A 144,179-nucleotide genomic window follows, 5' to 3' on the forward strand; every position below is an offset into this window, starting at 1 on the left:
AATTGAGAATACTATCCTTTCAGGCTATCGCAGTGCCATGAAGAACATTTAAAGGAGGAAGTTTATAAGTAGAACCTTCTGAATTTTACTTCCAAGGTTCAAAAATAATTAACAGAAGTTCAAAAAGAGTAATTTTTAGATAAATCTGGACCCACCACAGAAACATTTTTACTTTATATTTAAATCTGTGGAGAACACACGTTTTATGGTATTTCCAAGTCGAATCTGGTAAAATTTTTAATCTTGTGATTTCTTCAATGCCAAGCTATCAATTACTTCATAATTAAAAATGTTTTAATGCACCAGAGGGGAGGTTAATTTCAAATGTGTGAATTACAGATGCTACTTTAAGAAAGGCCCGTTCATTGTGTTTAAGTTCATATAATAATTAAAAGTAGGCTAATCGGGTATTACTTAGGTGGTGCTCTTAGGGAACAAAGAATTTATTTATGTTTATAAATATTTATTGTTATGTTTATTATTTATAATTAAAAAGGAAAAATGATTTATTTGGATGTTTGCTATTGTTCTGCAAACAACTGCTTAGCAACATGTTTAACATTTATTAAGTTATTATTACTCCAGGTACTGTTTAAGGGTTTTTCCTGTAATAACTCATTTAGTCCCCATGAAAAAAACCTATATGGTAAGTACTATCATTATCCTCATTTTATGGGTGAAAAAACTAAGTCCCTAAGTTTGTTTTCGTAAGATTCTTTTTACATAATGAATTAGTTTAGCAAATCTTTTCATCAAAGGTTATAAAGGGAAACATCAGACTAGCCCACACACTCCGAATTAACTCAGAATTATTTCATTAAAAGTAAACTTTTTAAACTGCGGAAAAACAGATAAAAACGTATCTGGAAATGTTTTTTACTTTACAGGAAGCATCAGCCTACCACATATATTCTGATTAATTCTTTGCAATCATTTCACACAAAGTAAACTTTTTTAAGTGTGAGAAAAATTAAAATATTTGGAAATATTTTCCACTTTACAGGGAGTGACTACATTCCTGGACTTGTTATTCTCAACTATTTCTTACTTGTTGGGATAGTGAGAAAACACTTGCCTAAGTTTTTATTTCTCCATCAGGAAATCAAAACACACCAAACAAGAGTTTCTGATATATATTTCTTGCATTATTTAAATTTAGTTACAATTCAAATTTCAGAAAGATATTGGTTTAAAATAAATAAAAATTAACTTTTCACAAACAGAACACTGTTTATCTTGGTTATTTTATTTTATTTTTTTGCGGTACGCGGGCCTCTCACTGTTGTGGCCTCTCCCGTTGCGGAGCACAGGCTCTGGACGCGCAGGCTCAGGAGCCATGGCTTACAGGCGTCGCTCCGCGACATGTGGGATCTTCCCAGACCGGGGCACGAACCCGCGTCCCCTGCATCGACAGGCGGACTCTCAACCACTGCGCCACTAGGGAAGCCCTGGATATTTTATTTTACTCTAATGCCTTTCGGTATTTTCCAAAATTTTTACTGTTTACCGTGTTTAAAATTCTTAGCAAGGAACCTCCTCCCATAGAAGTTTCCAATTTATAATCTGTAATTATATAATAAAGACATTAAATAAGCACTGAGAGGTCAATGTGAAGTCTTTCATGCACATGTATTACTTCTGTAATAAAGTTATCTGATTTTTAAAAAAATCAGTTTTTTCCTAGACACAGCTGTATTTTATTTACATGAACTAATGGTGCCACCTTGTGGCCTACCTGGGCTTCAAGAGTAATGTGAGCATCTAGTACAAGCAAGAGGAGTGAGGGCCTTTGAAGTTTCCCTTTGTCCCATTTCACAGTCACTTATTGTAATTCTCACTAATTTTGAAACTGTTCAGAATTGGGATGAAGTTCAATTTTCCTTAAAAAAGAAAAGTTTACCTAATATAATGTTGTATGCCAATCATATCTCAATGAAAAAAGAAAAGAAAAGAGAAGAGAATATTCCCTGGCGGTCCGCTGGTTAGGACTCAGCGCTTTCAGTGCCTTGGCCCAGGTTCAATCCCTGGCTGGGGAACTAAGATCCCGCAAGCCGTGCAACACGGCCAAAAAAAAAGACCAGTTTACCAAGCAAATAAATAGCATAAATATGATTCCAGGCCTTTAAAAAAATCTAAACCTCATTAAACCCACCTTATCAGACTTCATTTATACAGAATTGTTAAAGTGCTACAAAAATGACTTTCTTATTCATTTCTTTGGTGTTATTTTAAAATATAGGAATTACAACTTTTGTAAATTATTCCTTATTTCCTAAATAGTTCACAAATTTTAACCAGACTTCACCTCAAATAATTTGAAAGCACAAGACTGTGTTCTTAGGAGAAACTTAAGTATTTCTATGAAATTTTTACAGCTGAAGGGCCATCCAGGATCATCTAACCTAGATCATCGAACCCAATCTCCGTTTTACAAATAAGGATACTGAGAACCAGAGAGGCTGTAACTTTACATGCCAACCCTCACCTCTAAGGTTCTAGCCCTATTCATCATCTATGGTAGAAATATAAGGTACATCATCTTCAACATAATAGGCTTTCACAGTTCTCCTATAATCTGTTCCCATTCATGCTCTGAATTATGTGCTAAAGGGAAGCTAGCATGTATTGCATCCTTAATATAAAACACCCGTTCTAGTGACACAGGACCCTCCCTAAGCTATACAACCCAAGAGAGGACCTAGTGGACTTTGAGGTGTGGTCTGACTGCTGGTAAGGCTATGCAAATCACTCTAGTCTAGAGCTCCATGATGTTTACACTTATGGCCTAGGTAGACCCTTAAAAATTAGGAACTCCTTACACATCATCATTAGACCCACATCCTACTCCACTCATTCCAACCTCTAGGGACCCTGGTAAATAATAAGAATGCGCAATGAAAAAGTGACTAAAGACAGGCCTAAGGGGCTCACGTAGCCAAATCTTCAAAAATGGCATGTTTATTTGTATAGATACCATATGGGGCAGTAATTTCCTCTTTCTCCCCACTGGAAATAAGAATTAAGGATGAGACCTTTGGTAGGAAGTGAGTACAGAGTTCTAATAAGAAAGTTGAGGAGTGTCTGAGGCTTTATAGGGAGCCTTTGGTTCTTTTCCTGCTGTCTCTCCTTTGGACTGTGGGTAACCTATTTCGGGAGGCATCTTTTGATACCCTGAGAAAAGAAAGTAGTGAGTTATATGCTTAGAAATGGCTCTAGATTCAAGAAAGAGAAATAGGGATTTTTTTTCCCACTAGGTTTTTTCTGTTTTTTTAGCCCAGCTTATGAGGATAAAAATAGGTATAGGATTACAAGCAGAGGCTGTATTTTTTGGCTGGAGGTTTCCTCATGCTGCCACTTAGGAACCTAAGATGTGGGGCAAGAAGTGGGACATGCCAGTATTGTAAAGTGGAACTGAATCAGCAGTCCTGGTAGCTTCTTCAGTAGAACAGCAATTCTGAATAGAGGGACAATGCATCACAGCAATCCTCTTCCTGACTGAGACCTGGCTCCCACACACTGGATCTGTGAGTTGGCTCAGTTTACTTAGGTCTGGTGTAATCAGGTTCTAGGGTATCTTTCAGAAACAGGAATAGGGGCTGGCAAATCCCTGTATCAGTTTCCCATGGAACTATTTTTATAGACTGCCCAAAGACCTACCAGGTCATTGTGACCAATATGGGAAAGAGTGGTCAGTGATTAAGGTCTCAAGTTTTAATAGATACATGGCTCTTCCAGATGCACTGAAATGTCTTCTCAGCAGAGTTATTTTCTTAGCATTGTCAATTAAAATTGTTTGTTAGGTTTAGCAAATACAAACCTCATTTTCCTTCTGGTCCTTATTTTCAGTCTCTTAAAACGATTTAGTATTTTGTCATTTGGTCTGTGACAAATACTAAAGAGACTGGGAATAATATGGTAAATGTCTTCATTTCAAAATTTTTTTTCTGTATGAACTGTAGATAGTGTCATGATGTACTATAAAACTGTTAGGAAGAGTCTTTTTTTTTAAGTTTGAACAATTGCTACTTTGAACATTTGTCCTTGTACTCAAGAGAACTGCATTGTCAAGCAAAGATAATTATGATAGGAAAATTATTCTTTAAAATACTATGAAAAGATAATTACTTCATGGTCTTCAAACAATAGATGGGAGGATAAATTTCTTATATTTAGATAAATGAAACAAATTACATTCTCAGAATTCACAAGCTTTGGATTTGGGAAGATGATCTAGGAAATGTTTAGCATTTTAAACTACAGAAAAGCATAAGAACAGATACAAAAACAAACTAAAGGCAAACTTTTGAGTTTAAAGTAACTATTAAATTTACTTATATTCTAGCACATCCCCCCCACCCCCCCCAGTAATACAAATACAAATGAACCTAAAATTTTTTACAGTATATACTGCCTTTTCATACCACTTGCCTTCTATCTTCTCTGGCCCAAATTTTAGTTTTTAATTATATTTTATTGGGTGGTTTCCTGTGTGTAACTTATCACTTAAAAAAGATTAACCCAAGAGTTCCTCAAATTTCTCAATGTCAAATACCTTTATCTCCACTTCACTTCAGTCTCCCTTCCTTGGACTTTGTCCTCTGGAACTTGGTTCCAGCACCCAGATCCTAACCCTGAACTCTCTTAGGACAACTACTTCTGGATTATCTTTTACCCTTTCTACTCTATCACACCTTATAAAATGTCTCCCATTTACATCTCTCAACCTCTTCTTTAGCCCCCTTTTGGCTACCTCGTGCAGGAAGAAATCTGTCTGTACAACTGTCCATCTCTTCAGCCAGCTTCTGGTTCCTTCTAAGGCTCACTCACTTCTAAGGATCACTCCCATTTCCACCAGGGAAGAAGGTGCCTTCCCCATCCAGAGGACCATGACATATAGAAGCAAAGACAATGTGTATAAGTGTAAGGTCAGAGGGGAAGGCCTAAGGGGACTGACAACGGGATAAAAGACTAAAAAATAACTTCCAGAAAAAATGAAGAATTCTATCAAATTTCAGTGTCAGGGTTCTGCTAACCTAAAGGTACCACTTCCCTCTCAATCTAGGTAAGATTGAAGCTAGAAACCTAACCAGTTAGGTGATCATAAGCTATAAACAGTAAAGGCAGACCTAAAGACTTGAATCAAGAGATTTTTGCTCTGTGAATTTATCAAGAACTATTCTTTATGATAGGCATTGAGGGCTACATATTAATCAAAAGATTTGCATCTTAGGTCCTAACTGCCATTTTCTAGGGTACGATCTTAAGCAGTCAGTCTCTAAGAGCCTTGGTTTCCTCATTTGTAAAATTGGGATAATAATATCTGCTCTATCTACAAAAGGACTTTGAAAACTATAATGCAATATATAAATATAAAATGCTAGATTTTTTGCTTAGTTTCCTAGTGAAAGTTCCCCTTAAAGAAATTCAGCCTGAATTAAGGGTAAAAGTATTTCCCCATCTTGGTAACAACAGGTAAAAAGATTTCTGCCCTGCAGGAGCTCAGAGGCAATTCTTAAGAATCTGGTGCTCTGAAAGGGCAGAGTTAGCAGAGAAATCGAAAGAGATAGTAACAGCAGTGTACACTGGAATGTGAGTACACAGGGCAGTTCTATACACAGACCCATCTGGATATCTTGCTTCCACTTCCGCATCACATCTAACACCCAACACTCCACACCGCTCCCCCCCCCAACAGAAACACTTCCAAGTTTCTGTCAGTGGTACAGAGTTTTTGTTGGTGTGTGTGTGTGTGTGTGTGTGTGTGTTTGTGTGTGTGTGTGTACGCAGATATGATGTTGAGGTGAAGGCAAGATATCCAGATGGGACTCTAGTAAACCACGCTTCTAATCACCATCCTTGATGCCTTCTTTTCTCCTGACATTGAATCAGACACAAAGTCCTGTCAACTTTTCTTTCGTTGTCTCTCAAATATTTTCCTTTCCATTTATACTATTTAAACTCTTACTTTGCGTTCTGACAAACAACCTTATATGAGAAGTTTTCCAATGCTTTTCCAATTGGTCTCTCAGTCTCGTTCTCTCCCCTATCACCCCATCCCAGTCAATCTACATTAGGTTGCCATGTTCATTTTCTCATTTCATTCTTTGTGAACATCACTTCCAAGCTAAAAAAAACTTTTTAGTGGTTCCCATGGTCCAAGTATGACCTTTTATCTAGTCTACTCCAATAAACTCCTAACCATTCTCCACTTATACCTTCACCCCTCTACAATTCATTTTCCACATGTAAACAAAATCTTTCAAAAACACAAATCACTTCATGTCATTCCTCTGCTTTAAATAAGTCGATGGCAACCCAACACATTTAAGATAACATTTAAAACCCTTACCATGGCCTACAAAAGCCCTGAATGATTTCGCTCCTGCCTACCTCCCCAATTTTAGCTTTCACCATCCCCCCTTCTTGCTCTCTATACTCTAGCCCTGCCTGCCTCCTTCATGCTCCCTGACGCTCTTTTCTACCTTAGGGCCTTTGCACTTACTCTCCCCTCTACTGGAATGTACTTCCTCTGGATAGATCTTCACTTAACTGGCTCATTCTCAGCACTCAGGTCTCAGCTCAAATGTACTTATCCCCACAACTTACTTCTCATATCACCCTGTTTACTTCATTCCTGTTCTTACCACAATCTATAATTTTACTATTTGCTTATTTGGTTAATCATTTCCTGTATATCTCCATTTGAAAATAAGTTCTTTGAGGGCAGGAGCTTGCCTGTCTTGATAACATGATCCACAGTGTCTAGCAGTGCCTACTGCAAACTAAGTGCTCATTTCATACTTTTATGGTTAAATGAATGTATGGTACAAATGTAATGTAAAGTATGCATTCAAACATACGTTCAGTGGAGTCTGGAAATTAGCATACGTAAGGTCTAAATGGTGACAACAGGAATGAAGACACCCACTGAAGGTGGCCACAGACTATAACTACACTAAAAAGATAAACAGCAAGGTCCTACTGTATAGCACAGGGAACTGTATAGCACAGGTCCTACTGTATAGCACAGGGAACTATATTCAGTATACTATAATGGAATTCAGTATACTATAATGGAATTCAGTATACTGTATACTATATATTCAGTATACTATATACTATATAGTATAGTATATAGTATATACTATATAGTATAGTATATACTATATACTATATATAGTATATATACTATATACTATACTATATATATACTATATGCTATATATATATACTATATATTCAATATACTATAATGGAAAATCATAATGGAAAAGAATATGAAAAAGAATGTATATATGTGTATAATCACTCTGAATCACTCTGCTGTACACCAGAAACTAACACATTGTAATCAACTGTACTTCAATAAAATAAAATTTCTTAAAAAGTTACATGAAACACCAAAACAAAAAAAGAGAGAGATAGTGACTCTTCATCAACATGGTGAGACTGACCTTTGTTAGTCTTCTAGGTGAAAATAATAAAATGTTGTTTTACTTTGTCTACTACTGATTTCAAATAAAGCTGAAAAACTTTCAAAAAAAACCTCACACACACAAAAAAAGGGAAACCATGTTCATATGACTACTTCTTCAAAGTTTTTTGATATCTAAGAAGTAGGAATTACTTAGAAATAATAAACCAATATTTGTTACCTCCTTCCGTAGCAGGCACATGTTAGCTAGAAATGAAATATTAACGCAAAATGAAAGCATGGATATTTCAATACTTATTTTATATAATATGGAAACATTAGCATTAATACTGGTTATTTTTTTTTTAAATTCAGAATTCATGTTTTAACAATTAAAATTAAATGTTCAATACACCTCAAAAACATTAATAACATTTCAGAGCATCAGATAAAAATATAAACTGATAAAAATATAAGTGGGCATACACTATCATCCTAATACAATTCAGCAGAAAAATAAAGTGAAATATTATCTAAAAATAAACCACATGAAGTAATAAAAATGGCAAGAATCCCAAAAAATTGAAAATGAAAAATGAATTTGATTTTTTCTGACAGCAAAATTTTACAAATGCATTACCAGCACTGCAAATGAGTTGTGAGCATATTTTTGTGCAAATTTTTCCAGCTGCTGAAAAATCTCTCTATATTAACTGGAGGCAACATAACGGTAATATAATTCCACATCTTCTGACTCCATCTTCAAATCGTTTGATCTCTTCTTTGAGGTCCCTCTCTTCTTTTAATTACTTCTTTATTTTTGCAGAAACTGCAATCTTATTATTGCTAATGAGCTTTTAGCTGTGTCAGAGAAAACATTTCCAATTTGCCATCTCTTAATTTCATCAGGGATATCTCAATCAATTTCAGTACTCTCAATTTTAAATTTTGCTTATTTGGAAAGTTTCTGAATTAGTTAGGATTATTTTTACAACAGAAGATTTGATTTGACAATTTTCTTTCTCCTCTCGAGATAATGGAAATACAGAAGAGAAATTTTTTTAAAACACATGTAGCACCATTCAGTTTGAAATTAGAAAATATAATTCCCTGGCTATGTCCCAAGGCATATATACATAAGGTTTTAAAAAATATCCCCAAACCCCACAAAGATATATCTTCAAAAATACTTTAAAATAGCACTAAATATGAGAACACCAGACTGCTGAGAACCAGTGTTGCAGTTATTAATGCTAGGTACCATACATTTAAATTTTAAATAAGCCTTATGTAGTCGTAGCTATGTACTGGACAATGTGGCTCTAACATATAACAAACTTCTGTTTATGTGTATCTCTATTCTGTTCCCACAGTCTATGGGACATATATGTGTCAATACCACACTGTCTTAATTACTCTGGCTTTATAATAGTTTTTGGTATCTTGTATGGCAAGTCTCCGAAATTTAGTCTTCATAGTAACAATTATTTGCCATTCCCTATTCCACCTGAATGTAGGATTACTAACAAATGTTATTTTGACATACATGCTAATAATTTTTCTTATTCTCAAAGTCTAAAATTATCCAGAAATTTTATTCTGAGTCCACTATAACCACTACAGAACATTCCATTTCATGACTGTTGTCTAGAGTTTAATTTTACCTTTTAAAAAAAAAACCCAATTTTTAAAAGAATGGTTAACTAAATTATCAACATTTTATCAACCAGGCCACTCTTTTTAAAAAAATCCCATGCCTGTAGATTCACTCTTCTGACTGAAGTTCATCCTTCAGTCCTTTAATGAGGATCCGTGAGTAGTAAACTCTTTCAGTCTTTGGAAATTTTAAAGTGACTTTGAGTTTATTTTTGAATGATAGTTCATGTGATTACAAGATTGTAGCTGACGCTTACTTTCCCTCAGCACTTTGAGGCTACCACTCCACTACTTCCTGGCATCCATTATTGCTAGGAGACATCCGCTTTAGTTTAACTGTTGCATGAGAAAAGACTTTTTTCTTTTTCTTTATTTGGTTTAACAACATTGTGAAAATGACTCTACTACCCAAAGCAATCTACAGATTCAATGCAATCCCTATCAAACTACTACTGGCATTTTTCACAGAGCTAGAACAAAACATTTCACAATTTGTATGGAAACACAAAAGACCCCGAATAGCCAAAGCAATCTTGAGAACAAAACACGGAGCTAGAAGAATCAGGCGCCCTGACTTCAGACTATATTACAAAGCTACAGTAATCAGGACAGTATGGTACTGGCACAAAAACAGAAATATAGATCAATGGAACAGAATAGAAAGCCCAGAGATAAACCCATGCACATATGGTCACCTTATCTTTGATAAAGGAGGCAGAAATGTACAGTGGAGAAAGGACAGCCTCTTCAATAAGTCGTGCTGGGAAAACTGGCCAGGTGCAAGTATGAGATTAGAACACTTCCTAACACCATACACAAAAATAAACTCAAAATGGATTAAAGACCTAAATGTAAGGCCAGACACTATCAAACTCTTAGAGGAAAACATAGGCAGAACACTCTATGACATAAATCACAGCAAGATCCTTTTTGACCCACCTCCTAGAGAAATGGAAAGAAAAACAAAAATAAACAAATGGGACCCAATGAAACTTCAAAGCTTTTGCACAGCAAAGGAAACCATAAACAAGACCAAAAGACAACCCTCAGAATGGGGTTGCATTCTGAATGCAAATGAAGCAACTGACAAAGGATTTATCTCCAAAATTTACAAGCAGCTCATGCAGCTCAATAACAAAAAAACAAACAACCCAATCCAAAAATGGGCAGAAGACCTAAATAGACATTTCTCCCAAGAAGATATACAGATTGCCAACAAACACATGAAAGAATGCTCAACATCATTAATCATTAGAGAAATGCAAATCAAAACTACAATGAGATATCATCTCACACCGGTCAGAATGGCCATCATCAAAAACTCTAGAAACAATAAATGCTGGAGAGGGTGTGGAGAAAAGGGAACACTCTTGCACTGTTGGTGGGAATGTGAATTGGTACAGCCACTATGGAGAACAGTATGGAGGTTCCTTAAAAAACTACAAATAGAATTACCATATGACCCAGCAATCCCACTACTGGGCATATACACTGAGAAAAACATAATTCAAAAAGAGTCATGTACCAAAATGTTCACTGCAGCTCTATTTACAAAAGCCAGGAGATGGAAGCAACCTAAGTGTCCATCATTGGATGAATGGATAAAGAAGTTGTGGCACATGTATACAATGGAATATTACTCAGCCATAAAAAGAAATGAAATTGAGTTATTTGTAGTGAGGTGGATGGACCCAGAGTCTGTCACACAGAGTGAAGGAAGTCAGAAAGAGAAAGACAAATACCGTATGCTAACACATATATACGGAATCTAAGAAAAAAAAAATGTCATGAAGAACCTCGTGGTAAGATGGGAATAAAGACACAGACCTACTAGAGAATGGACTTGAGGATATGGGGAGGGGGAAGGGTAAGCTGTGACAAAGTGAGAGAGTGGCATGGACATATATACACTACCAAACATAAAATAGATAGCTAGTGGGAGGCAGCTGCATAGTACAGGGAGATCAGCTAGCTGGTTTGTGACCACCTAGAGGGGTGAGATAGGGAAGGTGGGAGGGAGGGAGGGAGACGCAAGAGGGAAGAGATATGGGAACATATGTATATGTATAACTGATTCACTTTGTTATAAAGCAGAAACTAACGCACCATTGTAAAGCAATTATACTCCAATAAAGATGTTAAAAACAAAAACAAACAAACAAAAAAAACTGCTTCTGCTCCTTCTCTGGTGCTCCCTATCCCTCTTCACTGCTTTATTTTTTTTCTAAGCAACTGTTACCATCTGACTGGATATATTTTAATTTTTATAAAGTATTTTATTTACGGTCTCCATCTCCACCTTCCTCCAGTGGAATGTTACCTCCCGGAGGACAAGAATGCTGTTTTCTTTTGTTCCTCTTGCATCCCCAATGCTTAGAACAGTGCTTGGCCCTGGGAGGCACTCAGTGTACATTTGCTACAGGAATGCTTAATATGCAAACTCTTAAATCCTGATAAGGCTAAGTGTTTAGGACACTACAGTATCTAACTTCTTTCCACAAACGGAAATACCATTTCCCTTCTGACATTGACAGAAACTGGAAATCTTTCTCTTCCATATAGTAACACAATCTGCTCTAAATAACATGCCCCAAACCTCTTAATTCCTTTTTACTTCAGTCTTTCCTACATCCTCTAAAATATTAACTTTCTGTCATTGAAAAATCTTTCATTTCCCTTCAACACTACTGTACATAATATTGCAAAGGCAAAGTGAACTCACTACAAATGGTATCAAAATGCAAATAATGAAGAAAAGTAATGACGCTCATTAACAACCAAATAAATCCAACTCTACTTCAAATCAAAGTGTATCAGAGTGGTGAGGGCCCTAGTTCATGCTTAACTTCATTATCACTATTCTCCTTAATGAGTAAACATTTTTCTCATTAAACTCTTTTTTTTTTTTTGCGGTACGCGGGCCTCTCACTGTTGTGGCCTCTCCCGTTTTAGAGCACGGGCTCCGGACACACAGGCTCAGCGGCCACGGCTCACGGGCCCAGCCACTCCGTGGCATGTGGCATCTTCCCGGACCGGGGCACGAACCCGTGTCCCCTGCATCGGCAGGCGGACTCTCAACCACTGTGCCACCAGGGAAGCCCTAAACTCCTTTTAAACTAAAAATTAGTTGGTACAGGCCTCTTGCATTTAGCCATGAAAATTAAACCTAAGAGAAATCAGTTCAAGCTGATTCAAGTCAAATTAATAAGCAAATAAAAGTCTTAGGGAACATGTTTGGATAGGTAACAAGTAGAAGCACTGGAGTAAGGGAGATGAATGAGGTTCAAATCCCATCTCACCCTTTACTAGCTGTCTGACCTCGGACAAGTAAATTCAGACTCTGTTCCTCAGTTTCCTTACCTGTAAAATGGAAATGGTACTTCCTACGGTTGCTACAAGGATTAAATAAAGGTACTAGGTTTTAAAGCACCCAGCACAATGACATATAGTAAGCACTGAAGAGAGCTATTACTATAATTTCTACATCACTGATAATACAGCTCTTTAAGCTAGGAGCTCCTTGGTACCACCGTCATTTTTTAAAGAGTGAGAAGGGTTACTAGTCAATGGTATATTTTTTTACCTCGTTATGTTCTGTAGCCAATTCTGAACACTGTGGACCGTTCTGAAGAATAAACGTGTTTTTCTCGAGGCAGAGCACTGTACTGGAAGACAATCTGCTTCCAGCATTGCATGTGAATAAGAGGCAATGCTGTCTTTTAACCCGGACACCCGGGGTCGTGTGCCATCGGGACAGTCCACTCACCTCTCAGCAGCTTCTGTTTACGCCTAGACTACGGGCGCCTAGTAAACGGCCACGTACTATCTGTGCCAACGCAAGACACAGCGCACCTTCTCGGGCCCGACGCCTAGAAGCCGGCCGCGGGCTTCGGCTCGGACCTCCGACCTTGCGAAGCCCCGCGAGCACGCCCGCCCCAGCCCCGCCCGCCGCGGCCGACCGCGCAGCCTTTACCCACAAAACCCCCAGAACCCTCGCAGGCCCTCCCAGCTCTCGCGAGTGGCACAGACCCGCCAGGAAGCCACTCGTCGCACCACCACGGGTCTGGTTCCCTGCAGCCAGGCCCCGGGCCGATGCTTTCCAGTGCTTCGGGGCTGGCGGGAGAGGTGTCAGTGGCTTCCGTCCGGAGGCCGCTCGCGGGCCGAGGCCCAGGTACCTTCGAGTCGGTCGAGCAGCGGTAACACCGGCAGCACCTTCCCGGCGGCGGCGGCGGGCGGAGGGGAAGGGCTGACCACTGAGACGAGTCGGGGCCCCAGATGGCCAGAGCGGCCTCACTGCGCCGCGGCTGGTGCGCCCCCTGGAGGCGGGAAGCCCGCACGGCAGCTCTGCCGGCTCTGAATCAGAAACTCAGTGATTCCGCGGTGAACTAGGCAAAGTACCAAAACTGCGACGGGGGAGAAGAGAAAGACAACTGCAAGAGGTTTCATCGATTTGAGTCCAGGATCATTTTGCATTTTTCACGTCTTTTTCTAAAGAAACATCCCACATTGAAGCTAAATGCAGGCTTCAAAGGCAAGGACAGTTTTACCAAGAGCTGTAGGCATCAATTAATAGTTGCTGGCCTAATTTAGGTAAGTCTTCTCTATAATCCAAATTGATGTATTAGTAATAGCAACTACCGACTGGCTGTTCTAATTCTAAAATATGACCCTGAGCTTTTTACTAAAAGGGTTTGAATACTTACATCCCACTTTTTAGAATTCCCAGACGAAATGCAACATGCGTCCAGCCCGAACTAAAAAGGTGGCAGGTCGTGGGAAGTTCATTTACTGGAAACTTTTTTTTTTCGGCTTAACCAACAACTCCAGTCCTACAGCCAAGAAGAGTTGACCTGCACAGTGGTCCTCCCTCCCCTGAATTCTAGCATACTCGCTCAGCCAAGCCACCCTCTAGGGGGTCTCAAGTCCTTCCATTCAATGGCTACTACTCAGTCTAACAGTTTGCTCCTGGAAATGTCATGTAAATGTTTAGGATTATTGTCAAATTTGAGAAAACCTCTATCACATCTCTTTCACATAAGAATAAGATTTCAGGGACTTCCCTGGTGGCACAGTGGTTAAGAATCCGCCTGCCAATTCAGGGGACACAGGTTCGAGCCCCGGTCCGGGAAGATCCCGCATGCCGCAGAGCAACTAAGCCCATGTGCCACAACTACTGAGCCTGTGCTCTAGAGCCTGTGAGCCACAACTACTGAAGCCTGCGCACCACAACAAAGAGTAGCCCCTGCTCGCTGCAAATAGAGAAAGCCCACACGCAGCAATGAAGACCCAACACAGCCAAAAATTAATTAATTAACTAAAAAAAAAGATTTCAGGCATTTCACATTTTCTTGTGCAGTGACTAATCACAAATATTAAATACTCTTTGAATTGATGACATTTATTAACCAATTTGTCATTGATGTCCACCTTGAGGTTGTGTGTTAAGTTTGTTATATCTTCATTGATGCCTGTAAATTGTGTCAAATCAGCAAAGAATTTCAGCCTTCTCCTAGTGTGTTCATACAGTTACCTCCTTTTCATTAATTGGTTTATCAAATAATCCAAGAGCCTGTTCATTACTTCTGTTCAAATGAATCTCTCCACCTTCATGAACTACTGCTTTTGTTTGATCTGAAAACATATAGAGACCGTTAAGTGTAAGCAGTGCTTCTTTCCTTCTGGAGGCTCTGAGAATCCGTTTCCTTGCCTTCTCTAGCTTCTAGAGGCCACCTACAATCCTTGGCTCATGGCCCCTTCCTCCATGTTCAAAATCAGCAGCTTAGCATCTTTTCAGCTCTCTGACCTCTGCTTCCAACCTTGCATCTTCTCTAACTTTGACCCTCCTGCCTCTTTATAAGGACCCTTGGACTATGTTGGGCACATCTGGATAATCCAGAACAGTCCCTCCATTTCAAGGTCTTTAATTTTAATCACATCTGCAAAGTCCTTTTTACCATGTCCAAAGTCCTTTTAACATAGTCACAGATTCTGGGGATTAGGCCATGGACACCTTTAGGGGAATGTTATTCAGCCCACTGCAAGGGCCCTGAAGCTTAAACTCCATTTCCTTCAGGTAAATCTACCTTTTCTTCCTCATTACCAAAATCTGTTTGGTCCTGAGTTCTGATTGTGAGAGTTCCAACAGGGAGGAATACCTGTAATTATAACTGGGATAAGTGTTATGAAGTAAAAGAAGAGAGATGTTATATGAGGGCAAACTGTCCAGGACCTAATTTAGATGGAAGGGCAGCAATGCCTTTGAATAAGTGATATTTAACTGAGATACACAGGATGAGGAATTAATTATACAACAAACAGGGGGAGTTTGTCTGTTATACAACAGACAGAGGGGACAGCATGTGTGGCCTGGGAATAGTGATGTCAGAAGGTCAGTGTGGCTGAATTGTGTCCCTGCCATCAAATCCTCAGCACCACCACAATGAGTGGCACATAGTAGGTACTCAAGATTATTAGCTTAGCAGTTCTTAGCCCTGGCAGACTTTAAAAATACCAACACCCTAGCCGAGACCAAGTCAGAATTGTTTGGAGGTGTGGCCCAACATCCATAGTTTTTAAGGTGCTCAGAGAATTCAAATGTGCAGTCAGGGTTAAGAGCCACTGTGTCAGATACAACCACAGGAGCAAAGAATGACAGAAAATATTTGCTTGGGGTAGGATTTTCTCTAAGGAGGTTTTCTTCTGTTTAAAGAAAAGAAGGGCTTTGGCCATCTTGATTATACATTCCTTTTCAGTCTTAGAAAATGCAGAAAAGTCTTTCAAAAACATTGTTAAAATAAATAAGCTACAAGGATATATTGTACAACACGGAAATATAGCCAATATTTGATAAATAACATTTGTAATATAAATGGAGTATAACCTTTAAAATTTGTGAATCACTGTGTTGTACATCTGTAACTTACATATCAACTATACCTCAATTTTTTAAACAGAAAAAAAAACCACTTTGTAATAGAACGCTTATCAGAAGAGACTCAGAGTGATCTAGCAACCACCCCAGTGTAACCAGTTGTCTCAGTAGAAAGAGATGTGTTGGAATGGAGAGGTGTTTAAAAAACACACCATATCTACAAAGGAAAGGGCATTTCTTGGTTTTGAGCTCTGTTTCCCAGAAGGCATTCCAGTTTTTGGTAGTACTAACGAATGACCATCAGAGGGAGACATGCTCCCAGTAAAGCTTGGCTTCCCCCAGTCTCCAGTCTACACCAGGCTAACAAGTATCAGGTGTTTTTAACGACACCGAGAGCTCTCAAGGCGTAACCATGGAGTGAGCATGTCACAGGATTAGAAATAGGTAGCATATATTCATCTATGCCAGAGTTAGGTTCATTTCAGTTCTCCAACAGTTTAAGCATTTAAATCACCAAAAAAAAAAAAAAAAAATGAATCATGTATGTGTGTCAGGTATTGTAGTTGCAAAACTAAGGAAACTTTTCCTTCAGCAGACAGTACAATTGGAAATGAAGTATCAAGCAAATCTTTCCGAAAGACATCTCTCGTCTTTTGTTAATTGCAAAGAAAACATCATAGGTCTCCTTGAATTTCTGGAGTTAAAATAACAGCTAGGGGCTTCCCTGGTGGCGCAGTGGTTGGGAGTCCGCCTGCCGATGCAGGGGACGCGGGTTCGTGCCCCGGTCCGGGAGGATCCCACATGCCATGGAGCGGCTGGGCCCGTGGGTCATGGCCGCTGAGCCTGCGCGTCCGGAGCCTGTGCTCTGAAACGGGAGAGGCCACAACAGTGAGAGGCCCGCGTACTGCAATAAATAAATAAATAAATAAATAACAGCTAGACCCCTCGGGAATAAGGAACGAGCTCGGCTACTTGCTGAAAACCCAATTTGTTATTTTTCTTTGCATTTACCCACACATGGCAGAACCACACAGGGTTTCACACATACGTTAGATGAAATAATGTATGTGATGGGAATGTATATAGTGCCTAGCCCTAGTTAACCTTCCCTTCCAAAAGTAAAGTAACTGATCGTTAGCAAGGGAATACCTTTTGCAAAGGTTTAAGCAAATGCATTGCTTTGCAAAGCCTTTAAATGTGACTGGTGAGAGGTGGGTTCAGTCAGGGAGGGAGAACATCTGTGTGACAGGATAGTGGATTTATTGCAGGCATTCCGTCTCACACAACTGGGGGAGGAGTCCAGGAAGTGAAGGTTTGGAAGGAGATGCTGGAGGCTTATATAAAAAGTTATAAACTAGTCTGCTTAAGGGGGCCCGCTGAAGTGGGACCACAAAGGGGATCTTTAGGACCTGCTGCCTCTGTGCAGCCAGCTACTGCTGTGTGAGTCCCCCACCAAGCATCCGGTGGTGGGCCTGTGCTGTGTTGCTCAGTGGAGCTAGAAGGCAAGAAGAGCTGGACATGAAGTGGAGGGGGACAAGGACATGCCAGAAACCGCCAGGAGCTTGCCTTTCCATGTCACTGTATCTGATTGTGAAAAGACTGTCAGAAGATAATGGCCACGGCCTTGCTCGGTCTCCCAATTCTCCTGGAAAGTCCTCCTTGTGCTCATTTTAAACTGGAATCATACCGGAGACGGGGCACTGGGAAACATAGTTCCCACAATAACCAAGTTGACCAACAAAACAAAACAAAACAAGAAAGCAGCACACATGTAGGCTCTTAACAGCTAATTTTGCAGATGAGAAAACTAAGGGCCACATAGGTGAATTGCCTAAACTCACATTACTATCTCAAAGCAGAAGCAAACTCAGAATTCAAGTCAGAGGGGTAATCTTCCACTCCACTATCATGCCTCTCATCCTTTGTGGTACTTAAGTATTTCAAGAAAATGGTAGAAAAATTTCATGCATCACTTCTGAGTTCCCTTCCTAGGCTAAGAGTCTTTGAGTAGCCAGTGTACCATCACTAGGCATAAATCAGACTACATTGCCGAGACTATGTCTGGGCATCTGGGTTACAGGGGCTCTTTGATGAGAAGTTATGCCTGTGTCCACCAGATCTCAAAATCATTGAGTAATGAGATACGAGCTATTAGGCATGTGATGGATCATCTTACTTGGGGTGTAGGATTATGTGAGAACTTGGATTCCAAACCACCTAAGAATTGATTGCCCAGACAGCACTGTTGCATATCATAGAAAACATCAATAAAAACTCTGCAAAGTGCCTAAGAAATTAGGATGTCCATATATTTGATCATTTCCTTTATGCTTCAAAACAAGCACTAGAAACTCATAAAATCAAAGGTTTGTAAATTTTTTCAGAAACGGACAAGGAAAGGTAAAAGGAGATAACATGGGAAAGTCCAGGCTAGCTTTGCCTTTTTCTATTCCTTTCTGGCGCTGGGTTTCCTTTCTAACACTTCAATATGCTCACTCCTTAGAAACCACGCTAGTTCAGGGATTGTTACATCTGGCCAAAGAAAAGCCAAGGAAGGGCTCATACTGATCCCAGAAGGCTCTGAGGTGTCTTCTTGGTCCAGATAACGAGCAGTTTAGAAGATTCCAGCAATCTGTGTTGTTAAAGGGTCCGCTTCAGGGCTTTCCTGGTGGCGCAGTGGTTGAGAGTCCGCCTGCCGATGCAGGGGACACGGGTTCGTGCCCCGGTCCGGGAAGATCCCACATGCCGCAGAGCGGCTGGGCCCGTGAGCCATGGCTGCTGAGCCTGCGTGTCCGGAGCCAGTGCTCCGCAACGGGAGAGGCCACAACTGTGAGAGGCCCGCATACCGAAAAAAAAAAAAAAAAAAAGGGTCCGCTTCAGCCCTAGAATGACACTTAGCTCACCCCAGGGGCTCAAACCAAACTGAAATCTTAGGCTGAGAGGGATCTTAACTCTCATCTTAGTCTCACAACAAACTCCTGGTGATCATTCAAACAGAAGCAAAGCACATCTTTTTAGTCTTGAAATATACTCCAGGAAGTGAATTTTATCAGAACTGGCCTCAATTCCACTCTCTTTCTCTCAAAACACTGATCCTGTCGTTTCATTTTCATCTTCACAAAATTTTTTTTTTGCGATATGCAGGCCTCTTACTGCTGTGGCCTCTCCCGTTGTGGAGCACAGGCTCCAGACGCGTAGGCTCAGCGGCCATGGCTCACGGGCCCAGCCGCTCCGCGGCATGTGGGATCTTGCCGGACCGGGGCATGAACCCATGTCCCCTGCATCGGCAGGCGGACTCTCAACCACTGCGCCACCAGGGAAGCCCAGCACATGTACGTTTTGTAGGATAGTCTCTAGCTAACCATATGGGCTTTGCTTGTGTAATATTTTAGAAGAGGTTAGACATTCAGTTGATTTAAAGGCACTGACCCTAGTGGTTTTGCACTGCTCTTGCACCAAATGTGGTTTCTCTCCTGGAAATGTGGGAACACAGAGTTGGCTGTACTTCCTAATGGGTTTTCCATCTGTCTACATGAGCACACATTTGATGGGGTCAGTGGTACAGCAGTTGTCTGGGTAACCTATTTGGTTTTCTGCAAATTAAGATCCCTTAGCTCTTTTTAAAATCTCTCTGAGGGGAAACATAAGGTAATTTCTAGTTTACATATTTCACATAAAATTTGCTTCCCAATTGTCCACATGGGGACCTGTGCAAGCCGTAAGCTCAGCACATACTGGTGGCTTTGGCAAGCACGTCAGTTCTTCAAACAAAGCCCGCGCGTGCTTCCCTCCGTGGGACGCAAAGGGGCTCGGACCTCTGGGCCTAAGTACAATTTAATCAGCTCTGTCCTTTTTTTCTCATAATTATTTTTGTGAAATTTTGAAACCCAAGTGTGTTTGCCCGCGGGCAGAGTGCTTATGACAGTTATTTTAGGAGTTTAAACCTCAGTAGAAACAAATACATATGTCTACGCGTGGAGAGAAGTGATGTTGGTGAATGTAGATGTAGCAGGAGAAAATCTGGCTGAGTGGGGACCATGAGGGGTGAATCTATAGATTAAACCATTTGCTAATTTGCAAAGCCACGTCACACCCCTTAGGAGTTACTTGAAGGAATTCAACCGTTGCCTACCTTTATAACTCATACCCTGCACGATGTCTTCTCCCTTGCTGGATGGCTGTGCTGTTGGGAAGGTCCCGACCCAGCAACACCACCTGAAGAGTGAAGGCATCACCCCCAGCAGAGACGGGGTCTCACTCTCCATCTTCTCTCGGAGGCTGCAGCAGGGCAGGACGCTCTGACAGGGGGAACTTAGACTTTTTACTCAACGATGGAAGTGCTTCAGTCCACAAGGGATTGAAACTCCCAACGCCATCTAGAGAAAGATAGGCCCAGTAACCCCCAAAGGGGCTAAGAGCCCCTTCTCCTCTTGCATAGCTGCTGAGGAATTTTATTTTCTGCTATCTCAGTTCCTTTATTCTTCATGCTATATACTGTGGAATGTACTTCATCACTTGTATTTTTCTTCACTTGTGTTATTCTGATATTGATGGTAATCTCAACGTCTTGGAAAAAAGCTATTAAATTCAACGTTTCAAATTTTGCCATCTTCAAATGGGGATAAATCGCTCTATTATATTATAGGGATGGTGCAGTCGTGTACGCATATATACTGATCCCTCTTTCCTCTTATCTCCTAATCACTCCCTTAATCTCAAACCTTGCTAGCACAGTTGCTTGTCCTTCCCTAAACACTGTACTTACTCTCCCATCAGTGTCTCTCCTTTCCTTTTACATGTGTGCCCCCATCTCTGCCTCTACTTGTCTCTACTCTTGCTTCAAAGTCCCTCTTCCCCTCAGGCCTTCCTGACTCACCCCACCCACCAACTTCCTATGACACACAGGTCCACACTACACGTTGGACACCTACTCCATGCTGTCTTGGATTACTCACAATTATGTATCAAGTTGCAACATATGAAATGGGTAACATTCAACTATCTTTGACCTACAAAACAGCAGTTACATATGGTTCAATCTAATATATGCATCTTCTCACCCCAGATACAAATTCTCTTTGCATTCCTAGGGTCTTCAATAGATTCTTATACAGTGTAGGCATTTGCTATTAAATAGAAATAGACTTTGACTATTGCTAGACTGGCGAAACAGAGGATAAGCTTCTATTTTAATCTGAAAATGTATCCTAGCCCATTAATAAACTCACCACGGGTGATCTGGGATGTTTATGATTCCCCCTTGCAAAAATGTCCCACTACAGCCTAAAATATAAATATAAAACTTTACAGCGCTAGAAGTTATGGCTAGAGACATTGCTTTATAAATATTATAGGGCTTTAATAGATTCTACACTTCAAAAAATGATTCACAGAATTTTCATCAATAAATTCTATGTTCACTAGAATATATTTCATATTTATTATATAATTAGTTACACAACCCAGTTAGAAAAGAACATTATAATATCACACTTTACCTAATTATATTGATTCCTCTGTCCCTCTCCCTTACTGCAATCTTAGTTCTATATATAATTCTATTAATTAATGATGAACTGAAACTGGATAAGAAAAAGTCTAGAGAAAAAGTATACATAGCTTTAAAGCTAAGGTATCTGATATCAAGTGCAGGGCCCCATTGGTTTCCAAAATAAAAATATTCAAAATAGTGTCATGACTATTGAACTGAATTCAGTATTCTAAGAACAGAATACAGCTACAACAGTGGAGAAGCAGAGAACTGGGCAGCCTATTACTTTGAGCACATCCATATCGGTAGGCTCAGAATTATATAAGGAAACAAATCGGTATTTCATCAACTCCTTGCTCTGGTGATGGATTAGTGAAGTCAATGATTCCATTTCTTAGAGCCACAGCTGATGAGCCATGCCCTCAGATCTTAACCCAAAATGCATTTTTAGTGTTTTATATTAAGTCTTTCATTCATGCAATATCAGAACATATAAAAGGTTTCATGAAGCCAGGTAAATATCTATCTTAGGGGAAAAAAACCCCAACGAGCTTTGTACGGATTGGTTCAGATTTGCCATTTGTCACCTATAAGTCACTAAAAACAAACTATATAACTTCGTTTTGCATTTCCCTTTAATCTTGAGATGAGCAGAGTTCTGAAGTAGTCTTGATGAATATGGTCCATCTTAATGTGAAAAAAATGGGAAGGAGTCACATTTCTTCCACTGGTGGTAGGAAGCCTACTTTCAACCCCCAAGCTCTCTCATGGTCAAGACAGCCTTTGAGAACATCTTAAAAAGTTAGACTTTCTCTTCAAAGACCTTCTTCCTTTATGGTCCCCAAACCACAGTCAACTTCAGCTGTCTTAATCTTGCTTTTTCTTGGCAGAAAACTAGAATAGTCTTTCTGTTACGAAGTAAACAGAGAGGTTAGAAATATATACGAGAGGAAATAATTTCCATAACAACAATAATAGTTAAAAAGCCAAAGTTTAAAATAATATAAAAAAGGCAACTAAAAGGTTGTATCTGTTAAGCACTGGTTGTTTTAAATGGCTTTATCGTGTAGAAGCTTTGTTTCCGAGGTAGCTATACATCTGTTAGCGCTGAGAGTGCTTTCCACAGGTATGGAGAGGTACGCATGTCCAGAGCACCTTTCCAGGCACTGGGATCTCTCCAGGTAGCACTTGAACTCTGCCTCTCTCGTCTTTTTCCCCTCTCTTAAAGCCATGTGACTTTCAATTGTTAACTTCACCCAAAACCTTTAGTGCACATCCCACACAAAGTTTTAAAAGGTATTATAGTTATTTTAAAATATTTTAAGAAGTTACGGTTGCTGCAAACCTTCAGTAAGTGAACAGTTGGCTTTCAGTGTTTATAAAATCTCTAAGACAGGGCCATGGAGAGTAGGCTTTGGCCCTGGTGAAATACATGTGTGGCAGCTCACCAGGCAGAGCAGCTAAAATTTTTTTTTTCTCTGAGAGATTTGTCTTGATAGAGAGGCCCCATGGCAGAGTGGTTAAAGGAACAAGTAAACTTTATTTGTTAAATAACAAATAAAGACTGCTTGGGTACGGATACTAACTCCGTCATTTACCAGCTGTGTGACCTTGGGCAAGTTACTTAACCTTTCTGTGTTTTCAGTTCCCTTGGCTACAAACCAAGGATAATAATAATACTTGGGTTGCTGTGAAAATTAAATGAGTTATATGTGGAAAGCAACTACAACAGTGCCTAGCTCAGGATAAGCTCTCTATAAAGGTTGGCTAAAATAAGTTGGAATTCAATATAATTGGACACCAGGCCCCCTTCCGACATGCTGGCCCTGCTCAGAGCATGAGGGAGGTTTGCCTCCTTTAGCATTGCTGCTCACCCATGCTGACGATTGTGTTGTCTGTTGTTCTAGGACAGTGGCTCTCAAACTCAAACATGCATCAGACTCAACTGGAGGGCTTGCTAAATACTGATTGCTGGCCCCCAACCCCAGACTTTCTGATCCAGTAAGTTGGGGGCCTGAGAATTTGAATTTCTAGTAAGTTCCCGAGGGATGCTGACCCTTCCGGTCTAGGGACCCCACTCTGAGAACCACTGTTTTAGGATAATAGTTCCAATCCTGGTTGTACTTTAGACCACGTGGGGAGCTTTAAAGAATTCTGCTGCCAGGGCCCTCAGATCAGTTAAATCAGAATCTTTGAGGGTGCGGCCCAGCCATCATTAGTGTTTCGAGCTCTCCAGGTGATAGTATGCAGCCAGGGTTGAGAACCACAGCTCTATGCCGTCACTATGCTGCCGAAATGGATGAATTTAAGTGACGGAGTGATTTTACAGATAAAGAAGCTGAAGCTTGGTGCAGTGTTTCCCATTGGAGTTCTTGCTATAAATGCTGATTTACTGAATCCATCTTTTGGGGTGAGGCCCAGGAATTTGCCTTTCAGTAAGTACCCCAAGAGTCCCTTATACACATTTAGTTTTTTTGATCTGCCTGAAGACACACAGCCAGTAATTGGTGGAGTTCTCACCTCCTGTCTCTGATGTAAGCAGTCAGAAATGCTGTTATTGTGTAGGAGAGACAGTTCTGCATTTAATCTGTTTTTAAAATTTTTCTCTGAGCTCATTCACTCAAGGAAGGACCTTATATATTTATAAATACTGTACTTATATACTATCTGTATATACACAGCAGACTCTGTGACAGGAGCTGGACCAACAATAAATCCCATTCAAATGCTACTTAGAGGCTACCTTTATTTTGTTCACCCACACTAGGATTTGAACCTTGAAAGGAAGAGGTAGTTAAGGGCACGGCTCTGGAATCAGACTGCCTGCTTCCTCCTACCATTGATAACTGTACAGCCTGGAGCAAGTCACCTAACTCTCTGTGCCCCAATTTCCTCAGCTGATTTACAGGATCGTGGTAAGGATAAATGCATTAATCCACAGAAAAGTGCTTCGAACAGTGCCTGGCAATGAGTGTCTATTAATGCTTTCTATTATGATATTTATTGTTATTGCTATCTGCACAGCAGACCTAAATGCTTGAAAAAGTAGTTTATAAACTTAAAAGTTCTTTTACACAGAGTTCACCACAGAAAGTCGATGAAACTAAAATATACCAACTAGAAAGAGGATTTTTAAAAAATGTATGGAGTGTGGAAGAAAATTACTGAAGAATTTTGTATGCTTCTTGGAAGTTTTCTATATATAAATTCAGGAAAGTCCTCGCCCAACTGGGTGCCACGGTAAAAAATACTGTTTCTATGATGGTTGTCCAACTGGACCAGCGTATATGGAGGAGCTTCTGTGAAAGACAATTCTGGCTTAACTTTAAAAGTAGAATGACTGGTTACTTAAAGGGGAAAATCAGAATTATAATATATCCATTACATAATTTTACTCACAGACCTGGCTTTGTTGACTGTGGTGTTTTTTACTTTTGCCTTGTTCTGGAACTTCAATCTGCTGAACAGATTAGTGAAATGTCAGTCAGCACAGCCGGAGAAGCGAGCACACAAATAATCTATTTAACCAGCACATTTCTCCTTCCACAGTAATCCTCTTAATGGTCCCGAAGGCTGCCAGTCAGCAGGACACCTGCTCATCGTCTGCACAGGCCCCCTTCGTTTGCAAGTATCTCAGCGTTGTGGAAATTGAGTCCCCAAAAGTGAAGTGAAGCTTAATGTTTAACATTGGTGACTGCCTGTGGATTTTGTGATTTAACACAGCTTTTAAAAGGACTTCACACGAAATGAACTCCTAAATCCACAAATAAGCCACAGAGCTCCAATCCATATGTTGAACCAAAGCCAGATGGGGCTTTGATTAACCAAAAGGCATCATTAATCAAACCAAAGTTTAAAATACTTGAATATATCTCATGCACATAAGGTAAACTTAATATAACGGTCAGGGGCCCAGCAGAAAACAGATGGCCCACTCCTGGGGCAGCTGAGGGGAGTTTCTAAAAGGAACTGCCTAATGGAGGTGTGGGGAAGATTCAAGTGAACCAGTGACGGGGTGTGGGAGCCCTCAGAGGCTAGCAGTGAGGGGCTAGGGAGGGTGGGAGTAATTCTTACCGCTTCTAAGCCTGAAGGGGCGAGGGCAGCAGCTGGTACTGGAACCAGAGTGGCCGCTGCAGCAGGGAGGAGAGGTCACCTACAGGAGCTGTGGCCCTCAATAGAGGGCCGGGCCAACCCCAGAGACCCAGCTGGGACAGAGTTGGAGAAATAAATACCCCAGTCTCCATTTTCTCCCACTCTCCAACCTCACTGGGTTTCCCCCTGGATGACACTGGTCAGTTGGAGGCTGGAGGTCAGAGGGCAAGTCCACAGCACACAAAGGTCAGTCTCCTAGCCAGGGTTTAGGGGAAAGTGCTCTTAGACTCTCCTTATAGAAAAAGAAAAGAACAGCTATTAAACAACTATGCATTATGTGCGTGTCTCAACTTATCACTCTATAATCCTGAATGTTTCTGTACTAATTGCCTTTCTCCTTCAACAAATAAACGTCTTAACACTGGATTCTCAGTTTCTAGCCACTGTATGGTAAACACAGGCATTGGTAAATGACAGAATGAGGGGCTGTTTATTATTCATGAGACTGTAGAGTGGGACATTACAAAATAAGTGGGATAAATGACATGACACTGCAAAAGAGCATTATCTTTTAACTTAATTTTGCCATAAAATACATTGCTTTGAAGGATACGTAGGACTTCCTTTAGGTTAATATTCTCAACAGAGGTAGTTATGTAGTTGAAGCCTATTTCAATAGTTTCAAAAAATCATTATTAGGTCTTGGTAAATGAGAAATTAATGTTCTGATATCTTATGTGTTTCATTATTAATATTTCACGATATTACATTATAGTTTGTAAGTAGACTTGTGCGACGAAATACAGAAGTTGGGAGAAACCTCCCAGAATTGTTCTCTCTCCTAGTCTCCTTCCCCTCCCCCTCCCCACGTAGAAATGAAATAAAATAGAACCCACTACAAATGTCAAGCAATTTCTGATATAATCTGTTTCCTTGACTTATTTCAATAGGCTTTATATATTTTATATACTGGGGTAATAAAGTTGGGGGGAAAGATAATCCTTTTTTCATAATGCAGTATTCCTGTACTCTCTCTCTCATCAACAGAATTTCTGTTAATAATATAACCCTTCATTCCTGCACAGTAACTTCCCCCTGGCTCTCTAAAACTTTGTCCTCCTGCTGTGCTCAGACCATTCTTGTGATGACTGTAATGTCAGTACATTTTCTGTTTTCTGAACTGGACCAGCTATGCAAAGGCTACCGTTCTTGGGACATCAGCTAGCACTGCCCTTGGTGTTTCCCCTTCTCATCACATAGCAGAAGCACACTTCAAAGCACCCATCTCTGATTCCAGTGGCCTTTTACATAGTCTGATCTTGCTCCAAATGAAAGAGGAGTGGAGAGAGAAATATTTATGGCAATGGTAGTTGGGGAGGGGATGGGAGGTACGAGGCAAGCTGGAATCAGAATGCTACCTGTTCTTTGCCATTTTTCGGAAAACCAATTTAGAGATTCAGACCCACTGAAGATGGTAGAGCAGAAAGGTCTCTGGTGACATCATGGAGTCACCATCCCAGCCCCAGACTGCCTACTTCTTTTAGATGAGAGAGAAACAAACTTTTATTTTCTCCAAGACACTTATTTTGTCTTGTTTTTTGTTACAGGAAGCCAAATCTACTCCTAACGAATAGACTTTATTTTCAAATAAAAGAATCCTTTAATTCTGTCCTAGTTACAAGTAGCAAATATTAAAAAAAAATAAAATTTAGGTTTTTGTGTAGGAGCATAGCTCTAAGAAGAATGTTACACTTCTTTTTCCCTTTCTGGTTTTCAATTAATACTGTCTGAAGAATTTAACATGTTTTTTGTTGGGTGTTTACATTTTTCTTTAGTGCATTTTTTGACTTCAAATTTTAATGATCTCTTCATAAATGGTTCAAGTCTTACCTTTGAAAGCATTGCTTAAAGCTAACCAAGCTAATTAACTTTGTTAGCACTAAATTTCTTCTTTCACTCCTTCCTTCTTACCAGGATAAAACAGTACTATTTAATCTCCCTAGGGACCATCTGCTTTATTTATGGGGCTCATTTGGTTACAGTTTTCTTAATTTCTCTTTCCTTCCCCCGATTCTTCACAATTCTCAAAATCTTAGAATTTATTCTGCCTTGCAAATTATAGAATTTATTCTGCCTTGCAAATTAGAGACCTCTGTTTCTTAGTCCATACAAGCCTTCTATAAGCGATAGGTGTCAGTTCAGACGTTATGTGCTTACCTAGAAAATGAGTGAATGTCACAGTCAAACATTTATATGGCTACTTTAAGCTCCATAAAATGACTTTTTCTCATCAATTGTGCTTTGTGAGGAGGTCTAGAACTTAGTCGAAGTTCAAACAGCTGATCTGTCTGTTCTATTTCCCTTCCAGGGTCTGATTCCACCCAGGCGTTTGTACATGAAATTCCAGACTAAAATGTGGACTCTTCCTACAACATTCTCTTGAAATGTGGACTATTCCTACAACATCCAATTTTCACGAGGAAGGGTCTTAACTTTTCTTTCTAAGAACCAAAATAAGGGAAGAAATAAAGAATTTGTGGAAATAAAACTTGAATATTTGGATAAAGCAGTACAAGTTTTATTGACTACCATGCTGATTTTGCTGTCAGCCACTGGGATAACTACAGATTTTAATTTGCGTGCAAATCTAAGGAATGTGGTAGCGTGCTTGTTTTTCTTTAAAACTTTAAATAGACTACTACCTTCTCGTATTATAGAGCAAACTCTTTTGCTATTCACTGTACAAGTATTTCCTGCATCAAATAGCTTACACTTTACTGAACCACGTTTGAGAGTAGTTCTCCCTTTTAATGGGGCTACTTTAAATACTTTTCTCTCTCTGTCTCTCTGTATCCGTCTCTCTCTCTCCCTACATATATATACACACACATATGTATAATGACATGATATATTTATGTTTATACATATTTATCATATATATATGTAAATTGGAGCCTAAGAGGATCCGTCCTGCCTAGGAGGTTAGATTTTATTACTCTTTTAAAAAAAGCATCCTTGGGACTTCCCTCGTGGTACAGTGGTTAAGAATCCGCCTGCCAATGCAGGGGACTCAGGTTCAATCCCTGGTCCAGGAAGATCGCACGCACCGTGGAGCAACTAAGCCCGTGTGCCACAACTACTGAGCCTGTGCTCTAGAGCCCACAAGCCACAACTACTGAGTCCGCGCACTGCAACTACTGAAGCCTGTGCGCTCTAGGGCCTGCGTGCCACAACTACTGAGCCAGTGTGCTGCAACTAGTGAAGCTCGTGTGTCTACGGCCTGTGCTCTGCAATAAGAAAAGCCACCACAATGAGAAGCCCGCACACCACAATGAAGAGTAGCCCCCGTTAGCCGCAACTAGAGAAAGCCCATGCACAGCAACGAAGACCCAACACAGCAAAAAAAAGACACGTGCTTAATCAAAAAATAAAAAAGCATCCTTGATTCTTTCATTGCTTGGATTTGCTACTTCCTAGTACATTTTGAAGCGTTCGAACACCAAGAGGCAGTGAATTTTATCTTCCCTGGGAAAATATTTTCAGTTCTAGAAGAAAGAGAAGTAAGTATAAAATGCAGGTTTTTTCTTAGAAAAAAGCTGCTAAGTCAAGTAAAGATCAATGTTAAATTAATGGTATTATCCACCCTTTTATAAAACACTAAAATTAAATGAAAACATTAGGGAAAGTTTTCAAATATTTTCCTTTCCCGTTGCAGAGCACAGGCTCCGGACGCGTAGGCTCAGTGGCCATGGCTCACGGGCCCAGCCGCTCCGCGGAATGTGGGATCTTCCCGGACCAGGGCACGAACCTGTGTCCCCTGCATCGTCAGGCGGACTCTCAACCACTGAGCCACCAGGGAAGCCCCTCTGTTGTATTTTTAAAGACCAGTGTACTATTCTGCAAGAGAATTATGTTTATAAATGTCAACCAAGCATTAGTATTTGTAATCATTTTTTATTTAAAACCAAACTGTACTATCTTATTTGGGACAAGCTTTTTAATGATGGTGACAAGGCAAGTAGAAAGTTTAAAATCTCAGGAACTCTCTTTATAGCACCAACACTTTCAGTGAGTGATTAGGCCTTTATTGAAGAGATGAAGACTAGAAAAACAAAGTAAATTTTACATTGAGGAAAAATTATAGCCTTGAGAACTTCTTTTACTCAATGGCTTCTCCAAACTGCTAAAGGCATTTTAATTTGGCACAGTGGAAGTATTAAGAGGCTGTGAGTTCTTTCTAGAGACAAAAGTGCAGAGCTTATGTAAGCTCATCGCTGCTGTGTTAAAGACCTCTTAAGATCCTGTCTTTATGATGTTGCTTTTGTGGTAAATCTGGAGTCTTCCGTTTGGGGGAAGGCAGAAATACAAGGATACAGAGTAGAGGATTAGAGAGTTCTCGGCCATCCAAGGACGACTTCTCCTTGGAAAACATGACTTGCATTCTGAAGACTGAGCTCCCAGAAGGCAGGGAAGCTCACTTCTGGGCAGTTGGGTTCTTCCCTTGAGGACCAGACTTGCTGGCCCAGGGAATTCATCAGTGTAGTTTAGTGTCAGCTGATGGTGGAAATAAAGTGAAACATATACACAGATAAGAGCACTTACCATTTCTGGATTCTCTGCAGCTAGCTTTACCATCTTTTCTGAGATCATCTTTTTCAAGCAGCTACTCAGCAAAAAAGCCTAAGAAACCCAGAAATAAAGAACTCTCTCAGTTGAAGAGATCCTCATTCTCTTCCTTCCCTCTTCATACAGCAAAGCAGATTTTGTGCTCTGCCCTACAACAGTATGCTTTTAAGAATTTAGAGTTCTTCTTTAACTTTCACTAATTTGCATAAGATATAATTAGCAAATAACCATAAATTTTCTCAATTATGTGGATATATTTGCAGTAATTTTTTAAAAGGTAGATTTAAAATGACCAGGATCTCATTATTAATCTTTTTCCCTTTCAAAATTCCCCCCTTACATCCCTTTTTTTCTGTTACTTTGTAAACAGCTCATGTCTTATGAGCAACAAATAATAAAAACTGCTTATAATTGCAATCAAATCAACTGATGATGGTCAATCTTATATATATATATACTTTTTTTGTTTGTTTTGTTTTTATAAATTTATTTATTTATCTATTTTTGGCTGCATTGGGTCTCCGTTGCTGCGCGCGGGCCCTCTCTAGTCGAGGTGAGCGGGGGCCACTCTTCGTTGCGGCGTGCGGGCCTCTCACCATGGCGGCCTCTCTCACTGTGGAGCACGGGATCTAGGCACACAGGCTCAGTAGTTGTGGCGCACAGGCCCAGCCGCTCCGCGGCATGTGGGATCCTCCCGGACCAGGGCTCAAACCCGCGTTCCCCGCGTTGGCATGCGGACTCTCAACCACTGCGCCACCAGGGAAGCCCTCAATCTTATATTTAACTGTGTGCATAATGACTGAGAGACCTATTATTAGGCATACATACTAACCTGTTTGAAAGAATACATTAGTACCTTATGGCTTTTACTGAACTAAAGACAAAATTAGCTGTTTTTCTTCATTTTTAAATTTTCTGGTATTTTTAATCATTCACTGTCAAGACTGTCAGTTGCCGACAACATCACCTGTAGCTTATTGATGGCTCATCACTGTTAGTGCCAAGACACATGTGTCATCCATCTTGCTGCACAAAAGCCAGGGCTTCCTTTTTCCAGGAACTTCACCCCATGTGCCAAATTTAAGGTTCCCTGTGATTTTCCCATTTGCTCCTTTCCCACAAATCCTTTTTTTCCCCTCTTTTTTCTGCTCTCAACTCTTGGCTTATTCTTTTCTTATTCAGCCCGACTGAGGTTTGAGACAACCGAAGCTCAAAGCTTGAGGCCATAGAACTTTAGTATAAATTTGTGCTCAAGGATGGTCACTGATCAGGGTGGCTGGGGACTGGGGGAATGCTGGAGAGGAGGAGGGGGGAGAGGGAGAGAAAACTCAGCTGGGGGTGGTAGCCAATATACAAAACCCTTGGAGGACAGGACATAGAAAGCAGAATTAGAGGGCATCTGGGTTACACAGAGGGAGCATTCCAAAGTTTTCCAGGACTGTAGAGCATGATGGGTTGCATTTTCTTCAAGGGGAGAGAAAGGAGGGAAGGGAAAAGAAAGGGCTGCCACCAACAAGGAAAAGCGTCACAGATGTGGGGTTTATACACAGAAACAAAATTTGCCTTCCTGGTTTAGCTGAAAACTAACCCTGTTTATCTGTGCATATATGTAACCTACACAAAACCAGGGTATGAAATAGTTAAACAACAAACTGAGCTGATGCAGCTAGGAAGGGTGTTTAGTGGTGTCTCACAAGGTGGGGAGTGATTCCATACTCCTATACAAAGTTACAGAGATATGTAGGTTAGGATTCTGCTATAAGCCAGGTAAGGTTTATTAAATATGAAGGGACTGAGCTTCCGTTTAAAGGGCTCGGGAACGATTTGGACCCCAGCCCTCTTTTGTATTTGCAAGGCACACAAGCCACATTTCTGTCTTTTGCAGAAGTAGCCCTTGGGTGCATATCAAAAAAACCCACACTCCAAAGGAAATAAGACCTTACCAGGAATCCTTTAAAAGAATGTTTATTGCACGTCTCTATAGTGGCTTAAACTCATTTGCCTCGGACTAGATTAAAAGACCATAATAAAATTTAACTACCGCACCTAACATTCTAGCGGAAGGGCGTGGTTTCACTGCCAAAATCTCTCTGTGTCTCTCCAAGTGACTGCAGATCTCGCCTCGGCAAACCATCCTATCATTTCCCTAAGAATATTTTCTATTTCAGGTGAACCTGGGGAGACATTTCTTTAACCTAGGATGTTGGTTTAGTACTTTGTGTTTTTCAGAGGACATTGGTATCTATTATCTCCTGATCAGCACTGTACCAGTGGGGAGTTGAAAGGGAGCTTTGTTCCTGAGACCAGAATGCTCCATGAACACAGAAGTGAGTATGATCGCCAGGGACTCAACTTGAATATAATGTTGGTGCAAAGATTACTTTGATATTTTGGTTTCATTTTAGAACTTTTGTAATTTTGACTCCAAATTGAAATAGTTTATCTCGGTAAAAAGAATTTTCAATTGGATTTGGCATTTAGAAAATTAGATTTTTTAATGGATTTTTTATTTCAATTATTTCAAATTTACTTCAAATTTAATTACTGCTACCCAACAGCCATTGTTCCTTCTTCCCTCGTAACAGAACACTGATTTTGGAAGTACCCAGCTCTAGGCAGTGATGCTTATTCTAAACTGATCATGAATCCAGTTCCTCTATGCTAAATGCTTGATTCCCAGACTCCCTTGCAGCTAGGAGTGCTCATGTGACCCAGTTCCAGCCAATGAGACAAAATGGAAAGTCTACTGGGGGGCTTCTGGGGTAAGGCTTTTGCTTTCCAGATAAAAGGGATAGCTTTTATCTACTTGGAAAATGCCAAAAGAATTATAGAGATGTCAATCATTTGCCTCCAGTATTCTTATTAAATGAGATGACAAATATCTGTATTGTCTAAGCCATGGGTTGGCAAACAAATCTAGCCACCCCACCTCTATTTATAAATAAAGTTTTATTGAAACACCCATTCATTCATGTACTGTCTGTGGCTGCTTCTGTGTTACAATAGAGTTGAGTAGTTGCAGCAGAGGCCATATGAACCTCAAAACCTAAAATATTTACCAACTGGTTCTTTGAGAAAAAGTTTAATGACCCGTGGTCTAAGTCACTGTTAGTCGAGTCTTCTGTTACTTGGTAACTAAATTCATTTCTAACTGATATTGAAGCTTTGGTGACTAGTGAAATAAAATAAAATGAAACCAAACAAAATAAATGACATTACAGGCTCAAAGGAGCACGTGTAGCATACTCTAGTACTCTGCTCCAGTTGGGTTAGGGCTTTGTCCACCCCAGAGTGCAAGAGAGCATGTTAGCACAGAAGGTTTTCTTCCTCTGCCCTAAGAACTTACCTGTTTGGTGTAAATAACAAACCACTGCCAGTGACTCTCCTCACTATACTGAAACCTGAGCTCTAAGTTCTGGTTGAGAGTTTGCTGGGGCCCATCTGTATCCAGCAGAGTCCCCTACAAAGGAAAAGATATTATTTGATATTCAGTAGGAATATAAGTGGCTATTATGTGCTGGGCAAAATATCAAAACAAGTGAGACTATTCCTATTCTCAAGAAACTATAAATTCAATCTATTTGGGAGCCATTAAAGCAAATCATCATAGTGTGATATAATAAGTATCAATATTATAAGGGAAATGAATACAGGTCTATGGAAGTAAATAGGATGGACACCTAATCCAGACTAGGATGTAAAGGAAGGCTGGCGGAGGCTGCGGGGGGGGTGGGGGGTGCGGTGGGGGGAGGGGGGCGGTGTTATTTGAGCAGAAGTAGAAATTATCCAAGTTTGTTGTATGTTCTTTTGGGGGGAAGGGGGGTGATGGTGACAAGTGGTTCCTGGTAGAAGAAAAAACAAGTGCAAATGAACTGAGGCCTGAGGGAACCTGGCACGCTGGAGTGTGGCTGAAGCACAGACTGCGAGGCATGGGGGGTGGTGAGAAAAGGGGCTTAGAGAAGCAGGGTAGGGCCAGATCCTGAAAGCCTGGAGAAAGCTCCTGTGGTTTTTGCTATACAGCATCTATCCCTTTCTCTTCTAGTACTGGAGTTTCAAATTCCCTCGCGAAAACTTTCCGTCTTCGCTGTGGCTCTCTAGGTAGGACTGTCAGGAAATGCTGCCTTCCTGGAGGGTGGCACATGTATTGCGTGCTTTATGAATTATATCTCACTAAAACTGTTACAAAGGAAGAGAATGATGGTGTGTTGTTGGTGGAGGGATAGACACAAAGATCAGTGGAACAGAGCAGAGAATCCAGAAATATACCCACACAAATGTGCATAACTGATTTTTGACAAAGGTGCAAAAGCAGTCCAATTGAGAAAAGATAGCCTTTTCAACAAGTGGTGCTGGAGCAATTGGACTTCCATAGGCAAAAAAAGGGAACCATGTTCTAAATTTCACACCCTATATGCAAATTAACTCAAAATGGGTCATGGACTTAAATGTATAACCTATAACTATACAACTTATAGGGAAAAAAAAAAAACCAACAAAAAAACCCAGGGAAAAATTCTTCAGGATTTAGGGTTTGGCAGAGATTTCTGACTTGACACCAGAAACACAATAAAAAAACAGATGAATTAGACTTCATCAAAATTAAAATCTTTTTTTTTGCGGTACGTGGGCCTCTCACTCTTGTGGCCTCTCCCGTTGCGGAGCACAGGCTCCAGACGCGCAGGGTCAGCGGCCATGGCTCACGGGTCCAGCCGCTCCGCGACATGTGGGATCTTCCCAGACCGGGTCACGAACCCGTGTCCCCTGCATCGGCAGGCGGACTCTCAACCACTGCGCCACCAGGGAAGCCCAAAATTAAAATCTTTTGCTCTGCAAAAGGCCCTATTAAGAAAATGAAAAACTGCAAAGTGAAAGAAAATATTTGCAAACCGCATATCCAACAAAGGACTAGTATCTAGAATAAATTTAAGTACTCTCAAAACTCAACAGTAAACAAACAATCCAATTGGAAAATGGGTGAAAGATATGAAGACATTTCACCTAAGAAGATATCCAGATGGCAAATAAGCACATGAAAGGATGTTCAACATCATTAGCCATGAGAGAAAAGCAAATCAAATCAAATCATTAAATACCATTAAACACTTATCAGGGTGGATAAAATAAAACATGGTGAAAATACCCAATTGCTGAGGAGGACACAGAGAGACTGGATTGCTCATACATCACTGGTGGGAATGTAAACTGGCACAGCCCCCTTGAAAACAGTTTAGCAGTTTCCTAAAAAGTTAAATATGCAACTTCCACATGACCCAGCAATTGTACTCCTGGGCATTTATCCTAGAAAAATGAAGACCTGTGCTCAGACAAAAGCTTATACATGAATATTTATAGAAGCATTATTCATAATAGCTAAAAACTGGAAACGACCAGATAGCGGTTAAACAAATTTTAGCCATTCACTACCATGGAATACTTCTCAGCAACAAAAAGAAACAAACTACTGAAATACACAACAAGCTGAATGAATTTCCAAAGAATTGTACTAAGTAAAGGAAATCCCCAAAGCTACATAATGTTTGATTACATTCATGTAATATTATTTTATTTTTTAAGGTAATCAACTCCTTGCTTTTATTTATATTTTTACCTCCCTAAACACAGTCAATTCTTATTTTTCACAGTAGTCGTGTTCTATAATGATACCATAAGCACTAAATTCGTGGGTACTGAAAAACAGCCCAAGGGGAAATAGAGGTTTAGGTTCCCGTGAACCTCTGGTCACAACATTTTCATCAACCGATCAATACCTAACCTTGTTTTATGTGTGTTTGTTTTTTCAGCTGAGGTATAATTGACATGCAAAACCTGCACATATTTAATGTACACAATTTGAAGAGTTTGGACATATGCATATATACATGAAATCATCACCACAATCAAGTGATAAATATATCCATTACCTCCAAAAGTTTTATATAATATTCTTGAAAGGATACAATATGAAAATGTCAAATAGATTAGTGGTTGCAAGGGTTTAAGGAGGGATGGGGGTGGGAGAAAGTGGATGCAGCTATAAAAAGCCAACATGAGACATCCCTGTGATGATGGAAATGTCTTGACCCTTCATTGTATCAATGTCAATACCCTGGGTGGGGATGTCGTACTATAGTTTTGTAAGATGTAATAATTGGAGAAAAGTGGGTCAAGTGTAGGCAGGATCTCTGTACCATTTCTTTCAACTGCATGTGAATCTACAATTACGTCAAAAATAAAAGTTTACCTAAAAAATAATTAACTGTTTAAAGCAAAAGTAATTATAACATAGCATGAGGCTTATATGTAGATATAAAGTACAGCAACAAATACCACAAAGGACAGAAGGGACAAATAGAGGTACACTGTTGTAAGGTTTTTATCCTTTGTGTGAAATAGTGTAATATTTGAAAGTAGACTGTAATAAGTTAAAGATATATGTTAAAATCTCTAGGGGCTTCCCTGGTGGCGCAGTGGTTGAGAGTCTGCCTGCCGATGCAGGGGACATGGACTTGTGTCCCGGTCCGGGAGGATCCCACATGCCGCGGAGCGGCTGGGCCCATGAGCCATGGCCGCTGAGCCTGCGCGTCCAGAGCCTGTGCTTCGCAGCAGGAGAGGCCACAACGGTGAGAGGCCCGCGTACAGCAAAAAAAAAAAAAAAAACAACTCTTAAATCACCATAAATTTAAAAGGTATAGCTTAAAAAAAAAACCAATGGTGCAAATGAGTAGAATCATAAAATAGTCACTCAGTCAAAAGAAGGAAGGAAAAGATGGAAAAAACTGATAAAACCCAAAGAAATGGACAAATCTACAATTATAGTTGAAGATTTTAACACTCCTCACAATAACTGACAGAACAAGTAGAGAGAAATGTGTAAGGACAAATGTATAAATGCCAGCTTGACATAACTGGCATTTATAGACTATCTACCCAATAGTGGTAGCATATATTTACATTCTTTTCAAGGGCACATTGGACATTTCACGATAGACCAAACTTTGGGCTGCAAAACAAGTTCCCATAGTTTAAAAAGACTGAAATCATATGATATATTTTTTTCTGACCCCCAAAGGGAAAGAGTGGCACAGAAAGAAGGGTTAGGAGGCTGTGGATTTCATCCAGGCAGGAAATGTTGAGACCAAGCTGTGAGGGCAGAGAGAAAGGGAGAGTTTTGAGGGAAAGCAGGGTCATAGAATAGATAGGTCTCTATATCAGCTGATATAAGGTGGGGGGAGGATAAATTAGGAATTTGGGATTAACAGATACACACTACTATATGTAAAATAAACAACAAGGACCTACTGTATAGCACAGGGAACTATATTCAATATCTTATAATAACCTATAATGGAATAGAATCTGAAAAAGAATATATACATATATATATGTGAAACTGTATCACTTTGCTGTACACCTGAAACATTGTGAATCAACTATACTTCGATAAATTTTTTTTTAAAAAAAACATGTAAGGTAAGAGAAAAGCCAGAGATTATTTCAAGATTGCTGGCTTGGCAATTAAGGAGTGGTGGTAGAGGTTCCCTTTATTAAGATAGGGAACACAGGAGAAGAACCTTAGGACGGGCATGAGAGGGAAAAGATGAGTCTGGTTTGGGGAAAGGTTGAGTTTGAGGTGTCTATGAAACACTTGGTGAAGATGTCAAGAATGCAGTAGGAAATACTGGACTTTTAACCAGTCATCTGTAATTGATTTCAGGGAATATGTAGAGGAAAGATGCTAGAAATGGAACCCCAGGAATCACCAGCATTTCAGGAGTAGTCAGAGGGAGAGGCAGCCCACAAAATTAGGGCAGGAAGCAGGGGAAATTTTGAAAAGGAAGATGTGGTTGACAGTATCAAATGCCACAGACAGGCCTAGTACCAAGCCAGCTAAAAAATCCCTGTGGGTTTCATGGATTTAGCAACTGGGTATCATGGTTGCTGTAGTAGCATTCATCCTCTACTAGTTAACCTCCATTTCCTGTGTAAAGGGGATAATCCCTCTTAGCTCACTGGGTTATAAGAACTTAATTAAATAGCAGATGTGGCATTGCCCAGCACAGCACCTGGTACAAAGTAGGCACTCAATAAGTCTGATCAGAAGGGTTTCTCTTGGGAGGAGATGGCAAGGTAGGTATGATGCCAGGGATCCTTAAAAATAGCTCTGATGGGCAGCGCTCAGTTTCCAAGCATAGAGATCTTGTCGGTACTGAGAACGTATTGAGTGCCCAATAAATGGTACCTGTTATTGCTACTCGTTGTTATTACCTTAAACACCCTTCAAGCAGTAAAGAAGCCTGAAGGTGGAAGGTGGGAAGATGGTTGTCTCTACAGCAAGGGTGGGGAACTTGTACCAGATAATAGACAGGTTTTTACCACTAGGTGATGTTTACGGTGGCTTAGATGCCAGTCCACTCAAGGCACTGATTCGAATGGCAAATCTGTGTCCCCAATACCACTGTTGTCATCCGAGAACACTAGGATTTTAAAATCATGGGTGGAGGCTTTAAATCATGGGTAAGGCAAGCTGCCAAGATACTCACAAGGAAAGTGACCTGCCAGCACTTCACTCTGTTCATCTGGAAAATGACATCCCGGGTCCGGTTATCAGGCAGGGTTATGCAGCAGCTGATCTCATCATTGCCAACAGAAAGAACGGTCCCACAGCCGGGTTCTGGGTAGTCACAGGTACAGGGGTCCAGCTGCACGTATCCATAGTGCCACACCTCTTGGGATAGCTCCAAAAACTGCTCCAAAGTGGGGGTGGGGGATGGAGGAAGCAAAAGACTGCTTGAAGCAGATGAAAATCTCATGTCAGAAGCTACTACCGTTCTAATGCAACACATGGAATGGAGTCACAGTGAAAGCACCTTTTTCTTCCGGACGATACAAATGAAGACAATGCCCCTTGTGCTGACAATAAAGGCTGCCCACGTTCATGGTATGTCCTGCCTCGTTGACCACTGTCTCCCTGCTCCTGTTACAGCGCTCAGACATAGTGGAAATAAAAATATTCGATGTGTGAATGAAGAAGGAAGAAGAGTAGAAGGAAATCGAATGAATAGTCCTTCTGGTTAAGTCAGAAGGACCACCCAGTGACAACCTGGCTCTCTCCCAATCTTTCCCTGAAGCAAGGTAACTTACACCTCCCTTTCAAGGACTACGTGAGCGCTCTCTGATAAAGGGAAACCTGCCGAGACATGCGGTGAGGGACAGCTGACTCTTGTTACTAGGTGGCAGAGGATCCCAGGCTACTGTCCCTCCCGGCCACATGTTGGACCAGCTCATTGTGCTGAAGCCCATGCATTCAGCTTAGGAGATGCGTTAAGCTGCCGGGCCTCCCTTTAGGTCAGTGGGCAACAACAGAAATGACAGGTTGTAAGTAGATGCTACCTACCTGTGTGGGTGGGGACCGGGGCTGAGCAATCCTGCCACAGAGCATTTAGAATAGTTTCATGGCTTTTACTACAGAAGTTCTTTTTTATTATATGGTATAAATCTTTAATTTAATTAATTTAAATTAAAATAAATTTAATTTAGTTTATTCTTTGGTAACACTTAAAAAATTTGTAATAAACTCTTGGCTGCAATGCTCTAAAAGAGATGAACGTATTTGTTTAGTTAAAAGTTAAGCTCCATTTCTCAAGAAAGCTGTTGATGAATAAGTGCTTTGCTCAAAATGCTGGCTGGCATTTGCCATGCAAAGGAGGTGCACTGATATTACTGACTGTGTGAAAACCAGAGGACAGAAATCTAAAAGGATTATCTATTTGAAAATCAGTCTGTTTTTGTTTTTGGCTGTGGCACACAGCTTGCAGGATCTTAGTTCATTTAGATCAGGGTTTGGCAAACTTTTTTTTAAAATAAGTTTATTTATTTATTTATTTTTGGCTGCATGGGGTGTTCATTGCTGCACATAGGCTTTCTCTAGCTGTGGTGAGCGGGGGCTGCTCTTCATTGTGGTGCCGGCTTCTCATTGCAGTGGCTTCTCTTATTGTGGAGCATAGGCTCTAGGCACCCGGGCTTCAGTAGCTGTGGCACGTGGGCTCAGTAGTTGTGGCTCACGGGCTCTAGAGCGCAGGCTCAGTAGTTGTGGCACAGGGTTTAGCTGCTCGGCGGCATGCAGGATCTTCTCAGACCAGGACTTGAACCCATGTCCCCAGAATTGGCAGGTGGATTCTTAACCACTGTGCCACCAGGGAAGCCCTGGTAAACTTTTCTGCAGAGCCACGTAGTAAATATTTTCAGTCGTGGGGGCATATGATCTCTAGCACAGCTACTAACCTCCTCCACTCTAGCACAAAGGCAGCCTTTGACAATACATGCATGAATGAGCGTGGCTGTGTGCCCGTGGACTTCATTTACACAAACAGTGGCCCATGGGCCATAGTTAGCCTCTCTCTGGTTTAGATCAAATGACTGCTCCTGGGCTTCCCTGGTGGCGCAGTGGTTGAGAGTCCGCCTGCAGATGCAGGGGACGCGGGTTCGTGCCCCGGTCCGGGAAGATCCCACATGCCGCGGAGCGGCTGGGCCCGTGAGCCATGGCCACTGAGCCTGTGCGTCCGGAGGCTGTGCTCCACAACGGAAGAGGCCACAGCAGCGAGAGGCCCGCGTACCGCAAAAAAAAAAAAAAAAAAAAAAAAAAATGACTGCTCCTTTAGATTAATTTTACTCATTTTCAATTCCAAGTTTTCTTGTACATGTGCATAAAATTAAGCAATAGTTGTTAATGTGTTCACTCCATTAGCAGAACTTCACAAACAAATAATGCTGGTTTTATAGCAGTATTCTCAGATGCTTCAAGAGAAAATCATTTGTTAACTTGAATAATGGTTCAATATTTTTTCAAATGAAAAAAAACCTCACACATACCCTGTCCCAAAGCAGTATAGACGAGTCTGACAAACAAGACATATTTTAACAAAAGAAATGGCCTCTGCTTCATTGTATTATCTTTTTTTATTCTTTATATTTGGCCAACCACTAAAGCATTGATTTTGAACAAAATGCAAAGAAAATTTAGAGGACTAAATTCATACACTCAAAGTGAGGTTTTTAAAAGACCACTATCAAAATATTATGATAAAATCAGGTAAAACATTCAACATAGAAAATAAAATTTAGGGCTTCCCTGGTGACGCCGTGGTTAAGAATCCGCCTGCCAATGCAGGGGACACGGGTTCGAACCGTGGTCTGGGAAGATCCCACATGCCACGAAGCAACTAAGCCCGTGTGCCGCAACTACTGAGCCTGCACTCTAGAGCCCGTGAGCCACAACTACTGAAGCCTGCCACAGAGCCTGTGCTCCGCAACAAGAGAAGCCACCGCAATGAGAAGCCTGTGCACCACAAGGAAGAGCAAGCCCCACTCACCGCAACTAGAAGAAATCCCATGCACAGCAATGAAGACCCAATGCAGCCAAATAAATAAATAAAACATTTTTAAAGAAAAGAAAATTTGTTTTGTGGCAAAAATACAAATACAAATTTTGGTAGAGTGAAGCAGCATGGTTAAAAATGGCATTCTTACTAAATTAAGAAGTTTATAGAGCAGAAATGTCCTTAGAATTGGTAACTGTATCCAAAGTAGTAGCAATATGCTATCCATCAAAATAGAAGCCGTAATTATAAAAATTTACAAATCCACAGAGAAACTGAACTTCAAAATTTCTCAGACAAAGCTGTGGTGGAATACTAAGGGGGGAAATACTAAATCATGGCAGTATATGCTTTTTCTCTTTTTTTGCAGCTCATCATTAAAATTCTCATGGTAGACTTTGAAGAATTACTTTCTATATCAACCTAAGTATAAATGAGTCCTCTAAATTTGTTGGCATTTTCTTCAAAATCAGTGCTTTGGTGGTGAACACTGGTTAAGTATAAAGGATAAAAAAAAAAGACAACACAATGAAGCAAAGGCCAATTCTTCTGTTAAAATATGACTTGTCAGACTTGTATATACTGCTTGGGGGAATGTGAGTTAGTACCATATTTATGGAAGCTTTTAAAATGGACATTTAGAAATATATCCTAAAGAATAATAGAACATGTATTCAAAGACAGAGGATGTTGGCTGCTGTGTTCAGGGACTTTCAGCCAGGAACCGTACCAGGTGTTGGGAACACACAGAGTATGTATAAATTAGACTCAGCCCTGGGCCTCATGGTGTTCGCTGCCAACGTGATTTATAGCAGCAAATCCTGGAAACAACCTGACTTCCGATAATAGGAAATTGGTTGGCTAAATGATAACATAACTATAAAATGGAATACTCTGTGTCATTAAAAATATTAAAGGTCTATATTAATGAACCTGGCAAAGGACTCACAATATATTGTCTGTATTTTTTAGAATCTTTAAACAATAAGCCTTTATTAATTTTATGAAAAGAAAAATCAATGAAGGTATTCTCATTTTTAAAAAGGCCCCATTTTTAGTGCTTCATGGGTTTATAAATTACAGAAACAGCTCAATTCCAGTCTGTTTCTTTAACTCCCTCCCAAGAGATTTCTCTTGGTGCAATATTTCATTCACCTTAGTTTGGTTGCCTTCTTTCTGGAGAGCCTCTAATTTCTGCCTCTGCACCTCTGTGGGTTTGGCCCATTCTTTTTCAATGTCCTGTATTGCCTTAAAACAATATAAGTTATAAAATTAGCAAAATTAACAGAAATGAATTAATCTGACAAAAACATACTCGTGTATAAAAGGCTATAAAAACAGACCCAAGTGGACACGTATAAGGATTTAGCCTGTTATAAAGGTTACTTTTTAAATTAGTTGGATATGGGAAGCAATTTCTCAATGGTTTGGGGACAAGTGGTAGCACTTAGGAAAGAAAATAAAATTAGCTCTTTCCCCACACCACCCAATCCAATAAACACAGATAGGTTAAAGATTCGAATGTAAAAACCATAAAAGAACCAGAAGAAAATAAAAGGTATTTTTATCTGATCTTGTGCTAGGAAATACCTTTCTAAGATACAAAGATAAAATATCATATAAATGAATATATAATTACATAAAAATATAAAAACTTCTGTATCTAAAACCACCAAGAACAAAACTAAGAAGCAAATGGCAAACCAAGGGAAGTGACTACATCACATGTGGCAAAGAGTTGATCTTATTTATGCAAACCAACAGTAAAAATGTAAACATCCCTAATAGGAAAATGGACAAAGGATACGTATCAGCAATTAATAAAAAGGAATTCCAAATGACAAATATAGATTGAACCTCACTAGTAGTCAAAGAATCTGTTTGCCTCTCAAATTGGCAAAGACAAAAAATATATATAACATTCAGAGTTGGCAAGGGTTTGGAGAAACAGGAAGTTTCATATAGATCTGATGCAATTTAAACTGGTAAAATTTTATGGAGGTGACTTGGCGTATAAATCTAAAACCACCTATAGGCATGACAAACATAGACGTGGGGAAAATGTACTGATAAGGCTATTACTACTATTGTTTGTAATACTGAAAATTTTCCAACTATTAATAGTGGCAAACACATGTATAGTGCTTACTACGTGTTAGGCAATGTTCTAATTGCTCTAAAACAAAAAAAGTCAATCCCACCCTCTCCCGCTCTGGTAACTACTAATTTGTTCTCGGTATCTATGCATGTGTTTTTGTTTGGTTTGGGTTGTTCATTTATTTTATCATATTATTGATTGATTATTTCATTTATATTTCAGTGAAATCATATGGCATTTGTCTTTCTCCATCTGACTTATTTCACTCAGCAAAATACTGAGTGAAATACAACATGTCCATCCACGTTGTCACAAATGCCAGGATTTCATCTTTTTCATGGCTGAGTAGTATTCCAGCCAAGGAGTGCTCAGAGCCACCAGAAGATGGAAGAGGCAAGGAACAGAAACTTCTTCAGCACCCTGAGAGGGAGCATGGTCCTGCCAGCACCTTGATTTCAGACTTCTGGCCTATGGAACTGTGAGAGAATAAATTTCTATTATTTTAGCACTCCTCCCCGCCCCCCCCCCCACCGCATAAAGAAAAATGTCAACCCTTACAGCCACCCTATGAAATAGGTACTATTATGAAATGCCCAAAAATAGGTGATTGAGTTTAGGTACAACCAAATAATAGCTTATGCTATCATTTAAAACTATATAGAATATTTAACAACATGAGGAAAGTCTGTGATGCACTGATACATGAAAAAATGTCAAGTTACAAAATAAGGGCATAGTAGTAGATCGTGATTTTTTTTTTTCGGTACGGAGGCCTCTCACTGTTGTGGCCTCTCCCGTTGCGGAGCACAGGCTCCGGACGCGCAGGCTCAGCAGCCATGGCTCACTGGCCCAGTCGCTCCACGGCATGTGGGATTCTCCCGGACCGGGGCACGAACCCGTGTCCCCCGCATCAGCAGGCGGACTCTCAACCACTGCGCCACCAGGGAAGCCCAGATCCTGATTTTTATAAAACAAAAAATGTATATAAAACAAAAGCCAAAAGACCTTGTATCCACACTTAGGAGTCAAGAAAATGGATGTACATATGAGCGAAATGTAGGGTATGAAATAAACACATCAAAAAAGTTGAATTTATACGTATGATCGATTTAAGATTTGGGATGATGTTTACTTTTGTTTTTGAGCTCTTCCATATTTGCATATTTTTATAAGATGAAAACAATCTTACAATTGAAAAACAATTAAAAATGAATATACTGTTAGGCCCTTTTTGCTCAGCTTTGGGTAACTGCCACCAGCTAGCTTTCCCAAACTTCAGCTCCCTGATGGGCTGCTCAGTTCTGTTTCCTAATCTGCACTGATGATTTAAGCAGAACAACACTGGTCTTAAAGAGAGAAATCACCTGAAGACAACTTAAGCCCTCAGCAATTTCTTCTGTGCTCTTCCCTTCTTTTCCTGGCATCCAGCCTCCCTTACCCCTTTATCCCGCCTGGCCCCAGGGCAGGCTCTGAGATCAGCTTTCCATCTCATCAGCTACATACACTTAGCCTGTGTTATGCTGCCATGATGCTTTAAAAGAGTTTTCCAGTGGTCCTCAGGCTGTTAACACCTCAAGGAAAGAGCCTGAGTCCTTTACCTCAGTGTATCTTGTCCAGTGTCTTACATACAGCAAAACTGCAAACAATTCTTTGCCAATTATCAGCATTTATTTATATCTTAGTCTGAACGTAAGTCTATGTGTTATGTCCCTCGTAACACTGAAGGACAGGTTATGCCTTATCTCCAAGAGGAGAAAGAAAAGCTGAATAAATTTTCGACGTTGTTCTTTAGGTTGGAGGAAAGGAGATGGATTTAGAGAGGAGAAGAAGAATAACTACTATTTGTTGAGAACCTGTTTTACGTAAGTTTTCTCATTGACTTTTTCCAAACTGCTTTGTGCGTTAGGAACATTCACCCCCATTTTACAAATGGGTAAAATCAAGGTCCAGAGAGGTTATGACTTCCAAGACAACCCAGTAAGTAAGTGGCAAGGGTTGGATTAAAACCCGGATCTGACCACTCCACTAATCCCTCCTCCTATTGCCCAAGACACTGAATTCTGACCATGTAGGCAGCTACACACCCCAAGGCTTTCTCCTCGTTGCCAACTATTCTCAAAACTGAACCTAGATACCACACCAGAATGGAATCAGCATGGGTGTGAAGAAGAAAACACCTTTTTCTTGCCAGAATTCTACTTGATCTTAGAGCCCTGTAAGGACTCTTAGAACAGGGCAACGATGTCAAAGAGAAACATGGCTAAAATTACAAGGCAAACAGCAATCATGGTGGTTAGTATGTAAGTACTAACCAAAGATACATCATTCATCATTAGAAGATCTGGGAGTCTCAAACACAGAGATTTACATGTCCTACAGGAGAGGTAACATAATGTTTTTGTTTTATACCTTTGAAAACCTTTGCCCCTGATTATGACTTCAGAAGTCATCACTCAAATGTGTTATATACAGTACCTCACTCCAGGCAATGAGAGAGTCAAGTTTAGATAAATGTCTCTATTCAGTTATATGGTTCCCCGAAGACTGGCTGATGGAGACTCACGCGGAACCTAATTTTTAAAATTGCATGAAATCACGTAAGTCAAGGTTTTCATGAGCTTCAATCACACATACGCTAGTGCCCTCTGCAGAGGCTTTTGTAGTGAGAAATGGAGAGTGCAGGCCTTTTTAAACAAGGCATCAGCCACTTGGCTCCGGGTGTTTGAGGCTGAGCAGAGCAAGGCCAGGGATGTGGGAGCAGATTGGGCCCATACAAGGGCACAGAGCCATGGGGGTATTGGGAGGCTAGTGGTCAGCCCACACTCCCCGTATCGTACCATGGGCCCTGATGCAGGGCTGGGCCTGCCTGGGGGAAGGGGCACCTTTTTCTAATGTGCACAAATTGTAAATGGGCCAGTGGTGGCCCTGCTGAATGTAGGCCCAGAATTGACTGAGCCTTCAGTATTTTTTAGAAAATCCAGAAACTTATACTTCTATACGCAATCTTCCATTTTGCTTAACATCACTCAAATTTTAAAAAAGAGGGGCTTCCCTGGTGGCGCAGTGGTTGAGAATCTGCCTGCCAATGCAGGGGACACGGGTTTGAGCCCTGGTCTGGGAGGATCCCACATGCTGTGGAGCAACTGGGTCCGTGAGCCACAACTTCTGAGCCTGCGCGTCTGGAGCCTGTGCTCCGCAACAAGAGAGGCCACGACAGTGAGAGGCCCACGCACCGCGATGAAGAGTGGTCCCCGCTCGTCACAACTAGAGAAAGCCCTCGCACAGAGACGAAGACGCAACACAGCCAAAAATAAATAAATTAATTAATTAAAAAAATTTTTTTTATAAAGAAGGAGGAAGGAAACACCTTGCGGGAGCCCATTTGGCTTGTGGGACATCACTGGACATGCTTGCTTAAAAAAAAATTGAGAGTATTCCTTAATGGTTAATTATGATGGCACTGTTATTTATCAGAACTCCTCAGAACTTTTTCCGTTAACTTTTTATTTTATTATTTTTTTTGCGGTGCACAGGCTTCTCACTGCTGTGGCCTCTTCCACTGCGGAGCACAGGCTCCGGACGCGCAGGCCCAGCAGCCATGGCTCACGGGCCCAGCTGTTCCGCAGCACGTGGGATCCTCCCCGACTGGGGCACAAACCTGCGTCCCCTGCATCGGCAGGCGGACTCCCAACCACTGCGCCACCAGGGAAGCCCTCCATTAACTTTTTAAAAGGATGATTGCTTCTCACTCACATATCCTAAGCACCCAGGACACAGTCTGTGCCCTTGGCCATTCAGTGTCTACCTAGGGAGATAACTATGTGAACCAGTATTCACAATACCAGGTGCGGGCACCATAATGGAGGGAAGAACAAAATACCATGGGGGCGGGGAGGGGGAAGGCAAGTAAGGCTTCGCACAGGAGGCAGCACTGTGGTTCCCTCCCTCCTGCTGGCCTGGGGCCCTCTTTCCATTTCTCAGTGGCTCCGCTCGAACTCAAGGAACGATAATGGCACAGGTTATTATGACATCAACTACAGGTTTTTGAAGATTTTGTCAGGCAAAGAGCTAAGGTTTGAATGTCAGTCTGTTAAAGCTGGAAGAAAACTTACTTAGAGACTATTATTAGTCCAGCCTCACGCTTCACAGGGAGAAATTGTAGTTCCAGTTCTAGAAGGATGAAGTGACCGTACCAAGGTCACCCAGAGAGAGAGAGCCAGCGACAGAGCAAGTGATAGAATGCGTTTTTGAAACTACAGTTCAGTGTGCTTTCCATGAAGCCATCTTTCCCCCAGCTATAAGAGGAGGAGACACCATCGATATCTCTCTGGTTTACAACTCCTTAATGAAGACAGGTAAATATCGTATTATGATGCTAGCAGTTCCTAATTCTCACTACTCTGTATCCCTGGAAACCATGCCACAGAAACAATATTAGAATTAGGTGATGCATTCTTGATGAAGGATGTGCTGGCAAATAAACCAGACACTAATAAGGTATCATAACAGCAAGAATACAGTGGCGCAGAGCCTCAGTAAACATTTAAAATGGTAAATTATGTTCCAGCTACACTGAACATGGTTATACGTGGATCAAAGTGGGATATGAAACGAGCTCAAAACTATATCCTAGCCATAAAAAATACCATAGTGAGCATTAACTATTTCATAAGTGATATTTTGATTTGCCTTCTTAGAATTTAGAAGAGTTTCATGGAAATCATTTACTAGATGGTCTTGGTCTCTTAAAAAAATCACCTAAGGAGAAATGTGTATTAAGGTTGTGAGTCCTGTGACATTCTGGCTGCTGGGGTCTGTTGTGTCTGTTCAGTCATACACCCAGGTTCTCTGCCCTGTGCTGAAAAAGCCAAGGTCCCTGTGTGGAGTTGGTGGTCTAGTAGGGGAGATATATACACAAATGATGCTCTATTTTGTCAAACGGATGATTCCACTGATTTTACAATACGATGGTCTTGTGTGACACTAAGAAAAAACACTGCCAATTGAATTATAACACAGTGCCACGTGGCAGTCCTGTGCAGTGCGTAAACTGCTCATGCCAGTCTCTCCCGGCTGGTAATTGCTTTCATTTCTTCTGAGGCATGTGGCAAATTCTCTCACCTTCAGCGGCACTGCTCAGCCTGTGCTAGGCAGTCCTTTTGCTTAATCTTAGTATAAAACAGAGCAGTTTCCTCTTTCTGGGAACATAAAGCACCTGGTCGTTGCTTTGCGAGAAAATGTGAAACATGGAACTGCGGTCATTTCTTCAAAGAATGAACATTTGCTTTTCCAGTATAAAAGGGAGCCCTGCCACCCACTCTTTGCCTCTCTGTGTAAGCAATAACTCCCATTCCATGCAGAATCATACTCTATGAAGTAAGTTTAAATGACAATTAGACTCAACACATATGTCAACAACACACGTAATCCAACTAAAGGGAAAACAGTATGAACAGCTATGTATCAGTTAGCTATTGCTGTGTAACAAATGACTCCAAAGTAAAGACTTGCTTAAAATAATCCAATTAAAGCAATGTAATTGCTTAAAACAAAACCAGAAGTCACCTAAGGAAGTATGTGCTTTTCCTCTTCTATGCTCTTTCATAAACCAAAGCATCAAAATCCACCCTTTCACTTTTTTGCTACAACCAAAGTACTGCAAGAGGTTCTATCAATGTTTCCTTCTCCCCTTCAAAGCTCATTAAAAGTAATGTCTGACCCGACACTTCTCCCCTCTCTTCAATTTTACCTCCTTAGTTTATGAAAAGCCACAGACTACAGCAGCTTAGAACCGCACTACATAAAAGCCACCTGCAAATGTGTTAAATCCCTTTTCTAAATCCTCCACGTCTAAGCCTACTCAATCCTTTGTCAGCAAATGTTATTTTTTCTTTTTCTTAAAAATGCAGATGGTACCAACTGCCTGACAGAATTATTATGAAGCTTAAACGAAACAATGCATTTAAAACAGTTATGAGGGGCCCGCCAGGAGGCTTAATGCTAATGTCATGCTGGGAATAATTCTAGTTTCTGGAGATACAACAGTGAACAAAACAAATTCCTAATTTCATGGAGAAATCATTCTAGTAGGGACAGAGACAGTAAAAAAAAAAATGTTATATATAGTGAAATGGTGGAAATGCTAAGGAGAAGATAAAGCAAGTACGTCAGGATGTGGGGTTTAGTCTGAGAGAATAGAAAACTGTGGGAGGGTTTGAACAGGCCACGAGTTCGACCCACCATTCTGCTGCTTGGGAACAAACTGAGGGATAACCTCATGAAACACCTTAAAAGAAGTTTCCAAACCTCCCTCCCACAACTGGCAAGCCAGGCCTGGGAAAGAATCAGGCCTCCGAAGATGCTGCCTCATGAGGGTGAAGAGTGGCGGGGAGCTGGGGAAGCAGGCAGGAGCTGAGATGGGGGTAACCAGTGGAGCATCACAGAGGCAGCCTCTGCTGACCACGGCTGAGCAGAGCCTTCACCACGTTAAGTCGGGCAAGGAAAGGAGGCCAAACTCTAAATTAACTTTTCTGGAGACTGAGGGGCAGGGGTAAGGCAGGACCGACTACATAATTTGCAGGGCATAGTACGAAATGAAAATGCAGGGTCCCTTGTTAAAAAATTAAGAATTTCAAGATGTGACAGCAGAGTATTCAACAAGCCTGGGGCCATCTGAGCACGGAGGGCAGGGGCAGTGCAGCCCCACAGGCCACTTGCCCATGAGGCTGGCCCTGGGGGCGGGTACGCTACTTGTTGGTTTAGGGAAAAAGAAGATTATGCTAAAGTGAGATTTAGGGACCATGCGTGACTTTAAATTAGCAGGGATATCCTTTCCCTTCTCATGTAAATTAGCCTAGGTGATGGAGTATCAGCTGCCGATTTGGAGAGATTGTTAGAATGGGGTAGAATTCTTTTCCCTTTAAACTCTACTTCTTTAAGAATATTTATCTATTTATATTCCATTTATTCAGTTACTGTGGTTAAAATATACATAACATTTATCATTCTAACCATCTATAGGTACACAATTCAGTGGCACTAAAAACACTGACAATGCTGTGTAACCATCACCACTCTCTATACCTAAAACATTTTTATCATCCCTAGCAAAAATTCTATACCCATTAAACAATAACGCCTCCCCTTCTCCCAGCCCCGTGTAACCTCTATTCTACTTTCTGTTTATATGAATTTGCCTCTTCTAGGTATGGAGGTAGAATTCTGACTGCCACACGTATTCTGTAATGGTTTCAAACTCAAAACTCCTATAGTATCTGGTGTTCTGATAGCTCTTGGTTCGCCTCACCTGCACGTAGATCAAATCTACAGCTGCTCTGCAGTCCATCAGCCTGGAGTCGAGGGATGGGTCCAGGTACCTGCATGATTCAGGAGCATTCAGTTAATTCATGACACGGCTAATGGGCACACCTGGGAGTACATGCTCTCTGAAGTGGTGGTCCTCGACGCCTTAAACCAAGGCCCCCTCTTCTAGCAGAGCCACAACCCTCTGCTTGCCTAGTCTTCAACTGTCCTCCCATCTCTTCTGTTTCCTATTGTCCTCATATTGTAAGCTTGCCTGGTGGGCTCTGAGAATAGAAATGCAAAAAAAAAAAAAAAAAAAAAAATAGCTTGAAGGGAATGGTGCACATCACTGTTCACATCCAGCTCCCCTCTTGGCCACCAAGTCTTCATGCCCTCTCCCCACCCGCAATTCCTGGCATAACGATCTGCCCTGTACCCACATCTATATCACTGCCCGGTACCCAGGCCACGTCATCTCAGGCAGTGACCTCCTCACCAGACTTTCTGCCTTGGTTGTGTTCCCTCAGTCCCACACTCCACATTCTAACTGGAGTGGTCTTTCCCAAGTAACTTTTCAGACTCTCATAGTCCCAGGAGTTAGAGCATTTATCTTGGTTGCTCCCAAGACCCCAATGTCATTTCCAGTTCCATCTCTGGCCTCTCTCCCCTCCCCCACACTCTACATTCCAACTTTGTTTTCTCTTCTCTCCCTCCACCCCGAAGACCACCCACCTCAGCAGCCTCCTTCCCGGACTTACTGCCTCTCCCACAAGATTCTTCCTCATGTGCCCTCCTCTGGTCCCTTCTCCTCAAGTCTGTGTTAGCAAACCCCGCCCCCCCCCCCCCCCCCCACGCCGCCCCGTGCTTCCTCAGCACGCTGAGTTTATCCTGATTGCTGCTCTGATCAAGCTGATCTTGACATCAGGTGTGAAGACCCCTTAGATCAGTGCTGGGTCCTATTCAGACTTGCCCCTCTGGACCTTGGCAAAGGGACTTGCAAATAGCAGAGCCTCATGTCTGTCTAACAGCTCTAGAGTCGTCAGCATGAAGTGAAGTTACAAGTACTGTGTGAGCCCAGTGGCATGCTAAGAACTGACAGAAACCACCAAGAGAGCGTGTGCCGGGGCTGCTCTATCGCCAGTCTGAAGGCACAGGTGAGCAGAATCAGGGCACTCAGCAGTGGAGGGGGCGGAGACAGTGGGATTGACACAGACCAGGAAAAGGATGAGAATGTCGCTTGAAGATCAGCTTCATTCTAGGGGCTGGGAAGGAGAAGCGAAGTATTCCTCCCTGTATTCCACTTAGCTATTTCACCCCTTCTTCCCAGGTGCCCTGTGTGGCAGAGAATAGCAACTGTTGCACCGAGTTGGAGAACTCCCAGACCCACCCCAGACTGCGGCCCTGCGAGGCCAGGGCAGGTACCCTCTGGTCTGGAAGGAACTATAGCATCTTTGGAGAGACGCACCAGGGAATTCACAGACAGAGAAAAATCCCTAAAACTTGACTAGGTCTCACTGCGAGGCCTCTCCAGCTGGGAATCCCACAGCTAGTGTTAGTCAAGTGAGCCTCCCTGCTCCAACCCAATAAGACCTCACTCTGGACAGAGGGCCAGGCACCTGCGCGATCCTTTCTCCAGGCTCTCCCCTTCCAGTGACCTCATCCTCAGCTCTAACAGCTGAAGTGGGACCTCCTTTCCTCCCAGTCGGTCCCCAGGAGCAAAGGCAATCTGCCCGGATCTGAGATACAGGCTGGTGATGGGGTAGACATTTTGTCTTGCACTTATGATCCAGAAGTTATCTATCTAATGAAGACATAGGCAAAGCCCAATTTCCAATTCAAGCTTCGAGGTGAGGGACAGAATCCTCATCTCTTCTTTGATCTCAAGTTCTCTGGAGAGCCCATGGACAAAACAGTCTAAGCCCCAGGGATTTGGGGGGTGGTGGTGGTTACTATTATCATCAATATAACAATAATAAACATGACCAAAATTCATTGAGCATATAGGATTACTTCATTTAACTCTCACTATAATCCTATGAGATAGACCCTATTATTATTATTTCCCATTTTACAGATAAAGAAACTGAGGCTTAGAGAGCTTGAGTATCTTGACTAAAGTTCAGCTAAACCCTGCGGTTCACATACTCAGATCCCAGGAACAACTATGCTTAGCCATCTGTTATTATGGGCAGCTTCCAGAAGAATAACTACTCCCCAAACTCTCAGACAGAACTGCATGCTCTTCCCCTTCTCAGGGCTCCATGCCACAGGTTTTGACCGTTTCTCAGAATACTTTTGAATAGCAGTATATGAACTTCTAGCCTTGCTGGGAATCTTCTTCCAAAATTCAAAGCCACAGCCTGGAGCTCTAGCAAGGCATCACAAGGTCAAGATATCTACTATTCCTCGATGTCAAAATGCCTTTCTTTAAAAACTTCTGTGTTCAGATTACAGATGAACTGGGCTGGGCAAGAGTGAGCCAAAGAAGCAATCCAATACAGCCACAGTAATAAACATTGGGAATTACAGATTCATTCCCCCATTCCCCCATTGTTATTTTGTTTGTTCTTCAGAGGACCCCTTGTTTCTGCGAGAAATAAAAGTATTTTCTGCAAAAATTTTTTCCCTAGATTGTGTCCTATTAACCAAGGAAAATACGTCTGGCTCTAGTAAATAAGCATGTATTGTTGGAATCCTTTAGGAATATAAACCAAATACGTAGAGTTCAAATTCACTGTGAGGGAATTCCGTGGGGGTCCAGTGTTTAGACTCTGCATTTTCACCGCCAAAGGGGGGTAGGTTCAATCCTTGGTTGGGGAACTAGGATCCCGCAGGCTGTGCGGCATGGCAAAAAAAAAAAAAAAAAAAAATTCACTGCGAATCAGCTGAGTCCACTCTTTGCCTTCAGGGAATACCACAGTTCAACAGATAAATCAGACTTGCTTGTAATCATCAACAAAGTCCATCAATTAAATACAGTCAGTCATCTATTCCAAAGCAAACACACGACCTATACTTCCTCACCATTACCTGCTTCAATCCCCAATCCCCCTACCCACAGCCTTACCTTCATGGCTGCCACCCTCATGATAATATCCCTCAAGCTTTTAACTTGAGACCAGTGAAAGTCATCCTCAACGTCCTATTCTTTAGGACAAATGTTCTGGTTCATTCGCTCCTTTCTTCTCTTCATTGCTTTCCTGGACCTTCCCCAAACTCCTGAGCTCCCTGGAGCTGTCAGGCTGTGAGCTGGAGTGGGAGATTCTGACAAGCTCTGATCTGCAAAGCTAAGATATCCTGAGATACCTTCTGTCACCGTAAATGCTTACTCACCACTTCCTGAGTCCAACCTTGAAGTTTTCCACTTCAGAACTGCGAAGGCTAACATAAGGGAGTTCAAAGTCCACCAATTTTTTGATGACTAGAGAAAGGGAAAAGAGTCTTATTGGTTGAAACAGCACAGATAGTTTTCATACAGTGTAGTGCTTTAAAATGATAAAATACAGCATTACTATTGGAAGAATAATACTGTCTTATATTTATATGTAATTTTTAACTTTCTGAAGTTCATTTTAAAAATAAGTAGCATTTGATCCTCATAAAAGACCAATGGCTTGAGTAGGGGACATTTTCACTGTGATACAGATGAAGAAACTGGGATTCAGAGAGGTCCAGTGCCATCACCAGCACAGCACAGCTCCTGGTGGCCAAGCTAACTTCCACGTCCAAATCACCTCCCCACAGCTTCTGAGGACATATGTAAACTACTCGAAGACAACTGATACCATCTCACAACAAAAAAAAGTTGTAATATCTAGAAATGCACTGTAGAGAAAAGCAAAAGCTATATGAAACAATGTCATTGGACACTATCTCACTGCATGTATATATTTTTAAAGAACCTAAGAACTTATTTATATCATCCACATTTCATAGCAAATATTCCTTAACAAGGAGATATTCCTTAACAAGGTCTGATGGGATCTGCTGATGCCTGGAGTCCAGCACTCCATCCACAAGGGGGTTGTGGCGTGGCTGGAGAGCAACCCCCAGCGTGCAGGGATAAAGGTGCACCGGACAGCAGCGCTGGGGCTCAGGAGGCACAAGAGGAAGTGTGGTTACTGGAGAGAACTGATGTCTTCTTCCTGACCACACTGCCCCTCTGGAGCTGCTCAGCCCCAGCTCACTTTCAACAAAGGCACAGCCCCCATCCCCAAATGTCCGGTTCGGGGGCTGAGAGTTGTAGTAGAGACCACACACTGGGGCGTTCCCCTGGGGGGTGAATGGCCCCTCAGCTGCAACCCCGCACCTCCTGGCTGAGTGCCTGCCCACACCTGCCCACCTCATCTCAGGCTGCCTGTACTTCCTTCTCTCCTTACCAGACAGCTTGCCCTCCTTGTAAGACCGAATGAGAAATAGTCCAAAGTATCCCAGCAGCTCCTGACACAGTCCAATTTTGTGTGATACCACCTTTAACCAAAGATGAGAAAAAGGAGGGAAAAGTTAGGAGTGTCTACCTGTAAATATCAATAAAAAGAGCTTTAAGGGGGCAGTGGATATTAAGAGAAATCTTTCCCGAATCTAAAAAAGGTTTATACTCATTTTAGAAAATTTAGAAATTTTAAAAAATTACAGTGAAAAAAAAAAATCAGTCCTCCCAACAATAGACATGAACTGGCCCCAGCTGAGACTGGTTTGTCCCATCTGGGGTAAGGACTAGTCTCCCAGATTGGTTTGGTCTCTATTGTCCACTGGAGGGCAGTAGCCATTCTCCAGGATCATCAGCCCTTCTGTAATACCTGCCCCTGGGGCCCACACTCCAATCTACCTTCCCTGGGGGCTGGATTACCAGATATTGGGAAAAGGGATGTTCCCCACCATTGGCTGGCATATAAAAGTGTACAGGCTAATGTCCGCCTATGACACTCCAGGCCTGCTTCTCTCTGATGTCTGCTGTGATGCTCAAGTCTAATTTGTGTGGCTTTTGCTCAGTGAAACCTCAGATCCCGGGCACAGGCTGCCCTCATTTCATATTCCTCGTTGACCTTTACCTCAAACAGCTTTCATTTCAACACCAGTGTTTTCGTTTTTCCCAACTGGTCATGAGGCTGTAATCTCGGAACATTTCACATCCATTCACCCTCCCTTAGTAGGAACATTCATGCTTCCACAGGCTCTTTCCCTCTCCGCTCGGCCAGCCCACCCCCTCTTTAAGGCTGGGTTTCTGGGTGATTTCTTTGCATGCCTAGTCTGAATTCACTAGATCACCTCTGCAACCCTCTGCGCGGGGGTCCACCTGTATATGGCTCTGTGCGTGAGCTGACCCTTTGACCACGGCTCCAAGTTCTCAAGGTGGCAGTTGTACGAGGCTGAAAGGGGTACTTTCTTGTCCGAGGTCTGTAAATTACCTTGGGAGACAGTCTGATTAGGTGGATGGTATGAGTAGGTGTTCTCAGTATAGCTCTGAAAATAAAGAAGAGCCTGGGAACTTTTCACAACTTTGACTCAATGTTTATCCCCATTCTCCTTTCTACCTTACTCTCTTCCCCATGCCCTTGCAAAACAAAAACAAAAACAAAACAAAGCAAAACCCTGAACCAAAACACAGGGCACCTCTCTGTGTGGGGCTGAGTGTGCACCAGTGGTGACAGACTGCAAAGTCATCTTCTCCTAGAGTAAATATGAACCCATGCCCACTCAAATTAGATTTCTCTCTTCTCTGACTCATTCAGTGAAAACAGCGAGCTTACATGCCAAGGAAGAGAGAGGAGTGGGAACGGAGACACTTTCTATAATTTATAAAGACATAAATACAGACACCTTTCGAGGACGAGAAAGCAGTACAAAAAGAGACACAGTAGTATTTCCTTCTTAGCAAATGTTAATGATGCTTCAAAACACGAACACCACCGATACAACTACATGAGCACAAATGCACAGAAAGCAAAAAAGAGATTTTAGTTTGTTGCTGGTCCTTAAAGAGCCCATCAGGATGGCCGGAGAAGCAAAGTGAACGTGGTGACAAGTATGCTTGAGAAGACACGGACAATAATTTTTAATTACAAAATGTACGTTACATTTTTATGTCAGCTAGAGAATTTCCCAGCCCCTGGAAGAGAATTGACATCTGTGCCTGGCCAAGTGCTCGCTTTACCTTATACAGAAACTCCTTTACTTCATTTTACCTCCAGTGCTAATGATGTCCATGCCATGGATTTGAATTTCTCACGAGCCAGTGTGATGGAAGAGGGGAAGTACATTTTTCTGAGGTTAATGTACCTCATTCGACTTCTGCTATCAGTTACAAGGGGAACTGGACAAAACAAGTGGTACTGTGGAACCCTAGACTTACTGCCCTACTCAATAATTATTCATCACTCCCTCTAACATCATACTAATAATGATGAGAACCATACTCACCACTGCTGATGGACTGTGAGCTATTGCTATAATTACTTAGACATCATTTCAAAAAATTAAATAACTTACCCAAACTCACGTGTAGCAGCTCTGTAATTTGAATCTGGGACTTGTCCTAACCCCAGCAGATAGGAGACCCCATACTCCCACCAGCAGCCAACTTCAGCTACAGTTATGTCTAGTTTGGCCAGCGAGCCCAGTGTGTGTAAAACATGTCAATAATGGTGTCCTTGGGCAGGGCAGCTGCTCTCCGGTTCTCTGTAGGCCCAACCATTTCCAAATGAGCTTATATCCTACAGCTGCACCTCTGACTACCTGCCTGGCCACAGGGTACCTGAGTTTGTGGTCCCTACCCTCACTATTACTGTCTCCTCCTCTTTCTATTATGTGTCTATCTCCCACTTTGTAAGTCCTGGGAGGGCAATTTAGGGAACTGTGTTTCGTGTTTTGGGGTCTCTTGGTATAAATCCACTCAAGTGTTAGGCATCAAGGGCCCTTGATAATTTCTAGAAAGATCATTCTAGAAATCAGTACAGATTAGCAAGACTGGAAGCAGGGAGATTAGTTTGGGAGCAGCTAGGGGCGTGGGGATGAAGAGGAGAGAGACTTGGGATGTACTGTCAGTCGGATTTGGGGGGTGAAGGAGGAGGACCCAGGGTAACTTCTCAACGGATGGCCTCAGCAACCAGGTGGCTGCTGATACCGGGCAACCAGGTCACAATCCTGGAGCCAAGAAAAGGGTGTATGTAGTGACTTTAGTAGGAAGAAAGGTGCAAAATAATCACTCTCGAGCAGAGCAAGATCTAGAGGAGTATTTCCTAACCTGGGGACTCAACCAGGAGGGCGTAGGTGGGCTCAAATCTCCAGGCTGGGAAGGGGAGCCATAATGCAGGAGGAAGTTCCCACAGTCTCAGGTAGAGGCAGGCTCAAGAGCTGGGAACCCAGCAGGGAGTACTTCCGGTCATCGGCTCAGAAGGTGGCAGACACCAGGACCCTAGCACAAGAGATTTCCGTCCTTGGAAAGGTCCTAGAAACTTTCCGACTTCCTCCTGTTTATAACTTCTTATTCTCCCTTGAATGTTTCTCTGGAGGATTAGAATTTGTGAAAGAAATTCAATCTAAATGGAACCGGAGGATATAAGATGGAAAGCCCCACAAGTGCGCCTCAGGAAGACAAGACTTAAGGACTGAGAGGCTGATTTCCCGTAAATGCCTAATTCACAGAAAACAGATAATATTGGAATTTTCTTAAATGATAGACAGTTAGTCCGGGGTTGCCTCATATCAGCCTTGGGAAATTTTGCTCATGGTTTCCAGAGACCCAAACAAGATATGACCCAGGTCAGGTTGGTCTCACAAAATAAGTGGAATTCAGCTTTGTTTGTGTGACCGGACCGGTTTTGTCTGCTGGGGTAATTTTCAAATCTGGTCTCCATTTGTTTTGATTTTAGTAGACTCTAACTGAACTCTTCCTTCTTTACATTCCCAGCCCATAAATAAAGCCTCCCCCAAACCCTCAGCGGACACGCCGGCAGCCTTTCCAGCTTTCGCGTCCCCAGCTGCAATTCCTCTGCTGTTCCTGAACACGTTCATCTTCTTGACAATTTTGAGCTGCCTCATTTTACCTTTTTATTTAAATTGACAAACTAAAACCCTCCAAAGGCAAGGGACCTGGGAGCTGGCCCTACAGCAGTGTGTGGGCGAGAGAAGACGGAGTCCTCTCTGAAGCCCAGCTCGAGGAAGGAAGGGCCTCAGGGACAGAGCTGGTAATGGCTGCATCTGGAGAAGGAAGGATGCTTTCTGGGTCTCGTCCTCTGAGTCCTCAGAGAACCGACCAGAACTCGGTTCTGGCCCTGTGGACCCAGGATTAGAAGTGCTGGGCATTGGTTTCAGGGGTTTTCCCCTGTGAGGGAGGAGGGACCACTCTTTCTGGCTTTGACAACCCCACTGTCACTCTCTACCAGAAGTTGTCACCAGCCTACCTGGGTAGTGTCATCTGGGCTCCACCCTCCCTCCTGCTCCCGAGTAGGGATATCCCGTAATAAAGCACTAGGCATATGTGCAGGTCACATCCCTGGCTGAGTTCCAGAGAACCAACAACAGCCTTAGCAAGGACCTGAAAAGTTGATGCCCAGAGAGGGGGAAAAAAACCCAAAGAGACCCTGGGGATTGGCTGTAGCTGAGATTCTTCCATCAGTCCGTCAGCAGAAGCCAGCATCTCTACAGATAAGTCATCCAGAGTAAAATGATAGGCAGGAAGCTTATGGAAGGTAACCGTATCCTAGTCCCTGCCTTCAAACAGAATGATTCCTAAATTCAGTTCTGGGGCTGGAATTTGGATAGAATTTACCTCTAGGACTCTTTCGGCAGTATCTGATGTTAGAATTTCGACTTTAATGCTCCTTCCATCGGGCAGAAATATATCCAGGGACGCTTTCTCGGTAGTGATGCTAAATGTGTCCTATAAGCAAAAGGAAGCACAATGAGCTTTGGCGCCCTTCCGCGGGGCACATCGACGCAGGAGACAGTCATCTTCCTCTCTGTGGGCCCTTGGGGCATACGGTATCCAAAGCAAATGCAAGCCAAGTGCAGAGATTTGGGGGACTGGTTTTGGGGGTGGGGTGGGGGTGAGGAGAGGGTGGAGAGGAGCTCAGGCAAAGCAATGACATGCAGCGTGAGTAATTTCCCAATAAACAAGGCATCTGCCTTAGGGAAAAAGCTTTTGAGAAAACCATCCACGTGACTCTTGGCCATCCCAGATTTTAACTCTCATATTCAATATTGCCAGGCGTCCCTAAAACTTTGTAATATGCGCTAATTTATGGTTCTGTGGCAGCAAAACTCTGAAGCTGCAAACTTTGAGACCTGTGTGGGGATCAGGTCTCTATCTGGTGAATGGGCACCCAGCTAAGGGGCCAACACCCCAGCTCAGCACAGCCCTGCCTGCACTTTCGCATTCTGGCCTTCTGTGAGGGGATGCGTGTGTGCCAGAGGGGACTGCGAATCCGGGGACCTGTGAACCTCTCGGATAGAGCATTCTAGGATGTCAGAGACATGCTACAGACAGGGGAAGCCCGTCCGAGTCCAGGAAGGCACAAGGCTGAGGTTGGCACTCAGTTTCCTTAGAGAGAGCGACCCTAACGGGGAGGCAGGGCCAGTGGCTGCCCACACGGGCCTCCAGGGCAGCTGTATCTGGGGGCGGCTGTTCTCAGTGCCTCTGAATGGGACCCTGTCAGTCCACAGAGCTGCTTGTCTCTGGGAGGCTGATCCCGGTCACAGCGTTCTCATCTCAGGTTCCACGATGGACTAAACCCTGACGCAGCCACTGCATGCAATGCGTTCCCTTCTCTCCTAGGCATTTAGAATGGCACTAGTGATGTGTCATCCTGGGGAGAAATGAGAAAAGAGCCATTCAGATCATTTTCTGTGTTCTGAGCCTGCTATATAAGCCAGAATGTTAGTAATTAGCAACACAGTTTGTGGGGATGGGGGCGGGGGGTATGGGGGGAGAGGCAGTATCTGTTTTTAGTGACCAGAAAATTTACATCCAGGTCACCTCCTTCCTGGTATCGGTTTGGGGGAGGGAAGATCCTGATGACTGATCAGAAGATTATTGGGGGATCACGGGGTTGGGACTCAGGTCAGCTGACCAGGTGAGACCCCTTTCCCCTCAACAGGCAGCACCTCGCCCTCCTTAGTCCTCCTGACCACCCCCTGCCATTCACAGACACAGAGGATTAAGCACCAGGCTTTGTAGGGAACCGGGAAACCCAGCAACCCAATCGCACTGCCCAGGTACCTCAAAAGGTCCATCATGTTAGTAACAGGCTTATTTTTTCCTAATTTCGTTATCCAAGGGCAAGCTTTGACTTTACATCTTAACCACACCTGCCCTGAACCCACATACTTACAATCACTAAATGTCTATGATTCTGAACCTAAGTACTTTAGAAGAGACACGCTGCTGCTTCCCAAATTCAAAGGGTTCGTCCACAAAAACAGCAGTTTGTGAATGTGTTATATCCACATATACAGGCAACTTGCAGAGATAGCATCTCATTTATGAGTAAATATACTATCTATGTATTTATTACATACAAATATATTGCTAGATCACGATGCTGATAATTGGGCTCTGTGCTAACTGCTTCACATATATTGAGAGTAGCACATGTAATTCTCATAACAACTCCATGAGGGATATACACTTATTAAGCCCCCCTTTTCAGATGAAGTACAAGTCTACAAAGGTTAAATTACTCCTCCAGGACACACTGCTAGCTGGTGGCAGAGGCAGGATTCAAGGCCAGCTCCTCGTGACTCTACAGCCTGGGTTCAACTAGGTTGGACTCATCTCCTGGCTGGTCCAGCATTGCCTTGGAGTGAATGTTTGTGTCCCTCCTCCCCCATTCAGGTTCGTGCCCTAACCTCCAATGTGATGGTGTTTGCAGATGGGGCCTTTGGGAAGTGATTAGGGTTAAGTGTCCCTCATGATGGGGTTAGTTTCCTTGTAGGAAGAGACACCACAGAGCTTGCTGTCTCTGCACACATGCACAAAGAAGAAATTTATTTCTCACAGTTTTAGGAATTTCTGTTCTTTAAGATTCCCAGTTATGGCAGCCGGAGCAGACTAACGTATCATAACACTCAGAGTGCCGCCTCCACTCTCAAAAGTGTCCGAGTTTTGGATAAGTTATATGGCTGCCATGTTACTACCATAGTACCAGCATAAGAGACCGTGATATGCTGCCCCCTCCATGTACAGTAAGTGTCTGTCTGCCTGAGTCAATCTGTCACTTATTGATCACTGTGTTGGTCACTTTTCAAACAGTCCTGTGGCTTCTCCCTGTCAGTACTAGCCTCCAAATCAGCAGATGCTAAACCAACCATCTGCCAGGTTTTCCCTTCAAGCATCCAGTGCTGGGACAACCCACCTCCTGGGATCCTGTGAAAATCACTCCAAGCCCTCCCAGACCATGTCAGGGGCACTGGTTTCCCGCCACCACAGCACAGGCCCTAAGCTCTCCCTATACAACCTCAGCCGTACTTTCTTCACTTCTACCTTCCTGGGGGAATTCTGACAGATTTCCCCACTTCCCCTGCAGTTATGATAACTGCTAACAGTAGAGCTCCCAAGACCCCATATCTAGCAGAGTAGTCAAGGGTCAGGGGTTTCCCCAGAGCAACTGTTGCAAATAGTCCCTTTCTAGGTATACCTTTGCCTAGGTCTTAGGGTCTTAAAGGTATCTGGCCTCACAAACACTTCTTACCTCCGAGGAAAAACACTCTTGAAATGAACGGAAAGATGTCATTGCCTTTGGATATGATTTAAGGAAAAGCTACCATTAATTTGTTACTTCAGTGCAACTCCCAACTCAAATTATATTGCAGACCAATAGATACCTAATTTATATAAACAGTTAAAATAATAGAAACGCATATCCATATTAAATTCTTCTGCAGGAGAAAAATGAGGAAGCAGATTGCATTGGTAGGGTGGGTCAGATTATAGACGGCCCTGAAATCAGACACTTGACGATTTTATTTAAAAAGGCAAAAGGGGGGCTTCCCTGGTGGCGCAGTGGTTGAGAGTCGGCCTGCCGATGATGCAGGGGACAAAACGGGTTCGTGCCCCGGTCCGGGAAGATCCCACATGCCGCGGAGCGGCTGGGCCCGTGAGCCATGGCGGTGGAGCCTGCGCGTTAACCTCTAGATAATTAAACATCTAAAGAAAAAGCTAAAAGATTGGAAAGCCATTGCCTCTGGAAAGCAGGAGATTGTTATAGTATAATCCTTTCTAGCATTATTTTACTTTTAAAACTATCAGCACATCTTGCTTTGATTAAAAAAATAAACATTTTTAGAACATGATAAACAGGAGAAAAAAAACCATTGAAAAACCTTTGTACTATGAGAAAAAAGCAAGTGAACAACAGATAAAACATTTGGAGTGGTGATCAAGGAGGAATGTGGCTCTATTTGTGATATCTGAATTTTACTTGTACATATATAATTTATAAAATGTAAAAGCCATACAAAAACGCAATTAGAGGAAAAAAACCAAAGTGGTGGGTTCGGATTGTAGGAAAACAAAACTTAACTCATCTTGATCTAGGGCAGATCAGGAATTAAAACACACAATTCACAGTAGTAAACGGAATGCATTTATTTTTAAGAAACCTCGAAATCCTCCAATACCATGGGCTGCCTTAACACATTTTGAAACGTGCTAATTCTTTTCAAATCGAATGCAACACCCTGAGGAATTGTTTAATTTATCAAAGACTCTCCATCAGTGTGCTTTATTGATATTCTGCTCTGAGGCAGAAGGATGTCTGGTAGGCACAGTGCTTATCCTGAGCTTTATTATCCAAGAAAATCCATATTTGGACTCGCCAACCTCTAAATTTCTCTCATACTTAATAATCGGTCCTAATCATTTCACTCCAAGGGACACGGAAAACATTCTTAAGAGGAAATGGGGAAACAGTCATCTCCTAGAGCCCCCAGAGCTATGGTGGGCAACACTTTCCAGATACATAAATTGCCCCTAACTTCCCAAGTATACAAAAGCCATTCCAAATACCTTCTTAGTCTCCTTTTTCTCAAACATCCTGTCCACACTTTAGATTAAGAACCAGGAACATAAAAAGTCTTTAGTCTAAAGACTTTGGTTTTGCCTTTTCAAAAGTCCCTTCATCTCAGAGGCAATTGCAGGGCAAAAGCACAGAGCATGGTAAGTCGGGGGCGGGGCTGGGGGGCTGCCACCACTCTAGAAATATCTCATGACGTCAGTGGATCCAGGCTCGCTGGGCTTCCACTTATGAAGATGTGGGTCCTTGGACAAATTACTTAACCTGAAAAAGAGACACTAACAGCACCGTCCTCAACAAGTTGTGAGCGATAAATGAGATACCACACAGAAAGCACTGGGTCTGGCCCAGACTGAGTGCCCTATAGAGGCAACCCCCTCTGATGACTGCAGCTGGCCTTTGGCCATCCTTGATAGAGGCTCCTCGGAAGGCTCCTACGCGGTCACATGTATTCACGTTTCTCACACAGTGTGTCCTTGCCCAGAGACAGGAAGATGTGCTTGTACTTGCTGAGCCCTGGAGAGCCACGCCCGTGAGCGTGTGATTATTTGGCAATAACCACAGGGAAACTGCAGGACAGGCACTTAACAAAGGCAGTGAAAATATTTAGGTGGGGTCTGTATAATATTGAGGTGGGGAAACTTCCCAATCCCTGCTCCTTGGGCTACGTTAATGGTCTGGCAGACCCACACCTCACCATCTTTGAAGAAGTTGAAAATGGTCCCAAGCCTGGACAACTGGGTTTTCAGAGGGGCTGTCTCTGGTGAAAATTGGGTCTGGTCAGGGAGGAGGGAAGCAGAGGTACAAAGATGCAGGGGGCAGGACTCAAGCCACATAGAAGCTGTGTTAAAGCAGTTCATCAGGAAGCACTAGGCACGTCTGGGAGCACAACTCTGGGCCCATTTGACACCACCTAGTGTCTGGGGAGAGATGTGCTGGCCCGCCGTCTTTGCCGGAAGCAATCTCTCAGCAGGCTGGGAAGAGGAAAAAGGACTGGCGTTGGTAATAGCAGGAGGACCACATAAGTGTTATAACATCGGCCAGATTACATTTCAGTGCCTTAAGAGCACTGGCTCGCTTAATCCTCCCAACAGCACTAAGAGAGGAGCCATTCTCCCCATTTTCGAGATGGGGAGACTGAGATACAAAGAGACTAAGTAAACACAAATCCAAAGTAGGGCAGCCAAAATTTAAACCTTGGCCATCTCATTTTGAGCCTGCACTCCTAACCACTAAGCCAGTTCTGAGGCTTATTAGTCAGCAGGATGGTTGAAGATGTGATCTTGATAAGAGAAACTGTGGTTTGGGTGTCACTGCAGATATGCCGCTCTGGCCTGGGGCAAAGTGTTAGTGAGAAAGTCCTCAGAGACGGAGAGGCAAGATCCAGAAGTACGGCAGACAGGTTCTACCAGCTCAGCTCCAGCAACTTCCAACACCGTGGGCCAGCTGGCTTACTGAATGCACCCCTTTCAAAGTTGATGGATCACCTGGGAGAACGAGAGGCAAAAATCCCGCAAGAAAGGAGGGAAGAAACATGACCAACTAAGGGTGAAAAATATATCCCCCCCAAAAGTGATGCCACCAAGGAGATGAAAACAATGGCTGTGTTAATCAAAATAAGGCTTCTCTGAACTCAGACCTCAAAGAACAGATCAAGGTCTCCAAAAAGAGGTAAGTGAATAAACGTGAAAGGAAGCTGGACAAGTTCACGGAAGCAACAGAAGCGAAAAATAAAGCCATTGCAAAAGTGAAAATCTCATCAGAATAAGCAGGAAGAGATGCTGCAAAATGCAGCGGGGGCAAAAGGTTTCTGTGCAGTTATACAGATAAAAAAATACTGAGAGCACTAAAATCAAATAAAACAGATGTAGAGAACAAATGTATGGACACCAAGTGGGGAAATGTGGGGTGAGATGGATTGGGAGATTGGGATTGACATATGTACGCTAATATGTATAAAATAGATAACTAATGAGAAACTGCTCTATAGCACAGGGAACTCTACTTCAATTCGCTGTACAGTAGAAACTAACACAACACTGTAAAACAACTATATCCCAATTAAAAAGAAAGAAAGAAAGAAAGGAGGAAAGAAAAACACATTAAAAAAAACTCCTTTAAATCATCAGGAAAAAAAGACACTCAAAACAAAGATCCAAAACACTGCCACCCTCTGAATGATTTTTAGGAAGCATTGAAAGCAAAAACCATAATGCACACAAAGATGACAGAACCACGGCTGACTGTACCTCCATGCATTCGTATAGAATGATTTGCAAGATGTAAATTTTGAAAAACAAGGTTCAGAATGTGGGCAGAGTGTGTGCTTATCTGTAAAGCAAAAAAGGATATGCATACATATGAATGCTTGCATGTGCATGGAAATGTGTAGAAGGGACATACATTAAACTGTAAACAACAGTTGTCTCTGAGGGGGGGCCCTGGAGACCCGTGGTGGGAGCGAGGTTACTTTCATTATAGATCCTTTTGTGCTGTTGGAATGTTACCACCAGCACCGCCTCAAAAACAACCTACCAAAGAAAAGAAAAGTATATACATATACATATATATATACACACATACCATTAAGTGTATGTGAAAGTACGAGCAATTATACAATGGGAGGGGAGACTCTAGGGGCATTTCTCAGTTGGCTGGACCAGTAAGTTTGTCAACACACTTGAACAACTGAGTAAATGCAAATTTGCTCCCAGTTTTTACACGTCTGATCAAGGTATCATTCCTCCCTGACCTAAGGAGCCAGTTCAGTAATATCACGTCATTGTGCAATTTCAATCCCTTTGAAGCTCTTCCATTCAGTCAAGAATGTACACGCAGGGCTTCCCTGGTGGCGCAGTGGTTAAGAATCCGCCTGCCAATGCAAGAGACGTGGGTTCGAGCCCTGGTTCGGGAAGATCCCACGTGCTGCAGAGCAACTAAGCCCGTGCACCACAACTACTGAGCCTGCGCTCTAGAGCCAGCGAGCCACAGCTACTGAAGCCCGCGTGCCACAACTACTGAGCCCGCACGCCTAGAGCCCGTGCTCCGCAACAAGAGAAGCCACCGCAATGGGAAGCCTGTGCACCACAGCGAAGAGTAGCCCCCGCTCGCCGCAACTAGAGAAAGCCCGCGCGCAGCAACGAAGACCCAACGCAGCCAAAAGTTAATTAATTAATTAAATCTACATATTAAAAAAAAAGAATGTACATGCAGGCATAAAAATGTTCCTATGTGTACCACCTGAATGGGTGCTGTGCTAAGCAAATGTACTTGGCCAAGTTCCAGCCTCTAGGGGACAAGAGGTCAGTTGTTCTTTAGACCAACTTTAGACCAATGTATTTTATCTGAATCCAGGCTCTGTCGGGCTGATGACTAGAAAAGCACACACGGAGACATATTCTGCAGCGAAATAAGGACCTTAGTCAAGAAAAGCAAGCTTACCAGCTGCACCAGTTTCAAAAAATCAACGAAGACATCACTTCTCAACATGTTTGGGTCCATGGTTACTGAAAAACAGGGACAGCGAGCCAGATTACCACTGGGCTGGGTTGACTGCTCTGTTAAACTGCTCTGTCCTCCAGGAAGCCCTCCAGGCCTTGCCAGTGCACCGCTGCCTCCTTGAAGGCGATGGAGCCTGTGACTTCTCAAATTCAAGAAAATCTACAAAGCCCGCCTCCTCCAGGCAGCCTCGCAGGCAGCATGAACCCATCACACCAATCCGGCTGACTGTTTCCAGGAATCCTACTTTATCCATGCACACCCCTGGCCCAATATCTATCTAGCCGCCCCTACTAGAAGGATGATGGGGTTAATACGAGGTAGCAATAAGATCTAAAAACTTGGACCTAGACTCCCACTTTAGCAGGATGCTTGGTAATTTGAAAATTTTAAACCAACCAAGAAACACTGATTAAGAGGACCTCTTTTCTCGATGGGAGCTCTCAAGAGGTTACCAAGAAAAAAGCAATTATAAGGCTGTCAGATATTTAAAATTTCATTCTTCTATACTTATAAGAGCAATCTGCCCCTTAGTTTTAAAGCTCCAGATACCAATACCCAGCGCTGTGGCCCGAGCAGATGGGCCAAGGCTCTCCCCTGAGGACCTCACACTCACACGTGAAGTGCTTCTCAGCGGCGTCCTCACTTCTTATCTTCCTCCCCACAAGTCCTCTCCTGGACCCTGCACTTGAGCTAAACTCATCCAATTTCTAAATCTGTATTAAATGTCTTTCTTTTTGGTGCTGTTTTACTGATTTTGTCAAATAACTTCTACCAGCATTCAAAACTAGCACTGACTGAGGTCATTTGAGGTAGTGCTTCCCAAACGATGCCATGTTTTTCAAAATAAAGTAAGTAAGAGAGAGAGTGTCTCTGTAACAGGAGAAACTGTTTTTTATAAAAGGTACTCCCTCTTTTCTAAAGGGGGAAGAAGCTCTTGTCTTATTTTCTGGAATATGCGTGCCATGTATGCAAACTAATCATTAGCGTGGATCCTTGGGGATGGGGAAAGCTATTGAAAAAGTGTTCATCCAGCTAGTATTTACTGTACAACTGTTAAGTACCAGGTACTACGCAAAGCACTTGGTATATTTTAGCTCACTTAATCTGCACAACAAAAGAAGATTACCTGAAGTAAATAGTATCTCCATTTTACAGATAAAGACACTGAAGCTCAGAGAAGGTAAGTGTCTTGCCCCAGGTCACACAGCCAGTGAGGTGCAAACCTGGGACTTGACTCTAGGTCTGAAGAACCTAGGTCTGAAGTCACCTGGAGAAGTGACCCTTTAAGCAGTGTGATCATTTGTGAAAAGGCCAGCTGTTAAAAGGAGTATTTCATGAAGATATGAGAACACAAACCAAGAAGGAATGAAAATTCAAAAGATATTACATTTTGAGATTGAAAGCGTTTATTTAACAGGTCTAAAAGAGGTATAGTCTCCACTACAAAAGATGAATGGAAAATAGATGACTTCTAGAATTTCTATTTACTATGTTTAAAAAAGATATGTGCAGCCCTGAGAAACAATGAGGTAAATCTATAATCTCTCACCTAGAATGACCTGTAAGAGTAATATTTTAAAAGGAATAAAATAGCATATAGAAGAAAAAGCTTTTTTTCTTTTGTTATGAAGGACATTAGTGGGGTAGTTGGTGAAGTTTGAATAAGGTCTCTATATTAGATAGCATTATTATATCAATGTTAATTGCCTGATTTTGATAACTATACAGTAGTTACTGAAGAGTTGTCCTCGATCTTAGGAAATACACATAGATGTATTTAAGGGTAAACTGGCTTGTATATGCAAAACAAGCATCTCAAAAAATTATATATAATATATATGTGTGCACACATTCATAATACAAACAGAGACATGGGCAAGTGAGAGAAAATGATAAAGCAAATATAAAATGTTAACATTTGGGAAATCTGGGTAAAGAGAATACAGAAAATTTTGCATCAATTTTGCAACTTTTCTGTAAATCAGAAATTCTTTCAGAATAAAAAATTTCAAATACTCAGATACAGAAATGTGTATAAGGTAAGTTTCAATTTGTGTTTAGCCAACAGGGATGTACCCACACACTAGAATACACATGATGGTTTCTGAGAAATACACAAGCCACTTGTAATAGTGTTTTTTTCTAGAGGCTTGGGGATCTGAGGTGGAAGGGAATGTACCTTTCATTTTATACTCTTTGGACGGGTTATATTTTTAAAACATTTTATGTCTATACCATTTCCCGCTTTTTAAACCTTTAAATATTTGAATGCCAATGTTTCTATTTCTTCCCACCCCCTTTTCTTTGTGAGAGCTCAGTCCTGTTGTGCACAACACTTTTCAGGAACCCAGCAGTGGGCCAGGACCTCTGTATCGCCAGCCTCACAGGGCCAGAGCAGACCTCTGAGTATCCCTGGTGCCTTAGCATGGCTCCTGGGGAAGACAGAGATGGAATAACCAACTCTGGCACTGCCAGTAAACATCTCCGCTATCTCCTGAGAGCTTTCATGTAAGCAGTTCATTTTATTTGTTTGTTCAGTCTTAATCCAGAGATATTTCTTTGACTTCTACAATCAAAGCCAACACAGAGCCCCCGGGGGCAGGGGCTGCGGGGTAGTGAATCTAAACAAAGCATTTTTAAACCAAATACAAAGACCACATACTTTATGACTCCATTTACATGAAATATACAGAGCAGGCAAACGTATAAAGGCATAAATTAGTGTATAAAGACAGGGGCTGGTGGAGGAGAGAAACAGGGATTGACTGATAATAGGTATAAAATTTCTTTTTGGGTGGTAAAAATGTTCTCAGATTAGATTATGGTGATGGTTGCACAATCCTGTAAATATACTAAAAACCACCGAGTAAACATATAAAATGGATAACATTCACATCTCGATAAATCTGTTTTAAAAATTCCAAATACATACCATTTTGCAAATACTGTTCCAACTGGTCCCTTCTCTCATCAGCCATAGATGCGGTCATTGCGAGATAGTACTTTGGTGGAAAGGGTGGCAGGCAATTTCCAAACACCCGCCTCAGCTGAAAGATCCAGAAAACACACGGTTAAGGCAAAGCGCCTGAAATTCAGGGCTGGTGAGATACCAAAGCCTCCTTTAGAGCAAGTCTCTCTCCAGCACTTTATTCAAAATGAACCCTTCCTGGTGGCCAAAAGGAGATACCTCGAATTTCTTAAAGAGCAATTTATTTCTGTAAAGGTTTCTAGAACACTAGTAGAAATGTCATGGACTGACAACTCCAGTCTGAGTTTGGTAGATATGGTGTACATTTTAATTTTTCATTTGTTTTTACAAAACTGCCCACCAGTCACATCATACAATATTCATACAATACAATCTTAATATTACATCATACAATATTAATATTTAGTTAATTCCCCAATAGTATCTGTGACGTCAATGATAAGAGTTAGGAATTTAATTCCCCCACCATGCCCCCTACCCAATCTGAACATAACAGCAGCTGTTTACAGCTGTGCTATCTAATTTGGTAGCCACTGACAATGCAGCTAGTCCGAACTGAGATGTGCTGTAAGTGTAAAATACACTCCAGACTGTGAAGACTTAGTACAGAGAGAAGAGAATGCAAAACATCTCGTTAATAATTTTTTATATTGATTACCTGTTGAAATCATATTTTGGATCTGTTGGATTAAATAAAATATATTCTTAAAATTAATTCCACCTGTTTCTTTTTATGCTTTTTAACATGTTAAAAATTTTAACAGAAAATTTTATATTACATACGTGGCTCACGTTATATTTCTAGAGGACAGCGCTGGGTTCTAGAATTCCTATAATGCTGACATATGATCCCGATAGAAACCCAGCCAGGCCCCTTCCTCCTCCCCACCCACATATGACCCAAGACCATGGCGGAAATTATTTTTATGCAAGCTCATAGTGGATGCGTCAAAAATAATTTTTAAATTAAGATAACCAAAAGTGCATCTTCCTTCATTCTAGCCTTACGCTTACAGTGATAGCTTGAAGATAAGATACCTCATCATTCTCTTTAAAATAGGAGAAAGGAAACCAGTAAGAAACCCACTGAGATTTTAACATGGTACCTCTGGAGCAGGAAGGCTCAGTGGCTTAAAGAAAATGAAAGCAGATCTAATAGAAATGAGACTGCAAACAAATAAGAACTTTCATTCCATGACCTTTGTCAAAAATACAGTGTGTGTTTGGCAAATATTTACCTTGCATAGGCCTTAACTTCAAAATACATCCAGAATCTGACCACATCTCTCCACCCCCACTGCCATCACCCTGGCCCAAACCACTGTCATCTCTTCCAGTTTATTGTAGTAGCCTTCCAACAGATCTCTCTGCCTCTACCTTTGCTCCCCTTCTGTCTATTCCTAATACAGAATCTGAGGTTATAACTTAAAAATGTAAGTCAGATCATTCCTCTTCCCTGTGCAAAATCCTTCATGGCATACCATTTCACTCAAGTACAAGCCAAAATCCTTTGAGTGGCCCAGAACTGTACCATCCGATAAGATGTCCATTAATTGCCTGTGACTACTTAGATTAAAATAAAATAAAATTTAAAATTCAGTTCCTCAGTCATACAAGCCACATTTTAAATACTCAGTAGCCACTGGAAACGTGGCAAGTTGCTACTGAATTGGACACAAAGGATACAGAGCATTTCCACCAGCACATAAAGTTCTATTGGACAGTATTGATCTAACACCTAGAAATGTTATTAACTGCCTACCTGTAGGGAAGATACAGCTCCCTGATTTGTTTTGTTTGGTCTGCTAGGTTGTTTGTTTGACTACTAAAGAATTTTCATTTGATGCCAACATTTATTTTTGCAATTAAAAAATTCTTTAAGTTATGTCCTGGAGAGGATACAAAATGGTCCAGACACTTTGGAAGATAGTTTGGCAATTTCTTACAAAGTAAACATAGTTTTACCACATAGTGCGGCAATCACACTCCTAGCTATTTACCCAACAGATTTGAAAACTATGTCCATAAAAACCGGCATACAAATGGTGCTTTATTCATAACCACCAAAAGCTGAAAGCAACCAAGATGTCCTTCAGTATGTGAATGGATAAACAAACTTTGGTGTATCCCTACAATGGAATATTACCCAGCAATAAAAAGAAATGAGTTGTCAAGCCAAAAAAGACATGGAGGAATCTTAAATACATATTGATAAATAAAAAGCCAGCCTGAAAAAGCTACATACTATATGACTTCAATTATATGATATTCTGGAAAAAAGCAAAATTATAGAGAGAGTGAGAACATCAATGATCACCAGGAGCTTGGGATGGGGGTACTGAATTGGTGAAGCACATGGAATTGTTTAGGGCAGTGAAACTAGTCTGTATGATACTGTCATTGTGGATACATGAGGCTCTGCATATTTCAAATCTACTGAACTTTACAATACAACCTTAATGTGTCCAAATATATTAAAAAATCATTTAGGAAGTGGGGAAAAACCCAGGATGGAATGCAGAATGTGAGTAAACAATTTAACTATATTACAAATATATGAAACAACTGCAATGAAGGGGGTGAGAGAAAAGGTGCTGACCTAAGTCACTTGGCAAATGAGTGGAGTCTGTAACAGTAAAGGCAAAAGAAGCTGTACAGAAGTACTGCGCTTTAGCTGATAAAGTTGTGTTTCCTACACAGGTACAGGTTAACAATACTAATACCATTATATGTGTGTACAGAATGGAATAATTAAGTAAATGGATGGCAGATGGTGGGAGTCAGGTTTCTCACTGTTGGAATGAGAGTTTTCAGGTAAGTAAAGGGAATAGGCTAGAGTAAGCCATGTGGTAATGGATTATTGTCAGAGATATTGGTATGAACTCATGTTTAACTTAATATACATACAGATGGTTACACATAGAAGTATTTACAGACATGCATATATACACATATATTTTCTTGCTGTGTCAGCTGAGAGGGCCTAGAAGCAATGACACTGCAGTAGCAGGGAACACATCTGGTGCCCAGATCTTGGTTTCTAATATCATTCTCCAAAAAGCAACAAGCGCTCCAGGGAGAAATGGTTGACTCTAGGACCAAGGAAGGAAATATACAAGGTGAGCCTGGGGCATCTTGTACACCAGAAAATAAGAAAGTGGACAAAACAGACAGAAGTCAACAATAGGGGTATGTCAAAGAAACACAGGAGCAAACTGAAAGAGCTCCCATAGGACAAGCTGGAACAATTTGAACAATAAAATAAAGTCTTACTGAAGTACAACCTAAAGTATAAATTAAATATCTAGGAGTCTGCATAGATATAAATTATTGAATAGGTGGGGAGTAACCATGCCGAGTCTGACCCAGTTGCTGGACTGTCGCCGCTCCGTGCAAAGGATCTGATGGTGGTGCCTGCGCTGACCGACCCACCTCAGGGCAGTGTGACCTTTGAGGATGTGGCCGTGTACTTCTCCTGGGAGGAATGGTGTCTTCTTGATGAGGTTCAGATACACCTGTACCTTGATGTCATGGTGGAGAACTTTGCACTTGTATGCATGCTGGGTAAGGCCCTCACACCCACCCCTATCCTCTGAGCTAGGTTCTGCCTTTCTCCTTTTCCCTAGGGGCTGCTGTGTCATTCTCACATCTGGACCACGGATACTGCTTTCTTCTTCAACTGCTTGGTCATGTGCTGTGGTTACTATGGCTAGCCAGAGTGCATCCCTACACCTTATTGCCCTAACACCAGTAGCCCCAAAGTTGCAGCTAAGGATTCAGGCTTGCAGTGTCCTGGTTCCCTGACCAGGGATTGAACCCAGGCTAAAGCAGTGAAAGCTCTGAGTCCTCACCACTGGACTGCCAGGGAATTCCTGCAGGTTCTTTTCCTGGAGTTGAGGATGAAGAGACACCTTCTGAACAGAGCGTATCTGCAGAAGGAGTGTCACAGATGAGGACCCCCAGGGTAGGTTTGTCTCCTGAGAAGACCCAGCCCTGTAAGGTGTGCACCCCAGTCTTGAGAGACATTTTGCACTTGGCTGAGGAGCAAGGAACAAATAGGGGGCAGAAAGCATACATATGTGGGGCATGCGGGAAACAATTCTATTTCACTGCAAACCTTCAAGAGCACCAGAAGCCGCATATTAGAGAGAATCCCATATGATATGACATGGGGAGACCCTCATTTTGGAAGAGCTGCACAATCCACACAATAGGGAATCTACCTACCTACATGGAGATTGGGAACGACTTCGTGGCCAACGTGGGACTTCAGCCACAGGCCACTAATACCAGGAAGAAACCAAACAGTAAGGAGTGTGAAGCTGTTTTTCACAGTGGAACAGGTCATCACAGCTGGGGAGAAGGCAAGAAAGCCTCCAGTCACACAGAAATACTTGTTCAGGATGAGAGAGTCCTTACTAGTAAAGGGTTTTGTGAGTGCAGCAAACGTGGGAAAGCCTGCATCCAAACATGTAACTTTATTCAGCATGAGCCAGTTCACACTGGAGAAAGGTCTTATGAACGCAGCCATCGTGGAAAATATTTTAGCCGCAAATCTGGTCTCCTTGGACATCAGAGAGTTAACTGTGGAGGAAGGCTCTATGACTGCAGTGACTGTGGGAAATCCTTTAGCCTAAGGAAGCACCTCAGAGCACATAGGAAAATCCACAGTGGAGAAAAGCCTTATGAATGCAAGGAATGTGCTAAATCTTTCATCCAAAAGTGCATCTTAATTGAACATCAGAGAGTTCATACTGGAGAAAAACCTTATTGATGCACCCAGTGTGGAAAATCTTTTGCCCACAAATCCAATTTCCTTGCACATCAGAGAGTTCACACTGGAGAAAAGCCTTATGAGTGCAGTGAATGTGGGAAATCTTTTGTTGCCAGGAGTAGCCTCTGGTATCATCAGAGAGTTCACAGTGGAGAAAGGCCTTATGAGTGCAGTGAATGTGGGAAATGTTTTGTTGCTAGGAGTGGTCTCCAATATCATCAGAGAGTTCACAGTGGAGAAAGGCCTTATGAGTGCAGTAAATGTGGGCAGTCTTTTACTACTCGATCCTCTCTCTATGATCATCACAGAGTTCACACTGGAGAAACGCCTTATGAGTGCACTGAATGCGGGACAGCCTTTAAGCAAAGACAGCTCCTCTGCATCCATAGGAAAATCTACACTGGAGAAAAGTCTTTTGAGTGCAAGGAATGTGGTAAATCTTTCACCCAGAGGTGCTACTTGATTAAACATCAGAGAGTTCACACTGGAGAAAGGGCCTTATGAATATCGCACATATGGCCGGCAGTGTTGGAGGAGTTTCAGGTGGTAAGAGAATAGGAAGAACCTGTGCAGCTAATGGACCCTTTCTAGAGAGGAAACTGAGGCACAGAGACGATGTGTCCTCTGTTTGTGATCTCCCAGAAATGGACAGGCATCTGGGCTTCAATGCCAGGTTGCCTGGTTCAGGATATCGGGAGTCTGGTCACTTCACTCCTCCCCTGCCCCCCACCCAGGTTTGGGGACTGAAAGAACACCTTGTCCATCCTGACACTTCTGCCAGCCGATCCCCACACCAGGAGCCCTGCTCATACCCCAGCCCCGTGCTGATGGACAGGATTATCTTTTCTCTGGGAACCAATATTGATGACTTTCCTGTAACTGACTCCATTTATCTACCCAACCAAACCAGTGCTGTGATTCAGTTATTATTATTGCCATTTATGAAGGGAGGGGTGTCCAGCTCAGAGAGGTTGAGGGACTTCCACAAGGGGTCACTACTGCCAGGGCTTTGATGAGAGTGGTTCATCTACACACTGCACCCGTCCACTGGCTTCTCTCCTGCCCCTCCGAGCAGGGCCTCCATTTGCTGTGTCCTGACCATGAACTACCCACACCTGACATCTGCATCTCCACCAGGGTCTCCAGCTTCATTTTTTACCAGTACACATCTCCCGGAAACACCCTCCTGCTTGGGAAGTTCTCCACAGGGACAGCAGCACTAAGCCAGGCACTCTGGACTGGGTCATTGGTGTCACCCCAGATTTGAGACTGGCTCCACTGCCGTATGCAGTGATTTGTTTCCAATGTCCTGTCCATCTTCTTTATATACCCACCTCAGGATGTCCCTGTTGCCGTTATGTGGTTGAGCCGCTCACTGTTCTGGGCAGTGTGAGGGACGTGTAAGGACTAAGAATGTCCACTGTGGCCGTACGTGGCCTGGTCCCTAAGGCTCCTCTTCCTAAGTCCCTTGATCCATTGCCTCACTGCTCCTCCTGCTGCTCCAGAAAAATGTTAACTCACCAAAATGATGATTGTTAATTAGCAAGAACTTGCCCTCCCCCTCTCGGGACCCACACTTGATCAACTTACCTTAAAAGCTAAGACTGAACGCAGGCTCATCCCTCCCATGAAGACTTAAAAACCCGTGTATAAAAAAATTACGATTTTAGGGGCTTCCCTGGTGGCACAGTGGTTAAGAATCCACCTGCCAATGCAGGGGACGTGGGTTCGATGCCCGGCTTGGGAAGATCCCACATGCCGCGGAGCAACTAAGCCCGTGTGCCACAGCTACGGAGCCTGCACTCTAGAGCCCGTGAGCCACAACTCCTGAAGCCCCCGCGCCTAGAGCCCGTGTTCCGCAACAAAGAGAGGCCACCGCAATGAGAAGCCTATGTATCGCAACGAAGAGTAGCCCCTGCTCGCCGCAACTAGAGAAAGCCCGCGCGCAGCAACAAAGACCCAACACAGCTATAAATAAATAAATAAATGTATTTTTTTAAATAAATAAATTATTGAATAAATAAACAAATTGGAGAGAATAGACAAATTTCCAAATAATATATGTAGATACTTATCCCACAAGTATGTAGATACTTATCCTACAAGTATGGAACATAAATCCTTACTCTTTAAGTGTGGGCTGTGCATGGTGACTTCCTTCCTAAGAGCACACTGTGGAAAAGGAGGGAAAAAAGTAACTTTATATGGAGAAACCTGACAAACACTACCTCAGCCCGGTGACCAAGGTAAACTTGGCCCCTGTGGTTTTCCTCTCAAAACCATAACCCCAGTCTGGTCATGGGACATTCCACAAACTACCTGACCAGTGCTCCTCAAAACTGTCAAAATCATTCAAAACAAGGAAAGTCTGAGAAACTGTCACCGTGAAGAGGAGCCTAAAGACACATGACAATTAAATGTAATGTGGGACCTGGGTGGGATCTTGGAACAGAAATAGGACATTGGGTAAACACTAAAGAAGTCTGAATAAATAACATGGTATCAATACTTCATTAACTGTAACCAAAGTATAATACTCATGGAAAACAACAGGGGAAACTGGGTGCAGGGTAGATGGGAACTCTCTGTACTATCTTCGCCATTTTAAAAAATAAATCTAAGATTGGGCCACAAAAATAATGTTTATTAAAAAAAGAAAAACTGATGTTCTGGCTTCTCTTGAAGAATCGGAAGGTCTGGAATCACCAAGTTTCTATCCTCTCAGGCTGTTCCCACCACCCACCACTGCCTCTCACCTGATCCGTGCCTCTCATTTAAATTACCTGCCTGACCCCAGTCGCCATTTAGTTTGCCATCTTTCCTCTAAATCTAGTAGTATAAAATATTAGAGCAACGATACGTTTCTTTTAAATTCAAGGAAATTTTCCTGCTGTGACAGAGAGGGTCCAAAGGCCCCCCAGTTACAGCACCATCCCAGGCAGGGCTGCTCAAACGACCTGGAATTTATGCACCCCATCTCTGCTAATTCCATGAAGTAGAAGCAGGAATTTGTCTTCTTTGCATGCAATTATTTCTTGATGAACTGAGTGAGTGACCTTTAAAAGGCAATTGTCTTCCTTGGCATGTATTTGTAAATGTAGCAGATGCTCCCAAATTCGTTGGAATCACAGCAGCCTTGAGCCAGTAGGGCTGCCTGGGTTACCCATCTACAGGGGAGCATCCGGAGCGGGGAGCCCTAAGGCCAAGGGCTGGGGAAAAAGTCAACAAGGATTAAGGTCCTAATACCCAACCCAGAGCAAAAACTCTCCCAGCAGGTTTTACAACCTGAGCTGACTTCTCAAGGAATCTTTCCCCTCCTTTCTTGAGCACTGGTCTAAGTGGGAAGATAAACACACAATAGACTGAGCAGTTAAGTCCACCAAAAGTCAATCACCGACTCCACAAGTTCTTCAACTCTATCAAAATACAGTCTTTTCCACTGCTCTCAAATAGCACACAGTTGAGATATTAAAAGCACTCACATACTAAGAATTATCTGGCATTAGAGTTTAGCTCCATCACTCCTTCAAAAACTGTTTCAAGAGATCAAAAGGAAAACACACCTCTTCTGGTCATTTATTATGAAGTGTTTTTGCTTGTTTGTTTGCTTTGAAAGACCATGTTCAGATAGCATATTTTTTAAATCCCAGCACAATCTCCTGTTCTAATTTCTCCATCGTACAATTCTGCCTCTTAACATGAAGAGAACTTTACTGGCCAATTGAAAATGTCACCTCCTTCCCCATCCCATGCACTCACAGCCCCCTATTTCTATCCCACAGTGGTGACCTGGGCCAAGTAGAATTACAGTCACAAATGCTGTCCTTTTTACAGTCTCTTTTTCAACTGTTGACTCATTCATCCCACCTCTCCAAGGCCCCGGTAATAAAAATCTCAGATTCTCCAGATAAAGGGCCACAAGCTCAAAGCAATCTGGACTGTGACATCCTGTACCAAAGAACACTAGTCTTGTATATTATTCCATTTCTTCCTCAAAACAGTCCTGTGAGGTAGATGATCATCGCTGCCATTAACATTGTCATCCTCCCATCTTGACAACCAGGGCAATCTCACATCCTTCCACCTTGACAACAAGGTTACTTGACAATATGAGTAACCTGAAGCTCAGGCAGCTGAAGTGACTTAAACCAAGATCCTACAGCGCAGAACTTGGACACAGTCTTTTTACTCTTTTGTCCTTCTCCTTGCCCTCTTTTCCTCCCATCTTCCTCCTCCATCAAATCCCTTGGGCATCTTCTAAAGCAGGATTCTGTGCTGGATACACTATGCCTACAGCCTCCATTCATTCCTTCATTTAAGTACTTGGGTTTTTCAACTAAATAAACAGGGGAAACAAGATCTTCACACACACAAAAGGAACGCGACAAGGTCTAAACATAAAGTGGCACTGGAATCAGAGAAAGGCATCTTGTGCAATCAAGGAGGACTTCCCAGAGGAGGTGAGGCTTAAGGTGAACCTTGAGAAAGGGCTGGTCCCTAACCCATGGGCCAGAAAGCAGGGGTCTTCCCAGAAGGGGGAAGTGAGCCAGGCAGAGGCAATGGGCTGCGTGATGAGAACAGAGGGTCTGAGTGGGGGAAAGAGGGGAGATTAGGTGAAAGAAGGGAAGAAGCGAGGCTGAGTCAGCACTCGGCAGGGAGGAAGACTGAGGCGGTGTGTAGCCCTCCTCTCCCACTGAAGGATCCTTTGCAAGCTCCCATGGCTTGTCTGCATTGCCATGTCTGGCACTGGCAGGGTGTTTTCAAAGAAGCAAGCATCCTCTCCACAGAGTCTAGCCTCACTTACACAGGATGGCCAAAATAAGCTAGTTAAAGGTTTCTTTTACAGATTTCTTTAAGTCCCCTTGAGGGAGGTGGTACAGACAAGGGCATAGATCAAACTGGTTTTATTCATCTGAAGGCACAGAAAGCAGTCAGGTCAGGCAGTTCACACAGCAGAGAGATGGGCGGCACTCAGCAGCTGAGGGGAGCCGCCAGACCTTAAGGGAACCTCAGTGGGGACAGGGCTGCCATTGATGACTTCAGAGAGCGCAGCTGACCTCTGGGAAACACACCCATCTCTCCTCAGGTCAGTCTTATAGGCATTAGCCTCCACACAGCTTGGCTGAGAGGAGCAGGGGCCACTTCACCTGGGCCAGGTTCTCCTCCTTGATTGCAGAGTTCTCCAATATACGAAACAGAAATCCAATTTGTAAATCCAAAAATCACACGTGCTAAAGTCAGAGTCTTCACTTAATTTAACATAGTGCTTGCTTTTTAATAGGTACTTAGTAAATATTCTTAAGTAAATGAGTAAATCAGTTAATTCTATTAAGATGAAATTTCTGTTCTATTGTGATGCAGAACTTCCCAAAAAAATCAATTGGAAATGAACTTATACTCACCAAACATACACATAACACACACACACACACACAAACACAGATGGGGCCTTTATACTGTTTCCCTTTTTTATAGTGCTCAGTATTAAATCAGATTAAGAATTCTGAGCCATTTCACATCTTCCATGGAATAGGAAGAATAAAAACTAGCTGAGAAGTGGCTGGGAGAAGTCACCCAAACCTTCAGCCTCAGACTTAGGGTTGCCAGATAAAATAGAGGATGACCAGTTAAGAGTACCCCAAATACTGCATGGAACATTCTTATACTGAAAAAGTGTTCGTTGTTTACCTGAAATTCACATTTAACTGGGGATCCTGTATTTTTATGTGCTAAATCTAGCAACCTTACTTGGACTCTTCATCTTGCAATACCAACCTTACAGGGACTTCCTGGGCAGGTGGAATAAAATCCTGAGTCTGGAACTCTAATGACAGAAATCAGATGTCTGGGGCTAGAGGTGGAGGGAGGGCACCAAGGGCAAGGGGACAAGGGAACATTATGCGTGTGGAAACTGTTCTCTGTCTTGATTACGGTGGTGGTAATTGTATACATTTACCAAAATTCATCACACAATACATAAAATTGGGGAATTTTATTATGTTATGCCTAACAGGATGGTAGTTTAGGATGCAATTGTTTTTCTGATGCAACTTATTTTGTCAACTTTGATAAGGAACCACAAAATGTAATGGGTTAGAGCAGGTTCTAGAGATTAAATCCTGGCTCCAACACTTACTAGCAGTATGACCTTGGGCAAGTTGTACCTCAGTTTCCTCATCTGTTGAAAGGGGCTAATTATAATCGTAACTCATAAGACTGTTGTAAAACTTAAACACGATATGACATGGAAAGCTCTTGGCACCAACCTTAGCACAGAGTAACTGATGTTAGTTATTGTTTTAAATTAATAATAATACCAATAGCCACCTCCTAAGATCTAAATAGTTTCTTTAAAATGAAGTTGTTCCTACAGAAAAGGGAAGCAATGACACGTGTAAGGTAGTTAGAAACTGGATAAAGAAATCCCCACTTTAGAATTTTGAAAAACCTGGGACAGATATGAAGTATTCATCAATATCTCTTGTATACTTCACAGAGAGCACTGGGCTGTGGCAATTCCATACGTAAAAGTCCACTGCAGGGACTCCCCTGGTGGTCCAGTGGTAAAGAATCTGCCTTCCAATGCGGGGGACGAGCGTTCGATCCCTGGTTGGGGAACTAAGATCCCACATGCCGCAGGGCAAATAAGCCTGCACGCCACAACTACTGAGCTCGCGTGCCTCAACTAGAGAGACTGCGTGCTGCAGACTACAGAGTCCACGCGCTCTGGAGCCTGCGTGCCACAACTAGAGAGAGAAAACCCACACACCACAACTAGAGAGAAGCCTGCACACCACAACGAAGATCCCACGTGCCGCAACTAAGACCTGACACAGCCAAAAAAATAAAGAAAAACCAAAAAAAAGTCCACTGAAGGAATAACAGACGGTTTCTTGTTCATGGTTTCCAAAATAGAAGGTCAAAAGAACTGGCTTTATATCTCCACTTCTGGACCTTCTAAGATTGGATAGGTCCGAATTTTCCTGAAAACAAGCATTTTCCTGTGTCTGTTGGTTAATAGGGACCAGATTCAGGAATTCTCCAAGCATCTGAGTCAGTAAATGTTTACTGAGCACGTAAACTATGTGCCACACTCTGTGAGAAACTGGACCCTAATCTTCATAAGTGCCCTGTGAAGTTGACATCCATAACCAATTACCTGATTATTTCTGAAAGGGAAATTGAAGATCAGAGAAGAGGTGAAGTGTCCAAACAGAGAGTGGTCAGTCAATCCCACGCCCTCCCTGCTCCTCCCGGCAGTCTCCTGCTTTTCCCCTGTGACAGTCACTTCCCTGATCACACCTCACACACAGGAAGACAGATGAGGGCGGAATATGACCCTCAAATTCCTCCTCCAAATGCCTAAACGACCTGTACTTTCTCTTCCTTTGAGATCCGCATCTGCCTTCCTCTGCAGTCCTCCTAACTCCCCAGACATGTTTCGGTCACAAGTAGCTTGTCATCCTTCAGAAGTCTGAATCCATGCCCTTTTTATTGAGCCATTGACGATCATTCCTGAGGACCTACCAGGTCACAGGCACTGTGTTAGGTGCTACTGATTCAAAGACAAGCACAAAAATTAACTAACAACCACATTACACCTGTTTTTGTTGACTCCAAAGAAACTTAGTCATCCCTTGAAAATGGACATTTCCAATGCACTATGATGTATGAGCAAGGAGGCTCACTGCAATGATGTTATTAATAGAACAATGGAACTGAGCTATATCAACAGAAAATGGTCTTAAAGGAAACGTGATGTATCTACTCACTAGAAACCAGGATTGTCTGAAAGGACTCTCCCAAAGATGTTAACAGCTGTTGCCTAGGCAAGCATCTTCTTTTCCTTCCTCTCTTCCTTCCTCCCTCCCTCCATCTCTCTCTTTCTTCCTTTCTTTCTTTTTCTCTCTCTCTCTCTTTCTTTCTTTCAACTTTAGGTATGTGCTCTTTATAATCAGTACACAAAATCTTAAAAAAAAAAAAAAAAACACTGTGCATGAGTGTGGGGGAAGGGTGGAGTTCATTTCAAACTCCCACGTACTCCTCTAACCCACTTTAAAGACTTGCAACACTTCCTTATTAGGAAAATAAAACCCATTAGGGCAGGCTAATAAATCAGTCTACCTCCGGGAAGAAAATGCCATCAGGACTTGTGAGAAACGAGAGTGAGAAATGGCCTTCTGACTTGATAAGTCGTCTGTTTCCTGGGTTTCCAGACCGCCCGTGTTTGAAGCCTATGAATACCCTCGTTTGAAAACAAAAATAAAGACACACCTTTTTAAAGAGGGGGAAGTTAAACTCTGGGAGAAAGGAGATTAAGTACCCATGTACAAGATTCCTAAGACGACGCCTTGATCTAGACTTGGTTTGCTCATTTTGAACTGGGATATTGTCCTGGGGGAGCAGCTGGCACTGAGATGGAGACCAGGTTGGGCTGGTGGGGATCATCGGGCTGGAACGGGTTGGGATAATTGCCTGCGCCCTATTCCCTCATTTCACAGCTATAGGTGGTTAGGAGCGATATCATGTATTCATTGAGCTGTATGCCAAGCAGTTCACAATTAATTGTTACTACGACCAGGATTAAGAGCCTGAAGCCCTCAAGAGGTGCAGTGTCCTGCCAGAGTCAAGCACCCAGAGCCCCCTGGGCGCACGTTTCCTCACCTGCCTCAGGTGGGCGGGCTGGTACCCGCCTCGCATACGCTCACCTGTTCGTTCCAGCGATGCAGCTGGCTGTAGCGCACCTTGCAGAACAGGAACCCGTCCAGGTACACCGAGTACAGCTGCAAACAGAGTCATCACGTCCGGATTAGCCGAGCGAGGTGAGCTCCCGCCCCCGCCTTGTCACCGGCCTCCTCCTCCCTGCCCAGTCGGACCCCGACCCCCGGCGCACCACGTAGCGGCCCCCCAGCGCGTCGGGCCGCTGCTGGGACACTGGGATGCAGAAATGCATCTTCATGGCTTGGGCGGAGGCCCCGGAACGGCACTGGGAACCCGACCCGTGGCAGCGGAGAATCCGGACTCCGCGATCGGCGGGGGAGCCGGACCTGTGGCGGCGGCGGCGCGGTGCTCTGCTCTGAGCCCCGCGGCGCTGGGTGCAGTAGGCTGGCCCCGCGGTCCGGGGCGGGGCCGGGCTCCCGCTGCCCCCTCGCCTCTAGTGTCCGCAGGTGGGGCCGGCCTCTTGGTTGCCGCCCCGCTCCGGCTGCGCCACTCGGGTCCCGGGAAGGGAGGGAGATGAGCGCGGCCACGGCCAAGGGCCGGGGTCCCGTGCACAGACCCCAGGCAGGCCTGCGCCCCGGGCAGTGCTCCCAGGTGCGAGGCGGGGCCTGAGACGCAATTCAGGGTAGAGAGACTCTAGAAAGTGCCAGTGCCTCCCTCGGGCCAGGGTTTTCACCCTTGGGTCTATGGACTCCTGGGGGCTCTTTGGGGGAAAGTTGTGCGTGGATGGGTGAGGTGATGGAATTCTTCTGGGGAGAAGGTCCAGGGTTTCATCGGATATTCAGAAGGTTCCTCGAACCCACAAAAGTTAAAAATCGTTGCTCCAGCTGCATAGATGTCCCGTACCCCTGCCTGATGAGTAATTCACTAACTACTCCCCACACTGCCCCAGCATCTCGGCTCAGGCTCCTTGCTGGGGGTTAGGGGTGAAGGAGGCACAGCTGAGGAGAAGCCCCTCTTCTCCAAGTGCCTGCCCCAGGGCCGCGTTCTGATCTCTGTGCCCTGCAGAATGTCCAGTCTCCCTTCCATTGGGTCTGGCATGAGAGACAGAGACAGATCACATTCAGAACGACCCTCAAACTCAAAATGTTAACATTTTCTGCAAGCCAGTGCCCTGACAGGGTTGAAAAAAATTTCTGTCCCATTACCTGCCAACACTGCCTACAGTACACTGTGAATTAAGGTTTTCAAAATATGCATACATCTAGTAATTACCCTACGACTAGAACATTTCTATTAGGTTCAGTTTTATGTGTTAACATTTGTTAAATGTAACACTTAAGGTATACCACAGTATTTATAACCCTGCTTTAATATTTTTTAAATACTAAATATTTTTCCTTTTAAAAAATCGTTTTTTTCCTTAATATACGAGAAACTTCAACAATTGTTTTCCCCTTAATATACCAGAAACCTCATCAACTGGAAGTGGTTTGGGCAACTCTTGATCCCCAAGAAGCCCTGATTTAAAATAGGTGTCAGCACCCAGTTAGCTGCGTTCATATAAACCCTTTGTTCTCTGGACTAACCATCCCAAGTTCTTTCAACAGTCTCTCATTTTTAGCTGCTGTGGAAAGTAATCCTATTTCTGTTATTTTAGTTAAACCAAGATGGCGTTCCTCCCGCCTTATGGTGGTCATCAGGGTGGAAGGAGGCTGGAGGGAAGCAGCAGTCACATGTGTGTCCGTCATAGGCAGGCACTGGGCTCTCTCTGTGCTTCCTGCCCTTTAATCCTCCTGTAACCCTTTCAGGTTAACAGTAAAAGCAACATCCTACCAATGACAGGCCCAGAGAGTGGAGTAACTTTTCCAAGGTCACAGATCACTTTTTCATAGGTCTGAATAGTTTATTCTAGGATTTCATCAGAATCATGGAAAGTCCTTAAAGATGCAGGTCACCGCTGGGTGAGAGCTGAGGACCTGACATGGGAATCTGAGACGAGGGAAGGAGAACAGCACCGCTGAGCCCCCCATTCATTCTCACAGGCTTGCTGGGTGCCAGGCTCTGATGTACAGGATGCCATTTAATTTCCCCAGTAACTTTGAGCTAGGAACCTTCGACTGTTCTGGTTTTTCAGAAAAGGGCATCGAGACTTAGGGCCTTAGAGTTAGGGAGACAGTATAAGGCAGTGGCTAAGAGAATGGCAGCAGGAATTCATATCCCAGCTCAGCGGCCTCTGGCTCAGGGGCCTCGGGCATGTTAGTGGATTCTTAAACGGCACTGTCCTCCTATGAAATCATGTTAATCACTCTACCCACTTCAAGAGGATTTTCATTCCATCCTTTGCCTATGGGACATCTCTGATCTGGAGGGCCACTCTATAGCAAGGCAGGGGTGTCCCTGAGCGTCCCCTTGGCTAGAGGCTAATCAGGTATGCTCTGGGATCTGGTCCAGTCTTCAGGCAGCAAAACGGAGCATCCTGGTCAGGCTCCTCCTCCTGGGAACTTACTTCTACCTGTGAAGGACCTGGGCCCTGGCTCAACCCCATGGCTATGTCCAAACAAGGCCATTTCCTTCCTTTAACTAATGCCACGCCTGAATCTGAACTAAAACAGGACTGGCCTCTGTGTAAGTCCCTGCCCTCCTCCATCCCCAATCTCTGCCCCTGACAGGCAGCTCTTAATCATTCATTGCCAGTGAGCATTTTTTGGCTAGAGTATTTTTTCCCCAACTTTGAGATATAAATGACATATAACATTGTGCAAGTTTAAGGTGTGCAATGTGGTGATTTGATACGCATATACATCACCATAATACAGCTAATTAATACATTCATCACCTCATGTGGCTACATTGTTTTTTTTTCATGAGAACATTTAAGGTTTACTCTCCTAGCAACCTTCAAGTACATAGTACAGGTTATTAACTACAGCCACCATACTGTACATTAGATCACCAGAACTCTTTCATCTTATAACTGGAAATTTATACCTTTGACCACCACCACCCATTCCTCCAGCCCCAGCCCATGGCAACCATCAATCTACTTTCTGTTTCTATGAATTTGTTTTGTTTTAGATTCCACATATGTGAGATCATATAGTGTTTGTCTTTCTCTGTCTGACTCATTTCACTTAGCATAATGCCCTCAAGTTTCATCCATGTTTTTTGCACCAGGCAGGATTTCCTTTTTTATGGCTGAATAATATTCCATGGAGTGTGTGTGTGTGTGTGTGTGTGTGTGTGTGTGTGTGTGTGTGTATTCATGGACAGTTAGGTTGTATCTGAGTCTTGACTATTGTAAATAATGCTACAATGAACATGCAGGTACAGATATTTCTTTGAGATATGACTTAATTTTCTTTGGATTTATACCCAGAAGTGAGATTGCTGGACCATATGATAGTTCTATTTGTAGTTTTTTGAGGAATCTCCACAATGTTTTCAATAGTAGCTATATCTTTACCTTCAGGCAAACAGTGCACAAGAGTTCCCTTTTTTCTACACCATTGCCAACCCTTGTTATCTCTTTTGTTTTTAATAACAGCCATTCTAACGGTGTGAGGCGATATCTCATTGGGGTTTTGTTTTATATTTCCATAATGATTAGTGATGTTGAGTACCTTTTCATGTACCTGATGGCCATTTGTATATCTTCTTATGAAAAATATCTATTTAGGTCTTTTGCCCATTCTATTTATTGAGATATAATTGAAATATAACATTACATTAGTTTCAGTTGTACAACATAATGATTTGATATTTGCATATATGTATTGTGAAATGATTACCACAGTAAGTCTACTTAACATTCATCACCATACATAGTTACAAAATATTTTTTCTTGTAATGAGAACTTTTAAGATCTATTCTCTTAGCGACATTCATATATGCAATACAGTGTCATTAACTCTAGTCCTCATGTTGTACATTACATCCCCATGACTTATTTATTTTAGAACTGGTAATTTGTACCATTTGACCACCTTCACCCATTGTGCCCACCAACACCCCACCCCCTGCAAGATTTCCTTCTTTTTCATGGCTGAATAATGTTCCATTATATAACTACCACTATCAACACCAATACTCACGACAAATTTCACATTTCACATTCTTTTATCCATTCATCCATTGATGGACACTTAGGTTGATTCCATGTCTTGGCTATTGTAAATAATGCTGCAGTGAACATGGGGGCATATTTGTCTTTTCAAGTCAGTGTTTTTTGTTTCTTTTGGATAAATACCCAGAAGTGGGATTGCTGAATTATACAGCAGTTCTATTTTTAATTTTTTGAAGAAACTCTCTGTTTTCAACAGTGGCTACACCAATTTACACTCTCACCAACATTGCACAAGTGTTCTTTTTTCTCCACATCCTCAATAATACTTGTTATTTCTTCTCTTTTTAATAATAGCCATTCTAACAGGAGTGAGTTGATATCTCATTGTGGTTTAATTTGCATTTCCCTGATGATTAGTGATGTTGAGTTCCTTTTCTTATACCTGTTGGCCATCTGTACACCTTCTTTGGAAAAGAAGATCTTCTGCCCATTTTTTTTTGTCTTTTATTTATTTATTTATTTATTTTAAATCATCTTTATTGGGGTATAATTGCTTTACAATGGTGTGTTAGTCTCTGCTTTATAACAAAGTGAATCAGCCATACATAGACATATGTTCCCATATGTCTTCCCTCTTGCGTCTCCCTCCCTCCCACTCTCCCCATCCCACCCCGCTTCTGCCCATTTTTAAATCAGATTTTAAAATTTTGCTATTGAGTTGTATAAATTCTTTACATATTTGGGGTGTTAACCCCTTATCAGATATATGACTTGCAAATATTCGCTCCCACTTGGTAGGTTGCCTTTTCATTTTATTGATGGTTTCCTTCACTGTGCAGAAGCTTTTTAGTTTGATGTAGCCCCCTTGTTTATTTTTGCTTTTGCTGCCTTTGCTTTTGGTTTCACATCCAAAATTCATTGCCAATACCAATGTCAAGGATCTTACCACCTATGTTTTCTTCTAGAAGTTTTAAGGTTTCAGGTCTTACATTCAGGTCTTTAATCCATATTTAGTTAATTTGGGAGGTACTGTATAAGATAGTGGTCAAGTTATCCCAGCACTATTTATTGAAGAGACTGTTTTTTCCCCATTCTATGACTCTTTTGTAGTAAGTCAATTCACCTGTATGTGTGGGTTTATTTCTGGGCTCTCTATTTTGTTCCATTGATCTGTGTGTCTGGTTTTGTGCCAGTATCATACTGTTTTGATTATTACAGCTTTGTAATATAGTTTAAAATCAGGAGGCGTGATGCTTCTAGCTTTGTTCTTTCTCAAGATTCCTTTGGCTCTTTGGGGTCTTTTGTGTGTCCATACAAATTTTAGGATTGTTTGTTCTATTTTTGTGAAAAATGCCATGGGAATTTTGATAGGCATTGTGTTGAATATGTAGATTGCTTTGAGTTGTATGGACATTTTTTTAAATTAATTAACTTATTTACTTTTATATTTTTGGCTGCGTTGGGTCTTTGTTACTGCGTGAGGGCTTTCTCTAGTTGCAGTGAGTGTGGGTTACTCTTCGTCGCAGTGCTCGAACTTCTCATTGCTGTGGCTTCTCTTGTTGTGGAGCATGGGGTCTAGGTGCGTGGGCTTCAGTAGTTGTGGCACACAGGCTCAGTAGTTGTGGCTTTCAGGATCTAGAGTGCAGGATCAGTAGTTGTGGTGCACAGGCTTAGTTGCTCTGCAGCATGTGGGATCTTCCCAGACCAGGGCTCAAACCCGTGTCCCCTGCATTGGCAGGAGGACTCTCAACCACTGTGCCACCAAGGAAACCCCAACTCTATATTATTTTTAAGGGGTATTTTAATTTACTCTGTGCCTGGCACATGGTAGGCATTCAACAAAAGCTTAACATTCCTTCAGTCAAGGACTATTTATTGAATGCCTCCTATAGGCTGGGCACTTCCGTGACAGATTCAGTATCCCAACCTCATAGAACCTACAGCCTAGTTTATAGATTTTTTTTTTTAAAGGCTATTTCTGTAGTGTGATCCATAGTATTACCAAACATATACACCATTTACTTCTTTTTTTGTTCCCACTGCCTTTATTACTAATATAAAAAACGTTAAAAAGAAAAAAATTAATTCTCAGTTCTCCAACAGCTCTCATCCTTCCCTCTTGCCTACACAACTCCCGACACATTTCATCAGGGCCAGCTCAAAACTGAACCTGTTCACTGCCATTTTCACAGGAAATAACCAGTGCCAGGGATGTAGGGGAAGACGGTTGGAAGAGGGCAACAGTACTGTCGCCAAGTTCCCCCACAGGAAGACCAAGTGGAGATTCACTGAATTCAAACGAAAGGGCTGGTGGCCTAATAATAATGTAGTCTAACTAAAATGGGCTGGAGAGGAGATTGGGTAGGCCCATCCAAGCTTTTAGAGAACATCTCTCGGGCCTGTGTCAAACCCAGAGAAACTGACACCGGGAGAATGGGGAGGACCACGGAGGCAGTCTTGTGGAAGTTTCACAGTTCTCCCATGTCAGGAGGTGGGGAAAGTTTAGAGGGCACTAACGGCCCCACGCGTTTTGGCAGACAAACTTACTCTAGTGTTGGGAAGTCACAGAAATGCCGCGGACAAGGAGAAAAGCCTTGAGGGGATACACAGTTTCACAAGGTACAGTGATCACAGACCACAGTAGTGGGGATCACGCTGCTGACACAGAAACCACAAAATCCAAAAGCAGGGAGCGTGGCCTCTCAGGAGTAACTCTGCACCAGTCATCCCAACTTGACCCCAGGTCAGACAACCTGGTGAGTGGCACAGAGCAGCTGACAACATTGTGGGGGAAGGGGTGTCACATAAAAAGGACTTAGAACAAGCAGCTTGAAGAAGGGAATGGTAGGAAACTGCTCCAGGGCTCTCAGGAATCCAGGGCAATACCGAGGGCTGGGTGCATAGATGCATAAGACATGGCACCAAAGAGGTTTCCTGTTCCACAGTCAGCTGGCGAGGGCGAAGAGGATCCAGGAGGCAGTTGAATGGAGCAAAGATAGGGTCCGGGAGGTGAGTCTCTAGAGGCCGGATCGGAAGAAAGGGTGCACACCGTGCACCAGTGATGGAACACGATTCTGGATCCCAAGTAAGGGATGTGATGGTGGGGTTGGACTGACTGAGGGCGGCGGGTGGAACAGCCTCACGGTAGCCATCACGGCCACAGGGAAGTATATGGCCGCTAGGTCAGAGAGCTCCTTCCAGTGTGGATGGGAAGGCACAGTCTCCCAGAGGAGGCCCATTGACGCCCGGGTGATAGAAGGCACAGAGGTCCTCGTATCGACAGTGGCCCTTTTTGGCAAAGTGTCGGCAGACAGGGCGGTCGAATTTGTCTGACTTGGGGTCACCAGTCTTTCCACTGGCCCTGGGAGAGGGCCCACAAGGCTGGGGGGGGGGTCCAATGGGACTCATCCTCATCTCCCGGCTCTTCCCGCTCTGGCAGTGGGGAGGGGTGGGGGGACTGCTGCTGCGGCGGCAACGGCTGCTGATTCTGCTTCTTTCATTTTGGCATCGTGCTTGCGGCAATCTATCTACTGCTTTTTAAGCCTTTTAAATGTTATTTGCATATAGCCCCTTATCTACGGTGTGTAATTTTTTGGTCCTTTGCTGTATGGTACCCACACCCTTTTGAGGGTGTGGATAAGGAGGTTGAGCTTTCTGCCTCTCCTGAGTCCTTCACACCCTTGGGCCTCTGGGATGCGCAGTGTAGTGGGGTCCCCTAGAGAGCCAGCTGGGGGGTTCCTAATGGCTGGTGCTCTCATGTACACTGCAGGGATCCATCCAGTGTGGGCATAAGTGCTCTTTGCTCCCTCCTTTCTTATAGCCCAGTCTTTGGGCGCCAGTAGTCAAAGCCGTGAGCCACATGAACAAAGGCACTTGAGCAAACATGCAAGAGTTTCTGGTTTGGTGGGCAGCTTTTTTGAGCAAATATACCAAAAGGTATAAGAGGCATGAGACAAGGGGTGTGGAATGAGATCTTCGCACCCTATTTTTCTTCATTTGTCAGCATTCTCTTTAGTCCTTTGAGGTTCAGAAAGGTAAACTGGAGAGCTTGGGCTGTGTGTCTGTCTTTGTCTTGACTCTACCTGTATTGGGCTACGTTGAGTGTTTTGGGTCCTTTGGAACTTGAGAAAACATAAGAGCTGCAAAATTTTACTGATGGGTAGTTATAGAGTATCCATGGTTCCTGGGTGATTTTCTGATGTGGAACACCTAAACCCAGAGACTGACTGTGATCAGTTGGATATAGTGTTCTCCCAAAATTCATGTATACCTGGAACCTCTGAATGTGACCTTATTTGGAAACAGGATCTGTGCAGATGCATTTCGGGTAAGAGTTGAGATGAGATCCTTCTGGATTAGGGTGGCTTATCCCATTAAAGTGTCCTTCCAAGGCACAGAAAAGGTCACATAGACATGCACATAGAAGGCCATGTGAGGAGAGAAGCAAAGAATGGAGTTTTGCTGCCACAAGTCAAAGGATGCCTGAGGTCACCAGAAACTGGAAGAAGCGAGGAACTATTTCCCTGTGAAAATTATAACAACACAGGCTAACCCTTAAGTGACGCTCACTCTGGGCCAGGTGTGACTCTATGTGTTTACACATACAAACTCACTTAACCCCTGTAACAACTGTATGAGCTTGGTGCAACTGTCATTCCTGTTTACAGGAGACCAAACTGAGGTACAAGGAGTTTAACCTTTGTCTGAAGTCACACAGCTTGTAAGAGTGGAGTCAGGATGAAACTCAGGTGACCTGGCTCCAGAGCCCTTGCTCCCCAGCATTTCTCCAAACCAAAATAACTTTTCAGTCGGGACCTGCTAATGGAAGGAACTCTAGAAAGTCAAGGGCCTTCAGATTTCGTGCACTGACATCAGGAAGAGATTACCCTACGGATGTGAAACTGCTGGGAATCGGGTGTTGCAGAGGTAAGCGCCTCAAGTGGGCCTGTGAATGCGCTGCTGAGAGACTCCTTTCCGCTCCGGCACCTCCGTGCAGGCACTGCGTCAGGGGCTGGGATGGAAGGAGGGATGGGACTGACTGCGAGGCCTCGCTGCCTGGTCAGAGGGGACAGACACACAAACTCAGAAATACCAGCACTGCGGTGAGTTCAAGGACAGAGGGACGCCCCCTTCACAGCAACAGCACGAAGAGAGTGGGGACGCTAGGAGAGGCTTCCTGGAGGAGAGGAGGTTTGCCGGGGTCCTTTCAGGATGAGGAGAAGTTAACTGGTAAGAATATCCCAGGAAGGCGGAGCAGCAAACACCTAGGATGATCCGGAAAAACAAACCAGCCAAGTCAAGCAACTAAACCAAAACAAAACAAGGAATTTATTGTTATGGGGAGCCTCGAAGGGGTACGTGTTGAGTTGGAGATGGAGGCAGGCGAGATTTGAAAGGCGTAGCCATTGGGCCAAGAAACTTGGAGTTCGTCCTGTAGCTGAAGAGCTACTGAAGGTTTATTAACAGGAAGAGGGTACAGTGGGTGCATTTTAGATGGATCCCTCTTGTGACTGCGCCACTACAGGCAGACCAGCAAGGAAGTCTTCGGCGAGAAGAGATTCTAGATCTCAGGTCCTGTAAGGTGCTCTTCAAAACCTGGGTGCCCTGCTTTAAGAGTTTGGGGTGACACGGCTGTGACAATCCCCTCCTGGGCTGTTGACACGGTACTTTAGTGTATAGAGGACTCTGAGAAGTCTACAGCAGAGGAACCTGGAATTGTTTTAGGTCTTCCCTGTTCACACGCTGAGGGGCTGATGTCCCAGGAAATGCTGTCATTGTGCCAGAGAAGACAGGGCAGTGTCCACAGGGATAGATTTAAGATATGAAGGAGTACAGCACAAACTATATAATTAGCTAGAAATGGCTCTTGTTCTCAAGCGGCCAAGGGATACACATTCAAGGCACCGGTAACTTTTTATTTGACCCTCAGCTGCTTTGTAATCCTTTCACAGTATATTGCAAAGTTTGGCTAGTTACACTTGATCCAAATTTTAGAGGAATCTGTAGGCTTTTATTTCCTTTCTCTTGGACCCTCTCTTCATGTATAACGGTTGCTTCTAAAAACCATCCACTGATGTGACCCTGCTCTGTCCCAGTCTGGTAGCTAAGCCTATGGAAAAAAATGAACTAGAGACTGAATTTTGAAGAAATGAAGGCACAAGAGCAAACATCCAACACTTGCTTTATTCACTAGTGATGCTCACCAGACAAAAGGATGGCATGTCAGTGTACCTCATACCTTGCAATAAATCAATACTCTGTCAAATTGTGGGCAGGGGCTTCCCTGGTGGCGCAGTGGTTGAGAGTCCGCCTGCCGATGCAGGGGACACGGGTTCGTGCCCCGGTCCGGGAGGATCCCACATGCCGCGGAGCGGCTGGGCCCGTGAGCCATGGCCGCTGGGCCTGCGCGTCCGGAGCCTGTGCTCCGCAACGGGAGAGGCCACAACAGTGAGAGGCCCGCGTACCGCAAAAAAAAAAAAAAAAAAAATTTGTGGGCAGCGGGGGAAGAGGGAAAGTTGCAGGACTCAGACTGATGGGGCATGGGAGGTAAAGAAAAGAAGGTAAAGGAGACCCAAGACTGCCTTGGGGTTTGGGCGGTCGAGGCTTGATGGACAGTGGGGCCGCCATCTGGAGAAAGAGCAGATAGGGGATGGGGAAGCCCAGGTCGAGTTTGGATGTGCTGAGTTGGATGTGCTGGAGAGGGGAGATGAGACCACAAATGGGAATACAGGTGGAGGCCAGCGCCACAGGAGAGGATGAGGTCACCTGGTAAAGGCACAGAGGGTGAGAAGTGGTCTCGTGGAAACTTCATAAAAGCCTGGTAGGGATGGTCAAGGCACCTAGAAGACTTGCTGTGGAATGAATGAAATTAGAGCTATAACGTAGCCAATTTTACTGAAGTGAGTGTCTGCAAAAGGATGTAGACTCCTAAGGCCTCTTGTTGGTGGAAGAGCAGCCAACAAGCCCAGCCTCCTGCTCCTGTCCCTCCTTCAAGTTCTGTCCAGGGCAGGAAGTGATTTTTACATCCTGTACCTATGGGGAGCCCAATTGCTGTAGCTGTGAGACAGGGGACAATCATCAGGCTTTGAAAAGCCAGGACGAGGTGTCACCCAAGACCATCCAGTTCCCTCTGCTTTGACTTGACGTCACCACACAAACTTCTGATTAGTAATTTGGGTTTCTGGGGATGCCAGCAAGGGGGCGGTGCCCTGGAGAGCCCAGCCTGCAGTATCCTATCACTGAGAAGTGCCCTCCCACTGGTAGTTCAATAAATCAGAGCCTGGCTGGTACATCGGCCTCCTGCAAGCCTGGTTCATATGTCCTTTGTGAGCCTGACCAATTCTAGGTACCAGGCACACCCGTGGTGACCACGGGAGACGCTTGCCATGACACTGTGTGAGGCCCAGAGGGGGCAGGCCACAAGCATGCACTTTGGCAACTGTCCCTAAGGGCAGCGCAGCTTTTGGGGTAAAGATAGATGTTTTGATGAAGGGGATAAAGAACAAATGACCTTTTGGAGAGAAACGGGGTATCGAGTGAAAGCATACTGTTAAATTATTACAGGTGGTGTAGATGTCAACCATGATTATGACACAAACACAGACCTTGGACATCAGAGTTCAAAGACCATCCAAAGCATGACCCAAAGGTACAATGGAAAGGAGTTTGCTGCCTCTCAAAAGTCTCTCAAAGGAAAACTTAATCCGGGTTGTAGAAGAGGCTGAATAACCGCTGCTACTTTATATTGATGATGATAATAATAAGCACAGCTAAACCTGTAAGGATTTTCTCAGTGCCAAGCACTATCTACCTTCCATATACTGTATTAACTCAGTCTTCACGGTGACCCTGAGATACATGCTATTGTCCCCATTTGACCCTTCAAGAAACAGGCACAGTGTGGTTGAGAAACTTTCTTAGGGACACACACCCCTCGTCCCTCCCTCGTGGCCTCCTCCAGCCTCCTCTCACCTCTTCAGAGACTCTCCATAGCCCCCTCTCTCTATGCTCCAGGCGCGGCTCCCATTGTCCCTTCAGCATGTGCGGGAGGGTTGGTCATTTCCCCTTTAAACGTCAGTTCTCCTCCGTGAGGGCCATTTCAGAAGCGCGAGGCTCAGCTTTGCCTTTGCCCAGCCCAGCCTTTGGGTTCACGTAGGAGGTTCTGAGAGCAGGACAGGTGTTAGCAAACAAGAGGGAACTGTTCCCCTAAAGCGCTGTAAGTTACAAGAATACAAGCAGTACTACCTGAGGATCCCCCAAACCAAGCATCTTTTGAAAAGGAGACCAAATACTATGGAGCTTTGACATCTTAACATTACTGATCTAGGTTCTTGGACCCTCTAATCGATAGAAATTGCTAAGAGGCCGGAGGAGGATTTCAGGCAAGGCTTTATTGGGACTCCTGCTGCAGCACGAGGGAGTGAAAACCAGTAACAGGTGGCCGTGCTTGCCCCCCGAGGCGGGGTGGGCTGGTCCCTTAGATGGGGGGAGGGTGGGGGAGGATTGGTGGGTCAGGCCAGAGGGGCGGCTTAGGTGGTCTGCCCGCCCCTGGGTGGTGCCGTGTGCGGGAATCGTGCGCAGACCCTGCTTTTGTTCCTGGCACCTCAGAAGTGGAAGCTGGGTTTTTGTCTTTTTGTATCTGTTGTTCATAATTTGCCCTAACTGAGCATTCAGGCAGTTACTTTTAGTCCCTTATAGTGTCTTTGTATTGGGTTGGCCAAAACGTTCGTTCGGGTTTTATCCGTAACATCTTACGGAGTTTGTTGCTCAAAGAGTTGTCTGTCCAGGTGCAAGCACTGCAGCAAAGGGTCCCAAGTCCCAGCCTGTCTCATTAAAGGGCCCCATTCCTGAACCTTTTCTGCCCCCAATCTTGCCAGTTTATTAGCATCGCATATCTTTAAATAGCAACACACATTAGTCACCACCTGTGACCCATTACTACTGTGAAAACATTCACAAACCCATGACATTTGGTTTAGACCCGGGCAGCGCTTCTCAGCCTTGACTGCCCATTAGAAGAATCACCTGGGGAGCTTGTAATACCGAAGCCTAAGTCCCACCTCCAGGGATCCTGATTGGAGGATACATCCTGGGCATCTGGTTTTTAAAACTTCCCAGGTGTGAAAGTTACGGGAGGGTGAATAAAAGCCATTACAGTCAGAGCCCCTCAGAGGTTTTTAGGATTCTGAAGGTTGAGTTTGGCTCCGGCTTGCTCTATGCGAGATGATGTCTAGTCTTGAAGAGATGGCTACCTAGGAGGCTGCATTAAGAGCTTCACCCAAGCTGCTTGCTGAGATAAAACTGAAGTCTGTGAAGCATCGCCTGGGATTTTATTCAAAGTCTTTTTTCATCCATCTGCCGAATGAAGATTCGCTTCCCATGCTGCTGGGGACCTACTGAGGGAGGTGAGTGGATGCTCAAAAGCTGAGCAGAGGCTCTGGGCAGGAACAAAAATTGTTCACATGTATGAGTACTTACCGTGTGCCAGGCGCTACTCAGGGCACTTTCAACATCAATTCACTTAATTCTCATACCAGTCCTAAGAAAGAGATATTATTGTGCCCATTTTACCGATAAAGAAACTGAGATACAGAGAAATTAAGTATCTCACCCAAGGTTACACAGCTGGTAAATCCCAGGATTTGTAATTCGACTGTTTGGGCTCTGCAGTGAAATGTAAGACAAAAGGACAATGGTGGGGCATAACCAAAGCGGACACGTGAAATGCTCCCGGGATGACCATACTTTTTAGAAAGTTCTTTGCGGTGGCTTCTGGTCTTGGTTTGAGCAGGGGTGGCCATGAACCGGTGACAGTGTTTCATCACTCTTGGTGGGACTCAGTGACTAATGGTCTTGGGGGAATTCAGGATACAATAGGATTAGTCTCAAGCTGAGTCATACAGGTAGAAAACATGTGGGTTCAAGATGAATTGCGATTTACGTATGGATTACAGAGCAAGATCTAGCATTAAGGGACATAAGGAGGCTTGGGGACAGCATTATCTTTTTCATCTGGGTGTCAAGGGGCATAGCAGGACCTTCCTGAAACTACCCAGTGGCACAGCTTTCAGAGGCGGATGCCTGAGCTGACAGATCACACTTAGGCATTTTAATTCCTGTTCTGTTTACAGCTGATGTTATCTTTATTGGTTAGAGGTAACAAGAATGTTTCCTGCTTTTCTGAACAAAGGTAGCAATCCCATACCAGAAATACTTTGGTTTGGCTTTTTTTTTAAGTTTCTTATTGAAAAAGTGATGTCCACACGTAGAAAATTTAGAGAATACAGATAAGCTGAAAGAAGAAACTAAAAAGCTTAACCCTAAGTCAAAGTGTAACCACCGTTAGTGTTTTTGTTTATACCTCTTGGCACATAATTGGTACAATTTTAGTTTGCATCTTTCTAGTCTTTTTCACTCCCGGTTTATAAACTCCCTCTCAGCCCTAAAATGAGGTCTTCTAACAAGTGCTGTTTCTTGCAAACACCCCTGCAGGCTCTTTGGAGTGATACTAAACAATCGTCTTTTTCTAACACAAGGGGATCAAACCAGGCCCTGCTACAGCACTCAGCAGCAGACTTTAACTCATCAAAGGGCGAGGGGCCCTGGCCAGAAGGAAGAAGCTTTGCTAGGTAGCAGAGTCTCCACCTGGAAAATTCCTGTATAAGATGATCCAGCTAACACTGGCCATGCCTCTCCAAGTGGCCTGGCCTGGGTCCCTCAAGACTCTGACACCTCTGAATCCCTCCTCTTCACAGCCTCATGAGTAACCGTAAAAATGAGTTAAAATGATATTCATACAAAAACCATAAATCCAAGTAGTATTTGTAAGAAGGGCTGCTTGAAGAGGTGCTTAGTATCAAGCTCTGCTGGCAGAGCAAGTCCTGGCAAATACATCAGATATTCAAACGGATACAGCACGTGTCAGTCCCTCGTGTTTGCCTAACACTCTGCTGTGTTTTGGAGCACTTTGATGAACATTTCCACATTCAACCTTCACAACTATCCAGACAGGCAGGTAGATATAATTTCCATGTTCCTGATGGAAAACATGGAGGCTCAGAGTTTGGGACTTGTCTAAGGTCAGAGTACTAGTTACAAAATCATAAATTCTCAAAAGTAGGAGAGAATCAGAAAAGCTCATCTAAACCAGGGATAACAAATAGGACTAGAATTGAGTGACTCTGATCCATTAATGACCGCCTGGGGCACTGTGTGAACAAGGGTGGGATTAGTGGGAAATTGTAATGGCTGACTTTTTTTAAGAAGTTTTATTGAGACATAATTGACATACAAGCCGTACATTTAAAGTGTATAATTTGATCAGTTTTGACATATGCATACACTCCTGAAACCATCACCACAGTCAAGACAGTAAACATATCCATCACCATCAAAAGCTCCCTTGTGCCCCTTTTTCTTCCCTCCCGCCTCTCCAGTCCCAAGAAACCTCTGATGTGCTGTCACTATAGATCTGTTCGTTTTTTCATGAGTTCTGTGTGAATGGAATCATGTAGTTTTTTTGGTCTAGGTTCTTTCCTTCAGCACGGTTATTTGGAGATTCATCCAGGTTCTTGTGTGTGTTAATAGTTTGTATTTTCATGGCTGAGTAGTATTCCATTGTATGTATATACCACAATTTATCCACTGGCTTGCTGATGGGCACATGGGTTGTGTCTAGTTTTTGACTTAAGAGCTTTATATTTTTTGAGTACTTACTTTGGGCCAAACACCCTTCTAAGTGCTCTCTCTCTCTCTCTCTCTCTCTCTCTCTATATATATATATATATATATATAATATATATATATATATAATCTCAAATCACTTAGTCATTCAGCCAATCACACAATACGAGGCAGGTGCTCTTCTGCTCCTCCTTTGTTGATGAGCTAACTGAAGCACTATGTGCTTGAGTAAACTGCCCAAGGGCTTGCAGGTGTTAAAGGGCAGAGCCAGGATTCAAACCCAGACAGCGTGATTCTAGAGCCAACATTCTCAACTGTCCTGCTTAACTGTTACCAAAACTTAGCCACCCCTGTCATATGTCGGGGTGGGGATACGGCACTTGTACCTTGTACTTGCAGTGCCCAGCCTTTTTTTTTTTTTTTGCTGTACGCGGGCCTCTCACTGTGGTGGCCTCTCCCGTTGCAGAGCACAGTCTCCGGACGCACAGGCTCAGCGGCCATGGCTCACGAGCCCAGCCGCTCCGCGGCACGTGGGATCTTCCCGGATCTGGGCACGAACCCGTGTCCCCTGCATCGGCAGGCGGACTCTCAACCACTGCGCCACCAGGGAGGCCCAGTGCCCAGCCTTTTAATAACTGCCATCATTTGTCATCTAAATGGTCCTACCACATGCTTAAGTCCCCTTACAACATCTATTTCAGGTGTTCATTGAATGGAAAATATTTCTAGGTATGAATTTGTTTAGCACTAGAAATTTCTGTTCCAATGATAGAATATCATAACACAGTTGGCCTTATCTTTTTAAAAGAATACTTTTGACTTCTGAAAATCAACAAAAATCAGGAACACATGATTGCCACTGAATAGTATCTTTGTATTTGAAAGTTTAAAAAGAGAAATAACCCTTTTCCTGACAGTACAACTGGAAATGACCCAAGCCACCCTCTTCTGAGGGTACAGGGCTCTCTTGGAATGCCTTTTCGGAAAAGCTTCGTTGCTGCTTTTGATTCTTTTTGGCTCGCGTTCCTCAGTTGCAAGGATACCATGTGAATTGCAGTGATGCCCCGCAGCTCTGCAGCAGAGCTGGGCTCTCCCTGCCACTTGACCCTCTATTGTTTAAGGAGTCATATAAAGAAGATTTGGTTCCTTCAAGAGAAATGAGAGCCACAGGTCCATGGCTGGTGATGAAGACAGTGTGTTACCAGCCAGACCAGGACACCCTGTGAACAATAACCTGCCTGGGTATGCTATGCCTGCTGAGCCTGTCTTCCTGTTCAGCTATCGGGCTTTGCTTTTGTTGAAATAAACATGAACTTGAGGACAACCAGCTTTTCTGCATCTCTAGTCGGGGAGTTGAATGAGCGAGGTTGAGCTGGTGGTTCCAGCAGTGAGCTGGTCCAGCAAGATGGACTGGTATTCAGCCAAGAGAGAGAATGTTCAGTGGAGACCTGCCATGTGTCTGCCCTGTGCCCGGGCTGTGGGTACCTGGGGATCGTGCAGATGTTGTTTCAGTGCTCATACAGTCTCAGACATTCAGCAAGAAAAAAACACAATAGATTCTAAGCACGATCTGTTCTATGCAGGACAAGCATAGAACACAGAGCATGCATGGGGTTGGGGAAGGGTGGGGGGGTCATCCCTGAGTCAGGGGCAAAGGCTAAGCCTTCCCTGAACCACGGACAGTTAGCTGAGACCTGAGGTGTGAGTCAGGATTAGTCAGATGAAGAGCCTGTGAAGAGAGTGAGAAAGAGAAGTGTTTAAGGTAGGAAAATGGGCAAGTGTGAGGAAGCCCTTAGTTCAGTTGGAGAAACAGAAATAAGGCCATTGAATTGGAGTGAAGGAGCAGGAGGTAAGATGGGACCAGGTGAGGCCCATTGTGCTGATGAGGAAAATGAGGCTCTGGGAAGCCCCTACTGTGCCTGTGCTTTTGTAGCTGGAACTCGCAATCATCACTCATCTTCACACAGCATTTGACCATGTCGTCCCCCTTTATTCCTGTAAGTCCTTAAAAATGTGCCCATTTTAGAGATAAATAAACTGAGGCTCAGAAAATGTTTTCTCAAGAGGAAATAGCCAGAGGCATCTGAGCCAAGACTTGAATGCTGAAGTTCCACCTCCGAAGCTCTCACTGCCTTGGCAGCGACTCTCAAACTTGCATCGAGTGTGAGACAATGTTTAGAAGCTTTTAAAAAAAAAAACAATTCTGACCTCAACCTCAAATTATCTAAGTGAGACCTTAGGCAAGTCACTGGTCTTGAACCACTTCAGCTTCCTGATCTGCAACATAAGGGAGCAGATCCTCATTTTCTATAGTGAGAGGTCAATAGATGATGCCTGATCCCGAAAAATACGTGGCATTACAAGCGTGGTATTTGGTGGTATGGAGGTTATCAGCCAGATACAAGGAAAGATTGCCTCTAGGGAGGGTAAGATGGTGGTGAGGTCTAGAGACTACTGTTCGCCTTCATAAGCCTTATATAGAATTAGTTGACTCTCTAACCTATATGCAACTCTAACCTTCTAAAAATTAAAAAAAAATTTAAATTAAACAGGGTGGGGATTGGACTAGATAACCTTTAAGACCCAATCCTCCTCTATCATTCTGTGCTTTGTCAGAATTTCAGATTAAAATTCAAGTGCAAGAGAGGTATTACCTGTTGTGCCGACACTGAGGAACTGGTTAACAGCTAAGGGCAAGGTGGCAAAGAGGAAAGGGGAGGACGTAGGAGAAATATTTACTGAGCACGGACGACTGCTGAGCACATTTCTGTCTTCATCTCACTGAGCTGCCATTGCAACCCTGGGAGGTAGGTTGTCATTATTGCCCAAGTTTAAAGATCAGGGGAGTTAAGTAACTTACCGGAAGAGACAGCTGATGAGGTTCAGAGCCTGGATTTCTAGATTTGATTGTGAAAGCCTGTGGTTGTTTCTTGTGTTGACCTTTGATTAAAGCCAAGGGTAAGCTGGGACGAAGAGAGAGAGTGGCATGGACATATATACACCACCAAACGTAAAATAGATAGCTAGTGGGAAGCAGCCGCATAGCACAGGGAGATCAGTTCGGTGCTTTGTGACCACCTAGAGGGGTGGGATAGGGAGGGTGGGAGGCAGGGAGACGCAAGGGGGAGGAGATATGGGAACATGTGTATATGTATAACTGATTCACTTTGTTACACAGCAGAAACTAACACACCATTGTAAAGCAATTATACTCCAATAAAGATGTTTTTTAAAAAAATGAAAGAAACTGAAAAAAAAATAAAAATAAAGCCAAGGGCAACACTTAGCTCCCCACCATCTCTCCCAACCCCCTGGTTCTGCAGGGACAACCCACCCCCTTACCCTCACCATGCAGTGTGGCTTCCTGGTGATCTGATTTGATGTGAGGAGAGAACTTAGAATACCTATAAGAATAAAGTGTTAGATCAGAATTCTTTAGAGACAAGTAATAGAAACCCACTGGAGATGTAAACAAAGACTGGAAATTCACTTAAGTGAATTCACTTAAGATACAGGGCTTCTTAAAGAGCCCAAGAGCAGACTATAGTTGGATCTTGGGAAGCAGTGGATCTTGGAACTAGAATGTTCCGGAAACTCTCTTTTCTTCTTTCTATGTATCCGCTAATCTGTTTCCCCTATTTCCCAAAGTCGCCTGGCAGAATAAAGCTGCTTTATAGCTCTCCCCCTCCCCGACCCTAGTGCTCATTGTTACCTGGTAACAGTTCCAGCTGTGGAGACAGTGCTTCAGTCCACCAGGCCCTGGGTTGAAATTCCAGGGAAAGAGAATTTGAGTGGTGCATCCCTGGTCCGATCAGTTATACCCAGAGAACGTGACCATAGTGTATGAATATGCCTGCTAGAGTTCATGTGTGTGTGGGGGGGTGCGGAGCGGGGTGTAGATCAATTCCAAGAGAAAAAGAGAAGGTTGAGTCACTTACTCATACGCTTCACTAAGTCTGACCTACTGGAACATAACACCCTAGAGTTCACCTTCCCTTTCTATTCCTACTTTGCAGGAGAAAAAAATAAGTCAGTAGTAATGATAAAATAAAACTGAACAAGCAAAAAAAAAAAAAAAAAAGTTGTGTCTACAACTGCCTTTTGAAGCATGTGTTAGAGTAAATTTTTGTTTGCACATGTCAGAAACTAAACGCAACAAAAAGGACATTTAATGTTCATGTGAAGGGGGAAGTATAGATGTTAGACTGCCTTCAGGCATAGCTGGATCCAGGAGCTCAAATAATATCTTGAGGACTCTGCCTTTCTGTCTTGCCCCCTCTCTGTTCTGCCATCCTCTCCACATTGGCTTCATACGTAGCTTCCACAAACGGCTGCTTCCATGAAGCTGGGAGAGAGGACAGCAGGCAGCCCTAGCGTAAAGTTCACCATCTTGGAACAGTGCTACTCAATGAGAGGAGTGGGGGTGGGGGGCAGCAGCACACCCCTAGAAGTCAACTTGGAAATCTGTGGAGATGGTTGGAGTTGTCACAATGATGGTGGGGAACTACTGCTTGAATTTCATGCTAGACATCCTGCAGAGTACGGGGCACTCCTATACAAAGAAGAATTCTCATGTTCTACGCAAATTTCTAACATCCCACTGGACATTCATGTAGGTGGAAAGCCTATTTATAATGAACTGAGTCTAGACTCTGCAAATGACTTTATATATAAAATGGGGTTATCTTTTTTTTTTTTTTTTTTTTTGTGGTACGCAGGCCTCTCACTGTGGTGGCCTCTCCCGTTGTGGAGCACAGGCTCCAGACGCACAGGCCCAGCGGCCACGGCTCAAGGGCCCAGCCGCCCCGCGGCACGTGGGATCCTCCCGGACCGGGGCACGAACCCGTGTCCTCTGCATCGGCAGGCAGACGCTCAACCACTGCGCCACCAGGGAAGCCCAAATGGGGTTATCTTTAATTGAGATGTATATAACATAATGATGTAACATTACAACATGATTCAATACCTATATATATTGTGAAATGATCACTACAATAAGTCTAGTTAATTTCTATCACCACACATAGTTACACATTTTTTCCTTGTGATGAGAACTTTTAAGGTCTATGCTCTTAGCAACTTTCAAATATACAATATAGTATTAACTATAGTCACCATCGCATTATATTCCCATGACTTTTTTATAACTGGAAGATTGTACCTTTTGACCTCTTTCAAACATCTTGTCCACCCTCCACCCTTGCCTCTGGCAACCACCATCTGTTCTCTGTATATGTGAGCTTAGGTTTTTATTCTTTTTTAGATTTCATAAATAAGTAAAAGCATATGGTAGTTGTCTTTCTCTGACTTATTTCACTGGCATAATGCCCTCGAGGCCCATCCATGTTGCCACATGGCAAGATTTCCTTCTTTTTCTTAAGGCTGAATATTATTCCTGTGTGTGTGTGTGTGTGTGTGTGTACACCACATCTTTTTATCCATTCATCCATTGATGGACACGTCCATGTCTTGGCTATGGTAAATAATGCTGCATTGAACATGGGAGTGCATATCTTTTCAAGTTAATGTTTTTGTTTCCTTTGGATAAATACCCAGAAGTGGAACTGCCAGATTCATATGGTAGTTCTATTTTTAATTTTTGAGGAAACAGCATACTATTTTCCATAGTGTCTGAACCAGTTTACATTCCCACCAAAAGTTCACAAGGCTTCCCTTTTCTCCACATCCATCACTAACATTTATTTCCTGTCTTTTTTTTTTTTTTTTTTTTTTTTGTGGTACGTGGGCCTCTCACTGTTGTGGCCTCTCCCGCTGTGGAGCACAGGCTCCGGACGCACAGGCTCAGCGGCCATGGCTCACAGGCCCAGCCGCTCCGCGGCATGTGGGATCCCCCCAGACCAGGGCACGAACCCACGTCCCCTGCATCGGCAGGCGGACTTTCAACCACTGCGCCACCAGGGAAGCCCTATTCCTTGTCTTTTTGATAATAACCATCCTAACAGAAGTGAGGCAATCTCTCATTGTGGCTTTGATTTGCATTTCCCTGATGATTAGTGATGTTGAACATGTCTTCATGTGCCTGTTGGCCATCTGTATGTCTTCTTTGGAAAAGAATGTCCTCTGCCCATTTTTTAATCAGATATTTTTCTTTTTGCTCTTGAGTTGTATGAGTTCTTTATATATTTTGGGATGTGAACCCCTTATCAGATTATATGATTTGTAATTATTATCTCCCATTTGGTAAGTTGCCTTTTCATTTTATTGATGGTTTCCTTTGCTGTGCAGAAGCTTTTTAGTTTGACTTAGTCCCACTTATTTGTCTTTGCTTTTGTTGTCTTTGCTTTTGGTGTCACAACCAAAAATTCATTGCAAAGACCAATGTCAAGGAGTTTACAGCCTATGTTTTCTTCTAGGAGTTTTATGGTTTCAGGTCTTTAAGTTTTTAATCCATTTTGAGTTAATTGTGGGTATAGTGTAAATTAGTGGTCCAGTTTCATTCTTTTGCATGTGGCTGTCCAGTTTTCCCAGCACCATGTATTGAAGAGACTGTCCTTTCCCCATTGTATATTCTTGACTTCTTTGCCATAAACTAATTGACCACATATGTGTGGGTTTATTTTGGAGCTCTCTATTCTGTTCCATTGATCTGTGTGTCTGTTTTTATGTCAATGCCAAACTGTTTTGATTACTGGAGCATTGTAATATAATTTGAAATCAGAGCACATGATGCCTACTGCTTTGTTCTTCTTTCTCAGGATTGCTTTGGCTATTCAGGACCTTTTGTGGTTCCATGCAAATTTTAGAATTTTTTCTATTTCTGTGAAAAATGCCTTTGGAATTTTGATAGGGATTATGTTGAAACTGTAGATTGCTTTGGGTAGTATGGACATTTTAACAATATTTATTCTTCTAATCCATTCTTATGGAATATCTTTGCAACTAGTTGTGTCTTCAGTTTCTTTCATCAATATCTGATAGTTTTCAGTATAGAGGTCTTCTACTTCATTAGTTAAATGCATTCCTAGGTATTCTTTTTGATGTTATTTTAAATGGGATTTTTCTTAATTTCTCTTTCTGACTGTGCATTATTAGTGTGTAGATGTTGCAACTTTACTGAATTCGTTTATTAGTTCCAACAAGTTTTTGGATGGTATCTTTAAGATTTTATATACATAATATCGTATCATCGGCAAATAATGACAATTTATTTCTTCCTTTCCAGTTTGGATAACGTTTACTTCTTCTTGACTAATTGCTGCAGCTAGGACTTCCAACATTATGTTGAATAGAGGTGGCAAGAGTGGGGATTCTTGCTTTGTTCCTGATTTTAGGGGGAAAGTTTTGTTTCTTATTCTAGGGGAAATATTTTCACTTTTTTTTTTTTTTGGTTTATTGGTTTTTTGTTTTTGTTTTTTGCTGTTGAGAATGATGTTAGCTATGGGCTTGTCATATATGGCCTTTATTAAACGCACCATATATGTGTGGTACATTTCCTCTCTAGCCTCTTTGTTAAGAGTTTTTATCATAAATGGATGTTGAATTCTGTCAAATCTTTTTCTGCATCTACTGAGATAATTATATGGTTTTTATCCTTTATCAATGTGGTATCACATTGATTTGTGGGTACTGAACCATTCTTACATCCCTGGAATAAATTCTACTTTATCATGTATGATACTTTTAATGTATTGTTGAATTCAGTTTGCTAATATTTTGTTGAGGATTTTTGCATCTATGTTCATCAGGGATATTGACCTTTTCTTGTGGTGTTCTTGTCTCATTCTGGTATCAGTAATGCTGGCCTCATAAAATGAGTTTGGAAGTGTACATTCTATTTTTTAGAATAGTTGAGAAGGATTGGTATTCTTTAAATGTTTGGTTGAACTTACTAGTTAAGCCACCTGGTCCTGGACTTTTGTTGGGAAGTTTTTGATTACTGACTCACCCTTATTACTATCTGGTCTGTTCAGATTTTCTATTTCTTCATCATTCAATCTTGGTAAGTTTCTAGGAATTTATTCTGGGATGTCCAATTTGTTGGTGTATGATTGTTCATAGTAATCATGATCCTTTATATTTTTGTGGTATCAGTAGTAACATCTCCTCTTTCATTTCTGATTTTGAGTCCCTTTTTTCTTGATGAACATAGCTAATGTTTTGTCAGTTTTATCTTTTCAAAAACCTTAGTTTTTTTAATGTTTACTATTGTCTTTTTAGGCTTTATTTCATTTATTTTCACTCTGATCCTTGTTTTTTCCTTAGTTCTACTACGGGTTTCATTTGTTCTTTTTCTAGTTCCTTAAGATGTAACATTGGGATGTTTTATTTGAGACTTTTCTTGTTTCTCTATGTAGGCATTTATTGTTGTGAACTTCCCACTTAGAACTGCTTTTGCTGCATCCCATAGGTTTTGGTATGTTGTATTTCCATTTTCATTTATCTCAAGGTATTTTTTTATTCTTTGACTGTTGTTTGTTCAGTAGCATGTTGTCTAATCTCCACGTACTATTGAATTTTCCAGTTTCTTTTCTTGTAATTGATTTCTAGTTTCATACCATTGTGGTTGGAAAAGATGCTGACATGATTTCAATCTTCTCAAATTATTGACTTGTTTGTGGCCTAACATATGATCTATCCTGGAGAATGTTCCACATCCACTTGAGAAGAATGTGTATTCTGTTACTTGGATGGAATGTTCTCTAAGTGTTTAAGTTTATCTAGTCTACTGTGTTGTTTATGACCAATGTTTCCTTATTGATTTTCTGTATGGATGATCTATCCATTGATGAAAGTGAAGTATTAAATTTCTCTACTATTATTGTATTGCTATCTATTTCTTTCATCAGGTCTGTTAATACTCTATATTTAGGTTCTCCTATGTTGAGTGCATAAACATTTAAAAATGTTATATCTTTTTATTGGATTGATACCTTTAGCATTATGTAATGCCCTTCTTCGTCTCTTATTACAGCCTTTATCTTAAAGTTTATTTTGTCTAAGTATAGGTACTCCAGCTTTATTTTGGTTTCCATTTGCATGGAATATCTTTTTTCATCCCTTCACTTTTAGCATGTGTGTATCCTTATATCTGAAGTGAAGCTCTAGTAGGAAGCATGTAATGAGTCTTGTTTTTTTTGTATCTATTCAGCCACTCTTTTTTTGGGGGGGGGGCAAACTTTTCATTTTTGAATTTTATTTATTTTTTTTTATACAGCAGGTTCTTATTAGTCATCCATTTTATACACATCAGTGTATACATGTCAATCCCAATCTCCCAATTCACCACACCACTACCCCTCACTGCATTCCCCCCTTGGTGTCCATACGTTTGTCCTCTACATCTGTGTCTCAATTTCTGCCCTGCAAACTGGTTCATCTGTACCATTTTTCTAGGTTCCACATATATGTGTTAATATAGGATATTTGTTTTTCTCTTTCTGACTTACTTCACTCTGTATGACAGTCACTAGATCCATCCACGTCTCAACAAATGACACAATTTCATTCCTTTTTATGGCTGAGTAATATTCTATTGCATATATGTACCCCATCTTTATCCATTCATCTGTCGATGGGCATTTAGGTTGCTTCCATGACCTGGCTATTGTAAATAGTGCTGCAATGAACATTGGGATGTATGTGTCTTTTTGAATTATGGTTTTCTCAGGGTATATGCCCAGTAGTGGGATTGCTGGGTCATATGGTAATTCAATTTTTAGTTTATTAAGGAACCTCCATACTGTTCTCCATAGTGGCTGTATCAATTTACATTCCCACCAACAGTGCAAGAGGCTTCCCTTTTGTCCACACCCTCTCCAGCATTTGTTGTTTGTAGATTTTCTGATGATGCCCATTCTAACTGGTGTGAGGTGATACCTCATTGTAGTTTTGATTTGCATTTCTCTAATAATTAGTGACGTTGAGCAGCTGTTCATGTGCTTCTGGGCCATCTGTATGTCTTCTTTGGAGAAATGTCTCTTTAGGTCTTCTGCCCATTTTTGGATTGGGTTGTTTGTTTTTTTTATATTGAGCTGCATGAGCTGTTTATATATTTTGGAGATTAATCCTTTGTCCATTGATTCATTTGCAAGTATTTTCTCCCATTCTGAGGGTTGTCTTTTCGTCTTGTTTATGGTTTCCTTTGCTGTGCAAAAGCTTTGAAGTTTCATTAGGTCCCATTTGTTTATTTTTGTTTTTATTTCCATTACTCTAGGAGATGGATCAAAAAATATCTTGCTGTGATTTATGTCAAAGAGCGTTCTTCCTATGTTTTCCTCAAAGAGTTTTATGGTGTTTAGCGTTACATTTAGGTCTTTAATCCATTGTGAGTTTATTTTTGTGTATGGTGTTAGGGAGTGTTCTAATTTCATTCTTTTACATGTAGCTGTCCAGTTTTCCCAGCACCACTTATTGAAGAGACTGTCTTTTCTCCATTGTATATCCTTGCCTCCTTTGTCATAGATTAGTTGACCATAGGTGCGTGGGTTTATCTCTGGGCTTTCTATCTTGTTCCATTGATCTATGTTTCTGTTTTTGTGCCAGTACCATATTGTCTTGATTACTGTAGTTTTGTAGTGTAGTCTGAAGTCAGGGAGTCTGATTCTTCCAGCTCCATTTTTTTCCCTCAAGACTGCTTTGGCTATTTGGAGTCTTTTGTATCTCCATACAAATTTTAAGGATTTTTTTGTGCTAGTTCTGTAAAAAAAAAAAAAATGCCATTGGTAATTTGATAGGGATTGCATTGAATTTGTAGATTGCTTTGGGTAGTATAGTCATTTTCACAATATTGATTCTTCCAATCCAAGAACATTGTATATCTCTCCATCTGTTGGTATCATCTTTAATTTCTTTCATCAGTGTCTTATAGTTTCCTGCATACAGGTCTTTTGTCTCCCTAGGTAGGTTTATTCCTAGGTATTTTATTCTTTTTGTTACAATGGTAAATGGGAGAGTTTCCTTAATTTCTCTTTCAGATTTTTCATCATTAGTGTATAGGAATGCCAGAGATTTCTGTGCATTAATTTTGTATCCTGCAACTTTACGAAATTCATTGATTAGATCTAGTAGTTTTCTGGTGGGATCTTTAGGATTTTCTATGTATAGTATCATGGTATCTGCAAACAGTGACAGTTTTACTTCTTCTTTTCCTATTTGTATTCCATTTATTTCTTTTTCTTTTCTGATTGCGTGGTTAGGACTTCCAAAACTATGTTGAATAATAGTGGTAAGAGTGGACATCCTTGTCTTGTTCCTGATCTTAGAGGAAATGCTTTATTTTTCACCATTGAGAATGATGTTTGCTGTGGGTTTGTCATATATGGTCTTTTTTATATTGAGGTAGGTTCCCTCTATGCCCACTTTCTGAAGGGTTTTTATCATAAGTGGGTGAATTTTGTCTAAAGCTTTTTCTGCATCTATTGAGATGACCATATGGTTTTTATTCTTCAATTTGTTAATATGGTGTTTCACATTGATTGATTTGTGTATACGGAAGATTCCTTGCATCCCTGGGATAAATCCCACTTGATCATGGTGTATGATCCTTTGAATGTGTTGTTGGATTCTGTTTGCTAGTATTTTGTTGAGGATTGTTGCATCTATATTCATCAGTGATACTGGTCTGTAATTTTCATTTTTGGAGTATCTTTGTCTGGTTTTGGTATCAGGGTGATGGTAGCCTCATAGAATGAGTTTGGGAGTGTTCCTTCCTCTGCAATTTTTTGGAAGAGTTTGAGAAGGATGGGTGTTAGCTCTTCTCTAAATGTTTGATAGAATTCACCTGTGAAGCCATCGGGTCCTGGGCTTTTGTCTGTTGGAAGATTTTTAATCACAGTTTCAATTTCATTACTTTGATTGGTCTGTTCATATTTTCTATTTCTTCCTGGTTCAGTCTTGGAAGGTTATAACTTTCTAAGAATCTGTCCATTTCTTCCAGGTTGTCCATTTTATTGGCATAGAGTTGCTTATAGTAGTCTCTTAGGATGCTTTGGATTTCTGCAGTGTCTGTTGTAACTTCTCCTTTTTCATTTCTAATTTTATTGATTTGAGTCCTCTCCCTCTTTTTCTTGATGAGTCTGGCTAATGGTTTATCAATTTTGTTTAGCTTCTCAAAGAACCAGCTTTTAGTTTTATTGATCATTGCTATTGTTTTCTTTGTTTCTATGTCATTTATTTCTGCTCTGATCTTTATGATTTCTTTCCTCCTGCTAACTTTGGGTTTTGTTTGTTCTTCTTTCTCTACTTCCTTTAGGCGTAACATTAGATTGTTTATTTGAGATTTTTCTTGTTTCTTGAGGTAGGCTTGTATAGCTATAAACTTCCCTCTTAGAACTGCTTTTGCTGCATGCCACAGATTTTGGATCATTGTGTTTTCATTGCATTTGTCTCTAGGTATTTTTTGATTTCCTCTTTGATTTCTTCAGTGATCTCCTGGTTATTTAGTAACGTATTGTTTAGTCTCCATGTGTTTGTGTTTTTTACATTTTTTTCCCTGTAATTGATTTCTAATCTCATAGCATTGTGGTCAGAAAAGATGTTTGACATGATTTCAGTTTTCTTAAATTTACTGAGGCTTGATTTGTGACCCAAGATGTGATCTATCCTGGAGAATGTTCTGTGCGTGCTTGAGAAGGAAGTGTGATCTGCAGTTTTTGGATGGAATGTCCTATAAATATCAATTAAATCTTTCTGGTCTATTGTGTCATTTAATTGTGTTTCCTTATTAATTTTCTGTTTGGATGATCTGTCCATTGGTGTAAGTGAGGTGTTGAAGTCCCCCAATATTAATGTGTTACTGTCAATTTCCTCTTTTATAGCTGTTAGCAGTTGCCTTATGTATTGAGGTGCTCCTATGTTGGGTGCATATATATTTATAATTGTTTTATTTTCTTCTTGGATTGATCATTACATAGTGTCCTTCCTTGTCTCTTGTAACATTCTTTATTTTAAAGTCTATTTTATCTGATATGAGTATTGGTACTCCAGATTTCTTTTGATTTCCATTTGCATGGAATATATTTTTCCATCCCCTCACTTTCAGTCTGTATGTGTCCCTAGGTTTGAAGTGAGTCTCTTGTAGACAGCATATATATGGGTCTTCTTTTTGTATCCACCCAGCGAGCCTGTGGAGCAGGCCTGGTTGGAGCATTTAGTCCATTCACATTTAAGGTAATTATTGATATGTATGTTCTTATTACCATTTTCTTAATTGTTTTGGGTTTGTTTTTGTAGGTCATTTTCTTGTGTTTCCCACTTAGAGAAGTTCCTTTAGCATTTGTTGTAGAGCTGGTTTGGTGGTGCTGAATTCTCTTAGCTTTTGCTTGTCTGTAAAGCTTTTGATTTGTCCATTGAACCTGAATGAGATCCTTGCTGGGTAGAGTAATCTTGGTTTTAGGTTCTTCCCTTTCATCACTTTTAAGTATGTCATGCCACTCCCTTCTGGCTTGTAGAGTTTCTGCTGAGAAATCAGCTGTTTACCTTATGGAAGTTCCCTTGTATGTTATTTGTTGATTTCCCTTGCTGCTTTCAATAATTTTTCTTTGTCTCTAATTTTGCCAATTTGATTACTATTTGTCTAAGCATGTTTCTTCTTGGGTTTGTCCTGTATGGGACTCTCTGTGCTTCCTGGAGTTGGGTGGCTATTTTCTTTCCCATGTTATCGAAGTTTTTGACTGTCATCTCCTCAAATATTTTCTCGGGTCCTTTCTCTCTCTCTTCTTCTTCTGGGACCCCTATAATGCAAACATTGCTGCATTTAATGTTGTCCCAGTGGTCTCTTAGGCTGTCTTCATTTCTTTTCATTCTTTATTCTGTTCCGCAGCAGTGAATTCCACCATTCTGTCTTCCAGGTCACTTATCCGTTCTTCTGCCTCAGTTATTCTGCTATTGATTCCTTCTAGTGTATTTTTCATTTCAGTTATTGTATTGTTCATCTCTGTTTGTTCTTTAATTCTTTTAGGTCTTTGTTAAACATTTCTTGTATCTTCTCAGTCTTTGCCTCCATTCTTTTTCCAAGGTCCTGGATCATCTTCACTATCATTATTCTGAATCCTTTTTCTGGAAGGTTGCCTATCTCCACTTCATTTAGTTGTTTTTCTGGGGTTTTATCTTGTTCCTTTATCTGGTACATAGCCCTCTGACTTTTCATTTTGTCTACCTTTCTGTGAATGTGTTTTTTGTTCCACAGGCTGCAGGATTGTAATCCTTCTTGCTTCTGCTGTATTCTTGATTCTGTAGTTCTTCTTGCTTCTGTTCTTCTTGCTTCTGCTCCAGCCACTCTGTTGTTTGATTGGAGAATCTAAGTCATTTATATTTTATTATTGATAGGCATGTACTTATTGCCGTTTTGTTAATTGTTTTATGGCTGTTTTGTTGTTCCTCTGTCCCTTTCTTCTTCTCTTGCTTTCTTCTTTTGTGATTTGATGATTTTCTATAGTGGTATGCTAGATTCCCCTCTCTTTCTCTTTTGTGTATTTACTATAAGTTTTTGCTTTGTGTTTACCATGATGCTTATATAAAACAACTTATATTTATAACAATCTATTTTAAGTTGATAACTTAAGTTTGAACACATTCTAAAGCTCTACATTTTTACTCCCCACCCCTACATTTTGCTTTTAATTTCACATTTTACATCTTTTTTTCTTGTGTATCCCTTAAATTATTATAATTAGTTTTACTACTTTTGTCTTTTAACCTTCACACTTGCTTTATAAGTGATTAACCCACCACCTTTACAACATTAGATTATGTTGAATTTTACTAATATTTACCTTCACCAGTGAGATTTTTAATTTCACATGTCTTGTTACTAATTAGCACCCTTTTGTTTTAGCTTAAAGGAGTCCCTTTAACTTCTAAGGCCAGTCTACTGGTGATGAACTCCTTTAGCTTTTGCTTTTCTGGAGAACTCTATCTCTTCAATTCTGAATGACAACTTTGCCTGGTAGAGTATTCTTGGTTGGCTTTTTGTTTTTTTCAGCACTTGAATGAATATATTGTTCTACTCCCTTCTGGTATGTGAAGTTGCTACTAAAAAAAAATCTGCTGATGGTCTTCTGAGGGTTTCCTTGTATTATACTCAACAAGTTGTTTTCTCTTGCTTTTAAGATTCTCTCCTTGCTTTAACTTTTGACATGTTAATTGTAATGTATCTTCATGTAGGTCTCTTTGAGTTCCCATTATTTAGAATTTTCTGGGATTCCTGAATCTGGATATCTGTTTTCTTCCCCAGTGTGGGAAGTTTTTCTCCATTATTTCTTCAAATAAGTTTTCTGCGCCTCTTTTTTATTTCTGGGATGCATATAGTGTGAATGTTTGTCCACATGATGTTTTCCCATAAGTCTCATAAGCTTGCTTTATTCTTTTTCATTGTTTATTTCTTTTTGCTACTCTGATAGGGTAAGTTCCACTGCCCTTTCTTTGAGCTCACTGATCCTTTCTTCTTCTACATCAAGTTTGCTGTTGAACCCCTCTGGTGTATTTTTTAGTCCAGTTATTGTATCTTCAGCACTGTGACTTATATTTGGTAATATCTTATATTTTCTATGTATTTTTTGAAATTCTCACTTTGTTCATCCATTCTTCCCCTCAGCTAGGTGAACATCTTTGTGACCATTATTTTGAACTCTTTATCAGATAAATCACTTATCTCCATTTGATTAAGGCCTTTTTCTGAAGTTTTATCTTGTTCTTTTATTTGGAACATATTCCTCTGTTTCATTTGCTTTGACTCTCTGTGTTGGTTTCTATGCATTAGATAAAGCAACCACCACTTCCAGTCTTAAAGGAATAACCTCATATTGGAGGTGAGCCTTTTTGTTCAACCCTGCCTAGCTCTTTTTTGTCCTCAAACCTTTGTGCAGCCTTTTTTTTTTTTTTTAAGTGGCTCCTAGTAGTTGAGAGTGTGCAAAGACCTGTCAGTGTCTCAGAGGAGATGACCTCAGTCAGCACCTAGATTCAGGCTGATTGAAGAGTAGATCCTCAGGCTGCAGCTTTTAAAGTATGTAAATTTTTTTTTCTGGGGGAAGACTAAGATGGCTGTTTCTGTCTGCTCCCTTTGCACTGAGCCCTGGGGTTATAACCAGTTAAGAATAGCTTCTTTATTTGCTACAATCTTATTTAACTTGTGAAAAAAAGCCCTGCTGGCCACCACAGACAGGTGATATAGGCATGTCCCCTGGGTGGCAGCCACAAAAACCAGGGTAACAGATGTAAAAACTGGGGCACTGCCAAGAGTACCTGCACTCTGAGGCATGGCAGAGAACTTAACGCAAAGATAGCACCCACACTCTGAGGCCTTTGGAGAGGATTATGGATGGCCTTAGGTGTGTGTCTAATTAGAAGCCTGAGCCTCAGGTCATAGCTATGAAGATAAGCTAATAGGCCTCTTTCACAGAAAGACTGGGTTCCTCGGTCTGTTGCCTCTCTGCTGCTCTACTCTCCCTGGGGGTGGTAGCCAGTTAAGAACTCTTGTTTTTACAGTTCTATGGGGCCCACAAGCATAAACCCCACTGGCCACCAGAGCTAGGTGATCTAGAGAAGTCCCCTGGATGGCAACCACCAAAATCACAGGCCAGAAGAGTATATAAGCTCCTTTCTGGGAGATACTGGTGACCTGGAAAGAGGCAGAAGAACAGAGAGCAAAGATAGAGTACCCTGGCCCCCGTCCCGAGAGAGCACATTGGTAGGCCCCTAGATATGCTGTGCAGTTTTTTTTTAACAGCTTTATTGGAGTATAATTGCTTTACAATGTTGCGTTAGTTTCTGTTGTATAACAAAGTGAATCACCTATATGTATACATATATTCCCATTGCTGTACAGTTTTAATATACACTGAATTGTCCATGAATACTACCATGTGTAAAGTGAGGGAAAATTGTACTTTCTTTTGTTTGGAATTTTAACAAGGGCTGTTCACTCTTTCAGGTATCACATCACAAATGGTAATGTTACTAATGGTATTAGAGGTACCATACAGCTCACCTGTACATGTCTCCGTCTGTCACTGTTCTGTTCACAGTGATTCTATATGTTTGGGGCAAGCATATAATTATCTTATATCTTCTAGTGTAGGCATGCCCATGCATGTATATATTGATGCATTATTATTCCATTATAAACTATTTTTATTATGTTATTTTTTATGAGCGATTTTTCTCTTTTGCATTAGAGTTAGGGCAACATTATTTTAACGGCATATGTATTATCTATGAATTCCCTTTTGGTGTGTTAAAGGGATAATAACAAACTATTTATAAAAAGGAAGTGTTGGCTTTAAGAACCACTGTCCTAGAGGAAGAGGCCAGCCTGCTCCCTCCTAATGAGCATCCATTTGCCAACTCATAGTGAGGACCCTCATCATCTAGAATGGGTCAGACCCCATCCCCAAACCCAGGCTCACTATAGCTAGAAGAAGGATGTGCTCTTCTTGGCTAGCCTGGGTAGCTGAACACCCCTGGGGCAGGGGCAAGGAGGGAGGCAGGAGAGGCAAGACTCCAAGTTACACAGCCCGACTAGGCACACGAGGGTTGGGGAAGGGGTCCCCAAAGTAAAACTGGAGTGCTGTTTCTGCATGAAAGCAGAAGCTGGATAGGCTAAAGTGACAATTAGGCGCAAAAATAAATACACACAACTTAGAACCTAAGTGACGGAGTAGTGTTAATGAAACATTCCCTACCACAACCTCCAGGGCTGCCAACACAAACCCACAATGAACCAGATTGCCAAGGATGAAAAGAAACAAAAAGTTATTAAAATGCAGGAAAAATTGCAAGAGAAAACCATGATCCTCTCTAAACAACACTGATGATGCAATAACAACAAAACTTCCACCTAAAATTGGCAGGAATTCCGGCTATGTTATGCACACGCACAGCGGGAGATGGCAACACCTGAGAACAGGGTTTGCCATCCCGGCTCCCCCGCTGAATGTTAAATCAGTCCTTAGGAAACACTAGCAAAGCACTAATTTTGGTAACCCTTGGCTGCATATAAGCAATTGCACATAATAATGGCACTCTAGGGAATTGTATCCACTCCATGCCAGAAGCACTCCTCCTCCAGGTGTGACAACCAAAAATTTCTCTCCACATTGCCTGGTGCCCTGGTGTGCAAAATTACCCCTGATTGAGAAGGTGCTCCCACTGATCTAGGGGAGCACTTTAAAAATAATTCTTGGGCTTCCCTGGTGGCGCAGTTGTTGAGAGTCCGCCTGCCGATGCAGGGGACACAGGTTCGTGTCCCGGTCCAGGAAGATCCCACATGCCACGGAGTGGCTAGGCCCGTGAGCCATGGCCACTGAGCCTGCACATCCGGAGTCTGTGCTCCACAACGGGAGAGGCCACAACAGTGAGAGGACCGCGTACCGCAAAAAAAAAAAAAAAAAAAAAATTCTTGTCCACACAAACACTTGCACATGAAGGTTCATAGCAGATTATTCAATAGCCTAACACTGGAAACAACCCAAACATCCATCAAATGATGACTTCATAAATAAATGGTGGCCTATCCATACAATGGAATATTATTTGTCCATAAAAAGGAATTGAATATTGATATATACTACAGTATAGATGAATCCTTGAAAACATTATATTAAGTGAAAGAAGCCAGTCACAAAATACAACATATTATATGATTCCATTTATATAAAATGTCCAGAATAGGTAAAACTGTAGAGACAGAAGGTAGATTAGTGTATGCCTAGGGCTGGGGTGATAGCAGGATTGAAGACTGATAATGAATGGGCACAGGGTTTTTTTAGGGGCTGATGAAAATGTTCCAAAATTGGTCATGGAAGTGGTTGCATCACTCAGTGAATATACAAAAAAACCACTGGATTGTACATTTTAAATGCGTGAATTGTAAAATATGTGAATTATATCTCAATAAAGCTGTTAACCAAAAGAAAAAAGAAGTCTCTGCCACATGTGCTCACTCACTTCCTATCCCAGAACTATTGAGTGAGGTTCTATAAGGAGCAGACCCTGAGAATCAGGCATGTGTTGAAAACTTCCGATGTCATCCTGATGCAACTGGCCAGCTGTCCAGTGTTTGGGAATCTCCACCAACCCCATGGTTCTGTCCAAAACTCAGGCTGAGCCACAGACCTTTTTTTTTTTTTATTGAAGTATAGTTGATTTACAGTACTGTGTTAGTTTCAGGTGTACAGCAAAGTGATTCTGTTACGCATAATATATATATACCTTTCCAATTATTTTCCATTATAGGTTATTACAAGACATTGAATATATAACATAGTTCCCTATGTTCTACAGTAAATCCTTGTGTTTATTTTATATATAGTAGTGTATATCTGTTAATCCCATACTCCTCCCCCAGTCCTTTCCCCTTTGGTAACCATAAATTTGTTTTCTATGTCTGTGAGTCTGTTTCTGTTTTGTAACTATGTTCATTTGTATCACTTTTTAGATTCCATGTGTAAGTGATATCATACAATATTTGTCTTTGTCTGACTTCACTCAGTATGATAATCTCTGGGTCCATCCATGTTCCTGCAGATGGCAATATTTCATTCTTTTTTTATGGCTGAGTAATAATATTCCATAGTGTCTGTATGTACCACATCTTGTTTATCCATTCACCTGTTGATGGACACTTAGGTTGTTTCCATGTCTTGGCTATTGTAACTAGTGCTGCTTTGAATATTGGGGTCCATGTATCTTTTTGAATGAGAATTTTCACTTTTTCCAGATCTATGCCTGGGAGTGGGATTGCAGGAGCATATGGTAACTATTTTTAGTTTAAAGAACCTCCATACTGTTCTCCATAGTGGCTGCACCAGTTTACATTCCCACCAGCAGGGTAGGAGGGTTCCCTTTTCTCTAACCCTCTCCAGTATTTATCATTTGTGGACTTTTTGATGATGGCCATTCTGACCAGTGTGAGGTGATGCCTCATTGTAGTTTTTGTTTTTGTTTTCTGTGGTGAAGGAAAGTGCGGCGTTTATTGCAGGGCACAAAGTGAGGAGTCCAGACAGCTAGTGCTCGAAACATTGGGAACTCCTCAATGGGTTTCAGCAAAGCATTTTTTAAATTAGTTTTTATTGGAGTATAGTTGCTTTACAATGTTGTGTTAGTGTCTGCTGTACAGTAAAGTGAATCAGCTATACGTATACATATATCTCCTCTTTTTTAGATTTCCTTCCCATTTAGGCCACTATAGAGCACTGAGTAGAGTTCCCTGTGCTATACACTAGGTTCTCATTAGTTATCTATTTTATACATAGTAGTGTATATATGTCAATCCTAATCTCCCAATTCATCCCACCCCCCCTTCCTCCCCTGGTATCCATACATCCATTCTCTATGTCTATGTCTCTCTTTCTGCTTGTAAATAAGATCATCTGTATCATTTTTCTAGATTCCACATATAAGCGATATTATACAATATTTGTTTTTCTCTTTCTGACTTCACTATGTATAACAGTCTCTAGGTCCATCCACATCTCTGCAAATTGCACAATTTCATTTCTTTTTATGGCTGAGTAATATTCCATTGCATATATGTACCACATCTTCTTTATCCATTCTTCTGTTAATGGATATTTAAGTTGCTTCCATGCCCTGGCTATTGTAAATAGTGCTGGAATGAACACTGGGGTGTATGTATCTTTTTGAATTATGGTTTTTTGCAGATATATGTCCAGGAGAGGGATTGCTGGGTCATATGGTAGTTCTATGTTTAGTTCTTTAAGGAACTCCATACTGTTCTCCATAGTGGCTGTATCAATTTACATTCCCACCAACAGTGCAAAAGGGTTCCCTTTTCTCCACATCCTCTCCAGCATTTATTATTTGTAGATTTTTTGATGATGGCCATTCTGACTGGTGTGAGGTGATACCCCACTGTAGTTTTGATTTGCATTTCTCTAATAGTGATGATGAACATCTTATGTGCCTCTTGGCCATCTGTATGTCTTCTTTGGAGAAATATCTATTTAGCTCTTCTACCTATTTTTTTTATTGGGTTGTTGGGGTTTTTTTGATACTGAGTTGTATAGCTGTTTGTGTATTTTGGGTATTAACCCCTTGTCAGTTGCACTGCATCATCTGCAAATATTTTCTCCCATTGCGTAGGTTGTCTTCGCATTTTGATGATGGTTTCCTTTGCTGTGCAAAAGTTTTTAAGTTTGATTAAGTCCCACTTGTTTATTTTTGCTTGCCTTTATTTATTTATTCATTTAGCCTTAGGAGAGTGATCTAAGAAAATATCGCTACAATTTATGTCAGAGAATGTTTTGCCTATGTTTCCTTCTAGGAGTATTATCATGTCATGTTACATTTAAGTTAAAGTATTTTTAGTTTATTTTTGTATATGGTGTTGAGAGAATATTCTAACTTCTTTGATTTACGTGAGGCTTTCCAGCTTTCCCAATACCACTTCCTGAAGAGACTGTCTTTTCTCCATTGTAGATTCTTGGCTCCTTTGTCGAATATTAATTGGCCGTAGGTGTGTGGGTTTATTTCTCTAGGCTCTCTAGTCCATTCCATTGATCTATACATCTGTTTTTGTGCCAATACCATGCTGTTTTGATTACTGTAGCTTTGTAGTATTGTCTGAAGCCTGGGATGGTTATGCCTCCAGTTTTGTTCTTTTTCCTCAAGATTGCTTTGGCAATTCTGGGTCTTTTGTGGCTCCATATTAATTTTAGGGTTATTTTAGCTCTGTGAAAAATGTCAATGGTAATTTGATTGGGATCACATTAAATCTGTAGATTGTTTTGAGTAGTATAACCATTTAAGCAATATTAATTTTTTCCAATTCCAGTTCTTTCCATTTCTTTGAATCATCTTCAGTTTCCTTTCTTAACGTTTTATAGTTCTCAGCATATAGGTCTTTCACCTCCTAGGTATTTTCTTTCTTTGACAGTTTTAAATGGGATTATTTCTTTACACTAACAATAAAATATAAGAGAAAGTAAAGAAATGCAACAAATTTCTATATGTTAATCTTGTATCTTGCTACCTTGCTGAATTTATTAGTTCTAGTAGCTTTTTTGTGGAGTCCTTAGAGTTTTCTATATAGAGTATCATGTCATGAGTGGGGACCCTTATCTTGTCCCAGAATTTAGCGGGAAGTCTTTCAGCTTTTCACCGTTAAGTATTATATTGACCATGGGTTTGTCATAAATTGTTTTTTATTATGTTGAGTGTGTTCCCTCTATACCCACTTTGGTGAGAGTTTTTATCATGAATGGATGTCAAATTCTATCAAATGCTTTTTCTGCAGCTATGAAGATGATCATGTGATTTTTGTCTTTTCTTTTGTTGATGTGGTGTATCATATTGATTGATTTGTGTATGTTGAACCCTGGATTTGTGTATCCTTGCAACCCTGGAATGAATCCAACTTGATCATGGTGTATGATCCTTTTTATGTGTTGTTGGATTATGTTTGCTAATATTTTGTTGAGAATTTTTGCATCTGTATTCATCAAAGATATTGGCCTATAATTTTCTTTTTTTTGTAGTGTCTTTGTCTGGTTTTTGTATAAGGGTGATGATGGCTTCATAGAATGACATTGGGAGTGTTCCCTCCTCTTCAATTTTTTGGAAGAGTTTGAGAAGGATAGGCGAATGTTCTTCTTTGTATGTTTGGTGGAATTGCCCAGCGAAGCCATCAAGTTCTGGACTTTTGTTTGCAGGAAGGTTTTTTTGGGTTATTTATTTATTTATTTATTTTATTACAGACTCTATTTCACTTCTAGAGACTAGTCTGTTCAAACTATCTGTTTCTTCTTGACTCAGTCTTGGCAGCCTATATGTTTCTAGAAACTTGTCCATTTCTTCTAGGATGTCCAATTTGTTGGCATATAACTGTTCATAGTATTTTCTTATGTTTTTTTTTTGCATTTCTGTGGTATCATGGTATCAATTTCTCCTCTTTCCGTACTTACTTTATTTGGGTCCTCTCTCTTTTCTTCTTGGTGAGCCTGGCTAGAGGTTTGTTGATCTTGTTTATCCTTTCAAAAAACCAGCTCTTAGTTTTATTAATTTTTTTTTCTATTTTTTAAATCTCTACTTTATTTCCTCTCTGATTTTTATTTCCTTCCTGCTGCTTACTTTAGGTTTTGTTTGTTCTTCTTTTCTAATTCTTTTAGGTGGTGGTTTAGATTGTTTATTTGAGATTTTTCTTGTTTTTTTGAGAAGTCTGTATTGCTATGAACTTCTCTCTTAGAGCTGCTTTTGTATTGTGTTTTCATCATCATTTGTCTTGAGATATCTTCTGATTTCCTCTTTGATTTCATGATTGACATATTGGTATTTTTTAGTAGCATGTTGTTTAGTCTCCATGTAATCATTTTTTTCTCTCTGTTTTTTTTTAGGCTATACTTTAATTCTTGTTTTAATTGAAGAATAGTTAATTTACAATGTTGTGTTAGTTTCAGGTGTACAGCAAGGTGATTCAGTTATACATATATACTTTTTCATATTCTTTTCCATTATAGGTTATTGCAAGATATTAAGTATAGTTCCCTGTGCTACACAGTAGGTCCTTGTTGTTTATCTATTTTATATATAGTAGTGTGTATATGTTAACCCCAAACTCCTAATTTATCTCTCCCCTCCCCTCATTCCCTTTGGTAACCATAAGTTTGTCTTCTATGCCTGTGAGTCTATTTCTATTTTGTAAATAAATTCATTTGAACTTTCTTGTTTTTCTTTCTGTAGTCGATTTCTAGTTTCATACCATTGTGGTCAGAAAGGATGCTTGAAATAATTTCTATCTTCTAAAATTTGTTGAGGTTTATTTTGTGTCTTAGTATGTGGTCTATCCTAGAGAATGTTCCATGTGCACTTCCATTCTGGGGTTTTTTTTGTTTTTTTGGATGTAGTGTCCTGTAGATATCAATTAAGTTCAACTGTTCTATTGTGTCATTTAGGATCTTTGTCTTACTGATTTTTCTGTTTGGAAGATCTGTCCATTGATGTCAGTGAGGTGTTAAAGTCTCCTTCTATTATTGTATTTCCATCAATTTCTCCTTTTATGTCTGTTAGTATTTGTTTTATATGTTTAGGTGCTCCTATACTGGGTGCATATATGTTAATGAGTGTAATATCTTCCTGTATTGATCCCTTTATCATTATATAGCATCCTTCTTTTTAGTTTTTTTATGGACTTTTTTTAAAGTCTATTGTGTCTGATATGAGTATTGCTACCTCCACTTTCTTATTTCCATTTGCATAAAATATCTTTTTCCATCCCCTCACTTTCAACCTATGTGTGTCTCTCACCCTAAAGTGGGTCTCTTGTAGGCAGCATATTGTAGGTTCTTGGAGTTTTTTGTTTGGTTGTTTTTTTTTGTTTGTTTGTCTTTAATTAGTAAAAGTATATTATGCACATATGAAAAAGATAGCTTGCAAACCAGGAGCACTCAAACCAAAACATGGAATGGGGCTCAGGGGTATACTGTTATAAAGCAGCTTATGTAGTGAAAAAACATTACCATTTATTCTTCACAGTGGTTGGTTACAGTATTAGAATTTTCAGTGGTTAGGTCATATCAACCTAGGGAAACAGTCCAAGTTTTGCCACAATTTCCAGAGATACATGTAAGAAATGACCTAGGTCACATTAGCCTCCAAAAATAGGTTAAATTAAGCTTTATTTCTTTGACTAAATTGGTTTTGTCTGATCAGGGAATTTTCAAGGCTGGTCTCCCTTTCTTTGTTTGTTTTTTTGAATTGAAGTATTGTTAATTTACAACATTGTGTTAGTTTCAAGTGTATGGCAAAATGATTCCATGTATATATATATATATATATATATATATTCTTTTTCAGATTCTTTTCCATTATAGGTTATTACAAGATATTGAATATAGTTCCCTATGCTACACAGTAAATCCTTGTTGTTTATTTTTTTTAAATACAGTAGTATGTATGTTAATCCCAAACTCCTAATTTATCTCCCCCTGGCTATCCTCCCCATAAATTTGTTTTCTATATCGTTGAGTCTATTTCTGTTTTGTAAATAAGTTCATTTGTATCATGTTTTTAGACTCCACATATAAGTGATATCATATGATATTTGTCTTTCTCTGCCTGACTTCACTTAATGATAATCTCTAGGTCCATCCATGTTCCTGCAAATGACAATATTTCATTCTTCTATATGGCTGAGTAATATTCCTTTGCGTGTGTGTGTGTGTGTGTGTGTGTATATATATATATATATATATATATATATATATATATATATATATATATACACCACATCTTCTTTATGGACATTTAGGTTGCTTCCATGTCTTGGCTATTGTAAATAGTGCTGCTATGAACATTGGGGTTCATTTATCTTTTTGATAAATTAGAGTTTTCATCTTTTCCAGATATATGTCCAAAAGCAGGATTACAGGATCATATGGTAACTCTATTTTTAGTTTTTTAAGGAACCTCCATACTGCTCTCCATAGTGGCTGCACCACTTTACATTCCCTTCAGGATTCCCTTTTCTCTACACCCTCTCCATCATTTATTATTTACTGTAAGTTCTTGTTCTGTTATCCAGTGTGCCATTCTATGTCTTTTAATTGGCGAACTTAGTCTATTGACATTTAAAATAATTTAAAGTATATATTTATTGCCATTTTGATCCTTGTTTTCTAGTTGATTTTGTAGTTCTTTTTTCCTTTCTTCTTTTTGTTTTTCATTTTGTGGTTTGATGGTTTTCTTTTGTATTATGCTTGAGTTCCTTTCTTTTTGGTTTTTGCAAATCTATGACAGGTTTTTGATTTGTGGTTACCTTGGTTTTCAAGTATGTTAAGCCATAATTATATCTACTTGCTTTTAGACTGATAGTCATGTAAGTTCAAACACATTCTAAATGATCTACATTTTCTTATTCCCTTCCCCTACATTTTGTGATTTTGATGTTATATTTTACATCTTCATGTTTATCCTTTTGCTGTTCATTGTAGTTATAATCGTTTTCAGAAAAATTGTTTTTTAATCTATATACTGGCTTAGATAAAGTGATCTTCAATCCTTTTATATATTTGCCTTTCCTGTTGTGATTTTTCCCTTTCCTATAGATTCTTGTTTCTCTTCTAGAAGCCCTTTTAATATTTCTTTTAGTTTAAGTTTAATGTTGCTGTATTCTTTTAGTTTTTGTTTATCTGAGAAATTCCTTGTATTCTAAATGATAATCTTGCTGGGTAGGGTATCCTAGGTTGCAGGTTTTTTCCTTTCAGGACTTTGAATATATCTTGTTACTTCCTTCTGGCTTACAGAGTTTCTGTAGAGAAATCAGCTGATAGCCTTATGGGGGTTCCCTTGTAACTGACTTTGTTTTTATCTTGCTGCCCTTAGAAGTATCTCTTCAACTTTTGCCATTTTACTTACGTTATGATTTTTGTTTTGTTTTGTTTTTTGAGGTACGTGGGCCTCTCACTGTTGTGGCCTCCCCCGTTGCGGAGCACAGGCTCTGGATGCGCAGGCTCAGCAACCGTGGCTTACAGGTCCAGCCACTCCGTGGCATGTGGGATCTTCCCAGACCAGGGCACGAACCTGTATCCCCTGCATTGGCAGGTGGACTCTCAACCACTGCGCCACCAGGGAAGCCCTTACGTTATGTTTTGATGTGGGTCTGTGTGGGCTCATCTTGTTTGGGGCCCTCTGTGTTTCCTCTACCTGGATATCTGTTTCCTTCTTTAAGTTTGGGAAGTCTACAGCCATAATGTCTTCAAATGCATTTTTGATCCCCTTTTCTCTTTCTTCTCCTTCTGGAATCCCTGTTATGTGTAGGTTGGCATGCTTTATATTATCCCAGAGATCTCACATGTTGCTTTGATTTTTTTTTCACTTGTCTTTCTATCTGCTGTTCTGATTGGGTGACTTGATTGGTTCCTCTTTATAGTTTCTAGTTCACTGTTACAGTGATCTGCCTTTCTATTGATAGTCTTTCTTAATTCCTTTAACGTTTTTATAACCTGCTTTTCGAACTCAGAGTCTAGTAGACTGGTGAGGTCTATTTCATTGTTTGTTTTTTCAGGGGATTTCTCTTGTTCTTTTAATTGGGAGTAGTTCCTCTGTTTTCTCATTTAACTTAAATTTCTCTGGCTCTATGAATTTAGGAGAAACAGTTATCTACTGTTAGCCTCTGTGAGTCTAATATTTTTGGTGCAAGGGCTGTTTTTGGTATGAATCCCTGCCACATCTTTCCTCAGAGTATACTGGCCATTGTCCCCTTGATAGGGGGTGTGTTTGGTGTTGTAGTGACCAGAGCTTGCACTGGATATTGGGCAGGGCTTCCTCTGCTCTGTGGCTGACACAGCCCTGTCAGGGGCAGGGTCTGCTCCCCCATTGTTGGAGTAGAAGCCCCCAGATCCAGCTGCAGTGTGAGGTAGGCAGGACTGGAGCACTCCCACTGGGAAAGGAGCCACTGTGTGTCCCCCTCCAGGGGCTGTCCACCAGGAGGTGCGACTCTGTGGCAAAACCCACCACCAGGTGTGCACGCCTACAAAATTTGCTGCTGCTGGCGCTGCCCCCAGACCTGCCCCCCCCCCCCCGCAGGAGTGCTGGTACTCAGCTCAGATGTCAGTCCCACCTCTGAAATCCACTGAAGCCCCACCTGCTGTGGGAGTGCCTATAATTGGCTCCCAGGTTGCTCCCCTTCCAGCACATGCCCACTCAAAAAGCCTGAGGTGGCCCAAACCAAGCCCTGCCATGAGCATGCTGACAATGAGTCTCTGTTAGAGACCTGCACCCCACTCTCTGTGCACTGATAATGGCGCTTCTTTGGTGGACCCATGCTCTGTCCTGCTCATACCCACAGTGGAGGCCCAGACCACACTCCAGGCCCTTCAGGCTGTCCAGCACAGCCAAACAGAGTCCTCTCCCCAGGTCTGTTAGCTGAAACCCGAGTTTCAGCACCTAGCCACTGCAAAGGAGGTTTCCAGGGCGAGGGAAACTTTCCTCTTTCACCACTCCCTCCCAGGGGCTCAGGTCCTGTCCTGATTTCTTTCCTTTCTTTTTCTCTTTCCCCTTTTCATCCTACTCAGCTACGTGGGGATCTTTCTTGCAGCTTTGGTTGTATAACAGATCTTCTGCCAGGTTTCAGTTGGTATTCTGTGAGAACTGTTCCACATGTTAGATGTATTTTTGATGTGTTTGTGAGGGGAGGTGAGCTCCATGTTCTTCTACTCTGCCATCTTGATCTCTCCCTAACCTTTTCTGTTTTAAAATATATATTTTTTAATTTATTTTTATTGTTTATAAATATATATATATACACACACACATATAGAGAGGGAGAGATAATTGACATATCACATTATATTAGTTTCAGGTATGCAACATAATGATTCAGTATTTGTATATATTGTGAAATGATCATAAGTCTAGTTAACATTTGTCAACACACATAGCTACAAATTTTTTTCCTTATGAAGGTAACTTTTAAGACCTACTCTCTTAGCAACTTTCAGATATACAATACAGTATTATTAACTATAGTCACCATGCTGTACATTACACCCCCAGGATTTATTTATCTTATAACTAGTAGTTTGTACTTTTTAAACCCGTTCACCCATCTTGCCCACTCCCTATCCCCCTACCTCTGGCAACTACCAATCTGCTCTCTGTACCCCTGAGCTCAATTTTTTGTTTGTTTAGTTTGGTTTGGTTTTTTAAGATTCCACAAAATCTAAGTTGTGATTATTCACTGGGAATCTGATTGTGACTGGAAACCTCACTGTGGTTTTGATTTGCATTTCCCTGATGGTTATTGATGTTGAGCACCTTTTCATATACCTGTTGGCCATCTGTATGTCTTCTTTGGAAAAATGTCTATTCAGATCCTCTGCCCATTTAAAAAAGCAGATTTTTTGGTTTTTTGCTATTGAATTGTATGAGTTCTTTATATATTTTAGATGTTAACCCCTTATCAGAAACATGATTTGCAAATATTTTCTCCCATTTTTCAGGTTGCCTTTTCATTTTGTTGATGGTTTCCTTTGCTGTGCAGAAGCTTTTTAGTTTAATGTAGTCCCACTTGTTTTTGCTTTTGTTGCCTTTGACCTTTTTTGGAAGAAAAATCAACCCTTCCCATCAGAAGAGGAGTATAAGTTAATAAAGACAAGAGATAAAAACAGAGTTGTCATTTGTTTGTGTGTAGGAGTTGTTTGTGATGTTCAGGTGTCTAGTGACGGAACAGAAAGTTCCATAAATTATGAATTGGCATGCAATGCCCCCCTGTGGACTATTGCAACAAGAAGTCTCAGTGTTTACATTGCTTTCAGATATTTTAACCATATAACTCAACCTTTCCTGTTGGTATCATCTTGTCAGTTCACCTGTCTTAGAATATTAGAGACAGCGCACATCTTAGTCCTTGGAAATACAAGAAGAGAGAACACACCTTAAAAGGTGACATTCACAGAACTGGTGGAATTTCAAGAACAGATTTCCTCAAGGTCAGAGACATCTGGTCACATCTCATTCTCTCCTGTTGCCATCACAAAAGGATCCAGCTCCTTCAGGTTTTCCTCATCCCTTCATTGGCCATTTTCAGTTGGTGATAACAAATGTTGGTGAGAATGTGGAGAAAAGGGAACCCTTATAACTTCACTAATGGAAATGCCAATTGGTAAAGCCATTATAGAAAAACTGTGTGAAGGTTCCCCCCAAAACTAGAACTACCATATGATCCAGTAATCTCACTCCTGGGCCTATATCCAGGGGAAATGAAATTAGTTGGTGAAGCAGTACTACGTGCTCATGTTACTACAGCATCTTAACTCCTCTATTGGCAGATGAACCTCCTCTCCTTTTGCTGTCTCCCTTCTTACTAGATGGACCATGGCCCCACATGCTTCCTAACCATTCAGACAGGCCTGGGCTCCAGTTCTGGCGTGCCTGAGCATGTTGGCAGGTGCTTTTCCTGTATTAACTTAATCAACTATCAAAACAATCCTATGAGAGGGATGCGGTTATTATTACGGTCTTCAGACAAGGACACTGAGCCACCAAGAGCTTAGTTCAATTATCTGAGGGAAATTGGGTGTGAAAAACACAGGCCACAGTGCCCGCGTGCAGCTGGGTCACATTATCCTTTGCCTTATTCTCCAAGTTCTAGTCTGTTCTTTGCTGATTTAGTTTGATTCATCCTTGTTAAGTGTTTATGTCTTCTACTGACTCATTGTGTTAGCACTTTCAAGTAACACATTTGCATTTTTACAGGGACCTTCTAGCGATCAAACCATAAACTCAAAACCTGAACCCCTAAAGCTGGGATTTCAAGTGCTCCGGCTGATGTGTGGAAGGATAATTTTGGACAGAGGCTCTTTCCAGGTGGCTCTCAAAGTACCGTCTGGACACATAACATTAACTCCAATTTGCTGAAAGCCTTTCTGCTTGGCACTTTATATATTCTCTCTGTTTTAATCCTCCTGATAACCGGCAAAGGTATTATTATCCCCATTAAGAGCAGAGGAAACGAAGTAAGGCTCCGTGTCAGTGAGCAGAAGAGGTAAAATCCACATCCAAGGCTGTCTGACGCTTACCAGCATGCTGCTGCCCTACCCATCATGCAGCCTGTCAGAAGTTAGCTATTTCCCTCAGACGGTATGGAAAGACCTGAACAAACTTTTTGGCCAGCCCAATACCTGACAGTAGTTCTGAGCACTTTCTATCCTGTCCACAACTGTGCCCCACCCCCTAACAAACCATACTGCAAGTCTCTCAAGGAGACTGGATCCTATCCATCTGTGTTCCCTATGGAAACTCTGGTACACATAGTAGGTACACAATACATGTGTGTTGCAAGAACGGATGGCTGGTTAGATTGGCTGCTGCTTGTTTGCTGCAGAAACGGACTCAGCCTTCAGATGAAATACGTGAACCGTGCCCCAAATGCCTGCTGGCAGGTTACAGCCAACTTCCCTATGGCCGATGGCCGTCAGCATTCATGCCATCTAACTGTAGCAGGCAAAATTTGGCTTATCAAATACAGTTTTAACTTGGCTTTAGGCTGATTGTTTGTTAAAGGCCTAACATGATGTCCCTCCAGTCCTAGCTCTCTTGGCTCATGTCACCAGGTTAACCGGCCTTAGCCAAGAATCTTTCTGTTGCAAGTCACAAAACCCCAACCAGATTGTGTAACCTGGGGTTTTACTGGCTCTCACAGCTGGGAATGACTTGGGGAGGTTTGGAGAACTGGGGGGAGAGCTCCAAGCTCAGGGTCTGGGATGGAACAAGGGACGCCACTCTGGCAGGACCTGTCTCCCCTCCACTTGCCAGGTTTCATCTTGTGGGCAGATAAGCACCATAAGGCAGGGAAGACGGTCATCTGCAACCCAGAGCCTGCCTCTTGGTAGCTCACAAGCCCAAGACAAGAGAGAGCAATTCTCCTTCACCTTTGACTCGGGAAATCTGGGGAAAGGCTCCAGTCAGCCCAGCCTGTGCCGGGTGCCCGCCACTTGGACCAATTCATTGTCAGTCATTCAACAAATATAATGAGCAAAATGACACCGTGGTCATGAACCTCATAATCAGTAGGGGGAGACAAATGTAAATCAGTGGCCACAAGTGCAAGATGGCACTGTGGCAGGTGCGTTAAGAAAGAGGTGGTGTTATGAGAGTGTACGTGAGGACTAGACCTTGGAGGTCAGGGAAAGCTTCCCTAAGTAAATGATGTTTGAGCTAAGATCCAAAGGATGAGTGACCTAGGTGCAAGAGTTAGGGTAGAGGTATTTAGGGTGGAAGGAACAGCATGTACAAAGCAACATGTTAATACCAAGGCCTGGGGCTGCAAGAAGGCCTGAGTAGCTGGAACGAAAGTACCCTGTGGAGAGTAGTTCCCGTGAGACAGGAGAAACGGGGAGGTAGCAGTCCGCGGAGTGCCATGTGGGTGACGTTAAAAAAAATTTGTCTTTATCCTAAGGCCATGGGAAGCCAGGATAGAAATGGGGAATGGATGGGGTGACACAATCATGTTTGTCCTTTGAAAGAAGGACTCCAGCTGCAGTAGACTGCATGGAGGTGGCTGTGGTGGATGTGGGAACATCTGTTAGGAAGCTATGCAGTTGTTTGGGAGAGACAGTAACAGCTGGGATTAGGTCGACAGGAGAGATGGACAGGAAAGAAATGTAGGTGGTGAAACTGGAAGGCCTTGACAGCTTGGATATGGCAGGTAAGGGGGCAGTTGGTGTCAAGGATGACATACAGCTTTCCAGCTTGCTCAGTAATGTCCAAAGGTAGGCAGGTCCAAGACTGGCCTGGTGGGGTCATAACCTACCCCTGTAGACAGGATCAAACACAGTGGCTTGTCAAACCCACTAGTCACCTGGAGTTGGAGGGACATTTCCTGAAGGACAGGGGGTACTGTTACCAGGAAAAGAGGAATGGGAAAGCTGGCCGAAGAGACCCCAGCTGTAGCTACTACAGCCCACGGCAGAGACAACATGGAGGGTCCAGTCTCTGGGCTCCTTGAGACACTGGCAATCAGTGTCATGCTTATTTTCTCCATTAATCACTAGTTTGCACTTGCCATCAGGCCAGATACCAAGGGACACAATCCGGCTGCTTCAGGGAGCCCCTGGGAGAGGTTTCCGATGGTCAAGTTCATTGTCACAGACACACACCTGTAGGAGGTGGTGTTACTCTTCTCACTCACTTCTCTGGTTCCTGAGGTGGCCAGCCAGGTGTCATTTAGATCCCAGTTTAAATCACAGGTTAAAAGGGCAGAGAGATTACTTCCAACCGTTTCAGCCAAACTGGGAAGTGGCAGAAAGAGCTAAAGCAGAGCTGCCAGGGACATTTAGTTCTGGTTTTGCATAAACACTTGCTCACATGTTCACACACTTGTTGGCATTCTTCAGCTCTTTCCCCATCACGGTGACACAGACTTTGGAAGAAAAAATGCTCTTTTTTTATCCTAGGAATTTCTTTCAGTGATACCTGGGAGCCATTGGCAAATATGTTAGAATTACAAACCCAAATGATAAGACAGTGAGGAGATTAAAATAACAAGAACTGGTCCTTCAAGGTCCCCTAAGATACTCAGCAAAACCAGATGTATTAATGAGAAAGTAAAAGAAACCAGATTGCCCAGGATGTTTGTCTAAGAAAATGATAGTGTCCTTTATCGTGTATCCAGTGACGAATGTGGATTTGCTGGGGTTCGCTAAGTCCTTGTGAAGGGACAGTGGTGGCTGCAGGCTTTATCGTGGAAAAGATGAGTGTAAGGTCAAATGCTCTATCTAGTATGTTGGTTTTTCGTTTAAGTGTTGCTCAAAAAAAATGCTTTGGGAGCAGTTCAAGTAGTCAAGAAGGGAAACAAAACTCAAGGAAAGAAAAGATACTGTGCCATAAAATAACAACAAACAGGAAAGTCCTGGGGATTTGTCACAAAGGTGTTAAATAGTAAATGAACCCAGTTGCCTTCTTCTCTAAGATGGTGGGAATATTGGGTAAAAGTATTGAGTAAATCGATAGCACTTCCAAGTTGGCGGTTTCCATACATCCTGTGCGACGGGTCTCTGCGCCCAAGCCCACTGTCAGGGTAGGCGGCCTTCTCCAGGGAGGTCATGTCTTCGCCTGTGGTAGCTCTGCTCAGTAATAGTAGCTACTGTCTGTGGAGAATTCACATGGACCAAGTGCTCCAAAAGCTCAGCATGGGTGATTTCCGTTACATCTTCACAAGGACCTGTGAGGTAGGCCTACACTCATCCCCATTTTAAAACGAGGCCATTGAGGCCTGCTGAGGAGACATAACTTACTGAAAGCCCTACAGCTGGTAAGTGATGGTGCTGGGATGTGAACCTGGAGGTCTGCTTCTAGAGTCTTCCAGCCTAAGACACTGTGATAAACTAGGCCCCCCATTCTTTCAGTTCTACCCTGCTGCTCCTTGATTTCTCGTCCTTGCTGGGCGGAAGGTTGGGTGGGCAGGCACGATGGTACCAGAGACCAAATGAAAGGCAGATTTTACCTCTGTGCTTCAGCTCTGGGTTGGCCCTGGTGACCTCCCTGCTGTCCACATATGAGTGATTGGCAGCTCTGCCCACTGTCGGCTTGTGCTACCAACAATTTCCCTACATGCTGAGAGGACACAGAGGGATTACCAAATGAGGCCAGAGGGACAGATTCCTGTAACCTTCCCAATATGCATCCTTCCCTTTCACCCCTGGAAACAGATTGCTAATTTTACTCTGGGTGGCAATGGGCGCAGCTGGAAAATCTAGATTTTCCTGCCTCACTTGCATGCAGCCAGGTGAATAAGTTTGAAGCAATGAGCTGTGAGCAGGACTGTTGTGAGGGTTTTCTGGGATTAAAGGAAGGTGACGCAACAGGGAGGTGAGTCCTTCTGCCTCTTCTTCCTTCCCGATGCCTTCGATGCAGCTGTGACACCTGACACGCCAACAGCTGGCTAAGACATGGCAGTCTTTACTCTATAGGTGAGCCGTGTGTCTCAAACTTTAATGTGTGTGTGAATCACCCTGGGTTTTGTTAAAGATGTGTACTCTAATTCAGTAGGTCTTGGGTATATTCCCTAGCACTTTTCACTGAGACAGCTTAGGAACAGAGACCCTCTTAATATATACAAGCATATACATAATATATACACCCAGGTCTTGGTTTATAAATGCTATTTTCCACTAAAAGAAACCAGGGCTCCTTAGAGAAAATGGCTCATTTTAGGGCTTGAGCAGGAAAAAGATAAGAAAAGCCTGGAATGTCTTATGGCCCAAAACAAGAAAGTGCTCAAAGCATAATGGGAACATGTCAAAAGGACACATAAGCCAGCTTAGACGGACTGCTACTAGTCACCTCATGGACAGTTGGCACGCAGTAATTAATAATGAGAGTAACAGATTATAACCTATTGAATAAAGGTTATAAATAAAGGACCATGACTCCGTACAGATATAAATGAATCAATGAATAAATGGAATGTTTGAGGAGAAACTGGGTATATACATAGTTTCAAAATATTCCTTACAAAATAGTTATTAATTACAAAGGGAAAAATAGCTACTTTACAGGGTCAGATACCAACTTAATCAAGTGTTCAAAATAAACATCATCCGTCATGGGACAAATGGAAACTGTGGGCCACCTGACAGAATGTGATGAGAAGAAAGCACCAGTTCCGTGACATCCCCACCAAAAATGTGTATACTCTCAATCTCATAACGAGGAGACATCAGATAAACCCAAACTGAAGGATATGCTACAGAATAACTGGTCCATCATGCCCCACAGTGTCCAGGTCAGGAAGTTGAGAATAGACTGAAGATTGTCCCAAATCGAAGAAGACAAAAAGGCATGACAACTAAATGTAACACTTGCTTTTAAACTAGACCCTTTTGCTATAAAGGACATCACTGAAACAATTAGAGAAACTTACATGGGGTTCGAGGATGGTGGTATTATGGTCCTGCAGGAAACTGTCCTAAATTTTTAAGAAAACAGGCACTGAAGTATTTAGGGTAAGGGGCATCCGGTTGGCAACTAACTCTCAAATGGTTAAGAAAAAAAAATTCTTTGTAGTACATTTCCAACTTTTCTATAACTTGTGATTGTGTCAAAGTATAAAACATTTAAATTTGATTTAAAAAACAATATGCTCAGCAGTGTAGCATACATTTCCTTCTAGCTGCTCCATTGCGGGGCATATTTTGATTTGGAGGTTTGACATGGACATGAGTGTTTTGATTTGGCCATGTCAATCTCTTGCTCAAAAATGTTAGAACCAGGGCTGCCCTGGTGGCGCAGCGGTTGAGAGTCCGCCTGCCGATGCAGGGGACGCCGGGTCGTGCCCCGGTCCGGGAAGATCCCACGTGCCGCGGAGCGTCTGGGCCCGTGAGCCATGGCCGCTGAGCCTGCGCGTCCGGAGCCTGTGCTCCGCAACGGGAGAGGCCACAGCAGTGAGAGGCCCGTACTGGGGAAAAAAAAAAACAAAACGTTAGAACCATTCTTTTAGGGTGTAAGAGACATTTTCGAAGTTTTCCTTCATAACTCCCCATCCCCAACACTCCTCCACCCCTCCTCCACCCAGTTATGAAAGGCTTTTACTTTCTGCTTTATTTTGAATAGTTTTTAAGAGGAGCTATTACTTTTAGGATAAGCAGAAGGACAAAATAATACAGACCCTTTTTAAAACACATGCTATGGGCAAAATGAGTGAATAGGATCAAAAGGTATAAATTTCCAGTTATAAAATAAGTCATGGGGATGTAATGTACAGCATAGTGACTACAGTTAATAACAGTATATTGTATATTTGAAAGGTGCTAAGCGAGGAGATCTTAAAAGTTCTCTCCACAAGAAAAATTATAACTACCTGTGGTGATGGATGTCAGCTAGACTTATTGTGATCAATTCATAGTACATACAAATGTTGAATCGTTGTACACTTGAAACTAATACGTTAACTACATCTCAATTTTTTAAATGCCGTAACTTATTGTCTTAGCCTCTAAGGTTTTGCCGCTTAGTGTCCCTCATCACCCTGCTCCAACGATCATACAGGAATTTAACAATATTAAGTATAATACCTTTACTGAGTACTGAGAGAGGACTTAAATAGCATGAAGCACATAAGAAAAAATTGATATACTGAACTTTATAAAAATTAAAACCTCTGATCATCAAAAGATACCACTAAAAGAAAGAATAGGCAAATCACAGAATGGGAAAAAATAATTGAGAGACACACACACACACACACACACACAAAGGACCTGTACTTAGAACATATACGGAAACTTCTACATCTCAGTAATAAGGAGGAAAATAAGCCCAATTTTTAAAACTTGGGCAAAAGACTTGAACAGATATTTCACAAAACAAGATGTACATACAAGTGGCCAATAAGCAAGGAAAAAGTGCCTAGTATCACTAGTGGTCAGTAGGTAGGAACCTTTAAATCAAGAGAGGCTTAAGAGATGTGTCAGAGACAAGTCAACCAAGACCAATAAATTGAACTTATTTAAATCCTGCTTCAAACAGACAACCTGTTGCCAAAAAAAAAAAAAAAAACAAAACTGAAACAATTGGATAAATATGAACACTGACTAGATATTTTATGTATTAAAGAAATATTGTTAATTTCTTTTAGCTAGAATGATGGCATTGTGGTTATTTTAAGAATTTTCTTTTATAGATACCCTCTGAAATAATTACAGATAAAGTGATATGCTGTTAGAAGTTTGCTTCAAAATAATCTGGGGGCATGTGGGTTCAGGGAAAGGTAGATGAAACAAAATTGACCAAGTGTTAATAATTGTTGAAAGTAGGTGATGGGGGCTTCCCTGGTGGTGCAGTGGTTGACAGTTCGCCTGCCGATGCAGGGGACACTGGTTCGTGCCCCGGTCCGGGAAGATCCCACGTGCCGCGGAGCGGCTGGGCCCGTGAGCCATGGCCACTGAGCCTGCGCGTCCGGAGCCTGTGCTCCGCAACGGGAGAGGCCACAACAGTGAGAGGCCCGTATACCGCAAAAAAAAAAAAAAAAAAAAGTAGGTGATGGGAACATTGGATTTATTATATTTTCTTTATTTTTGTATACATGTACAAATTTCCAAAGTAAAAATTTAAAAGGTCAAAATGACAAAAATAAAAATTTAGAGAAGGGAAAGAGAAAAAAGGAAAAGTAAAATAGGATAACTGACTGTAGGTTGTTAATACTTAGGAATCACAGGATAGCCTTAAAAATTCAATTAAGGTAATCCATTACATCAATAGGCCAAAGAAGAAAAATCACATGATCACATCATTAGATGCGGAAAAAGCATTTGACAAAATCCAACACATATTCTTGATACAAAGCAAACTAGGAATAAAGGGGAACTACTTCAACTTGATAAAGATTATTTACAAAAACCCTATGGTTAACATATACTTACTGGTGAGACTCTCAAAGCTTTCCTACCAGGTACAAGGCAAGGATGTCCCACCACTGCTTTTCAACATTATACTGGAATTCCTTGCTAACACAAGAAAGACAAGAAAAGGAAATAAAAGGTATACAGACTGAAAAGGAAGACATAAAACTGTCTTTGGTTGTAGACGACATGACTGCCTATGTAGAAAAGAAAATTGACAAACTCCTGTAACTAATAAATAATTATAGCAAAGTTAAAGATACAAAGTTAACATACAAAAACCAATTACTGGGACTTCCCTGGTGGCACGGAGGTTAAGAATCCACCTGCCAATGCAGGGGGCCCACGTTTGATCCCTGGTGCAGGAAGATCTCACGTGCTGTGGAGCAACGAAGCCCATGTGCCACAGCTACTGAGCCCATGCACCACAACTACTGAAGCTCATGCACCTTAGAGCCCATGCTCTGCAACAAGAGGAGCCACTGCAATGAGAAGCCTGCACGGCAACAGAGTAGCCCCTGCTCGCCGCAACTAGAGAAAGCCCGTGCGCAGCAACGAAGACCCAATGCAGCCAAAAAAGAAAAAAAACAATTACTTTGCTGTACATCAATAATTAACAAGTGGAGTTTGAAATTAAAAACAGTACCATTTACATTAGAACAAAAAACTTAGGTATAAATCTAACAAAATATGTACAAAATGTATATGAGGAAAGCTATAAAACTCTGAATTAAATCAGAGAACTAAATAATGGAAATTTCATGTTTATGGAAGGATGATATTGTCAATATCGTCAAAGGTGTCTGTTCTTCTCAACTTGGTTTATAGACTCAATGCAATCCCAATCAAATTCCCAGTGAGTAATTTTGGGAATAACAACAAAATGATTGTGAAGATATTTGGAGAGACCAAAGACCCAAAATAGTGAACCCAATATTGAAGGAGAAATGCAAAGTTGGAGGACTGATGCTATCTGACTTTAAGACTATGAAACTACAGTAATCGAGATAGTGTGGCACTGGTCAAAAGACAAATAGATCAATGGAACAGAATAGAGTACCCAGAAATAGACTCCCAGAAATATGGTCAGCTGTTCTTTGACAAAGAAGCAAAGGCAATAAAATGGAGCAAAATAGTCTTTTCAGCAAATGGTGCTGGAACAGCTGAATACTTTCATGCAAAAGACAAAACAAAACAAAGCAAAAAGAACCTAGACACACAACTTACACCCTTCACAAAAATTAACTAAAAATGGATCACAGTCCTAAATGTAAAATGCAAAGCTATAAAACTTCTAGGAGATAACATAGGAGAAAACCTAGATGACTTTGGATACGGTGGTGCCTTTAATTTTTTTTTTAGTTCTTTTTTTTTCTTCTTTGGGTTGCATTGCACAGCTTGTGGGATCTTTGTTCCCCAACCAGGGACTGAACATGGGCCCCTGGCAGTGGAAGCACTGAGTCCTAACCAATGGACTGCCAGGGAATTCCCTGGTGGTGCCTTTTGAGATACGACACCAAAGACACAATCCATGTAAAATAACTGGTAAGCTGGACTTCATGAAAATTTAAAAATCTGCTCTGTGAAAGACACTGTCCAAAGAATGCGAAGACAGCCCACACACTGGGAGAAAATATTTACAAAAGACATACCTGATAAAGGACTGTTACCAAAATGTACAAATAACTCTTTAAACTCAACAATAAGAAAACAAATAGTCTGATTTAAAAATGGGCAAAGATCTTAACAGACACTTCACCTGAGAAGATATACAGATGACAAGTGATTATATGAAAAGATGCTTCACATCATATATAATTGGGGAAATGCAAAGTCAAACAATGAGATACCACTACACACCTATTAGAATGGCCAAAATCCAGAACACTGACACCACCAAATGCTGACGGAGATGTGGAGCAACAGGAGCTCTCATATATTATTGGGGATGTAAAATAGTTCGGTCGTTTTGGAAGAGTTTGGTCATTTCTTACAAAATTAAACATATTCTTACCATATGATTCAGCAATCATGCTCATTGGTATTTACCCAAATGAGTTGTAAACTTATGTCCACACAAAAACCTGCACACGGATGCTTATAGCAGCTTTATTCACAATTGCCAAAACTTGTAACCAAGGTGTCCCTCAGTAGGTGAATGGATGAGTGAATTGTGGTACATCCAGACAATGGAATATGATTCAGTGATAAAAAGAAATGAGCTATCAAGCTGTGAAAAGATATGGAGGAAAGTTACACGCATGTTACTAAGTGAAAGAAGTCAATGTGAGAAGGTTACATACTGTATGATTCCAACTGTGTGACATTCTAGAAAAGGCAAAATTATGGAGGCAGTAACCAGATTAATGGTTGCCAGGGATGTGTGTGTGGGGGGGAGGGATGAACAGGCAGAGCACAGTGGATTTTTAGGGCAGTGAAAATTCTCTGTATGACATTATAATGATGGATATATGTCATTGTGCATTTGTCCAAACCCATTGAATATAAACCCAAGAACGTACCATGTGAATCCTAAGGTAAACTGTGGACTTCAGGTGATTATAATGTGTCCATATAGGTTTATCCTTGATTAAAAAGTGTACAATTCTGATCAGCAATGTTGGTAACAAGGGAGGCTGTGCATGTGTGAGGCCACAGCAATTTTGTTATAAACCTAAAACTGCTCTAAAACAAAAAGTCTTTAAAAAACAAAAAAGTAAATGAGGTAAAATATTAAATTTCAGTGAATATGAGTATGTGAAAATTCTCAATACTCTTCTTGCAACTTCTCTGTAAGTTTGGGATTATTTCAATGAAAAGTAAAAACTAAAAGTACGCCATCCTTCAAGTAGTTAGTTTCTCATTTTAGAAAGTAATAACCTGAGAAGAAAGAGTATTTGATGTTTGAACCATTGATTCAGCAAGTATTTACTGAATACCCACTATGTGTCAGGCACTGAAGCTAGAGAGAACACTAGGTAAGGACCCTCCCCTTAAGTGCCCTAGCAGAGAGGGAAATCCAGCTCTATTATCTACTTTTATCTATTTTGCTGAAGTCACCTTCATCCAGGATCTTAGCAGTAGGGTCGGATTTCAATGCAAATCCCTGAATCGTCATCATTGCTTTTGTTATTATCATCGTTGTTGCAGTCCACTTCTTCAAAGAGCAAAAGCCCTTCCCAACAGTTGAGAAAAGGGGAATAAAGAGAAAGGAAATTATATGTAGGTTTGTTTGAAAGTCATAACAGTAAATATACACTTCAAGACATCTCATTTTATTAAGACACTAATAGTACACATTTTAAGATTTGCTTTGATTTTGCAGCACCTTGAAGACATTTTTCCCTTTGTTTTGAGGATCACCATGTAAACAATGATTATATTGCAATAAACAATGAATTTATATTGTCTCTGGAGTTTGGGGCTTGTTCTAGAGCACTAAATCAAGTTGTAGTTTGCTGGTGGCCTTAGCAGAGCAATTGTCACTACAGTATATGATATCCCACTTGTTGGGTTTTCTGTAGTTCAAAGGCCTGGTCACAAGCTTGTTTTTTCGTAACAGCCAAAGACTGAAAACCCAAGTTTCCATCAACAATGGGATGAATAAATTATGGCATATTCATACAGTGGAATACTATACAGCAAAGTAAGCAAACTACTGCTACACACAATATGGATAAATCTCACAGACATAATGTTGGACAAAAGAAGCCAAGCACAAGAGTCCATTTTTTGTGAATTCCTTTCTATGAAGTTCAAAAGCAGCTAACACAAATATATGGTGAGAGAGGTAGGAAAAGTGTTTACCTTTGGAAAGGGTGGGGGGGTGAATATTAACCGAGTGGGGTTGCAGGGGACCCTCCTAGGGTATTGAAAGTATTCTGTTTCCTGGTGTGAGTGGTGATTACACGGTGATTATAAACATTGGCTAAAAATCATAAAGCTGTACTCTTTAGATTTTTGCAGCCAAATGAATATAAATACCTCAGTATAAAAAAACAGAATTCATGTAAAAATGAAATCTGGTTGTAGTAAAAACAAACAACAAAAACCCTCAAGGCAGGGCATGGGGTAATGTTCCCAAATTGTCATGTATCAAAGATGTTATTAGAAGGAAATACACCAAGGATACCTCGTTTACAGTATGCTAAAAGTCTCCTGGCTACACTCACACATGATAAATACACCATCTCTCCATAAATCCGCTGGTTTGTTTCTTCATAGGGAGAGCTGGGATGAGATCTATGTTTACACTCAAATGTCACAAAACATATATATTGGTCATCTGTAAGTTTTTAAATTGAAATTTATTTGGCATATAACATTGTGTAAATTTAAGGTATACAATGTGTTAATTTAATACATTTATATATTATGATTGCCATTGTGGTGATAATTAGCACCCCTATCATATTACATAATTACCATTTCTTTTTAGGGATTGGAAACATTAAGTTCTAGCCTCTTAGCAAGTTTTATGATTATAATACATTATTGTTGACTACGTTTGCTACCCTGTGCATTAGATCTCTAGGACTTACTTACCTCTAGTTGCAAGTTTTTACCCTTAAACAATATCTGTCCTATCCCCCCAACCCCCAATCCCTGGTAACCATACCATTGGTGGCTACAAGAGATTGGCTTTTTAAGAATATTATTTAATTTCATATTGATGTATAAGTGGCATGTAACATTATATTAGTTCCAGATGGAGAACATAATCACTTGATATTTGTATCTATTTTGAAGTGATCATAAGTCTAGATAATATCCATCACCGCATATAGTTAAACATTTTTTCTTGTGATGAGAAATTTTAAGATCTACTCTCAGCAGTGTTCAAACATGCAATATAGTATTACTAACAATAGTCACCATGCTGTATATTACATCCTCAGAACTTATTTCTTTTATAACTGGAAGTTTGTACCTTTTGATCCCCTTCATCCATTTCACCCACTCCACACCTGACTCTGGCACCTGCCACATGTTCTCAGAATCTGTGAGCTCAGGTTTTTTATTTGCTTTTGTTTTTTAGATTCCACATATAAGGTGAGATCCTATGGTATTTGTCTCTGTCTGACTTATTTCACTTGGCATAATGCCCTCAGGGTCCATCCACGTTGTTGCAAATGGCAGGATTTCCTTCTTTTTTATGGCTGAATAATTTCCCATTTTATATATGTGGGAAATTATATATATATATGCATATATATATTGAATATATACACATACACACAGTCAGACCTCCGTATCTGCAGATTCCACATGCGTGAATTCCACTGAGACAGAAAAGAAGTTTTTTTTTAATTCTAGAAGGTTTTAAAAAGCAAAACTTGAATTTGCTGCATGCTGGTTGCTATTTACAAAGCATTTACATTGTGTTAGGTATTGTAAGTAATCTAGAGGTGATTTAAAGAATATGGGAGGATGTGCATGGGTTATAAGCAAATACTATGCCATTTTATATAAGGGGCTTGAGCATTGGAGCTTTTGGTATCTGGGGGGGGGGGGGTCCAGAAACCAATCCCCCTCAGGTAAGAGGGATGACTGTACTACATTTTCTTTATCCATTCATCCATATCTCAGCTACTGTAAATAATGCTGCAGCGAGCATGGGGGTACGTGTATCTATTCAAGTTAGCATTTTCATTTATTTTGGATAAATAACCAGAAGTGGAATTGCTGGATCATATGGTAGTTGTATTTTTAATCTTTCAAGGAACTTCCATACTGTTTTCTGTGGTGGGAATGTAAATTGGTGCAGCCATTAACAGTGCACAAGTTTTCCCTTTTCTCTACATCCTTGCCAACACTTGTCATTTCTTGTTTTTTTGATAGTAGCCATTCTAACAGGAGTGAGGTGATATCTCATTGTGGTTTTGACTAGCATTTCCCTCATAATTGGTACCTGTTGGCCATCTATATGTCTGCTTTGGGTCTTTAAGATCCTCTGCCCAATAATTAATAGAATTGTTTATGTTTTTACTACTAAGTTGTATGAGTTCTTTATATATTTTGTGTATTAACCCCTTATCAGATATATGATTTGCAAATATTATCTCTCATTTTATAGGTTGCCTTTTCATTTTGTTAATTGTTTCCTTTGATGTACAGAAGGAAGACTAAAGTCAAGGAGCTTACCACCTGTTTTCCTTTAGGAGTTTTATGATTTCGGTCTTACATTTAAGTCTTTAACTCATTTTGTGTTAATTTGGGGGGTATGCTGTAAGACAGTGGTCCAGTTTTATTCTTTTGCATGGAGCTGTCCAGTTTTCTCAACACTATTTATTGAAGAGACTGTCCTTTCCCCCACTATATATTCTTGACTCCATTGTCCTAAATTAATTGGTCATATATGCATGAGTTTATTTCTGGGCTTTCAGTTCTGTTCTGTTGATCTCTGGTTTTGGCATAAAGAGAGACACATACTGTTTTGATTATAGACTTTGTGATATAGTTTGAAATCAGAGCACATGATGCCTCTAGCTTTGTTCTTCTTTCTCAATATTGCTTTGGCTATTTGGGGTGTGTGTGTGTGTGTGTGTGTGTGTGTGTGTTCATACAAAGTTTTGAATTCTTTTTTTCTATTTCTGTGAAAAATGCCTTTAAAATTTTTTATAGGGATTGTGTTGAATCTGTAGGTTACTTTGGGTAGTATAGATATCTTAATGAACGTGGAATATCTTTCCATTTATTTGTGTCTTCTTCAGTTTCTTTCCTCAATGTCCTATAGTTTTCAGTATACAGGTTTTTCAC

The 144,179-nt window shown here is 41.7% G+C and overlaps 2 protein-coding genes across 2 annotated transcripts; one reads left to right on the forward strand and one right to left on the reverse strand.

Moving 5' to 3' along the window:
• Positions 1-22,247: 22,247 nt before the first annotated feature.
• On the reverse strand, positions 22,248-84,161 carry SNX31 (sorting nexin 31). The gene is made up of 14 exons (XM_065895639.1): positions 84,096-84,161; positions 83,911-83,985; positions 70,372-70,486; positions 67,380-67,444; positions 59,696-59,806; positions 55,305-55,395; positions 54,259-54,346; positions 50,930-50,999; positions 42,681-42,773; positions 38,691-38,894; positions 33,497-33,610; positions 30,127-30,204; positions 24,836-24,892; positions 22,248-22,340 (listed from the first exon to the last, which is right to left on the reverse strand). The coding sequence occupies exons 1-14, from the start codon at positions 84,159-84,161 to the stop codon at positions 22,248-22,250; spliced, it is 1,320 nt and encodes a 439-aa protein (XP_065751711.1).
• Positions 73,833-75,706, forward strand: LOC136137307 (zinc finger protein 211-like). Its single transcript, XM_065895716.1, is given in 2 exon segments — positions 73,833-73,992; positions 74,307-75,706. Coding segments are annotated over 2 exon segments (1,560 nt in total).
• Positions 84,162-144,179: the final 60,018 nt, after the last annotated feature.

This window comes from Phocoena phocoena, chromosome 17 (assembly GCF_963924675.1).
Source record: "Phocoena phocoena chromosome 17, mPhoPho1.1, whole genome shotgun sequence".
Lineage (NCBI taxonomy): Eukaryota > Metazoa > Chordata > Mammalia > Artiodactyla > Phocoenidae > Phocoena > Phocoena phocoena.

What these genes read in the sequence shown, in the direction of transcription:
- SNX31 (XM_065895639.1), bottom strand. Translation starts at nt 84,161, where the DNA reads ATGAAGATGCATTTCTGCATCCCAGTGTCCCAGCAGCGGCCCGACGCG. An exon ending in CAAGGAGGGCAAGCTGTCTG is followed by an intron (nt 54,347 to 55,304) that starts GTAAGGAGAGAA and finishes CCCTTTCTCTAG; the next exon opens with TCATCAAAAAATTGGTGGAC. An exon ending in TTGTTATTTACACCAAACAG is followed by an intron (nt 30,205 to 33,496) that starts GTAAGTTCTTAG and finishes TGGGTTTCTTAG; the next exon opens with GCTTTTTTGCTGAGTAGCTG.